The following is a 130798-nucleotide window of genomic DNA, read 5'->3' as shown; positions in this document are numbered from 1 at the left end:
AGTCAAAGGCTTTTTTCTTGAAGTCGATGAAACAGGCGAATATTTTTCCCATTTTTTGTTTGGTGTTTATGTTTTTCAATGAGGGTGTGAAGGGTATAGATATGGTCGGCGGTGCGGTGTTTTGGAAGAAAGCCTATTTGGTTTTTTCTGAGGATATTATGTTTGTTAAGAAAATCAAGTAATCTACTATTTAGAATACTGCAGAATAACTTCCCTAGACAACTGTTGACACAGATGCCGCGGTAGTTATTTGGGTCTGATTTGTTTCCACTTTTATATATGGGGGAGATTAGTCCTTGGCACCAGATATCGGGAAAACAGCCTGAGCGTAATATGATGTTGAATAGTTTGAGTATCGCACTCTGCATCTCCATATTGCTGAACTTTAGCATTTCATTTTTGATGTTGTCTGGGCCACAGGCTTTCTTTAGGTGGAGAGATTTTGTTTTTGTGGCCAGTTCTTTCCATGTGATTGGGGAGTCTAGAGGGTTTTGGTTGTCTTTAATTGTTGCTTCTAATGTGTGGAGTTTTTTCTGTGACCTGATGTTGACTTGGGTTTGTTTTGTTTTTTGGGATGTCTTTGTAGAGGTTTTCAAAATGTGTTCTCCAGATGTCGCCATCTTGGATTGGTAATGCTTGCAATTGTGTTGTACTCAGGTTATTCCACATTTCCCAGAATTGTTTTGGATTGGTGGAGTTTTCTATTTCTTCGAGTATTTTGTGGGTATAGTTTTGTGTTTTGTTCCTAATGGTGTGTTTATATCTTTTGAGGGTTTCATTGTATCTAGTACGTAGGTCCGGATTGTTTGGTTGCCGATGCTTTTGGTTTGATATTTTTCTCAGGTCTTTTCTGGCATTTTTGCATTCGTGGTCAAACCATTTCATATTTTTATTTTGTCTTTTGTGATGCTTCCTCTTCTGTTTCACGAGGTCGGCTTTTACAGCTGCCTCATGGAAGATCATATTTATATCCTCTATGGCCGTGTTTACACCATCTCTGGTGATCTCATATAGATTTTCTTTAAATTTTGAAATTTTACTTGTGAGATCAGGTGAATTTAGTGCTGTGATGAATTTATCTCCACTGTCTGGGGCCCATCTGTATGTCTGGTTTATTTTATGTAGCTTACTGTGTTCTCTCTCTCTCTCCCTGTCTCTCTCTCTCTCCCTGTCTCTCTCTCTCTCCCTGTCTCTCTCTCTCTCCCTGTCTCTCTCTCTCCCTGTCTCTCTCTCTCTCCCTGGCTCTCTCTCTCTCTCTCTGTCTCTCTCTCCCTGTCTCTCTCTCTCCCTGTCTCTCTCTCTCCCTGTCTCTCTCTCTCCCTGTCTCTCTCTCTCTCCCTGTCTCTCTCTCTCCCTGTCTCTCTCTCTCTCCCTGTCTCTCTCTCTCTCCCTGTCTCTCTCTCTCTCCCTGTCTCTGTCTCTCTCCCTCTGTCTCTCTCTCTCTCTCCCTGGCTCTCTCTCTCTCCCTGGCTCTCTCTCTCTCCCTGGCTCTCTCTCTCTCTCTCCCTGGCTCTCTCTCTCTCCCTGGCTCTCTCTCTCTCTCTCTCTCTCCCTGGCTCTCTCTCTCTCCCTGGCTCTCTCTCTCCCTGTCTCTCTCTCTCCCTGTCTCTCTCTCTCCCTGTCTCTCTCTCTCCCTGTCTCTCTCTCTCTCCCTGTCTCTCTCTCTCTCCCTGTCTCTCTCTCTCCCTGTCTCTCTCTCTCCCTGTCTCTCTCTCTCTCCCTGGCTCTCTCTCTCTCTCTCTCTCTCTCTCTCTCTCTCTCTCTCCCTGGCTCTCTCTCTCCTGGCTCTCTCTCTCCCTGTCTCTCTCTCTCCCTGTCTCTCTCTCTCCCTGTCTCTCTCTCTCTCTGTCTCTCTCTCTCTCTCCTGTCTCTCTCTCTCCCTGTCTCTCTCTCTCCCTGTCTCTCTCTCTCTCCCTGTCTCTCTCTCTCTCCCTGTCTCTCTCTCTCTCCCTGTCTCTGTCTCTCTCCCTGTCTCTGTCTCTCTCCCTCTGTCTCTCTCTCTCTCTCCCTGGCTCTCTCTCTCTCCCTGGCTCTCTCTCTCTCCCTGGCTCTCTCTCTCTCTCTCCCTGGCTCTCTCTCTCTCCCTGGCTCTCTCTCTCTCTCTCTCCCTGGCTCTCTCTCTCTCCCTGGCTCTCTCTCTCTCTCTCTCCCTGGCTCTCTCTCTCTCTCTCCCTGGCTCTCTCTCTCTCTCTCTCCCTGGCTCTCTCTCTCTCTCTCCCTGGCTCTCTCTCTCTCTCTCTCCCTGGCTCTCTCTCTCTCTCTCTCCCTCTCCCTCTCTCTGAATGTGACGAAAGGTTTCACAGCTCTCTCTGCCTCCCTCCCCTCTCTCTCTGCCTCCCTCCCCTCTCTCGCTCTCTCTCTCTCTGTTTCTGAATGTGACGAAAGGTTTCACAGCTCTCTCTCTGTGCCTCCCCCTCTCTCTCTGTCTCTGAATGTGACGAAAGGTTTCACAGCTCTCTCTCGCATTTACAAAGTTTGGAAATATCAGCACCTCTGCGTTCTGCAGATTGGGTTCCTGTCCCTGTTGGAAAGTGTGTGCGTGAGAGAGACACCGAGAGGGACGACTGGATTGGGCTTGGACTTGATGCCTCATGCAGTTGAATAGCCTTTCCGAATCTAGCTATCTTGACTCGCTCGCTCGCGTGCGCGGTTTTGGCTGTTGAGTGAGACGGGTGGAGCGTCTCCTGTGGGACTCGAAGCCCAGCACCTCCGGGGGGAACACAGAGGACGGAGAGGTGGAATGCCAGTGTGCCCCTGTCCAGGAAACTGTGGAGTTGGGTGGTGGGTGGGGGAGAGATGGTGAGTTTTGTAACGAGTAGACTAACAAACGTTTTTTTTTTTAAATCCTGTGATGTGGTCTCGCAGTTCCCTCGCACCCTTCTGTTGTTACTTTGCACCCTGCACCTTCGACACTGAAACTCTGTGTACGCGTTACGTGTTTGGTTCACGGTCTGGGATCTGGTGGGATTGGGAATCACTGCTGCAGGCGGAAGGGCACGGCATGGCACACGGCTCCGCTCCTGGGGTTATTGGGGTGGGGTGGGGGGGGAGAGCCCGAGGGCTGATGGCTGCGACAAGGAAGCAGCTAAGCCGAGGGAAGGGAACCTGAGCCTGGCTCGAGCTATAAATGGGTCTTTGCTTCACCTCAAGCCTTTATATTAAAAAAAATCCTGCCCAGAACAAGTGCTGATTCTGCCTCCAGATGTCCCTAGTGTTCTTTGTGAATCCTTTTCTCTTAGCATCTAATGCTTGGTACAGGAGAACTGCAGGAAGGTGGACCTGTTGAGGGAAGCTTTGATTGTGATACTTTCTCACTTTTAACGCTCCAACTCGGCTCTGACTTATGTTCAGCTGAGTGGAGGGTGCTGGGAGCTCCATACTCCATCTGCTGACACCTTTTTTTTTAAGCTCCAGGGCCCAACTTTTTAAGCCTCTTTCGCCAGCTCCACCCCACAAGCCTGAAGCGAGGCTAAGGGAAAGCGCGTCCCGAGATCCAATCCTTGGCTTAAAAAGTCCAATTCTTCCTCGATGGCTTCAAAGCGCCGAGGCTCAGCGAGGACCTGGAAGGTCGGGAATGATGTCGCCCTTCACGGACACCCGCCCCAGGTTTGCAAGCTGGCTCCGCCCTGGCTGATTCGCAGCGGTGAAGCGAGGACACTCTGAGGTGGCGACGCCACGGATGAACCAGATGTACATGTGTGTGGTTTAAGAATGTGTTGTGACGAGATTTTTTTTTCTCCTTTGTAATATGTAGCTGTACTCTGTTCGATGGTTTCTTTTTTTTGTATAACTTTTTTAAAAGATTATTTTTATGTTAACATTTACTGTTACGTGTTTAAAAAAAAAAAAAAATTACAACAAATTTACATTTTGCTGCTCTCATTCCTTTAAAATGTATTTAGAAACAGAAAACATAGGAGCAGGAGTCGGCCCTTCGAGCCTGCTCCACCATTCAATCTGATCATATCAATACCATATTCCCGCTATCTCCCCATACCCCTCGATGCCTTTTGTGTCTAGAAATCTATCCATCTCCTTCTTCAATATATTCAGTGACTTGGCCTCCACAGCCTTCTGTGGTAGAGAATTCCACAGGTTCACCGCCCTCTGAGTGAAGATTTTTATATTAATGCCTTGCCCCTCAATTATCTCAACACCCTCCCTCTACCGTGCAATGCGGTCACTGTTAGCGAGCATGGCAGCCACTTTGCACACAGCAAGTTCCTACCAACGGCACAGAGCTGAAGGACCAGTCAAACGGTCCTGGTTGACCAGCACGTCATTCTTCCGAGCGGGCCGTGAGACATCGGTTCAACTGGCGCAATGGATGGGGTCTTGGTTTATCACCTCAAACCACAGGAGCCTGCAGAACACTGGCAGATACTGGGCTGCTGCTGATCCGAGGGATGTGTGGGGGGGGGGGGGGAAATCTCCAGCCGTGTACGTGGGGGTCCGAAACACACAAACTGGCCAGTTGTTGGTGATCAAAGGTGAGGAAGTTGTAACAACAACAACTTGCATTTATATCGCGCCTTTAATGTAGTAACACAAGTAGACAAGGAGTTGGATATATTTCTTGAGGCTAAAGAGATCAAGGGATAGGGGGAGAAAGCAGGGACTGGGTATTGAGTTTGGATGATCAGCCATGATCTCATTAAATGGCGGAGCAGGCTCGAGGGGCCGAATGGCCTACTCCTGTTCCTCTATCCACAAGTGTGTTATCAGACAATATTTGACACCGAGCCACACGAGATATCGGGACAGGTGACCAAAAGCTTGGTCAAAGAGGTCAGTTTTAAGGAGTGTCTTAAAGGAGGAGAGAGAGGCGGAGAGGTTTAGGGAGGGAATTCAAGAGCTCAGGGACCCAGGCAGCTGAAGGCACGGCCGCCAATGGTGGAGTGATGGAAATTGGAGACACGCCGAGATCTTGAGTTGGGGGGGGGGGGTGCGGATTGTAGAGCTGGAGGAGGTTATAGAGATAGGGAGGGGGCGAGATCATTGAGGGATTTGAACACGAGAATTTTGAAATGGAGGCGTTGCTCGACCGGGAGCCAATGTAGGTCAGCGGGCACAGGAGTGATGGGTGAACGGGACTTGGTGTGAGTTAGGACACGGGGCAGCAGAGTTTATGGAGTGTGGAAGATGGGTGGCTGGCCAGGAGAGTGTTGGAATAGTCGAGTGTGGAGGTAACAAGTGGATGAGGGTTTCAGCAGTGGCTGGGCTGAGGCAGGGGCGGAGACGGGCGACGTCATGGAGGTAGAAGCAAGTGTTCCTGGTGATGGGGATGATATGGGTTTGGAAGCTCGAGTCGCGGTTGAATACTCCTATTCATCCAGAGACTGAGGCTGGGGAAGAGGAGTGAATTAGGGGGCAAGAGTGCGGAGTTTGTGGTGGGAGCTGAAGATAATGGCTTCGATCTGCTCAATGCTTAACTGGAGGAAATTGTGACTCAGTCACGGCGGGATGTCGGACAAGCAGCGTGACAATTCAGAGCGGGTTGAGGGGTCGGGAGAGGTAAAGGCTGGGTGTTGCCAGTGTACATGTGGGAGCTGACTCCATGTCTTTGGATGATGTTGTCCAGAGGGAGCATGTAGAGGAGGGGGACAATAGATTTTGGGGGACTCTAGTGGTGCAGGGGTGGGAAAAGAAGCCATGGTAACAGATGCTCTGGTTATAATTTTATAGGCTAGTGTGGAACCAGGCGAGGACAGTTCCACTGAGCTGGGAACCGGAGGTGAGGCATTGGAGGGGCCTAGTGTGAGCAACCACGCTAAAGGCAGCAGAGAGGTTGAGGAGGAAATTGCGTCACGGTCATCGAGGATGTCACTTTGATTAGGGCTGTTTCAGTGCTGTGGCAGGGGTGGAGACCTGGAAAGATTTGAGTATAAGAGTAAAGACATCTTACTGCAATTATATAGGGTCCTGGTGAGACCACGCCTGGAGTATTGTGTACAGTTTTGGTCTCCTTACCTAAGGAAGGATATACTTGCCATAGATGGAGTGCAATGAAGGTTCACCAGACTGGTTCCTGGGATGGGGGGATTGTCCTATGAGGAGAGATTGAGTAGACTAGGCCTATATTCTCTAGAGTTTAGAAGAATGAAAGGTGATCTCATTGAAACATATAAAATGCTTGACGGGGTAGATGCAGGGAGGATGATCCCCCTGGCTGGGGAGTCTAGAACCAGGGGTCACAGTCTCAGGATAAGGGGTCGGCCATTTAGGACTGAGGTGAGGAGGAATTTCTTCACTCAGAGGGCGGTGAATCTTTGGAATTCTCTGCCCCAGAGGGCTGTGGATGCTCAGTCGTTGAGTATATTCAAGACAGAGATCGACAGATTTTTGAATATTAAGGGAATCAAGGAATATGGGGATAGTGCAGGAAAGTGAAGTTGAGATAGAAGATCAGCCATGATCTTATTGAATGGCGGAGCAGGCTCGAGGGGCCGAATGGCCGACTCCCGCTCCTAATTCTTATGTTCTTATTTAAACACGGAGTTGAGAGAAAGATTGACACAGATTTGGGAGGCTGCAAAACGTGCAAGGACTTTGGAGAAGAGCAGTTGTAGATGGGGTGGTAGTTTGTAAGGAGAGAAGGTCGAGGGTGGGTTTTTTGAGGAGAGGGGTGATGATGGCGGATTTGAAAGGGAGGGGGACAGTACCCGAGGAGAGGGAACCGTTTACAATATCAGCTAACGTGGGGGGCCAGGAAGGGAAGCTGGGTGGTCAGTAGTTCGGTGGGAATAGGGTCGAGCGAGCAGGAGGTGGGTCTCATGGATGAAATGAGCTTTGAGACTGCGCGAGGGAAGATGGGAGAGAAACGAGGGGAACATGTGGGTCCAGGACAGGAGAGAACCTTGCGGAAAGCTTGGCTTGGGGACAGGGGGAAGGGGCGAATAGAGAGGCAGCTGAATAGATGGTCTCATTCTTCTCCAGAAAAGGTCTGGACTGCCCGCGCGCTGTTGGAGGTGAGGGTAGAGAGGAGGGGATTGAGATGGTGCAGAAAATGTCAGAGGTTATCTTTGTGCTCCAGGAAAGTCCTGGCCTAGCGGGCGGTTTCGGCAGAGGGGAGGGTGAGGCCTCATGGCACGTGTTGTGGTCCAGCCAACTCTGGTAATGGATGGTTGCAGCACTGGTGGGATAGAGGCCAGGGTGTGGGACCTGGCACTGCCGCTGCAGTAACTCCTCCCGGCCGCTAGGCAGCGCTGTCTGTATGCTGCAGTGACTCCTCCCGGCCGCCGGGGGGCGCTCTGGGTGCAGGGTCTACAGCATAACCTGGATCTGCTGGAGTCATTCTGTCAGACCTGGGCCCTGACAATAAACCCCCAAAAAACCAAAGTCCTTGTGTTCCAGCAAAGATCCAGACATCAGGGACCCAGAATAAATTTCACACTAGGAACAACTAAAATTGAACAAACCACTAACTACACATACTTGGGCTTAAAAATCAGCTCTACGGGAAATTTTCATCGCTGTGAATGAACTGAAAGAAAGCTAGAAGGGCTTTCTATGCCATTAAAAGATCAATCCAAATAGAAATCCCAATTAACATTTGGCTCAAAATTTTTAAATCAGTAATTGAACCAATTGCACTCTATGGCAGTGAGGTGTGGGGACCGCTAACACAACAAGAATTTGCAAAATGGGACAAACACCCAATTGAGATCCTACATGCAGAATTCTGTAAAAATATCCTCTGGACTCAAAGGAAAACCGTAAACAATGCATGCAGGGCAGAACTAGGCCAATATCCACTAATAATTACTATCCAAAAAAGAGCCACCAAATTTTGGAAACACCTAAAAATGAGCAACCCCCACTGCTATCATTACGAAGCCCTGAAATGCCAAGAGATGACCATAAAGAAGAATACCCTCAGTCAACTAGTCCTGGGACTCAGTGAAGTAACTACTAACACTACTAACAATAACCAGCCCCAGGACAGTGACATCGTAGCACAGAGAATTCGACCCAACACAATTGTCACTAAGCAAAAGGAAAAATACCTGTCATATTGGGCAGAAACAACAAAAACCCAAAACAAACTCAATTGCTACTTGGCCCTAAACAGACAATACAACATGGCTGAATACCTGACCACGGTAAAGGAAGCAAACTGAGAAGAACCTTGACAAGGTACAGACTTAGTGAACATAGCCTGGCCATCGAAAAAGGTAGACACAGGCAGACCCAGCTACCAAGAGAGGACAGGATATGCTCTCACTGCAGTCAGGGAGTGGTGGAGACAGAGATGCACTTCCTCACAGCTTGTGGAAAATATCAGGGCATAAGGGAGGATTTCTACCAAAAATTCACACAAATATGCCCTGAATTCAGAAATTTGAATGACGACCAAAAACTCCCATACCTACTAGGGGAACAGAGAAACTGTGTAACCTTAGCGGCACACTATGTTACAGCTTGCCATAAACAGAGGGACAACCAGTAAACCTAAGAAAAGAGTATATACAAATTATACGAATGTATATTTATACACTCAGGGATATATCTGTTTATACACTGTATGAATAGATCTGCGTTTATGTGTTCAACCATAAATGTTTTTCGATGCTTTGGCAACATAAGCTGTACCTTATCTCATGCCAATAAAGCGATTTGAATTGAATTGAATTGAATTGACTCCTCCCGGCCACCGGGCGGCGCTGTTTGTGCTGTGCGCGGTGACTCCTCCCGGCCGCCCGGCGGCGCTGTGGGTGCAGCGTGCGGTGACTCCTCTCGGCCACCGGGAGGCGCTGTGGGTGCGGGCTGCGGTGACTCCTCCGGGCCGCCGGACGGCGCTGTGGTGGCAGCGTGCGGTGACTCCTCCCGGCCGCCGGGCGGCGCTGTGGGTGCAGTGTGCGGTGACTCCTCCCGGCCGCAGGGCGGCGCTGTGGGTGCAGTGTGCGGTGACTCCTCCCGGCCGCAGGGCGGCGCTGTGGGTGCAGCGTGCGGTGACTCCTCCCGGCCGCCAGGCGGCGCTGTGGGTGCAGAGTGCGGTGACTCCTCCCGGCCGCCGGGCAGCGCTGTGGGTGCAGAGTGCGGTGACTCCTCCCGGTCGCCGGGCAGCGCTGTGGGTGCACAGTGCGGTGACTCCTCCCGGCCGCCGGGCGGCGCTGTTTGTGCTGTGCGCGGTGACTCCTCCCGGCCGCCGGGCGGTGCTGTGGTTGCAGAGTGCGGTGACTCCTCCCGGCCGCCTGGCGGCGCTGTGACTCCTCCCGGCCGCGCTGTGGACGTTGTCTCCTCCCGGCCGCCGCTGTGCCGCCTCCCCTCAGCCGGCGGGCGGGCCCTTGTCCCCGGGAAACGGCCGCTTGGAAACAGCGGGGCCGGGGAGCGAGCACAGGGGGGGGATGGAGGTAAGGAGTCAGGCCCGAGGTCGGAGAGGCCTCGCACACCTACACACACCGGGCCGGGCCGGGGCGGGGCGGGGCGGAGCGGAGCGGGACAGCGGGCCGCCTGTACCTCACTGCAGGTGCCGGCCAACCGGGCCTGGGCAGCGGAGCCAAGCCGCGGGCTAGAGTCTGGGGTGCGGGGTCCGGAGGCCGGGAGCACCTCCTGTAACCCCCCCCTCAGCTGGTAACCCGCACCTTGCTCCCACACCCTCTCCTCCCGGAGACCCTCCTCCCTCTCCCGGCCCCCATTCCGGGGGAATTCCGGGCCCCCGGCCCTTCCTCCCGCCGGACAGGCAGGCAAGCTGTGCTGCCCCCCACAGCCGAACAGCCGCAGTTCCGGGGCTCGCGCTTTCATATAAATGGCCGCCTGAGGGTGGTGGGGGGACCCCCCTGGACCCCAGCTGAGCCCCGGCGCACAGATCGTCCCCTTAGATAAATAGAACTCGCAATTCTCCAGCGTCTTCCGCCACCTCAGGATGTCCCAAAGCGCTTTACAGCCAATGAAGTACTTTTTTTTGAAGTGTAGTCACTGTTGTAATGTGGGAAATGTGGCAGCCAATTTGCACACAGCAAGCTCCCACAGACAGCAATGAGATAATGACCAGATCACCTGTTTTAGTGATGTTGGTTGAGTGACATATATTGGCTCCAGCACACCGGGGAGAACTCCCCCCTGCTCTTCTTCCAATATGGGATCTTTTACGTCCACCTGAGAGCAGACGGTGCCTCAGTTTAACATCTTATCCGAAAGACGGCTCATCTGACAGTGCGGCGCTCCCTCAGTACTGCCCCTCCGACAGTGCGGCGCTCCCTCAGTACTGCCCCTCCGACAGTGCGGCGCTCCCTCAGTACCGCCCCTCCGACCGTGCGGCGCTCCCTCAGTACCGCCCCTCCGACAGTGCGGCGCTCCCTCAGTACCGCCCCTCCGACAGTGCGGCGCTCCCTCAGTACTGCCCCTCCGACAGTGCGGCGCTCCCTCAGCACCGCCCCTCCGACAGTGCGGCACTTCCTCAGTACTGCCCCTCCGACAGTGCGGCGCTCCCTCAATACTGCCCCTCCGACAGTGCGGCGCTCCCTCAGTACCGCCCCTCCGACAGTGCGGCGCTTCCTCAGTACTGCCCCTCCGACAGTGCGGCGCTCCCTCAGCACTGCCCCTCCGACAGTGCGGCGCTCCCTCAGTACCGCCCCTCCGACAGCGCGGCGCTCCCTCAGTACCGCCCCTCCGACAGCGCGGCGCTCCCTCAGTACCGCCCCTCCGACAGTGCGGCGCTCCCTCAGTACCGCCCCTCCGACAGTGCGGCGCTCCCTCAGCACTGCCCCTCCGACAGTGCGGCGCTCCCTCAGCACTGCCCCTCCGACAGTGCGGCGTTCCCTCAGTACTGCACTCGAGTGTCAGCCGAGATTTTTGTGCTCAAGTCTCTGGTGTAACTGCCCGCTCTGTAAAAGGTAGCTTGAGTTACTGAGCAGCGAACGGAAGATCAAGGGATTAAAAAAAAAACCACCGAGACAAGAGCGGACCGATCTTCGCCTGGCCCGGGGCCCAGATGCAGCATGCAACGCTTTGCTGTAGATCAAGAGCGGGTAACGTGTTTGGCGCAGCGAGGGGCGTGCCGGGGAAATACCCGGGGAAGGGTCTGTTGCACAATTTCCTGTGGTGGATTCTTGAGCATTTGCAAATCAGTGCCGGACTCTGAAGTCTGTAGCCCACGACATTGTGGAACTAACTGACGTGACCAGGAGCCTTAGCCAGAGGTGCCGTTGCGAGTCTGAGCTGCACACGTCCGGTGGTGTGAGAGGGGAAGCAAAGGATTCATTTCATTGGGCTGGAATTCACAGCTGAGATGATTGTTGCACGGGGTGAGTACCGGGAGGGGGCAAGCGGCTGAAATCGTCACTGCTGCTACTAGCCCTTCCTTTAAAATCTTAGACATTCCCTGGTGCTGACTATCTTAGACATTCCCTGGTGCTGACTCTCACTGGGGTACGGGTCCCCCTCCTCTCCTGAAGGTGCTGACTCTCACTGGGGTACAGGTGCTGACTCTCACTGGGGTACGGGTCCCCTCCTCTCCTGAAGGTGCTGACTCTCTCTGGGGTACGGGTCCCCTCCTCTCCTGAAGGTGCTGACTCTCACTGGGGTACAGGTGCTGACTCTCACTGGGGTACGGGTCCCCTCCTCTCCTGAAGGTGCTGACTCTCACTGGGGTACAGGTGCTGACTCTCACTGGGGTACGGGTCCCCTCCTCTCCTGAAGGTGCTGACTCTCACTGGGGTACGGGTCCCCTCCTCTCCTGAAGGTGCTGACTCTCACTGGGGTACGGGTCCCCTCCTCTCCTGAAGGTGCTGACTCTCACTGGGGTACGGGTCCCCTCCTCTCCTGAAGGTGCTGACTCTCACTGGGGTACGGGTCCCCATCTCTCCTGAAGGTGCTGACTCTCACTGGGGTACGGGTCCCCTCCTTTCCTGAAGGTGCTGACTCTCACTGGGGTACGGGTCCCCTCCTCTCCTGAAGGTGCTGACTCTCACTGGGGTACGGGTCCCCTCCTCTCCTGAAGGTGCTGACTCTCACTGGGGTACGGGTCCCCTCCTACCCTGAAGGTGCTGACTCTCACTGGGGTACGGGTCCCCTCCTCTCCTGAAGGTGCTGACTCTCACTGGGGTATGGGTCCCCCTCCTCTCCTGAAGGCGCTGACTCTTACTGGGGTACGGGTCCCTGCCTATCCTGAAGGTGCTGACTCTCACTGGGGTACGGGTCCCCTCCTCTCCTGAAGGTGCTGACTCTCACTGGGGTACGGGTACCCTCCTCTCCTGAAGGTGCTGACTCTCACTGGGGTACGGGTACCCTCCTCTCCTGAAGGCGCTGGCTCTCACTGGGGTACGGGTCCCCTCCTCTCCTGAAGGTGCTGACTCTCACTGGGGTACGGGTCCCCTCCTCTCCTGAAGGTGCCGACTCTCACTGGGGTACGGGTCCCCTCCTCTCCTGAAGGTGCTGACTCTCACTGGGGTACGGGTCCCCTCCTCTCCTGAAGGTGCTGACTCTCACTGGGGTACGGGTCCCCTCCTCTCCTGAAGGTGCTGACTCTCACTGAGGTACGGGTCCCCTCTTCTCCTGAAGGTGCTGACTCTCACTGGGGTACGGGTCCCCTCCTCTCCTGAAGGTGCTGACTCTCACTGGGGTACGGGTCCCCCCCTCTCCTGAAGGTGCTGACTCTCACTGGGGTACGGGTCCCCTCCTCTCCTGAAGGTGCTGACTCTCACTGGGGTACGGGTCCCTGCCTATCCTGAAGGTGCTGACTCTCACTGGGGTACGGGTCCCCTCCTCTCCTGAAGGTGCTGACTCTCACTGGGGTACGGGTCCCCCCCTCTCCTGAAGGTGCTGACTCTCACTGGGGTACGGGTCCCCTCCTCTCCTGAAGGTGCTGACTCTCACTGGGGTACGGGTCCCCCCCTCTCCTGAAGGTGCTGACTCTCACTGGGGTACGGGTCCCCTCCTCTCCTGAAGGTGCTGACTCTCACTGGGGTATGGGTCCCCTCCTCTCCTGAAGGTGCTGACTCTCACTGGGGTACGGGTCCCCTCCTCTCCTGAAGGTGCTGACTCTCACTGGGGTACGGGTCCTGATGCGCTATCAATTACTCATAAAAGACTGAGAGTTAAGAGAGTAACTAAAGGCTTTTATTAACAAAAGAATGAAGGTCTGCCTCGAGTGGTCGACCGGTCCAGAAATACAAAGGGCTGGGGAGCAGTCACCTTTATACTGGGACTTGTGGGAGGAGTCAGCCGAGGCATGTCCAGGCATGTACACAGTGGAATACAAACAGTGGTTTACCACATTCACCCCTTGTTTAAAATTGAGTCCGGCGGGGTGAAGTGTATTAAAAGTTAGTGTATTGGAGTCTCTCCGGAGGTCTTGTCTGCCGCTGTGATCGGCGTGGCGACGGCAGGGGTAGTGAAGCTTCCAGCGTCGAGTCCAGCGTAGGCTGTGGCACAGGCGTGTCGTCCTCGTAGATGTCGAGCGGGTCGCGGGGCCCAGGCCTGCCGTCTGCTGGGGCTGGATATCGGATCGTGGGGGGGGGGTGGTAGTGAGTAGTGGGTTACTGCGGCCCCCGAGGGTGCAAGGTCTCTTATGGAGACTGTGTCCTCCCGCCCGTCCGGGTACGCAATGTAAGCATACTGGGGGTTGGCGTGGAGGAGGTCGACCCTCTCGACCAGGGGGTCCGTTTTATGGGTCCTCACGTGCCTTCTCAGTAGGACCGGCCCTGGGGACGTCAGCCATGGCGGTAGCGATGTCCCCGATGTGGACTTCCTTGGGAAGACAAACATTTTCTCATGAGGGGTGGCGTTAGTGGCAGTGCAGAGCAGTGACCGAATAGAGTGGAGCGCATCGGGGAGCACATCCTGCCAGCGGGAGGTTGGAAGGCCCCTAGACTTTAAGGCTAGCAGGGCAGCCTTCCAAACTGTCGCATTTTCTCTTTCGACCTGTCCGTTCCCCCGGGGGTTGTAACTGGTGGTCCTGCTTGTGGCAATACCCCTAGTTAGCAGGTACTGATGGAGTTCGTCGCTCATAAACGATGAGCCCCGGTCGCTATGGATGTAGCTGGGGAAACCGAACAGGGTGAAGAGGTCGTTCAGACATTTAATGACCGTGGCACTGGTCATGTCCGGGCAGGGGATGGCGAACGGGAAACGGGAGTACTCATCAATAATATTGAGGAAGTACACATTGCGGTTGGAGGAGGGGAGAGGCCCTTTAAAATCAACGCTCAGGCGCTCGAAGGGGCGAGTGGCTTTTATCAGGTGGGCCCTGTCTGGTCTATAAAAGTGCGGTTTGCACTCAGCGCAGACTTGGCAGTTCCTGGTCATGGTCCTGACCTCCTCAATAGAGTAAGGCAGGTTGCGGGCCTTGATGAAGTGGAAGAACCTGGTGACCCCCGGGTGGCAGAGGTCATTGTGGAGGGCCCGCAGTCTATCGATCTGCGCGCTGGCGCAGGTGCCACGCGATAGCGCATCCGGGGGTTCATTGAGCTTCCCGGGCCGGTACAAGATCTCGTAATTGTAGGTGGAAAGTTCGATTCTCCACCTCAAGATCTTGTCATTTTTGATTTTGCCCCTCTGCTTGTTGTTAAACATGAAAGCAACTGAACCTTGGTCAGTGAGCAGGGTAAATCGTTTTCCGGCCAGGTAGTGCCTCCAATGACGCACAGCCTCCACAATCGCCTGGGCCTCCTTCTCAACAGCGGAGTGTCTGGTCTCCGGGCCTTGGAGGGTTCGTGAAAAGAAGGCCACGGGTCTGCCCGCCTGATTGAGGGTAGTGGCCAGTGCAAAGTCGGACGCGTCGCTTTCCACCTGGAAGGGGATGGATTCGTCCACTGCGTGCATGGTGGCTTTGGCAATGTCTTCCTTGATACGGTGGAAGGCTAAGCGGGCCTCTGCCGTCAAGGGAAAAGAGGTGGACTTGATCAGCGGATGGGCCTTGTCCGCATCGTAGGGGACCCACTGGGCATAATAGGAGAAAAACCCTCGGCACCTCTTCAGGGCCTTGAGGCAGTGGGGCAGTGGGAGTTCCATAAGGGGACGCATCCGGTCGGGGTCGGGGCCGATGACTCCGTGTTCCACAACACAGCCAAGGATGGCGAGGCGGTTTGTGCGGAATATGCACTTCTCCTTGTTATATGTCAGGTTCAGGAGTTGGGCGGTGCGGAGGAATTTTTCGAGGTTTGCGTCATGGTCCTGCAAGTCACGGCCGCAGATGGTCACATTGTCCAGATATGGGAAAGTGGCCTGCAACGCATTTTGATCTACCATCCGGTCCATCTCCCTTTGGAAGACGGAGACCCCGTTGGTGATGCCAAAGGGAACCCTAAGGAAGTGGTAGAGGCGGCCGTTTGCCTCAAAGGCAGTATACTGGCGGTCCTCAGGGCGGATAGGGAGCTGGTGGTACGCTGATTTCAGGTCAATGGTCGAGAAGACGCGGTACTGCGCGATCTGGTTGACCATATCAGCTATGCGGGGGAGTGGGTAGGTGTCCAGCAGGGTGTAGTGATTTATTGTCTGGCTGTAGTCGATGACCAGGCGCTGCTTCTCGCCGGTCTTAACGACCACAACCTGGGCTCGCCAGGGGCTGGTGCTGCCCTCAATAATCCCTTCCTTCAGGAGCCGCTCCACTTCGGTTTTAATGTAAACCCTGTCCCCGGCACTGTATCGCCTGCTCTTTGTGGCGATGGGCTTACAGTCGGGGGTGAGGTTAGCAAACAGTTGGGGGGGGGTGACTCTGAGTGTGGAGAGGTTGCACCTGGTGCGCGGCGGGCAATTTGGAAGCTGCTGGCTGCGGACTGAGAGTGGGGGTAGGGGTCCACCGTACGCCATCGTAACACTTTTAAGGTGGCACTGAAAATCTAACCCCAGCAGGACGGCAGCGCAGAGGTCGGGCAGGACCAGAAGTTTAAAATGATCGTACACGGTCCCGTCTACTACGAGTGTCACTACGCAGTAGCCGCCGATGTCCGCCGACTGGGACTCGGAGGCCATAGAAATCCGCTGGTGCGCAGGCAGGACTGGGAGAGAGCAACGCCGCACCGTGTCGGGGTGGATGAAGCTCTCTGTGCTCCCAGAGTCAAAAAGGCAGATTGTATCGTGGCCATTTACCTTAATGTCCATTGTGGAACTGGCCAGCTGGTGCGGTCTCGCTTGGTCCAGTGTAACGGATGCCAGCGTAGGGGTCGGTGTGTCGCTGCGGGTATCAGATGAGGCGGTGTTGGGGGCCTGCTGCGTTCCGGCTGTCGTCCAAGATGGCGGCGTCCATGACCCCCATGTGGCTGGAGGCGTCCAAAATGGCTGCTGTACCGGTGGTTCGCACGTGGCCGGGGAGGCCCAAGATGGCGGCCCGCATGGCCCACACGCAGCGCTGCTGGGGTTCGGGGTGGCTTTGGCCCTGCAGACGTTAGCGTAGTGTCCCTTCTTCCCGCAGCCCGAGCAGATCGCGTTTTTCGCCGGGCAGCGCGCTCTGGGGTGTTTTGCCTGGCCACAGAAGTAGCATTTCTGGCCTTGGGGCACTGCTGTCTGGCCTTGGGACACTGCTGCGGTAGTTGGGCCGTGGCTGGGGTGGCACGGCACTATGAGGCGGTCCTACCGTGTCCCAGGCTGTCATTCCCCGCGGCGTCCACGGTGCAGAGGAGTAGGCATCCATGCCCCGGTAGGCTGCATCCAATGATAGTGCGAGTTCAGAGGCCTTGTTGAGGTCGAGGTCACTCTGCTCCAACAGTCGCCGTTGGGTGTAATTGGATCTGTGGCCCGCTACAAAAGCGTCCCGGATAAGTTCCTCTGTGTACACGGCGGCCTTTACATCCTTACAACCACAGGCCCGGCCAAGCACAGACAGTGCCTGAAGGTATTCCACGGTCGATTCCCCAAGTTGTTTACGACTCCCCAGAAGGTGCCTGGCGTACACTTCGTTCACTGGGCACGTGTACTGGTCCTTGAGGAGCTTGATAGCGTCCGCGTACGAGGTCGCGTCTTGGATGACCGAGTACACTCGGTGGTTCACTTTGGAGGTCAGGACATCCAGTTTGTCCTCGTCCGATTTGATTGCTGCGGAGGCGGTCAGGAATTTTTCGAAACACTTAAGCCAGTGAGTAAACTTGGTGGATGAGTCCGCCTCCCGATGATCTAAGTCCAGGCATGCTGGTGTGAGGATCTTCTCCATTATAAAAATGTTGTTAATAAAATTGATGCGCTATCAATTACTCATAAAAGACTGAGAGTTAAGAGTGTAACTAAAGGCTTTTATTAACAAAAGAATGAAGGTCTGCCTCGAGTGGTCGACCGGTCCAGAATACAAAGGGCTGGGGAGCAGTCACCTTTATACTAGGACTTGTGGGAGGAGTCAGCCGAGGCATGTACACAGTGGAATACAAACAGTGGTTTACCACAGGTCCCCTCCTCTCCTGAAGGTGCTGACTCTCACTGGGGTACGGGTCCCCTCCTCTCCTGAAGGTGCTGACTCTCACTGGGGTACGGGTCCCCTCCTCTCCTGAAGGTGCTGACTCTCACTGGGGTACGGGTCCCCTCCTCTCCTGAAGGTGCCGACTCTCACTGGGGTACGGGTCCCCTCCTCTCCTGAAGGTGCTGACTCTCCCTGGGATACGGGCCCCCTCCTCTCCTGAAGGTGCCGACTCTCACTGGGGTACGGGTCCCCTCCTCTCCTGAAGGTGCTGACTCTCACTGGGGTACGGGCCCCCCTCCTCTCCTCAAGGTGCTGACTCTCACTGGGGTACGGGTCCCCTCCTCTCCTGAAGGTGCTGACTCTCACTGGGGTACGGGTCCCCTCCTCTCCTGAAGGTGCTGACTCTCACTGGGGTACGGGTCCCCTCCTCTCCTGAAGGTGCTGACTCTCACTGGGGTACGGGTCCCCTCCTCTCCTGAAGGTGCTGACTCTCACTGGGGTACGGGTCCCCTCCTCTCCTGAAGGTGCTGACTCTCACTGGGGTACGGGTCCCCTCCTCTCCTGAAGGTGCTGACTCTCACTGGGGTACGGGTCCCCTCCTCTCCTGAAGGTGCTGACTCTCACTGGGGTATGGGTCCCCTCCTCTCCTGAAGGTGCTGACTCTCACTGAGGTACGGGTCCCCTCCTCTCCTGAAGGTGCTGACTCTCACTGGGGTACGGGTCCACTCCTCTCCTGAAGGTGCTGACTCTCACTGGGGTACGGGTCCCCTCCTCTCCTGAAGGTGCTGACTCTCACTCGGGTACGGGTCCCCTCCTCTCCTGAAGGTGCTGACTCTCACTGGGGTACGGGTCCCCTCCTCCCCTGAAGGTGCTGACTCTCACTGGGGTACGGGTCCTCTCTCCTGAAGGCGCTGACTCTCGCTGGGGTATGGGTCCCCTCCTCTCCTGAAGGTGCTGACTCTCACTGGGGTACGGGTCCCCTCCTCTCCTGAAGGTGCTGACTCTCACTGGGGTACGGGTCCCCTCCTCTCCTGAAGGTGCTGACTCTCACTGGGGTACGGGTCCCCTCCTCTCCTGAAGGCGCTGACTCTCACTGGGGTACGGGTCCACTCCTCTCCCGAAGGCGCTGACTCTCACTGGGGTACAGGCCCCCTCCTCTCCTGAAGGTGCTGACTCTCACTGGGGTACGGGTCCCCTCCTCCCCTGAAGGTGCTGACTCTCACTGGGGTACGGGTCCCCTCCTCTCCTGAAGGTGCTGACTCTCACTGGGGTACGGGTCCCCTCCTCTCCTGAAGGTGCTGACTCTCACTGGGGTACGGGTCCCCTCCTCTCCTGAAGGTGCTGACTCTCACTGGGGTATGGGTCCCCTCCTCTCCTGAAGGTGCTGACTCTCACTGGGGTACGGGTCCCCTCCTCTCCTGAAGGTGCTGACTCTCACTGGGGTATGGGTCCCCTCCTCTCCTGAAGGTGCTGACTCTCACTGGGGTACAGGTCCCCTCCTCTCCTGAAGGTGCTGATTCTCACAGTGAGTATTGGCAAAGGGGGCAGTATAGCCCTGTCTGATCTTGAGCTGTGTATATATATATACAGTATATAACAACCTGAGGAGAGGAGCGAAAGAAGTTTGGGGAGAAACGGGACTGAAGAAGCGTTGGAATGAGCGGGCTGCCAGAGCTGATTGCTATTCGCCCTGTGAATACAGCGTGTGTTCCCTCTCCGGCTGCTGTGTGTGTGTGTGTGTGTGAGAGAGAGAGAGAGAGAGAGAGAGAGAGACAGAACTCTCTCCGAGCTGAATGAGCAGCCTGTCTGTGCCTGATAAGCAACAAAGGAGCCATTTCTGTGCCTGTGTCTGGAGACACCAGGCTCCAGTTATATGTTGGCAGGGTGAGAGCTTCATTAGAAACACGTGCCGACTCTCACTGAGGTACGGGTCCCCTCCTCTCCTGAAGGTGCTGACTCTCACTGGGGTACGGGTCCCCTCCTCTCCTGAAGGTGCTGACTCTCACTGGGGTACGGGTCCCCTCCTCTCCTGAAGGTGCTGACTCTCACTGGGGTACGGGTCCCCTCCTCTCCTGAAGGTGCTGACTCTCACTGGGGTACGGGTCCCCTCCTATCCTGAAGGTGCCGACTCTCACTGGGGTACGGGTCCCCTCCTCTCCTGAAGTTGCTGACTCTCACTGGGGTACGGGTCCCCTACTCTCCTGAAGGTGCTGACTCTCACTGGGGTATGGGTTCCCTCCTCTCCTGAAGGTGCTGACGCTCACTGAGGTACGGGTCCCCTCCTCTCCTGAAGGTGCTGACTCTCACTGGGGTACGGGTCCCCTCCTCTCCTGAAGGTGCTGACGCTCACTGGGGTACAGGTCCCCTCCTCTCCTGAAGGTGCCAACTCTCACTGGGGTACGGGTCCCCTCCTCTCCTGAAGGTGCTGACTCTCACTGGGGTACGGGTCCCCTCCTCTCCTGAAGGTGCTGACTCTCACTGGGGTACGGGTCCCCTCCTCTCCTGAAGGTGCTGACTCTCACTGGGGTACGGGTCCCCTCCTCTCCTGAAGGTGCTGACACTCACTGGGGTACGGGTCCCCTCCTCTCCTGAAGGTGCTGACTCTCACTGGGGTACGGGTCCCCTCCTCTCCTGAAGGTGCTGACTCTCACTGAGGTACGGGTCCCGTCCTGAGGCAGAGAAAACAAAAATAGGCGACTGCGAACGAGGGAGAAAGAATAAGATAGGGGGTAAAAGAATGAGAGAGAGAGAGAGAACTAGCGGGAGGGTCAGAGAGGACCAGACACGGAGCATGTGAGAAAGGGGAAGTGAGAAAATGCGAGACGGGGAGAGAGGCGGACGCAGCAGTGAGGGGTTGGTGCCGGGAGCTGGCTGGCCCGGTTCCAGGAAGCTGCCGTTTATCACTAGCTGTGACGGGCTGGATCTGTGCAAGCTGCTGCCCTGTCCTCTAAGCTCAGCTGTGGGATTAGTCACACCGAGCTGCTTCGGCCTCTTTCGGTGAGTGTTGTGCTGCGATTTGTGTGGCCGGGGACCCCCGCGGGAGGGATTGCGAGGTGCTGCAGAAGCCTGCTTGCTTTGGCCTTGCTCGCTACCCCATGTAGCTCTGCTCCCCAGAGAGCTGAAGCTCTGCACAGTCCCTAACACCCGAACAACAGGCCTCGGATTTAAGCAGGCGCGCAAATCTCTGGCTGCACACTGTCGTCACCCGATCTCAGTCCTGTTCAGTGTGAGGTGTGAAACTTTCTCACTGTCCATTGGAAATGGGACTAACCCACAGCCGTAAAGATTCTGTACTCCCAAACCCAGTCTGTCACTAACACTGGGGTACAGTACTGGTGGGTACAGGTCTGTCACTGTATAACACTGGGGTACAGTACTGGTGGGTACAGGTCTGTCGCTGTCTAACACTGGGGTACAGTACTGGTGGGTACAGGTCTGTCACTGTATAACACTGGGGTACAGTACTGGTGGGTACAGGTCTGTCGCTGTATAACACTGGGGTACAGTACTGGTGGGTACAGGTCTGTCACTGTATAACACGGGTACAGTACTGGTGGGTACAGGTCTGTCACTATAACACTGGGGTACAGTACTGGTGGGTACAGGTCTGTCACTGTATAACACGGGTACAGTACTGGTGGGTACAGGTCTGTCACTGTATAACACTGGGGTACAGTACTGGTGGGTACAGGTCTGTCACTGTATAACACGGGTACAGTACTGGTGGGTACAGGTCTGTCACTATAACGGGTACAGTACTGGTGGGTACAGGTCTGTCACTGTATAACATTGGGGTACAGTACTGGTGGGTACAGGTCTGTCACTGTATAACACGGGTACAGTACTGGTGGGTACAGGTCTGTCACTATAACACTGGGGTACAGTACTGGTGGGTACAGGTCTGTCACTGTAACACTGGGGTACAGTACTGGGAGGTACAGGTCTGTCACTATAACACTGGGGTACAGTGCTGGTGGGTACAGGTCTGTCACTGTATAACACGGGTACAGTACTGGTGGGTACAGGTCTGTCACTGTAACACTGGGGTACAGTACTGGTGGGTACAGGTCTGTCACTATAACACTGGGGTACAGTGCTGGTGGGTACAGGTCTGTCGCTGTATAACACGGGTACAGTACAGGTGGGTACAGGTCTGTCACTGTATAACACGGGTACAGTACTGGTGGGTACAGGTCTGTCACTGTATAACACGGGTACAGTACTGGTGGGTACAGGTCTGTCACTGTAACACTGGGGTACAGTACTGGTGGGTACAGGTCTGTCACTGTATAACACTGGGGTACAGTGCTGGTGGGTACAGGTCTGTCGCTGTATAACACGGGTACAGTACTGGTGGGTACAGGTCTGTCACTATAACACTGGGGCACAGTGCTGGTGGGAATAGGTCTGTCACTGTATAACACTGGGGTACAGTACTGGTGGGTACAGGTCTGTCACTGTATAACACTGGGGTACAGTACTGGTGGGTACAGGCCTGTCACTGTATAACACTGGGGTACAGTACTGTTGGGTACAGGTCTGTCGCTGTATAACACTGGGGTACAGTGCTGGTGGGTACAGGTCTGTCACTGTATAACACTGGGGTACAGTACTGGTGGGTACAGGTCTGTCACTAACACGGGTACAGTACTGGGGGGTACAGGTCTGTCACTGTATAACACGGGTACAGTACTGGTGGGTACAGGTCTGTCGCTGTATAACACTGGGGTACAGTACTGGTGGGTACAGGTCTGTCACTGTATAACACTGGGGTACAGTACTGGTGGGTACAGGTCTGTCACTGTATAACACGGGTACAGTACTGGTGGGTACAGGTCTGTCACTGTGTAACACTGGGGTACAGTACTGGTGGGTACAGGTCTGTCACTGTATAACACTGGGGTACAGTACTGGTGGGTACAGGTCTGTCACTGTATAACACGGGGGTACAGTACAAGTGGGTACAGGTCTGTCACTGTATAACACTGGGGTACAGTATTGGTGGGTACAGGCCTGTCACACTATAACACTGGGGTACAATACTGTTGGGTACAGGTCTGTCACTGTATAACACGGGTACAGTACTGGTGGGTACAGGCCTGTCACTGTATAACACGGGTACAGTACTGGTGGGTACAGGTCTGTCACTATCACGGGTACAGTACTGGGGGGTACAGGTCTGTCACTGTATAACACGGGTACAGTATTGGTGGGTACAGGTCTGTCATTGTATAACGGGTACAGTACTGGTGGGTACAGGTCTGTCACTGTATAACACTGGGGTACAGTACTGGTGGGTACAGGCCTGTCACTGTATAACACTGGGGTACAGTACTGGTGGGTACAGGTCTGTCACTAACACTGGGGTACAGTACTGGTGGGTACAGGCCTGTCACTGTATAACACGGGTACAGTACTGGTGGGTACAGGTCTGTCGCTGTATAACACTGGGGTACAGTACTGGTGGGTACCGGTCTGTCACTGTATAACACTGGGGTACAGTACTGGTGGGTACAGGTCTGTCACTCTATAACACTGGGGTACAGTACTGGTGGGTACAGGTCTGTCACTGTATAACACTGGGGTACAGTACTGGTGGGTACAGGTCTGTCACTGTATAACACGGGTACAGTACTGGTGGGTACAGGTCTGTCACTGTATAACACGGGGGTACAGTACTAGTGGGTACAGGTCTGTCACTATAACACTGGGGTACAGTACTGGTGGGTACAGGTCTGTCACTATAACGGGTACAGTACTGGTGGGTACAGGTCTGTCACTGTATAACGCTGGGGTACAGTACTGGTGGGTACAGGTCTGTCACTATAACACTGGGGGGTGCAGGTCTGTCACTGTATAACACGGGGGTACAGTACTGGTGGGTACAGGTCTGTCGCTGTATAACACGGGTACAGTACTGGTGGGTACAGGTCTGTCACTATAACACTGGGGTACAGTACTGGTGGGTGCAGGTCTGTCACTGTATAACACGGGTACAGAACTGGTGGGGACAGGTCTGTCACTGTATAACACTGGGGTACAGTACTGGTGGGTACAGGTCTGTCACTGTATAACACTGGGGTACAGTACTGGTGGGTACAGGTCTGTCACTGTATAACACTGGGGTACAGTACTGGTGGGTACAGGTCTGTCACTGTATAACACGGGTACAGTACTGGTGGGTACAGGTCTGTCACTGTATAACACTGGGGTACAGTACTGGTGGGTACAGGTCTGTCACTGTATAACACTGGGGTACAGTACTGGTGGGTACAGGTCTGTCACTGTGTAACACGGGTACAGTACTGGTGGGTACAGGTCTGTCACTGTATAACACTGGGGTACAGTACTGGTGGGTACAGGTCTGTCACTATAACACGGGTACAGTACTGGTGGGCACAGGTCTGTCACTATAGCACTGGGGTAAAGTACTGGTGGGTACCGGTCTGTCACTGTATAACACTGGGGTACAGTACTGGGAGGTACAGGTCTGTCACTAACACTGGGGTGCAGTACTGGTGGGTACAGGTCTGTCGCTGTATAACACTGGGGTACAGTACTGGTGGGTACAGGTCTGTCACGATAACACGCGTACAGCACTGGTGGGTACAGGTCTGTCACCGTATAACACTGGGGTACAGTACTGGTGGGCACAGGTCTGTCACTATAACACTGGGGTACAGTACTGGTGGGTACAGGTCTGTCACTGTATAACACTGGGGTGCAGTACTGGTGGGTACAGGTCTGTCTCACGAACACTGGGGTACAGTACTGGTGGGAACAGGTCTGTCACTGTATAACACGGGTACAGTACTGGTGGGTACAGGTCTGTCACTGTATAACACGGGTACAGTACTGGTGGGTACAGGTCTGTCACTGTATAACACGGGTACAGTACTGGTGGATACAGGTCTGTCACTGTATAACACGGGTACAGTACTGGTGGGTACAGGTCTGTCACTGTATAACACTGGGGTACAGTACTGGTGGATACAGGTCTGTCACTGTATAACACGGGTACAGTACTGGTGGGTACAGGTCTGTCACTGTATAACACTGGGGTACAGTACTGGTGGGTACAGGTCTGTCATTGTATAACGGGTACAGTACTGGTGGGTACAGGTCTGTCACTATAACACTGGGGTACAGTACTGGTGGGTACAGGTCTGTCGCTGTATAACACGGGTACAGTACTGGTGGGGACTGGTCTGTCACTGTATAACACTGGGGTACAGTACTGGTGGGTACAGGTCTGTCACTGTATAACACTGGGGTACAGTACTGGTGGGTACAGGTCTGTTACTGTGTAACACTGGGGTACAGTACTGGTAGGTACAGGTCTGTCACTAACACTGGGGTACAGTACTGGTGGGTACAGGTCTGTCACTGTATAACACTGGGATTCAGTACTGGTGGGTACAGGTCTGTCACTATAACACTGGGGCACAGTACTGGTGGGAATAGGTCTGTCACTGTATAACACTGGGGTACAGTACTGGTGGGTACAGGTCAGTCACTGTATAACACTGGGGTACAGTACTGGTGGGTACAGGTCTGTCACTGTATAACACTGGGGTACAGTACTGGTGGTTCCAGGTCTGTCACTGTATAACACTGGGGTACAGTACTGGTGGGTACAGGTCTGTCACTGTATAACACTGGGGTACAGTACTGGTGGGTACAGGTCTGTCACTAACGGGTACAGTACTGGGGGGTACAGGTCTGTCACTGTATAACACGGGTACAGTATTGGTGGGTACAGGTCTGTCACTGTATAACACGGGTACAGTATTGGTGGGTACAGGTCTGTCACTGTATAACACGGGTACAGTACTGGTGGGTACAGGTCTGTCACTGTATAACACTGGGGTACAGTACTGGTGGGTACAGGCCTGTCACTGTATAACACTGGGGTACAGTACTGGTGGGTACAGGTCTGTCACTAACACTGGGGTACAGTACTGGTGGGTACAGGCCTGTCACTGTATAACACGGGTACAGTACTGGTGGGTACAGGTCTGTCGCTGTATAACACTGGGGTACAGTACTGGTGGGTACCGGTCTGTCACTGTATAACACTGGGTTACAGTACTGGTGGGTACAGGTCTGTCACTCTATAACACTGGGGTACAGTACTGGTGGGTACAGGTCTGTCACTGTATAACACGGGTACAGTACTGGTGGGTACAGGTCTGTCACTGTGTAACACTGGGGTACAGTACTGGTGGGTACAGGTCTGTCACTGTATAACACGGGTACAGTACTGGTGGGTACAGGTCTGTCACTGTATAACACGGGTACAGTACTGGTGGGTACAGGTCTGTCACTGTATAACACTGGGGTACAGTACTGGTGGGTACAGGTCTGTCACTGTATAACACGGGTACAGTACTGGTGGGTACAGGTCTGTCACTGTATAACGCTGGGGTACAGTACTGGTGGGTACAGGTCTGTCACTATAACACTGGGGGGTGCAGGTCTGTCACTATAACACGGGGGTACAGTACTGGTGGGTACAGGTCTGTCGCTGTATAACACGGGTACAGTACTGGTGGGTACAGGTCTGTCACTATAACACTGGGGTACAGTACTGGTGGGTGCAGGTCTGTCACTGTATAACACGGGTACAGTACTGGTGGGTACAGGTCTGTCACTGTATAACACGGGTACAGTACTGGTGGGTACAGGTCTGTCACTGTATAACACTGGGGTACAGTACTGGTGGGTACAGGTCTGTCACTGTATAACGGGTACAGTACTGGTGGGTACAGGTCTGTCACTGTATAACACTGGGGTACAGTACTGGTGGGTACAGGTCTGTCACTGTATAACACGGGTACAGTACTGGTGGGTACAGGTCTGTCACTGTGTAACACTGGGGTACAGTACTGGTGGGTACAGGTCTGTCACTGTGTAACACGGGTACAGTACTGGTGGGTACAGGTCTGTCACTGTATAACACTGGGGTACAGTACTGGTGGGTACAGGTCTGTCACTATAACACGGGTACAGTACTGGTGGGCACAGGTCTGTCACTATAACACTGGGGTAAAGTACTGGTGGGTACCGGTCTGTCACTGTATAACACTGGGGTACAGTACTGGGAGGTACAGGTCTGTCACTAACACTGGGGTGCAGTACTGGTGGGTCCAGGTCTGTCGCTGTATAACACTGGGGTACAGTACTGGTGGGTACAGGTCTGTCACGATAACACGCGTACAGCACTGGTGGGTACAGGTCTGTCACTGTATAACACTGGGGTACAGTACTGGTGGGCACAGGTCTGTCACTATAACACTGGGGTACAGTACTGGTGGGTACAGGTCTGTCACTGTATAACACTGGGGTGCAGTACTGGTGGGTACAGGTCTGTCACTGTATAACACTGGGGTACAGTACTGGTGGGTACAGGTCTGTCACGATAACACGCGTACAGCACTGGTGGGTACAGGTCTGTCACTGTATAACACTGGGGTACAGTACTGGTGGGCACAGGTCTGTCACTATAACACTGGGGTACAGTACTGGTGGGTACAGGTCTGTCTCACTAACACTGTGGTACAGTACTGGTGGGAACAGGTCTGTCACTGTATAACGGGTACAGTACTGGTGGGTACAGGTCTGTCACTGTATAACACGGGTACAGTACTGGTGGGTACAGGTCTGTCACTGTATAACACTGGGGTACAGTACTGGTGGATACAGGTCTGTCACTGTATAACACGGGTACAGTACTGGTGGGGACAGGTCTGTCACTTTTACACTGGGGTACAGTACTGGTGGATACAGGTCTGTCACTAACACGGGTACAGTACTGGTGGGTACAGGTCTGTCACTTTTACACTGGGGTACAGTACTGGTGGGGACAGGTCTGTCACTTTTACACTGGGGTACAGTACTGGTGGGTACAGGTCTGTCGCTGTATAACACGGGTACAGTACTGGTGGGGACTGGTCTGTCACTGTATAACACTGGGGTACAGTACTGGTGGGTACAGGTCTGTCACTGTATAACACTGGGGTACAGTACTGGTGGGTACAGGTCTGTCACTGTATAACACTGGGGTACAGTACTGGTGGGTACAGGTCTGTCACTATAACACTGGGGTACAGTTCTGGTGGGTACAGGTCTGTCACTGTATAACACGGGTACACTACTGGTGGGTACAGGTCTGTCACTATAACACTGGGGTACAGTACTGGTGGGTACAGGTCTGTCACTATAACACTGGGGTACAGTACTGGTGGGTACAGGTCTGTCACTGTATAACACTGGGGTACAGTACTGGTGGGTACAGGTCTGTCACTATAACACGGGTACAGTACTGGTGGGTACAGGTCTGTCACTGTATAACACGGGTACAGTACTGGTGGGTACAGGTCTGTCACTATATAACACTGGGGTACAGTACTGGTGGGTACAGGTCTGTCACTGTATAACACTGGGGTACAGTACTGGTGGGTACAGGTCTGTCACTGTATAACACTGGGGTACAGTACTGGTGGGTACAGGTCTGTCACTATAACACTGGGGTACAGTACTGGTGGGTACAGGTCTGTCACTGTAACACTGGGGTACAGTACTGGTGGGTACAGGTCTGTCACTGTATAACACTGGGGTACAGTACTGGTGGGTACAGGTCTGTCACTGTATAACACTGGGGTACAGTACTGGTGGGTACAGGTCTGTCACTGTATAACACTGGGGTACAGTACTGGTGGGTACAGGTCTGTCACTGTATAACACTGGGGTACAGTACTGGTGGGTACAGGTCTGTCACTGTATAACACGGGGGTACAGTACTGGTGGGTACAGGTCTGTCACTGTATAACACTGGTACAGTACTGGTGGGTACAGGTCTGTCACTGTATAACACTGGGGTACAGTACTGGTGGGTACAGGTCTGTCACTGTATAACACTGGGGTACAGTACTGGTGGGTACAGGTCTGTCACTGTATAACACTGGGGTACAGTACTGGTGGGTACAGGTCTGTCACTGTATAACACTGGGGTACAGTACTGGTGGGTACAGGTCTGTCACTGTATAACACTGGGGTACAGTACTGGTGGGTACAGGTCTGTCACTATAACACTGGGGTACAGTACTGGTGGGTACAGGTCTGTCACTGTATAACACTGGGGTACAGTACTGGTGGGTACAGGTCTGTCACTGTATAACACTGGGGTACAGTACTGGTGGGTACAGGTCTGTCACTATATAACACGGGTACAGTACTGGTGGGTACAGGTCTGTCACTGTATAACACTGGGGTACAGTACTGGTGGGTACAGGTCTGTCACTGTATAACACTGGGGTACAGTACTGGTGGATACAGGTCTGTCACTATAACACTGGGGTACAGTACTGGTGGGTACAGGTCTGTCACTGTATAACACTGGGGTACAGTACTGGTGGGTACAGGTCTGTCACTGTATAACACTGGGGTACAGTACTGGTGGGTACAGGTCTGTCACTGTATAACACTGGGGTACAGTACTGGTGGGTACAGGTCTGTCACTGTATAACACGGGTACAGTACTGGTGGGTACAGGTCTGTCACTATAACACTGGGGTACAGTACTGGTGGGTACAGGTCTGTCACTATAACACTGGGGTACAGTACTGGTGGGTACAGGTCTGTCACTATAACACTGGGGTACAGTTCTGGTGGGTACAGGTCTGTCACTGTATAACACGGGTACAGTTCTGGTGGGTACAGGTCTGTCACTAACACTGGGGTACAGTTCTGGTGGGTACAGGTCTGTCACTGTATAACACTGGGGTACAGTTCTGGTGGTTACAGGTCTGTCACTATATAACACGGGTACAGTACTGGTGGGTACAGGTCTGTCACTGTATAACACGGGTACAGTACTGGTGGGTACAGGTCTGTCACTGTATAACACGGGTACAGTACTGGTGGGTACAGGTCTGTCACTGTATAACACTGGGGTACAGTTCTGGTGGGTACAGGTCTGTCACTGTATAACACGGGTACAGTACTGGTGGGTACAGGTCTGTCACTGTATAACACTGGGGTACAGTACTGGTGGATACAGGTCTGTCACTGTATAACACGGGTACAGTTCTGGTGGGTACAGGTCTGTCACTGTATAACACTGGGGTACAGTTCTGGTGGGTACAGGTCTGTCACTGTATAACACGGGTACACTACTAGTGGGTGTGGCTGATTTCAGTCCAGTTCTGTTTGGTGCCTGTGGGAGCTGGGTAAACGTTAAGGAAGACACAGTGCGAGATAAATCTTGTGGCCGATTGGTGTCGAGCTCTCTGACTGCTTCAGACGGAAGAGGTGAGGTTTCCCTCCCCAGGTCTGACTCAGTTCACTATTTCGAAGTGGAAACAGCCTTTGCGTCTCCCATTTTTCTATTTGTGGCTGACGAACGCTTCCTCTGTGCAACTGAAGTCCTCTTTCACTTTTGCTAGCTGAGCCTCTTCAGTTTCAGCCCTGAGTGCGTGCTCCTTAGCCGAATGCGCTCTCTCCCCTCTCCCCCAGGTGGTCTGGGCTTGTGTGAGCCGGCTGACAAAGAGCGATCCCAGCTGAATCCCCCTTCCCAGCTTTTGGTCCGTAGCCCTGTGGGTTTCGGCACTTCAAGCGCATATCCAAGTAGTTTTTAAACGTGATGAGGGTTTCTGCCTCGACCACCCTTTCAGGCAGTGAGTTCCAGACCCCCACCACCCTCTGGGTGAAACAATTTCTCCAGAAATCCCCTCTAGACCTCCGACCAATTACTTTAAATCTATGCCCCCTAGTTATTGAGCCTTCTGCTAAAGGAAATAGGTCCTTCCTATCCACTCTATCTCGGCCCCCTCATTATTTTATGCACCTCAATTAGGGCTCCCCTCAGCCCCTTCGAAAACAACCCCAGCCTATTCAATCATTCCTCATCGTGGAAATTCCCCAGCCCAGACAACAACCTGGTGAATCTCCTCTGCACCCTCTCTAGTGCAATCACATCCTTCCTGTAATGTGCTGACCAGAACTGCACGCAGTACTCTAGCTGCGGTCTAACTAGTGTTTTATACAGGTCAAGCATAACCCCCCTGCCCTTTGAAACTTACTTTAAAGTAATTGGTCGGCGGTCTAGAGGGGATTTGTGGAGAAATGTTTTCACCCAGAGGGTGGTGGGGGTCTGGAACCCTCTTACTTGTTACGTAGGCAAAGGTGGCAGCCAATATGCACACAGCGCGATCCCACAATCGGGGGTCCGGTCAGTCGACGCGCCCTCTGCGCCCTTCCCCGAGGGTCGGTGGCTATTTGAGTGTGGACGACACCGCGATGCCCACACGCAGGGTCACCCTTCCAGCAGGAGTGGGAGGGGGATGGCTGGGGGGCAGCGATTGGCGGGCGGGGCGCCTGGGACCCCCCCCCCCAAGCCCAGCGTCGCTGAGGTCACTGGCGGGGTGGCGGAGATCAGATCGCTCGGCGCGGAGCTGGGGTGGATGGGGGGGGGGGGAGGTGGGGACGTGTTGGGCGCACCTCACCATAATGTTCACCCCCCCCCCCCCCCCCTGCGGCTTGTGTTCCCAGATGTAGCCATGGCGGAGGAGAATGCCCCTCAGCTGGCCGATTACTTTGTGGTGGCTGGTCTGACTGAGCTGTCCAAGCCCCTGGAGGAGGGGAGCGTCAAGCTGGCCCGGCCACTGGAGCCCATCACCGACGTGGCCATCATCATCCGCTCGCAGGGGGAGGAGGTCCCCGAGGGCTTCACCTGCATCGAGACCACGCCCACCGGGCAAACCGCCGACCTCAACTGCGGCCTCCTCAGCACCTCGCACATGTTCCTGTGCTACAAGCGGGGCCGGGAGAAATCTCCACTCATCGATCTTGGGTGAGTCGCCAGAGACACTGTTGGCATGATTTCATTGAAGGGCAAGGCAGGCTCGAGGGGCTGAATGGCCTCCTGTGGTTTCTGTGTAACAGGCTCGAGGGGGCTGAATGGCCTCCTCCTGCTCCTGTGTAACAGGCTCGAGGGGCTGAATGGCCTCCTGTGGTTCCTGTGTAACAGGCTCGAGGGGCTGAATGGCCTCCTCCTGCTCCTATGTAACAGGCTCGAGGGGCTGAATGGCCTCCTCCTGTTCCTGTGTAACAGGCTCGAGGGGCTGAATGGCCTCCTCCTGTTCCTGTGTAACAGGCTCGAGGGGCGGAATGGGCCTCTTCCTGTTCCTGTGTAACAGGCTCGAGGGGCTGAATGGCCTCCTCCTGCTCCTGTGTAACAGGTTCGAGGGGCTGAATGGCCTCCTCCTGCTCCTGTGTAACAGGCTCGAGGGGCTGAATGTCCCCCTGTTCCTGTGTAACAGGCTCGAGGGGCTGAATGGCCTCCTCCTGCTCCTGTGTAACAGGCTCGAGGGGCTGAATGGCCTCCTCCTGCTCCTGTGTAACAGGCTCGAGGGGCTGAATGGCCTCCTGTTCCTGTGTAACAGGCTCGAGGGGCTGAATGGCCTCCTCCTGCTCCTGTGTAACAGGCTCGAGGGGCTGAATGGCCTCCTCCTGCTCCTGTGTAACAGGCTCGAGGGGCTGAGTGGCCTCCTCCTGCTCCTGTGTAACAGGCTCGAGGGGCTGAATGTCCTCCTGTTCCTGTGTAACAGGCTCGAGGGGCTGAATGGCCTCCTCCTGCTCCTGTGTAACAGGCTCGAGGGGCTGAGTGGCCACACGGACACCGTTACCCGGGAGATGGGTAATTTTAAAAGCCGCTTTCAATTCCCCCCAATATTTCCAGCTGTAAGGATTTCCAAGCCCAGCCTGCTCCCTCCAGTCCTAAAGTCCACCCCACTCGACCACTGCCTTTCCCCCCAACTCTGCCCAGGGCGAACGATGGCCCTCCTCCACGGCGCCAGCCGCCCTCTGGTACCTCACCCGAGTGGCCCCTCTTGATGATGAGTGAGCCGAGAGGGGGGGTGGCGAGTGCTGGTGGGCTATTCCACCACGGGGGGCGGTGCGGCCGAGCCTGATCCCATTTCTCACCCAATATCCAAACACCCAGCTTCCCCGAGGGCGGGGAGGGGAGATTCACCGGATAGCAGATCAGGAGTGGGGAATGTTGGACTATTCCACCCCAAGCCAAGAGGCTCAGAGGGAAGGTGTCGCTCCCTCCTGCTGCCCAGGCTGGGGCCGGAACCCGCTGCTTGCTGCGGCGAGTTCACCGTCGGGTGGTGGGGGCAGTGTTTTATGCAAGCGAGCCTGACGCCCATGTTGTTTAATCGCAGGGTCCTGTGCGAGGGCAAGGAGCGTCTGAAGCCGGGATGCAACATCATCGAGACCACCCCCTACAGCCGAGCGGCCAACATCAGCGGGGGTGGGCCCAGCCTGCAGCAACGCACCTTCATCACCTACCGGCGGGCCACGGACTGCCAGGCCCACACCACGCTGGCAGTGACTGACATCTGCATCATCATGCCCAGCAAAGGAGAGGCCCCTCCACACACCTTCTGCAGGGTGGACAGGAACCTCAATACTGGCATGGTGAGTGAGGGGTCAGCCAGTCCGTCTCACAGGGACAGGGCCGCACTATCGAGGGGTCAGTGACAGGGCCGCACTATCGAGGGGTCAGTGACAGGGCCGCACTATCGAGGGGTCAGTGACAGGGCCGCACTATCGAGGGGTCAGTGACAGGGCCGCCCTATCGAGGGGTCAGTGACAGGGCCGCATTATCGAGGGGTCAGTGACAGGGCCGCACTACCGAGGGGTCAGTGACAGGGCCGCACTATCGAGGGGTCAGTGACAGGGCCGCACTATCGAGGGGTCAGTGACAGGGCCGCACTATTGAGGGGTCAGGGACAGGGCCGCACTATCGAGGGGTCAGGGATAGGGCCGCACTATCGAGGGGTCAGTGACAGGGCCGCACTATGGAGGGGTCAGGCACAGGGCCGCACTATCGAGGGGTCAGGGACAGGGCCGCGCTATTGAGGGGTCAGGGACAGGGCCGCACTATCGAGGGGTCAGTCACACAGTGACAGGGCCGCACTATCGAGGGGTCAGTCAGTCACACAGTGACAGGGCCGCACTATCGCGGGGTCAGTCAGTCACACAGTGACAGGGCCGCACTATCGCGGGGGTCAGTCACACAGTGACAGGGCCGCACTATCGAGGGGTCAGTCAGTCACACAGTGACAGGGCCGCACTATCGAGGGGTCAGTCACCCAGGGACAGGGCCGCACTATCGAGGGTTCAGTCACCCAGTGACAGGGCCGCACTATCGAGGGGTCAGTCAGTCAGTCACCCAGTGACAGGGCCGCACTATCGAGGGGTCAGTCAGTCACACAGTGACAGGGCCGCACTATCGAGGGGTCAGTCAGTCACCCAGTGACAGGGCCGCACTATCGAGAGGTCAGTCAGTCACACAGTGATAGGGCCGCACTATCGAGGGGTCAGTCAGTCATACAGTGACAGGGCCACACTATCGAGGGGTCAGTCAGTCACACAGTGACAGGGCCACACTATCGAGGGGTCAGTCAGTCACCCAGTGACAGGGCCGCACTATCGAGGGGTCAGTCAGTCATACAGTGACAGGGCCGCACTATCGAGGGGTCAGTCAGTCACACAGTGACAGGGCCACACTATCGAGGGGTCAGTCAGTCACACAGTGACAGGGCCGCACTATCGAGGGGTCAGTCAGTCACACAGTGACAGGGCCACACTATCGAGGGGTCAGTCAGTCACCCAGTGACAGGGCCGCACTATCGAGGGGTCAGTCAGTCATACAGTGACAGGGCCGCACTATCGAGGGGTCAGTCAGTCACACAGTGACAGAGCCGCACTATCGAGGGGTCAGTCAGTCACACAGTGACAGGGCCGCACTATCGAGGGGTCAGTCAGTCACACAGTGACAGGGCCGCACTATCGAGGGGTCAGTCAGTCACACAGTGACAGGGCCGCACTATTGCGGGGTCAGTCAGTCACACAGTGACAGGGCCGCACTATTGCGGGGTCAGTCAGTCACACAGTGACAGGGCCGCACTATCGCGGGGTCAGTCAGTCACACAGTGACAGGGCCGCACAATCGAGGGGTCAGTCAGTCACACAGTGACAGGGCCGCACTATCGAGGGGTCAGTCACACAGTGACAGGGCCGCACTATCGAGGGGTCAGTCACACAGTGACAGGGCAGCACTATCGAGGGGTCAGTCACACAGTGACAGGGCCGCACTATCGAGGGTCAGTCACACAGTGACTGGTTTGGGCGAGTCTGATTGCGAAGTTCTGCTGATCTCACATTTGCAGAAGTGAACTTTCGGCTAGTCCCGAAATAGCCCGCGATCCCATCACAGGATCGCTGAGGTCACGCTCACTCACACTGGAGCCTGAGCCGAACACAAAGGTCCCCTTTTCACACGCAGCATCCCCAATTGGCCCACACACTTCCACATTCCTTTTAACCCATTCAGCACCAAGGTGTGTGCGAGATATTCTGGGTCCTGGCCTCGTGCCACGATTTCCGGCTGAAGTGTGGGAGTTTCGGCAGTGACCGTTGGACGGGCACTGGATGAGGTATCACCTCCAGGACCTGAGCTCGCCCCGGTGCTGCGGGATGACCGATCCCCCCCCCATCCTCTACCTGCGTCAGCAGCCCTCTGGGTAGACCACCCGGCCCGAGGGGCACGGAACGAGAAGCGGCAAACTGTCGCACTGGTGCAACTGAGGGAGAGGCGGCGGTTGGGACCGAGGTTCATGTCGGGGAGAAGCGGGGGTCTTGGGGAGGAGACGGGGGTCAGCTTTGCTTCAGCTCCGTGCTGCATGACGTAAGAAAACTACTTGGCACTTGGTCTAAGCGTTAAACAAGGCTTTAATCAACTGTTTTACAACATGGCGGTCTAGTGGTGTCCTTCACTAGTTCCTGTTAAGAATGTCCTGAGCAAGCTGGGTTCGTGCCCGAGTATTTATACACTCCCTGGACAGCGCCACCCGCAGGCCGCTCAGCATCACTTCACAAGTCTTTCTTTCATGAATAACCGATTCATGTCACCGCGGGTTTTGACACTGAATTTCTTTCTGCTTACAGTGGGGCCCAGGAATCTACCTGTGTTACAAGAAATCGATGGCGAAGGGGACAGCCCTGGCCTACGAAGCTGGTGAGGATCGCGCAGCAGAGAGAGGTGGACAGTCAGTTTGCAAATAAAGTGAAACCTCTGTTAGATCAATAAGGGCAGAGAGAGGCAGACTGCAGACAGGGCGAGAGCCCAGGGTAAACCCCAGCCGCACTATCGAGGGGTCAGTCACACAGTGACAGGGCCGCACTATCGAGGGGTCAGTCAGTCACACAGTGACAGGGCCGCACTATCGAGGGGTCAGTCAGTCACACGGTGACAGGGCCGCACTATCGAGGGGTCAGTCAGTCACGCGGTGACTGGGCCGCACTATCGAGGGGTCAGTCACAGTGACAGGGCCGCACTATCGAGGGGTCAGTCAGTCACACAGTGTCAGGGCCGCACTATCGAGGGGTCAGTCACACAGTGACAGGGCCGCACTATCGAGGGGTCAGTCAGTCACACGGTGACTGGGCCGCACTATCGAGGGGTCAGTCAGTCACACAGTGACTGGGCCGCACTATCGAGGGGTCAGTCACACAGTGACAGGGCCGCACTATCGAGGGGTCAGTCAGTCACACAGTGACTGGGCCGCACTATCGAGGGGTCAGTCACCCAGTGACAGGGCCGCACTATCGAGGGGTCAGTCACACAGTGACAGGGCCGCACTATCGAGGGGTCAGTCACACAGTGACAGGGCCGCACTATCGAGGGGTCAGTCAGTCACACAGTGACAGGGCCGCACTATCGAGGGGTCAGTCAGTCACACAGTGACAGGGCCACACTATCGAGGGGTCAGTCACCCAGTGACAGGGCCGCACTATCGAGGGGTCAGTCACCCAGTGACAGGGCCACACTATCGAGGGGTCAGTCAGTCACACAGTGACAGGGCCGCACTATCGAGGGGTCTGTCACGCAGTGACAGGGCCGCACTATCGAGGGGTCAGTCACCCAGTGACAGGGCCGCACTATCGAGGGGTCAGTCACACAGTGACAGGGCCGCACTATCCAGGGGTCAGTCAGTCACACGGACAGGGCCGCACTATCGAGGGATCAGTCAGTCACACAGTGACAGGGCCGCACTATCGAGGGGCCAGTCACCCAGTGACAGGGCCACACTATCGAGGGGTCAGTCACACAGTGACAGGGCCGCACTATCGAGGGGTCAGTCAGTCACACAGTGACGGGGCCACACTATCGAGGGGTGAGTCACACAGTGACAGGGCCGCACTATCGCGGGGTCAGTCAGTCACACAGTGACAGGGCCGCAGTATCGAGGGGTCAGTCAGTCACACAGTGACAGGGCCGCACTATCGAGGGGTCAGTCACACAGTGAGAGGGCCGCACTATCGAGGGGTCAGTCAGTCACACAGTGACAGGGCCGCACTATCGAGGGGTCAGTCACACAGGGACAGGGCCGCACTATCGAGGGGGCAGTCACACAGTGACAGGGCCGCACTATCGAGGGGTCAGTCTGATGCGCTATCAATTACTCATAAAAGACGGAGAGTTAGGAGAGTAACTAAAAGGCTTTTATTAACAAAGAACAGAGCATGCCTCTCGTGGTTGACTGGTTTCCAAGAAGGCAGGGGGCTGCAGAGCAGTCACCTTTATACCTGGGCGTGTGGGTGGAGCCAGGGGCGGAGCCAGCTGAGGCATGCATAGATACAACAGTGTGCAACAACAACGGTGAGCAACAGTAACAGTGGTTTACCACATTCACCCCTTGTTTAAATTTGAGTCCGGCGGGGTGAAGTGTACTAAAGGTTCGTGTAAGTAAGTCTATCAGGTGGCCTTGTATGCCGTCCTGATCGTCGTGGTGGCGGCGGTGATGGTGCAGCATCCAATGTTGAATCTGGCGTCTCATTGAGTGATTGGGTGGTCAATGACGGGTCCTGGGGCTGCGGCATGCAGTCTACAGGGGTTGGGTTGTGGGTAGTGGTGGATGGCAATGGTAGTGTTTCAGGGGCACCCGAAGGTGCGAGGTCTCGTATGGAGACTCTGTCCTCCCGCCCGTCCGGGTACGCCACGTAAGCATACTGGGGGTTGGCGTGGAGGAGGCTCACCCTCTTGACCAGGGGGTCCGTTTTATGGGACCTCACGTGCTTCCGCAGTAGGACGGGTCCTGGAGCCGTCAGCCATGTCGGTAGCGAGGTCCCCGATGTGGACTTCCTGGGGAAAGTGAACATTTTTTCATGGGGGCTGGCATTGGTGGCCGTACAAAGCAGTGACTGAATGGAGTGGAGCGCCGCAGGGAGGACCTCCTGCCAGCGAGAGGTCGGAAGGCCCTTAGATTTTAAGTTTAAGAGGACGGCCTTCCAAACCGTCGCGTTCTCTCTTTCCACCTGGCTGTTCCCCCGGGGGTTGTAGCTGGTGGTTCTGCTTGTAGCAATACCTCTCGTAAGCAGGTACTGACGGAGTTCGTCGCTCATAAAGGATGAGCCCCGGTCGCTATGGATATAGCTAGGGAAGCCGAACAAGGCGAAAAGGTCATTCAGACATTTAATGACCGTGGTACTGGTCATGTCTGGGCAAGGCAAGGGACGGGAAACGGGAGTACTCATCAATTATGTTGAGGAAGTACACGTTGCGGTCAGAGGAGGGGAGGGGCCCTTTAAAATCGACGCTCAGGGGCGAGTGGCCTTGATCAGGCTTGCTCTGTCTGGCCTATAAAAATGCGGTTTGCACTCGGCACAGATTTGGCAGTTCCTGGTCATGGTCCTGACCTCCTCCGATGGAGTAGGGCAGGTTACGGGATTTGATGAAATGGAAGAACCTGGTGACCCCCGGGTGGCAGAGGTCATTGTGGAGGGTCTGCAGTCTATCAACCTGTGCGTTGGCGCATGTACCACGTGATAGGGCATCTGGGGGCTCATTGAGTTTCCCGGGCCGGTACAAGATATCGTAATTGTAGGTGGAGAGTTCGATTCTCCACCTCAAGATCTTGTCGTTCTTGATTTTGCCCCTCTGCTTATTATTAAACATAAAAGCCACTGAACGCTGGTCAGTGAGCAGGGTAAATCGTTTTCCGGCCAGGTAATGCCTCCAATGTCGCACCGCTTCCACAATGGCCTGGGCCTCCTTTTCGACAGAGGAGTGTCGAATCTCGGGGCCCTGGAGGGTCCTTGAGAAAAAGGCCACAGGTCTCCCCGCCTGGTTAAGGGTTGCAGCTAGGGCGAAGTCGGATGCGTCGCTCTCCACTTGGAAAGGGATGGACTCATCCACTGCGTGCATTGTGGCCTTCGCAATATCTCTTTTTATGAGAGTGAAGGCTGCACATGCCTCTGCTGTCAGGGGGAAGGAGATGGACTTGATGAGGGGTCTGGCTTTGTCCGCATAGTTGGGCACCCACTGAGCATAGTAAGAGAAAAACCCTAGGCATCTCTTCAGTGCTTTTTGGCAGTGGGGGAGGGGGAGCTCCATAAGGGGGCGCATTCTGTCAGGGTCGGGGCCGATGACTCCGTTCTCCACTACGCAGCCAAGAATGGCGAGGCGCGTGGTGCGAAACATACATTTGTCCTTGTTGTATGTTAGATTCAGCCGCTGGGCCGTATGGAGGAATTTCTCTCGGTTAACATCATGGTCCTGCTGGTCGTGGCCGCAGATGGTGACGTTGTCTAGATAGGGGAAGGTGGCCTGCAGCGCGTTCTGGTCAACCATTCGGTCCATCTCCCTTTGGAAGACCGAAACCCCGTTGGTGACGCCGAAGGGGACTCGGAGGAAGTGGTAGAGACGACCGTCAGCTTCAAAAGCTGTGTACTGGCGGTCTTCAGCCCTGATGGGGAGCTGGTGGTATGCCGACTTCAGATCAATCGTCGAGAACACCCGGTATTGTGCTATCTGATTGACCATGTCAGATATGCGGGGGAGTGGGTATGCATCTAACTGGGTGTAGCGATTGATCGTCTGGCTGTAGTCAATAACTAGGCGCTGTTTTTCGCCAGTCTTCACTACCACCACTTGTGCTCGCCATGGGCTAGTGCTACCCTCAATAATCCCTTCCTTCAGGAGTCTTGCTACTTCGGATTTAATGAAGCTCCTATCGCCGGCACTGTACCGCCTGCTTTTGGTAGCGATGGGCTTACAGTCGCGGGTGAGGTTAGCGAACAAGGGGGGGGGGGGAGACTTTAAGCGTGGAGAGGCTGCAAATGGTGCGCGGCGGGCGATTTAAAAGCTGCTGGCTGCAGACTGAGAGTGGGGGGAGGGGTCCGCCGTACGCTAATGTGACACTGAAAATCCAACCCCAGTAGAACGGCAGCGCAGAGATGGGGCAGGACAAGAAGTTTAAAATTTTTGTATTCTGTGCCCCTTACTGAAAGGGTCACTACACAGTAGCCACCGACGTCTGCTGAATGGGATTTGGAAGCCATAGAGATCCGATGGCGCGTTGGCAGGACCAGGAGAGAGTAACTGCGCACCGTGTCGGGGTGGATAAAGCTCCCCGTGCTCCCGCTGTCGAAAAGGCAGGTAGTGGCGCGGCCGTTTACCGTAATGTCCACCATGGACTTGGACAGTTGGTGAGGGAGAGATTGGTCCAGCGTCACGGAGGCCAGCGTTTGGTCGAGCGAGTCGCTGTGGTCGTCAGACGAGGCGGTGGTTGAGTCCGGGTCACCCGCGATTGGAGTTGGAGGCGTCCAAGATGGCGGACAATATGGCTGCGCCCATGATCCCGATCCCCACGCGGCTGGAGGTGTCCAAGATGGCGGACAAGATGGCTGCCCCCACGGTTCACACGCGGCGCTGCTGGCGTTAGCGGTTTTACCTTTGCAGGCGCTGACGTAGTGTCCTTTCTTCCCGCAGCCAGAGCAGGTAGCGTTTTTCGCCGGGCAGCGTGCTCTGGGGTGTTTTGCCTGGCCGCAAAAGTAACATTTCGGGCCCTTGGACATCGCTGCAGCAGTTGGTGCCGGGGGTGGCGGTCCCATGACCCAAGGTTGCGGCGTCCACGGTGCGGAGCGGTTAGGGGAGAATGCGTCCATATTCCGGTGGGCCGCGTCTAGCGAGAGCGCGAGGGACACTGCCTTCTTCAGGTCGATTTCGCCCTTCTCCAACAGTCTCTGCCGGGAGTAGTCGGGCTTGAGGCCCGCAACGAAAGCATCTCGGATAAGTCCCTCCGTGTGTGTCGCGGCCGATACCTCTTTACAATCGCAGGCTCGGCCGAGTATCTGTAGTGCCCGTAGGAATGCCTCCACCGATTCCCCGGACTGCTGTTTGCGGGCGTGTGTATTGTCCTTTTAGCAGATCGATAGCCGCCGTGTAGGTAGTCGCGTCCTGGATGAGCGTGTAGACTTGGTGGCCCACCTTGGAGGCCAGGATTTTTAGTTTGTTTCCATCTAGTGTCACGGCTGAGGCTTCCAGGTAAGCTTCGAAGCAACGCAGCCATTGTGCGAACTTGGTAGACGAACCCGCCTCTTGAGGGTCTAGGGCCAGGCATGTTGGTCTGAGGGCATGCAGCAGCGCCTGCTGCTCAGCGTTTGGTGCCGTCATTTGCTGCAGCGCCTGCTGCTCAGCGTTTGGTGCAGCAGCCTGTTGCTCAGCATTTGGTGCAGCAGCCTGTTGCTCAGCGTTTGGTGCAGCAGCCTGTTGCTCAGCGTTTGGTGCAGCAGCCTGTTGCTCAGCGTTTGGTGCAGCAGCCTGTTGCTCAGCGTTTGGTGCAGCAGCCTGTTGCTCAGCGTTTGGTGCAGCAGCCTGCTGCTCAGCGTTTGGTGCCGACATTTTGTTTTTGTTAATAAAATTGATGCGCTTTCAATTACTCATAAAAGACGGAGAGTTAGGAGAGTAACTAAAAGGCTTTTATTAACAAAGAACAGAGCATGTCTCTCGTGGTTGACTGGTTTCCAAGAAGGCAGGGGGGCTGCAGAGCAGTCACCTTTATACCTGGGCCTGTGGGTGGAGCCAGGGGCGGAGCCAGCTGAGGCATGCATAGATACAACAGTGTACAACAACAACGGTGAGCAACAATAACAGTGGTTTACCACACAGTCACAGGGCCGCACTATCGAGGGGTCAGTCAGTCACACAGTGACAGGGCCGCACTATCGAGGGGTCAGTCAGTCACACAGTCACAGGGCCGCACTATCGAGGGGTCAGTCAGTCACACAGTGACAGGGCCGCACTATCGAGGGGTCAGTCACACAGTGACAGGGCCGCACTATCGAGGGGTCAGTCAGTCACACAGTGACAGGGCCACACTATCGAGGGGTCAGTCAGTCACACAGTGACAGGGCCACACTATCGAGGGGTCAGTCAGTCACACAGTGACAGGGCCACACTATCGAGGGGTCAGTCACACGGGGACAGGGCCGCACTATCGAGGGGTCAGTCAGTCACACAGTGACAGGGCCGCACTATCGAGGGGTCAGTCACACTATCGAGGGGTCAGTCACACAGTGACAGGGCCGCACTATCGAGGGATCAGTCAGTCCCACAGTGACAGGGCCGCACTATCGAGGGGTCAGTCAGTCACACAGTGACAGGGCCGCACTATCGAGGGGTCAGTCAGTCACACAGTGACAGGGCCGCACTATCGAGGGGTCAGTCACACAGTGACAGGGCCACACTATCGAGGGGTCAGTCAGTCACACAGTGACAGGGCCACACTATCGAGGGGTCAGTCACACAGTGACAGGGCCGCACTATCGAGGGGTCAGTCACACAGTGACAGGGCCGCACTATCGAGGGGTCAGTCACACAGTGACAGGGCCACACTATCGAGGGGTCAGTCAGTCACACAGTGACAGGGCCACACTATCGCGGGGTCAGTCACACAGTGACAGGGCCGCACTATCGAGGGGTCAGTCACACAGTGACAGGGCCGCACTATCGAGGGGTCAGTCACACAGTGACAGGGCCGCACTATCGAGGGGTCAGTCAGCCACACAGTGACAGGGCCGCACTATCGAGGGGTCAGTCAGTCACACAGTGACCAGGCCGCACTATCGAAGGGTCAGTCACACAAGGACAGGGCCGCACTATTGAGTGGTCAGTCAGTCACACGGGGACAGGGCCCCACGATCGAGGGGTCAGTCAGTCACATAGTGACAGGGCCGCACTATCGAGGGGTCAGTCACACAGTGACAGGGCCGCACTATCGAGGGGTCAGTCACACAGTGACAGGGCCGCACTATCGAGGGGTCAGTCACACAGTGACAGGGCCGCACTATCGAGGGGTCAGTCACACAGTGACAGGGCCGCACTATCGAGGGGTCAGTCACACAGTGACAGGGCCGCACTATCGAGGGGTCAGTCAGTCACACAGTGACAGGGCCGCACTATCGAGGGGTCAGTCAGTCACACAGTGACAGGGCCGCACTATCGAGGGGTCAGTCAGTCACACAGTGACAGGGCCGCACTATCGAGGGGTCAGTCAGTCACACAGTGACAGGGCCGCACTATCGAGAGGTCAGTCAGTCACACAGTGACAGGGCCGCACTATCGAGGGGTCAGTCACACAGTGACAGGGCCGCACTATCGAGGGGTCAGTCACACGGGGACAGGGCCGCACTATCGAGGGGTCAGTCAGTCACACAGTGACAGGGCCGCACTATCGAGGGGTCAGTCAGTCACACAGTGACAGGGCCGCACTATCGAGGGGTCAGTCAGTCACACAGTGACAGGGCCGCACTATCGAGGGGTCAGTCAGTCACACAGTGACCAGGCCGCACTATCGAGGGGTCAGTCAGTCACACAGTGACAGGGCCGCACTATCGATGGGTCAGTCACACAAGGACAGGGCTGCACTATCGAGTGGTCAGTCAGTCACACAGGGACAGGGCCCCACGATCGAGGGGTCAGTCAGTCACATAGTGACAGGGCCGCACTATCGAGGGGTCAGTCACACAGTGACTGGGCTGCACTATCGAGGGGTCAGTCACACGGGGACAGGGCCGCACTATCGAGAGGTCAGTCAGTTACAGAGTGACAGGGCCGCACTATCGAGGGGTCAGTCAGTTACAGAGTGACAGGGCCGCACTATCGCGGGGTCAGTCACACAGTGACAGGGCCGCACTATCGCGGGGTCAGTCAGTCACCCAGTGACAGGGCCGCGCTATCGAGCGGTCAGTCAGTTACAGAGTGACAGGGCCGCTCTATCGAGGGGTCAGTCAGTCACCCAGTGACAGGGCCTCACTATCGAGGGGTCAGTCACCCAGTGACAGGGCCGCACTATCGAGGGGTCAGTCAGTCACACAGGGACAGGGCCGCACTATCGAGGGGTCAGTCACCCAGTGACAGGGCCGCACTATCGAGGGGTCAGTCAGTCACCCAGCGACAGGGCCGCACTATCGAGGGCTCAGTCAGTCACACAGGGACAGGGCCGCACTATCGAGGGGTCAGTCACCCAGTGACTGGGCCGCACTATCGAGGGGTCAGTCACACAGTGACAGGGCCGCACTATCGAGGGGTCAGTCAGTCACCCAGTGACAGGGCTGCACTATCGAGGGGTCAGTCAGTCACCCAGTGACAGGGCCGCACTATCGAGCGGTCAGTCAGTTACAGAGTGACAGGGCCGCACTATCGAGGGGTCAGTCAGTCACCCAGTGACAGGGCCGCACTATCGAGGGGTCAGTCAGTCACACAGGGACAGGGCCGCACTATCGAGGGGTCAGTCAGTCACACAGGGACAGGGCCGCACTATCGAGGGGTCAGTCAGTTATTTACCTGTGGGTTGGCAGGTGCGATTATCCAGTGCACCTGGGGTTCGGCGGGAATGAAATGAGTCCGGTTTCTGCTGATTCTGAGCCAGAGAGCGCGTGTGCGAGGAGCACGAGCAGAGGATCGGACGTGGGTGCGATGCCTCCCCAGCTGGATGTGCTGACCAGCACTCGTCGTTTAGGCTCCTGTATGACAAATGCATAAGAAGGTCCCCAGCGCCTGTGAAGCCCGTCCCCCAGCTAGAATCGGCAGCTCGAGGGGAGTAACTCCGAGGAGATGGAATGAACGGCATTGTTCACTGAGTTCCAGTCGTCTCGGCTGTATTGCTGTGGGTTGTTTACTGACCGCTCCTGTTTCTGTGCCATGCTAGGGCTGATCAGCAGGTACCCGGAGACTGACAGTGAGTCCTTCCCTCTGCCACAGACTGTGCCCGTCTTCTGTTTACCAATGGGAGCCACCATCGAAAGCTGGCCAGCACAGACCAAGTACCAGCTCCCTGTCTTCTCCACCTTCGTACTGACTGCTGGCACAGGGGAAAAGGTAGGAAGCGAGTGAGAGAGGGGTGCAGACTGCGGAGGGAGAGGGGTGCAGACTGCGGAGGGAGAGGGGTGCAGACTGCGGAGGGAGAGGGGTGCAGACTGCGGAGGGAGAGGGGTGCAGACTGCGGAGGGAGAGGGGTGCAGACTGCGGAGGGAGAGGGGTGCAGACCGCGGAGGGAGAGGGGTGCGGACCGCGGAGGGAGAGGGGTGCGGACCGCGGAGGGAGAGGGGTGCGGACCGCGGAGGGAGAGGGGTGCGGACCGCGGAGGGAGAGGGGTGCGGACCGCGGAGGGAGAGGGGTGCGGACCGCGGAGGGAGAGGGGTGCGGACCGCGGAGGGAGAGGGGTGCGGACCGCGGAGGGAGAGGGGTGCGGACCGCGGAGGGAGAGGGGTGCGGACCGCGGAGGGAGAGGGGTGCGGACCGCGGAGGGAGAGGGGTGCGGACCGCGGAGGGAGAGGGGTGCGGACCGCGGAGGGAGAGGGGTGCGGACCGCGGAGGGAGAGGGGTGCAGACCGCGGAGGGAGAGGGGTGCAGACCGCGGAGGGAGAGGGGGGCAGACCGCGGAGGGAGAGGGGGGCAGACCGCGGAGGGAGAGGGGGGCAGACCGCGGAGGGAGAGGGGTGCAGACCGCGGAGGGAGAGGGGTGCAGACTGCGGAGGGAGAGGGGTGCAGACTGCGGAGGGAGAGGGGGGCAGACTGCGGAGGGAGAGGGGGGCAGACTGCGGAGGGAGGGGTGCAGACTGCGGAGCGAGAGGGGTGCAGACTGCGGAGGGAGAGGGAGGCAGACTGCGGAGCGAGAGGGGTGCAGACTGCGGAGGGAGAGGGAGGCAGACTGCGGAGGGGTGCAGACTGCGGAGGGAGAGGGAGGCAGACTGCGGAGGGAGAGGGGTGCAGACTGCGGAGGGAGAGGGGTGCAGACTGCGGAGGGAGAGGGGTGCAGACTGCGGAGGGAGAGGGGGGCAGACTGCGGAGGGAGAGGGGGGCAGACTGCGGAGGGAGAGGGGGGCAGACTGCGGAGGGAGAGGGGGGGCAGACTGCGGAGGGAGAGGGGGGGCAGACTGCGGAGGGAGAGGGGGGCAGACTGCGGAGGGAGAGGGGGGGCAGACTGCGGAGGGAGAGGGGGGGCAGACTGCGGAGGGAGAGGGGGGCAGACTGCGGAGGGAGAGGGGGGCAGACTGCGGAGGGAGAGGGGGGCAGACTGCGGAGGGAGAGGGGCAGACTGCGGAGGGAGGGGGGGCAGACTGCGGAGGGAGAGGGGGGCAGACTGCGGAGGGAGGGGGGGGCAGACTGCGGAGGGAGAGGGGGGGCAGACTGCGGAGGGAGAGGGGGGCAGACTGCGGAGGGAGAGGGGGGGCAGACTGCGGAGGGAGAGGGGGGGCAGACTGCGGAGGGAGAGGGGGGCAGACTGCGGCGGGAGAGGGGGGGCAGACTGCGGAGGGAGAGGGGGGGCAGACTGCGGAGGGAGAGGGGGGGCAGACTGCGGAGGGAGAGGGGGGGCAGACTGCGGAGGGAGAGGGGGGGCAGACTGCGGAGGGAGAGGGGGCAGACTGCGGAGGGAGAGGGGGGCAGACTGCGGAGGGAGAGGGGGGCAGACTGCGGAGGGAGAGGGGTGCAGACTGCGGAGGGAGAGGGGGGCAGACTGCGGAGGGAGAGGGGGGCAGACTGCGGAGGGAGAGGGGGGCAGACTGCGGAGGGAGAGGGGGGCAGACTGCGGAGGGAGAGGGGGGCAGACTGCGGCGGGAGAGGGGGGCAGACTGCGGCGGGAGAGGGGGGCAGACTGCGGCGGGAGAGGGGGGCAGACTGCGGCGGGAGAGGGGGGCAGACTGCGGCGGGAGAGGGGGGCAGACTGCGGCGGGAGAGGGGGAGAGGAGCAGACTGCGGAGGGGGAGACGGAGAGCGGAGCAGACTGCGGCAGGAGAGGGGGGCAGACTGCGGAGGGAGAGGCGGAGAGCGGAGCAGTCGGGCGATGGGGCTCTGACGCTGTTGTGTGTTGTGGACAGGTGTACGGGGCAGCGATCCAGTTCTATGAATCGTACCCCCGCGACAGTCTGATGGACAAACAGCGGCTCAGCCTGGGGCTGCTGAGTGTCATCGACCGCAGGCCCATTCTCACCAAATCCGTCCAGGCCAAGAAGAGCATCTGCGTGCTGTCTCACTGGCCGTTCTTCGACGTTTTCCAGAAGTTCCTGACCTTTGTGTATCGGTACTCCATATCTGGACCCCACGTCTTACCCATTGAGAAGTGAGTGCAGCTGCTTTCTACCCCTGCCCTCCCGCTGATTCGGGTTTGGCTGATTTATGTTTAGTTTGTTGCTGTAAAAAAGCTGATTCTGAATTTTTTAATCGTTTTTCAGGCACATCTCAAACTTTTTACACAATGTCCCATTCCCATCGCCCCAGCGACCTCGTATCCTCGTCCAGGTCAGTGGCTCGCATTTAATTCATCGAAAATCTGTCTGTGTCTGTGTCTCTGTGTGTGTCTATAGAAAGAAACAAAGACTTGCATTTCTCCAGCGCCGTTCACGACCACTGGATGTCCCAAAACGCTTTACAGCCAATGAAGAACTTTTTTTGAAGTGTGGTCACTGTTGTAATGTAGGAAACGCGGCAGCCAATTTGCGCACAGCAAGCTCCCACAAACAGCAATGTGATAATGACCAGATCATCTGTTTTTAGTGATGTTGGTTGAGGGATAAATATTGGCCCCAGGACACCAGGGAGAACTCCCCCTGCTCTTCTTCCAATAGTGGCCGTGGGATCTTTTATGTCCACCTGAGAGAGCATAAAGGGCCTTGGTTTAACGTCTCATCCGAAAGACGGCACCTCCGACAGTGTGGTGCTCCCTCAGTACTGCCCCTCCGACAGTGCGGTGCTCCCTCAGTACTGCCCCTCCGACAGTGCGACGCTCCCTCAGTACCGCCCCTCCGACAGTGCGGCGCTCCCTCAGTACCGCCCCTCCGACAGTGCGACGCTCCCTCAGTACCGCCCCTCCGACAGTGCGGCGCTCCCTCAGTACCGCCCCTCCGACAGTGCGGCGCTCCCTCAGTACCGCCCCTCCGACAGTGCGGCGCTCCCTCAGTACCGCCCCTCCGACAGTGCGGCGCTCCCTCAGTACCGCCCCTCCGATAGTGCGGCGCTCCCTCAGTACCGCCCCTCCGACAGTGCGGCACTCCCTCAGTGCGGCACTCCCTCAGTACCGCCCCTCCGACGGTGCGGCGCTCCCTCAGTACCGCCCCTCCGACGGTGCGGCGCTCCCTCAGTATTGCACTGGAGTGTCTGTGCTCAAGTCTCTGGAGTGGGACTCGAACCCACAACCTTCTGGTTCAGAGGCGAGAGTGCTGCCCACTGAGCCACAGCGGCCACTTAAAGTTAGTAATGTCGTCTGTGTGTTTTTATATTGTGCAGGCACCTCTGGGTGTATATGCGTTGTATATAAGAGACCCAAATGGAATATGTAAGTATACATGTAGCAATCTGGGGGTGCGTGTGTGGGATGTGTTGTACACCAGGCCCCAACAGGGCAATGTGTCAGATGCCTCAGGCATTTAGCATACGATGATGGCAGGGACTCCCCTGGTCTGTGTTTCCGTCTTACCTGAGCATTAGTTCAAAATGCTGCTTAATACTGACGTGTGTGGGTTGCGAGTTTACTCGTGGGACCTGATTGTGTGTTGTGTGTCTTCCAGCTCTCTCCGTATGATAACCTGTTGATTTGCCAGCCTGTGTCCTCCCCACTCTTGCTCAGGTAAGTGTTGCCGCTGTTAACTCCGTGTCGGTTACAAGCAGCCGCTTTGATTGTCAGTGATTGCTGAACCATCGTGTCCCTCCTCCTCCTCCTCCCTCGCTCTCTTACCCCCCCCCCCCCACCTCCCCAAATCTCTGCCACCTTGTTAACGAACGTTAACCGTGTTCTTTCTCCCTGCTGCAGTGGTGCCAGTTACTTCACTCTGTTACAGAACCTGGGTCCCGAGAACACGGTCACGCTCCTCCTCGCAGTCCTGATCGAGCAGAAGCTGCTCATTCACTCGCTGCGGCCTGCTGTCCTCACCAGCGTGTGTGAGGCCCTGGTCTCGGTGAGTCTCTGCGCTGTGCTGGGTTTGTTAGCGGGAAGCGGATGGGGGGCGGGTGGGGATACGGGGGGTGGGGTGGGTTAATGCCCGATCGGTTGATTCCAAATCGCGGAGACCAGTCAGGCGCGCGGTCTGATTGCTGGTCAGTGCCGAGTTTGCTGCTATCAGCTAGTCAGGGGGTTCAACCAGCCAGGCTGCCTGCTCCTGATCACTACCCAGTGACGGCCGCCCGAATGTAGTTGGATGTCGGGTGCGGGTGGGGATGGGACTGGGCTCCGAGTGAACACTGTGTCCACGCTCACTGCATTCGGGTAGTGGAGGGCCCTGGTGCCCTTGGCAATGTACTCCAGCCAGAGTCCGCTCCTTCAGGGGGAGAGGGGCCAAATAGCGGGGGAGGATAATTGGCCTGCAGTCCTTAATATTCACTCGCTGCCTGGCAGCAGCGACCCCACACTAGAGGGAGCGGCAGCCCCGGGAACATAGGAACAGGAGGAGGCCATTCACCCCCCTCGAGACTGTTCCGCCGTTCAGTGAGATCATTGCTGATCTGTATCCTAACTCCACCCACCCGCCTCGGCTCCATATCCCTTAATACCCTTGGCTAGTAAAAATCTGTCACTCTCAGTCTTAAAACTATTAACTGATCTTGGCATCGACTGCTTTTGGTGGGAGTGCCTCGCTTCTACCGCCCTTTGTGTGAAGAAGCGTTTCCTAACTTCTCTCCTGAGCGGCCTGGCTCTGATTTTAAGGTTATGCCCCCTTGGCCTAGACTGCCCCCAACTAGAGGAAAAGGTTTCTCTCTCTACCCTATCAGTTCCTTTCAAAATCCTTAAACCTCCATCAAATCACCCCTTAAACCTTCTATATTCCAGGGAATACAAACCTACTTTATGTAATCTCTCCTCATAATCTCACCCTTGGAGCCCTGGTAACATTCTGGTGAATCTGCGCTGCACTCCTTCCAAGGCCAATATATCCGCTCTAAGGTGTGGTGCCCAGGACTGCTCACAGTACTCCAGATGTGTCGCTAAGAAGGCAAATGGTATGTTGGCCTTCGTAGCGAGAGGGGTTTGAGTACAGGAACAAGGATGTCTTGCTGCAGTTGTACAGGGCCTTGGTGAGACCACACCTTGAGTATTGTGTGCAGTTTTGGTCGCCTTATCTGAGGAAGGATGTTCTTGCCATGGAGGGAGTGCAGCGAAGATTCACCAGACTGATACCTGGGATGGCAGGAATGACGTATGAGGAGAGATTGGGTCAATTGGGCTTGTACTCGCTGGAGTTTAGAAGAATGAGAGGGGATCTCATTGAAACTTATAAAATTCTAACAGGACTGGACAGACTAGATGCAGGAAGGATGTTCCCGATGGTCGGGGAGTCCAGAACCAGGGGTCACAGTCTAAGGATAAGGGGTAAGCCATTTAGGACTGAGATGAGGAGGAATTTCTTCACCCAGAGAGTGGTGAACCTGTGGAATTCTCTACCACAGAAGGCAGTTGAGGCCAATTCATTAAATATATTCAAGAAGGAGTTAGATATATTTCTTAAGGCTAAAGGGATCAAGGGATATGGGGAGAAGGCAGGGACCGGGTACTGAACTTGGATGATCAGCCATGATCTCATTGAATGGCGGAGCAGGCTCGAGGGGCCGAATGGCCTACTCCTCCTATCTTCGATGTTTCTATGGCTCTGTATAGCTGCAGCAAAACCTCCTCCCCTTTCTGTTCCAGCCCTCTCGTTGTACAGGCTAACATTCCATCAGACTCGAGGAGTGACTGAAACTTGGAGCCACTTCAGCCCCAATCCACCGCCTTCAGTGTGATTAATTCTTTCCCCCCCTTTCCCTCTCTCTCTCTCTCTCCCGTCTCCTACCTCCAGATGATCTTTCCGTTCCACTGGCAGTGCCCCTACATTCCTCTGTGCCCGCTCAACCTGGCAGACGTGCTCAGTGCGCCCGTCCCGTTCATCGTGGGGGTGCACTCCAGCTACTTCGAGCTGTACGACCTGCCCCAGGACGTGATCTGCGTGGACCTGGACACCAACACCATCTCTCAGTGAGTCTCCGCTCCGCTCCCCACACCCACCGGCACCGCTCGCTCACTCACAGTCAGTGCCCTGTTACTGGTTATGGGATGGGGAGAGGGAGCTGGGGATGGGATGGGGAGAGGGAGCTGGGGATGGGATGGGGAGAGGGAGCTGGTTATGGGGGATGGGCAGAGGGTGCTGGTTATGGTCGTGAAAGGCGCTTTATTTTTTTTAATTCGTTTATGGGATGTGGGCGTCGCTGGCAAGGCCAGCATTTATTGCCCATCCCTAGTTGCCCCCTGAGAAAGTGGTGGTGAGCCGCCTTCTTGAACCGCTGCAGTCCGTGTGGTGAAGGTACTCCCACAGTGCTGTTAGGGAGGGAGTTCCAGGATTTTGACCCAGCGACGATGAAGGAACGGCCGATATATTTCCAAGTCAGGATGGTGTGTGACTCGGAGGGGAACTTGGAGCTGGTGGTGTTCCCATGCGCCTGCTGCCCTTGTCCTTCTAGGTGGAAGAGGTGGCGGGTTCGGGAGGTGCTGCCGAAGAAGCCTTGGCGAGTTGCTGCAGTGCATCTTGTAGATGGTACACACTGCAGTCACGGTGCGCCGGTGGTGGAGGGAGTGAATGTTTAAGGTGGTGGATGGGGGGCCAATCAAGCGGGCTGCTTTGTCCTGGATGGTGTTGAGCTTCTTGAGTGTTGTTGGAGCTGCACTCATCCAGGCAAGTGGAGAGTATTCCATCACACTCCTGACTTGTGCCTTGTAGATGGTGGAAAGGCTTTGGGGAGTCAGGAGGTGAGACACTCGCCGCAGAATACCCAGCCTCTGACCCGCTCTTGTTGCCACAGTATTTATGTGGCTGGTCCAGTTAAGTTTCTGGTCAATGGTGACCCCCCCCAGGATGTTGATGGTGGGGGATTCGGCGATGGTAGTGCCGTTGAATGTCAAGGGGTGGTGATTAGACTCTCGCTTGTTGGTGATAGTCATTGCCTGGCACTTGTGTGGCGCGAATGTTACCTGTCACTTATCAGCCCAAGCCTGAACGTCGTCCAGATCTTGTTGCATGCGGGCATGGACTGCTTCAGTATCTGAGGAGTTGTGAATGGCGCTGAACACTGTGCAGTCATCAGCGAACATCCCCATTTCTGACCTTATGTTGGAGGGAAGGTCATTGATGAAGCAGCTGAAGATGGTTGGGCCTAGGACACTGCCCTGAGGAACTCCTGCAGTGATGTCTTGGGGCTGTGATGATTGACCTTCAACCTCCACAACCATCTTCCTTTGTGCGAGGTATGACTCCAGCCAGTGGAGAGTTCCCTGATTCCCATTGACTTCAGTTTTACCAGGGCTCCTTGATGCCAGACTCGGTCCAATGCTGCCTTGATGCCGAGGGCAGTCACCCTCGCCTCACCTCTGGAATTCAGCTCCTTTGTCCATGTAAATATAAATGCAAATCATTGTGAGATTAGGAGGGAACAGGACCGGCGAGCTCGGGTGCGCAGTGATTGCTGTAATATCGATAAGTACACGGCGAGAGCAGCCTCCCTCGGGGTATCGGTCGGGGGGTGGGGTGGCTGTGACTCGTTGCTCCCTGGGGGTGACTCCCTCGCCCTTTGCTGTTTTCATTTTCTCTTTTTTCCCTCTTCGCCCGCCCGCCCGTCTCTTTGTGATTCAGGAACGAAGATAAGAAGACTTTAACGCTGAGGGCGCTGCCGCGGAAGCCGTGTAAAACGCTGCTGCACTCCCTGAACCTGCTTTACCAACAGCTGGATGAACGTGAGTGCGCCCTGGCCGTGGATGGTGCACGCACGAACTCGCGCTGGCCCTTCACGAGCCCCCGCGCTCCGGCCACGTTGCCCCTTCCGCCCCTCGCTTAGCGACAGATTCGTGCTCGCATGACAGCGGGTTCCACTCCCTGACGCACGACACTTCACTCAAATCCTCGTGAAAGGACTTCCCTCGTGTCCCGGGACTGAGCTGGACCAATTGGGGGGGGTGGGGGGGGGGTGGGTACCACACTTTCCCCAACCCCGCTCTCCCCTTTTACAAATGTCCCCCCTCCCCCTTCTAAAGGCACCAACTCTCGCTGGGGAACAGATTCCACTGCCGCCCAGACAGTGAGCGATGGCAGGATATTCGACTGTGGAGGGCTTCATGATGGCCCGATCCTGCCCTCGCCTGGTGCACTATTCTGCAGCAGGGACCCTGGCTGGCATTCCCTTTCCCTAACGGTGTCAGCCATGGCTCAGTGGGTAGTATTATCGCCTCGGAGTCAAGTCCCACTCCAGAGGCCTGAGCACATAATCTAGGCTGACACTCCAGGGCAGTCCTGAGGGAGCGCCGCACTGTCGGAGGGGCAGTACTGAGGGAGCGCCGCACTGTCGGAGGGGCGGTACTGAGGGAGCGCCGCACTGTCGGAGGGGCAGTACTGAGGGAGCGCCGCACTGTCGGAGGGGCAGTACTGAGGGAGCGCCGCACTGTCGGAGGGGCAGTACTGAGGGAGCGCCGCACTGTCGGGGGGCAGTACTGAGGGAGCGCCGCACTGTCGGAGGGGCGGTACTGAGGGAGCGCCGCACTGTCGGAGGGGCGGTACTGAGGGAGAGCCGCACTGTCGGAGGGGCAGTACTGAGGGAGCGCCGCACTGTCGCCTTTGTGCCTGGGGCTGCTCTTCCCCCCCACCCCCCCCCCCCTCACCACTTCCTGCGTCACACCGCGCTCGTTTCTCTCCGCAGTGTACAACCGACCAGCGGAAGAGGCGACGCTGGAGTTCCTCTTGACTGACTACGATTTAATCTACGGGCGCAAGAAGCAGCTGGAGCTGGAGATCCAGGAGGCCTTCCTTCGTTTCATGGCTTGTTTGCTGAAGGGCTATCGGTCCTACCTGATGCCGATCACTCAGGCCCCCTCCGAGACCACCACTGACTCCAGCTCCCTCTTCAACTTGCAGGGTAAGCAGCGGAGAAGCCCGAGGTGGCGGGGGGGAGGGGGGGGAATCGGAGAAATCTCACTCGCCCTGTCGCTCCCGTCCCGGCCTCCCGCGCTCTCCCACACCCCTGCAGTATGTCAGCTTCTAAATCCCCCCCCCCCCCCCCCCCATCGATGTGACCGGCCCGGTTTCTGCCGCGCTTTGTGTGGGGAAACCCCTCCTACCCTCCCCTTGGAACTCCCCCTCTCGTCAGCGGAGCGGTGTGACGTACTGTCAGAGGTTTGGAAGGGCGAAGGAACCGTGTTGATACGAGTTGGGTAAGGGGTATTAAGGGTTACAGAACCAAGGTGGAGTGAAGCGCAACTGTCCCGCTAAGCTGCGCCTCTTCAGGTCCCGCACGACCCAGGACCGGCGCCTGCGTGAAATTTTAAACGGGACGCGCAGCCCGTTAAAGGGACCGTGCTCCTAAAAGAAAATTAGGGGGTACATTGGTTCCGATACAGACCAGCCCTGATCTCATTGATTGGGAGGAACAGGCTCGAGGGGCTGAATGGCCTCCTCCGAGTGTTTTGGTCCCGCATTAACCCGATGGGGATTGAGGGGGCGGTGTCGTGTTTTCACACCAAGGGACACCTTGACCCGCCAGTATTGCCGGGCCGGCTGTGGCAGTGATCCGTTCAGTGAGCGTCTGATTAAAGGCCGACACCTCTCCACACTCAGGGTTCCTGAAGAGCCGCGATCGGGCGAACCAGAAGTTCTACACGCTGATGACCAAGACCCAGCTCTTCACCCAGTTTATCGAGGAATGCTCTTTCGTCAGTGACCGGCACTCCAGCCTCGAGTTCTTCGATGGATGTGTCGAGAAGGTGGGTTAATCCCACGTTACGCTGGACGACAGACCCCCCCCTCTCCTCCCCCTCCCCTCACACCCTGGGCTGACCCCGGTTTTGCCATTGTCCCTTGCAGGTGGACGTTGAGAAGATGGACGACGTGCGCCTGATTGAGTTGGATGAGTCCCAGCGGAGTGAGCACACCGTTTTCATCATGCCGCCCGAGGTCCCTCAGACACCGGACGGCAAGGAGCTTCCGCGGCTGTACAGGTACCAACGCACCCCGCCCCACAGCCCCGGCCCACTCCGCACCACACCTGGGGTTCTCACTGTTCCAGCTTACTGCCCTCCACTGCTAAAGGTGCTGGGTGTGGGTTCACGGAGGCAGCAGCCCTCCGACACCCTGCTGCTCCCAGCCAGGGTGTTATACCAAGCCCAGAGCCTGTGGGCTGATCACCCAGTGTGTCTGCTGCTCACCACTGTCCTGTGACTCCCGCTGGAAAGTGCGTGCGCATCTGTCTGTCTGTGTCTCCGGCCCTGTCTGTGTCTGCCTGTCTGTGGTGTGTGTGTGTGTGTGTCTGTCTGTGGTGTGTGTGTCTGTCTGTGGTGTGTGTGTCTGTCTGTGGTGTGTGTGTCTCTGTCTGTGGTGTGTGTGTCTGTGTCTGTGGTGTGTGTGTCTGTGTCTGTGGTGTGTGTGTCTGTGGTGTGTGTGTGTCTGTGGTGTGTGTGTCTGTGGTGTGTGTGTGTGTCTCTGTGGTGTGTGTGTGTGTCTGTGGTGTGTGTGTCTGTCTGTGGTGTCTGTGTGTGTGTGTGTCTGTGGTGTGTGTGTCTGTGGTGTGTGTGTCTGTGGTGTGTGTGTCTGTGGTGTGTGTGTGTGTCTGGTGTGTGTGTGTGTCTGTGGTGTGTGTGTCTGTGGTGTGTGTGTGTGTCTGTCTGGTGTGTGTGTGTGTGTGTGTCTGGTGTGTGTGTCTGGTGTGTGTGTCTGGTGTGTGTGTCTGTGGTGTGTGTCTGTGGTGTGTGTGTGTGTGTCTGTGGTGTGTGTGTCTGTGGTGTGTGTGTCTGTGGTGTGTGTGTCTGGTGTGTGTGTGTGTGTCTGTCTGGTGTGTGTGTGTGTGTCTGTGGTGTGTGTGTGTGTGTCTGGTGTGTGTGTGTCTGGTGTGTGTGTGTCTGGTGTGTGTGTGTCTGGTGTGTGTGTGTCTGTGGTGTGTGTCTGTGGTGTGTGTCTGTGGTGTGTGTGTGTGTCTGTGGTGTGTGTGTCTGTGGTGTGTGTCTGTGGTGTGTGTCTGTGGTGTGTGTGTGTGTGTGTGTGTGTCTGGTGTGTGTCTGTGGTGTGTGTGTGTGTGTCTGTGGGGTGTGTGTGTGTCTGTGGGGTGTGTGTGTGTCTGTGGTGTGTGTGTGTGTCTGTGGTGTGTGTGTGTCTGTGGTGTGTGTGTGTCTGTGGTGTGTGTGTGTCTGTGGTGTGTGTGTGTCTGTGTCTGTCTGTGGTGTGTGTGTGTGTCTCTGTCTGTGGTGTGTGTGTGTGTGTCTGTCTGTGGTGTGTGTGTCTGTCTGTCTGTTGTGTGTGTCTGTCTGTCTGTCTGTGGTGTGTGTGTCTCTGTGGTGTCTGTGTCTGTGTGTGTGTCTGTCTGTGTGTACTTCCAGTGATTGGGATTGGGCCCGGCTGCGATGCCTCCACAGTTGAATATCCTGTGAGCACTCACTGTGTAGACTAGCTCAGGTGAAGTACCAGAGTGTGGTCGTCTCCTGTGGGATTGTTCCCAGCAACAGTCAGCACCTTTAGGAGTGGTGGGGGCTCAGAGAGTTGAAATCAATAACTCGAGGACAGAGCTACTTTGTGTACGCGGCTGGAGTCCGCTCTCGTGATTGACCTTTCTTTGACATAACTTCCCACATATTATTAACATTTGTAAATGTTTCTGTATAGATCCCACCGCACTATGTTGGGAAGGAGTGGGTGAATTCTCCCCAGTGCCCTGGCCAGTGTTTGTCGCTCAGCCAGCATCACAGCGGCGGGCGCGTAAAGGCCAGCCGCGGACTTGTTGGGCCGAATGGCGGAGCAGGCTCGAGGTGGCCCTGCGGCCGGCTCCTGCTGATATTTCTCCTGTTATGTTGATATCCCTCCTGCCTCTGCCTGTTCTTTTGACCTGTCCTGTTAACGGTCCTCGCTCGGCATCGCGTTTACCAGGAGCAGCCGCTACCCACCTCAGGGCAAGGTTTGAACAGGCACGGTGTCTCCGTGTGACTCTGTGGTTCAGTGCTCTCGGCCTTGTCTTTTTAATCTAGTCACAGTACACAAGGAGATTAAACAGCTAGCTGCGTCAGACCCGATTTCCCATCCTAAACTGGTGCGGACACTGTGAAGTATTGTTTTGGGCAGATGTGCTTGAGGGAGGAACCAGGCCACATATTTCAAATATAAACACGCTGTGCGATTGGCAAATCACTCCAGCCGTGCCCTCTGCCCCCCTTCTGTATTGAGCAGTGTGACTCTAATCTCACTATGTTTAGGTTCAGTTTAGTGATTGTACTCCGACAGAGGTGCGATGGGCTGAATGGCCTTCTGTGCTATATGATTCTATGATGAACCAGGAGAACCAGTGGACGTGGTGTATGTGGACTTTCAGAAGGCTTTCGATAAGGTCCCGCATAAGAGATTAGCGTGTAAAGTTAAGGCACATGGGATTGGGGGCAAGATACTGACTTGGATAGAGAACTGGTTGGCAGACAGGAAGCAAAGAGTTGGAATAAACGGGTCTTTTTCCGAGTGGCAGGCAGTGAGTAGTGGGGTACCGCAGGGATCGGTGCTAGGACCCCAGCTATTCACAATATATATTAATGATCTAGACAAGGGAACTAAATGTAATATCTCCAAGTTTGCAGACGACACAAAGCTGGGTGGGCGTGTGTGCTGTGAGGAGGATGCCGAGAAACTCCAGGATGATTTGGACAGGTTGGGTGATTGGGCAGATGCAGTATAATGTGGATAAATGCGAGGTTATCCACTTTGGTGGCAAAAACAGGAAGGCAGATTATTATCTGAACGGCAATAGATTGGGAAAAGGAGAAGTGCAACGAGACCTGGGTGTCCTTGTGCACCAGTCGCTGAAGGTAAGCATGCAGGTGCAGCAGGCGGTTAAGAAGGCAAATGGTATGTTGGCCTTCATAACGAGAGGATTCGAGTACAGGAGCAAGGATGTCTTGCTGCAGTTGTACAGGGCCTTGGTGAGACCACACCTTGAGTATTATGTGCAGTTTTGGTCGTCTTATCTGAGGAAGGATGTTCTTGCCAGGAAGGGAGTGCAGCGAAGATTCACCAGGCTGATACCTGGGATGGCAGGAATGACGTATGAGGAGAGATTGGGTCGATTGGCCTTATACTCACTAGAGTTTAGAAGAATGAGAGGGGATCTCATTGAAACTTATAAAATTCTAACAGGACTAGATGCAGGAAGGATGTTCCCGATGGCCGGGGAGCCCAGAACCAGGGGTCACAGTCTAAGGATAAGGGGTAAGCCATTTAGGACAGAGATGAGGAATTTCTTCACCCAGAGAGTGGTGAACCTGTGGAATTCTCTACCACAGAAGGCAGTGGAGGCCAATTCATTAAATATATTCAAGAAGGAGTTAGATATATTTCTTAAGGCTAAAGGAATCAAGGGATATGGGGAGAAGGCAGGGACCAGGTATTGAATTTGGATGATCAGCCATGATCTCATTGAATGGCGGAGCAGGCTCGAGGGGCCGAATGGCCTCCTCCTGCTCCTATCTTCTATGTTTCTATGATGAGTAACCGGGTGAGTAATCGCGACCGTGACGCAGGTCGCTGTGACGACATCTTATTCGTCCTTGCAGCTACGACGGGTTTCCGCTGCTGAAGGCCGAGCTGTTCGACAGGCCGCAGGATCTCCTGAGGACCTCGCACTCCCTGAGCCAGCCACGGAGCAGTGCCCCCAGCAGCCCTGCTCCCAGGAGGACAAAGCAGGTACTGCAGCCATCGCTCTGCGAGTGCGTGTTCCCGCACGCACGCGTGTGTACACGTATGTCGTGTACACGCTTCTGACCTCCAGTGGCCTGAGTCGCATCCTGGACAGTGGGTGTCACAGTAGGATATTCAATAGCGGAGGGCATCACAGTCCAGCCTGACCCTGTCCGACTTTCCCTAACCCAGGGCCAACTCCATACAGACTGGCACTCGGACCTGGGACTTTCACTCTGTGTCTGGACTGGGAGTTGAACCCCGTCTGCTCTCTCGGGTGGATGTAAAAGATCCCACGGCCACTATTTGGAAGAAGAGCAGGGGGAGTTCTTCCCGGTGTCCTGGGGCCAATATTTATCCCTCAACCAACATCACTAAATGTAAGAAGTCACACAACACCAGGTTATAGTCCAACAGCTTTATTTGAAATCACAAGCTTTCGGAGCGCTGCTCCTTCGTCAGGTGAAGTGGAGAAATGCATAAAGACACAGCTTATATAGTCAGAGAATAATGTCAGATGTTTACAGGTAATCTTTCTAACTGCCATTTATCACACCTCGGCAGAGAGATAATCACAGCAATCAAAGGTGTGAATGGTGTCCAAACAGGTCAGTCAGGAAAACATTACATCAAGGTGTGTAAATGGCAGTTAGAAAGATTACCTGTAAACATCTGACATTATTCTCTGACTATATAAGAACATAGGAAATAGGAGCAGGAGTAGGCCAATCGGCCCCTCGAGCCTGCTCCGCCATTCAATAAGGTCATGGCTGATCTGATCCTAACCGCCAATCCACTATCACAGAACCATCTCCTGAATCTAACAGAATTAGACACACGAAATAGGAGAAGGATCAGGCTACACGGCCCCTGGGCCCACTCCGCTACCCACAGGGCCATGACCGATCCGGACCTAGACTCATGTCCAAATTCCTGCCCGCTCCCCATAACCCTTAATTCCCTTTACTTCTAAGAAACTGTCTATTTCTGTTTTAAATTTATGTAATGATGTAGCTTCTACAGCTTTTTGGGGCAGCATATTCCATGGACCTACCACCCTCTGAGTGAAGCAGTTCCTCCTCATCTCAGTTTTGAAAGAGCAGCCCCTTATTCTAAGACTATGCCCCCTAGTTCTAGTTTCACCCATCATCGGGAACATCCTCCCCGCATCCACCCGATCCAACCCCTTCACAATCTTATATGTTTCAATAAGATCGCCTCTCATTCTTCTGAACTCCAATGAGTAGAGTCCCAATCTACTCAACCTCTCCTCATATGTCCATCCCCTCATCCCCGGGATTAACCGAGTGAACCTTCTTTGTACTGACTCGAGAGCAAGTATGTCCTTTCTTAAGTATGGACACCAAAACTGTACGCAGTATTCCAGGTGCGGTCTCACCAATACCTTGTACAACTGAAGCAATACCTCCCTATTTTTATATTCTATCCCCCTAGCAATGAAAGCCAACATAAGCTGTGTCTTTATGCATTTCTCCACTTCACCTGAAGAAGGAGCAGCGCTCCGAAAGCTTGTGATTTCAAATAAAGCTGTTGGACTATAACCTGGTGTTGTGTGACTTCTTACATTTGCCCACCCCAGTCCAACACCGGCATCTCCACACTAAAAACAGATGATCCGGTCATTTATCACGTCGCTGTTTATGGGAGCTTGCTGTGTGCAATTTGGCTGCCACGTTTCCCACATTGCAACAGTGACCGCACTTCACAAGTTGGCTGTGAAGTGTTTTTGGGGACGTCCTGAGGTTGTGAAAGGCGCTGGAGAAATGCAAGTTCTTTTACAGGAAACTCTTTCTTTATCCGGGACCGGCGTGGTGCCGGTTTATCAAAAAGTCCGGATTACAGAGAGGTCTAGTTAAAAGGTACGAGAGCCCCGTACACAGCAACAAATCCAGGCTTCCCTGTTGCTTAGCAACAGGTGCAGGAACTCCGGCCACAGACCAAGCGTCCCTGTTGCTTAGCAACAAGTGCAGGAACCCCGGTTACACAGCCACAGATCCAGGAATGGCCACTAATATGAAGTAAAACTTACCTGAACATACTCCTGAATTTTGCCGGTTAACAGAGATTACCGGTGCCGGTAAATCTGAGAGTTTCCTGTATTTCGATCTGTAACTCGTCATTGCTCCGGAACCTCACCTCACCTCACCACCCCCCCCGGGGTCCTTTTTCTTCCGCAGGAGATCAAACTGGCGCAGAAAATTGCACAGAAATATTCCCTGGTGCCTGACATGTGGGCCAAGTGCCTGTTGGGCCAGTGTTACGCTCTCTGGTTCATCTACCTGCCCACCCACGTCCGCGCCACCCAGGTGAAGGTCCGAGCGCTACAGACGGCCTACGACGTGCTGAAGAAGATGGAGACCAGGAAGGTGGTTCTGCCCGATGAGGTGGGTGGCTCCACAGCCGGGACTGGGCCCTGGCCCACTGTCTGACCCCGTGACCCCAAAGGCTGATTCCAGCCCGGGCGGCTCGCTGATGGTGCTTTTGAAGGGGGTGCGAGAGCAGGGGGCCCCTGGGGGCTACATAGTCACAAACCCTTGGCAGGGCCACGTTGATGAGGTGCTTTAGGGACGCCGAGGGGAATCCTTGGCTTTGTAAATAAGACAAAAGAAAGCTCAACCTTTACATATCATGGTTAGGCCCCAGCTGGAGTATTGTGTCCAATTCTGGGCACCGCACTCTAAGAAGGGTGCCAAGGAGATTGACCAGAATGGTTCCAGGGATGAGGGACTTCAGTTATGTGGAGAGACTGGAGAAGCTGGGGTTGTTCACTTTTAGAGCAGAGAAGGTTAAGAGGAGATTTGATCAAGGTGTTCAAAATCACGAGGGATTCTGATAGAGTAAATCAGGAGAAAGTGTTTCCAGTGGCAGGAAGGTCGGTAACCAGGGGACACAGATTGAAGGCAGAAGAACCAGAGGGGGAGATGAGAATGTTTTTTATGCAGCGAGTTGTTGTGATCTGGAACGCGCTGCCTGAACGGGCGGTGGAAGCAGATTCAATAATAACTTTCAAAAGGGAATTGGAGAAATACTGGAAGGGGAGAAATTTACCGGGCTCTGGGGAAAGAGCCGGGGGGAATGGGACTGATTGGAGAGCTCGTTCAAAGAGCCGGCACAGGCCCGATGGGCCGAATGTCCTCCTCCTGTGCTGTATGATTCTGTGCCCACATGCAGCAAGACCTGGACGACATTCAGGCTTGGGCTGATAAGTGGCAAGTAACACTCGCACCACACAAGTGCCAGGCAATGACTATTTCCAACAAGAGTCTATCCACCGCCCCTTGACATTCAACGGCATTACCATCGCCGAATCCCCCACCATCAACATCCTGGGGGTCACCATTGACCAGAAACTTAACTGGACCAGCCACATAAATACTGTGACTACAAGAGCCGGTCAGAGGCTGGGTATTCTGCGGCGAGTGTCTCACCTCCTGACTCCCCAAAGCCTCGCCACCATCTACAAGGCACAAGTCAGGAGTGTGATGGAATACTCTCCACTTGCCTGGATGAGTGCAGCTCCAACAACACTCAAGAAGCTCGACACCATCCAGGACAAAGCAGCCCGCTTGATTGGCCCCCCATCCACCACCTTAAACATTCACTCCCTCCACCACCGGCGCACCGTGGCTGCAGTGGGTACCATCTACAAGATGCACTGGCAGAGTCCAAGGGGGCAGTGGGTGGGGTGTGTGGGACAGGAAGGGGGCTGGTGAGATTAGCTCCAGCAGGCATATTGAGCGGAATGGACGGCGAGAAGGGAGGAAGGAGGCAGCGATTGGCGGGGGGGTTGGTGGACCCTTCGGAGACTGCTGAGCGAGGCAGAGGGGGCAGCTGTGAGCTTATTCAGGCAGGACTCGAGCCTGGGAGGGCAGCAGGGAGACTAATGTGGGTCCATTTCTCTCTCCCTGTGTCTGTCTGACTCTCTGCCGCCCTCACCGTTGCCTGTTGCCTGTCGCCTGCCTTTGGCTGATGTTCTGGTCTGCCCCTGTTTATATCTCCCGGGTTGGCACGGTGTCTTGTTCCCTGTAGGTCTGCCACCGTATCCTGATGCAGCTGTGTGGGCAGTACGGGGAGCCGGTGCTGGCTGTCCGGGTCCTGCATGAAATGAAGAAGGCCGGGATTATACCCAACGCAGTCACCTATGGGTACTACAACAAGGTGAGGGCTCAGGGCACCGAGCTTGGGACTCTCTCTCTCCTTCTCAGTCTGTCTGTCTCTGTCTCTCTTTTTCTGTCTGTCTCTCTTTATCTCTGTCTCTCTCTCTCTCTCTCTCACACTCTCTCTCTTTCTCACTCTCTCTCTCTCTCTCTCTCTCTCTCTCTCTCTCTCTCTCTCTCTCTCTTCTCACTCTCTCTCTCTTACTCTCTCTCTGTCTCTCTCTTTCTCACTCTCTCTTTCTCACTCTCTTACTCTCTCTCTCTCTCTCTCTCTCACTCACTCACTCACTCTCTGTCTCTCTCTTTCTCACTCTCTCTCTCTCTGTCTCTCTCTTTCTCTCGCTCTCTCTCTGTGTTAGCTGTGGCTCAGTGGGCAGCACACTCGCCTCTGGGTCAGAAGGTTGTGGGTTCAAGTCCCACTCCAGGGTTTTGAGCACATAAATCCAGACTGACACTCCAGTGCAGCACTGAGGGAGCGCTGCGCTGTCAGAGGTGCCGTCTTTCGGATGAGGCGTTAAACTGAGGCCCCGTCTGCTCTCTCAGGTGGACGTAAAAGATCCCACGGCCACTATTGGAAGAGGAGCAGGAGGAGTTCTCCCCGGTGTCCTGGGGCCAGTATTTATCCCTCAACTAACATCACTAAAACAGATGATCTGGTCATTATCACATTGCTGTTTGTGGGAGCTTGCTGTGCGCAAATTGGCTGCTGCGTTTCCTACATTACAACAGCGACTACACTTCAACAAGTACCTCATTGGCTGTGAAGCACTTTGGGACGTCTGGTGGCGGTGAAAGGCGCTGGAGAAACGCGAGTCTGTCTTTCTTTCTCTCTTTCTTCTTTGAAGAATGAAGATGTCAGCAGGTGGTGTCCCTCCGGCTGGCCCCGGGGCTTGCCCGGTGTGTAACTTTCGTTCTCTTGTCTGTCCACAGGCCGTCCTCGAGAGTAAATGGCCATCCAGTAACCAGGGCGGCCGCCTGCGCTGGGCCAAGCTGCGCAACGTGATCCTGGCGACAGCTCAGTTCCGTCGGCCGCTGAGGGAGCGGCGAGTGCAGGGCCTGGCCCGGAGCCTCCTGGGTACGTGCGATATGGGGCCTCCGGCGTCCCGTCCCGCGTTCCGCCCCCCGCATTCCGCCTCCCCCGTCCCGCGTTCCGCCTCCCCCGTCCCGCGTTCCGCCTCCCCCGTCCCGCGTTCCGCCTCCCCCGTCCCGCGTTCCGCCTCCCCCGTCCCGCGTTCCGCCTCCCCCGTCCCGCGTTCCGCCTCCCCCGTCCCGCGTTCCGCCTCCCCCGTCCCGCGTTCCGCCTCCCCCGTCCCGCGTTCCGCCTCCCCCGTCCCGCGTTCCGCCTCCCCCGTCCCGCGTTCCGCCTCCCCCGTCCCGCGTTCCGCCTCCCCCGTCCCGCGTTCCGCCTCCCCGTCCCGCGTTCCGCCTCCCCCGTCCCGCGTTCCGCCTCCCCCGTCCCGCGTTCCGCCTCCCCCGTCCCGCGTTCCGCCTCCCCCGTCCCGCGTTCCGCCTCCCCCGTCCCGCGTTCCGCCTCCCCCGTCCCGCGTTCCGCCTCCCCCGTCCCGCGTTCCGCCTCCCCCGTCCCGCGTTCCGCCTCCCCCGTCCCGCGTTCCGCCTCCCCCGTCCCGCGTTCCGCCTCCCCCGTCCCGCGTTCCGCCTCCCCCGTCCCGCGTTCCGCCTCCCCCGTCCCGCGTTCCGCCTCCCCCGTCCCGCGTTCCGCCTCCCCCGTCCCGCGTTCCGCCTCCCCGTCCCGCGTTCCGCCTCCCCGTCCCGCGTTCCGCCTCCCCGTCCCGCGTTCCGCCTCCCCCGTCCCGCGTTCCGCCTCCCCGTCCCGCGTTCCGCCTCCCCCGTCCCGCGTTCCGCCTCCCCCCTCCCGCGTTCCGCCTCCCGCGTTCCGCCTCCCCCGTCCCGCGTTCCGCCTCCCCCGTCCCGCGTTCCGCCTCCCCCGTCCCGCGTTCCGCCTCCCCCGTCCCGCGTTCCGCCTCCCCCGTCCCGCGTTCCGCCTCCCCCGTCCCGCGTTCCGCCTCCCCCGTCCCGCGTCCCCCGTCCCGCGTTCCGCCTCCCCCGTCCCGCGTTCCGCCCCCCCGTCCCGCGTTCCGCCTCCCCCGTCCCGCGTTCCGCCTCCCCCGTCCCGCGTTCCGCCTCCCCCGTCCCGCGTTCCGCCTCCCCCGTCCCGCGTTCCGCCTCCCCCGTCCCGCGTTCCGCCTCCCCCGTCCCGCGTTCCGCCTCCCCCGTCCCGCGTTCCGCCTCCCCCGTCCCGCGTCCCCCGTCCCGCGTCCCCCGTCCCGCGTCCCGCCTCCCCCGTCCCGCGTCCCGCCTCCCCCGTCCCCCGTCCCGCCTCCCCCGTCCCGCGTCCCGCCCCCCCCGTCCCGCGTTCCGCCCCCCCGTCCCGCGTTCCGCCCCCCCGTCCCGCGTTCCGCCCCCCCCGTCCCGCGTTCCGCCCCCCCCGTCCCGCGTTCCGCCCCCCCGTCCCGCGTTCCGCCCCCCCCGTCCCGCGTTCCGCCACCCCCCCCCCGTCCCGCGTTCCGCCCCCCCCGCGTTCCGCCCCCCCCCCGTCCCGCGTTCCGCCCCCCCCCGTCCCGCGTTCCGCCCCGTCCCGTCCCGCGTTCCGCCCCCCCCCCCGTCCCGAGTTCCGCCCCCCCCCCGTCCCGCCCCCCCCCCGTTCCGCCCCCCCCCGTCCCGCGTTCCGCCCCCCCGTCCCGCGCTCCGCCCCCCCCGTCCCGCGCTCGGCCCCCCCGTCCCGCGTCCCGGCCCCCCCCCCCCGTCCCGCGTCCCGGCCCGTCCCGCGTCCCGGCCTCCCCCCCCCCGTCCCGCGTCCCGCCCCCCCCCCCCCCGTCCCGCGTCCCGCCCCCCCCCCCCCCCCGTCCCGCGTCCCGGCCCCCCCCCCCGTCCCGCGTCCCGGCCCCCCCCCCCCCCCGCGTCCCGGCCTCCCCCCCCCCCGTCCCGCGTCCCGGCCCCCCCCCCCGCCCCGCGTCCCGGCCCCCCCGTCCCGACCGTCCCGCGTCCCGCCCCCCCCCCCCCCGTCCCATCCCCCGCAGTCATGTGATCTCCTGGGCGAAGCAAAAAATCCCAGGGTCAATGACAGAAAAACTACTCTGGAAAATTTCTCTCCGACCCCCTCGACCGAGCGAAACCACGCACAGAGCGAGGGAGAGAGGGGGTCAGACGGAGCGAGGGAGAGAGGGGGTCAGACGGAGAGAGGGGGTCAGACGGAGCGAGGGAGAGGAGGTCAGACGGACTGGGTGACGTTCCAGGGGCCACGAGCGGTCCCAGAGGGTGCCCAGTGCCTGTGGAGCCCGTGCCCCATCACCTTCAGGGTGCTGGTGGCGGGGAAGGCTTCTCCAATGTGAAATTTTGCGCCTGTGTGAAACTTTTTATGGGGTGCGCAGCCCCTTAAAGGGACCGCGCTCTCCCAAAAAAATGAGGCGGATCATTGGTCTTACCCCCATGTCCTCCCAACAATAAAGAGTGGGGTTTAATTTAGGGGGCAGCGAAAGCCTGGAGTTGCTGCCCTGTCTCTGTGATATCCGAATAATCTCTGCTTCTCCTCCTGTCAATACACAGAAAGATCCAAAGAGGAGGCTTCGAAGGTGGGGCCCAGGTACATGCTCCAGCGACATACCACCTGGGCTGGGAGGAGCGAGAGCTGGGAGGGCCTTGGATCCCCGCTGGTCAAGAGCAGGAGTGCCAGCTGTACCCGGCCGGAGAGCAGCAGCGCGGGGGACGAGGGGCCCTCGGACACGGGCTCGGCCTCCCCCTGCCGGGCGGGTGAGCGCAAGACGCGAGGGAGCCGGGCAGCGTCCAGCGAGCGCCCCCGACGGGAGAGGCTGCTCAACGGCCTGGCCCGACCCGGCGAGCGACCTCCGACCCCCGACCCCCGCAGCCAGAAACCCGCCAACGGGACCTGCTTGCGCCTCCAGCCCGAGGCTCCCTCGCCGGGGGGCGTCCGGCGCAGCAGCGGACCGTCGGAGGGGCCGGAGCTGCGCCGCACCCCGAGGGCGGGCCGGAAAGGGGGCAGGATCTCTGGGCGGGACCAGCGGCGGCGAGAAGGGGCCAAGAAGGTCGACGAGAACTGCAACAACATCAAGCTGGTGCCTCGGGGCTTCTCTGAGAAATTCCACAGTCTGCTGACCTCCTCATCGAACAGGCGGCCGGTCCACGGGGCAGTGGGCTCGGGACACAGGGGCTCCTCCCTCTCCGACATAACGGCATCGTCCGAGAGACTGGGGCTCCAGTCAGCCAGAGACAGCGAAGACGAGGTGAGAAACAACTGTATTGATCCGGCGCCTTCAACGCAGTAAAACGTTCCCACGGCTCTTCACAGGAGCGATTATCAAACAAAATCAGACACCGAGACACTTCAGGAGATATTAGGGCAGGTGACCGCAAGCTGGGTCAAGGAGGTCGGTTTTAAGGAGCCTCTTAAAGGAGGAGAGAGAGGCGGAGAGGTTTAGGGAGGGAATTCCAGAGCCCAGGCGGCTGAAGGCACGGCCGCCAGTGGTGGAGCGATGGAAATCGGGGGATGCTCGAGGCCAGAATTGGAGGAGCGCCGAGATCTGGGAGGGGTTGTGGGGCTGGAGGAGGTTACAGAAATCGGGAGGGGGGCTGGAGGAGATTCCAGAGATGGGGAGGAGGGGGCGAGGGGGTTACAGAGATCGGGAGGGGGGCGAGGGGGTTACAGAAATCGGGAGGGGGGCTGGAGGAGATTACAGAGATGGGGAGGAGGGGGCGAGGGGGTTACAGAGATCGGGAGGGGGGCGAGGAGATTACAGAGATCGGGAGGGGGCGAGGAGGTTACAGAGATGGGGAGGGGAGCGAGGAGGTTACAGAGATCGGGAGGGGGCGAGGAGGTTACAGAGATGGGGAGGGGGGCTGGAGGAGGTTACAGAGATCGGGAGGGGGGGCGAGGAGGTTACAGAGATGGGGAGGGGCGAGGAGGTTACAGAGATCGGGAGAGGGTGAGGAGGTTACAGAGATGGGGAGGGGGGCTGGAGGAGGTTACAGAGATCGGGTGGGGGGCGAGGAGGTTACAGAGATCGGGTGGGGGGCGAGGAGGAGGTTACAGAGATTGGGTGGGGGGCGAGGAGGTTACAGAGATCGGGTGGGGGGCGAGGAGGAGGTTACAGAGATCGGGTGGGGGGCGAGGAGGAGGTTACAGAGATCGGGTGGGGGGCGAGGGGGTTACAGAGATCGGGAGGGGGGCGAGGAGGTTACAGAGATGGGGAGGAGGGGGGCGAGGAGGTTACAGAGATGGGGAGGAGGTTACAGAGATGGGGAGGGGGGCGAGGAGGTTACAGAGATCGGGAGGGGCGAGGAGGTTACAGAGATGGGGAGGGGGGCGAGGAGGTTACAGAGATCGGGAGGGGGGCGAGGAGGTTACAGAGATCGGGAGGGGGGCGAGGAGGTTACAGAGATGGGGAGGGGGGCGAGGAGGTTACAGAGATCGGGAGGGGGGCGAGGAGGTTACAGAGATGGGGAGGGGGCGGGCGAGGAGGTTACAGAGATCGGGAGGGGGGCGAGGAGGTTACAGAGATCGGGAGGGGGGCGAGGAGGTTACAGAGATGGGGAGGGGGGCTGGAGGTTACAGAGATCGGGAGGGGGGCTGGAGGTTACAGAGATCGGGAGGGGGCGAGGAGGTTACAGAGATCGGGAGGGGGGCGAGGAGATTACAGAGATCGGGAGGGGGGCGAGGAGATTACAGAGATCGGGAGGGGGCTGGAGGTTACAGAGATCAGGAGGGGGGGGGCGAGGGGGTTACAGAGATGGGGAGGGGGGGCGAGGAGGTTACAGAGATCGGGTGGTGGGCGAGGGGGTTACAGAGATCGGGAGGTGGGCGAGGGGGCTACAGAGATGGGGAGGGGGGGCGAGGAGGTTACAGAGATGGGGAGGGGGGCGAGGAGGTTACAGAGATCGGGAGGGGGCGAGGAGGTTACAGATGGGGAGGGGGCGAGGAGGAGGTTACAGAGATGGGGAGGGGGGCGAGGGGGTTACAGAGATGGGGAGGAGGGCGAGGAGGTTACAGAGATCAGGAGGGGGGGGCGAGGGGGTTACAGAGATCGGGGGGGGCGAGGAGGTTACAGAGATCGGGAGGAGGGCGAGGAGGTTACAGAGATGGGGAGGGGGGGCGAGGGGGTTACAGAGATGGGGAGGGGGGCTGGAGGTTACAGAGATGGGGAGGGGGGCGAGGGGGTTACAGAGATCGGGAGGGGGCGAGGAGGTTACAGAGATCAGGAGGGGGGCGAGGGGGTTACAGAGATGGGGAGGGGGGCTGGAGGTTACAGAGATGGGGAGGGGGGCTGGAGGTTACAGAGATCGGGAGGAGGGCGAGGAGGTTACAGAGATGGGGAGGGGGGGCGAGGGGGTTACAGAGATGGGGAGGGGGGGCGAGGGGGTTACAGAGATGGGGAGGGGGGCTGGAGGTTACAGAGATCGGGAGGAGGGCGAGGAGGTTACAGAGATGGGGAGGGGGGGCGAGGAGGTTACAGAGATGGGGAGGGGGGCTGGAGGTTACAGAGATCGGGAGGAGGGCGAGGAGGTTACAGAGATGGGGAGGGGGGGCGAGGAGGTTACAGAGATGGGGAGGGGGGGCGAGGGGGTTACAGAGATGGGGAGGGGGGCGAGGGGGTTACAGAGATGGGGAGGGGGGCGAGGAGGTTACAGAGATGGGGAGGGGGGCGAGGAGGTTACAGAGATGGGGAGGGGGGCGAGGAGGAGGTTACAGAGATGGGGAGGGGGGCGAGGAGGTTACAGAGATGGGGAGGGGGGCGAGGAGGTTACAGAGATGGGGAGGGGGGCGAGGGGGTTACAGAGATGGGGAGGGGGGGCGAGGAGGTTACAGAGATGGGGAGTGGGGCGAGGGGGTTACAGAGATGGGGAGGAGGGCGAGGGGGTTACAGAGATGGGGAGGGGGGGTGAGGGGGTTACAGAGATGGGGAGGGGGGGGCGAGGGGGTTACAGAGATGGGGAGGGGGGCGAGGAGGTTACAGAGATGGGGAGGGGGGCGAGGAGGTTACAGAGATGGGGAGGGGGGGCGAGGAGGTTACAGAGATGGGGAGGGGGGCGAGGAGGTTACAGAGATGGGGAGGGGGGGCGAGGAGGTTACAGAGATGGGGAGGGGGGCGAGGGGGTTACAGAGATGGGGAGGGGGGGCGAGGAGGCCGTGGAGGATGAAAATGTTAAAATGGAGGTGTTGCCGGACCGGGAGTGCCCAGGGCCCCGACTCGCCGTTCTCGGTATTGCCGTTCCTGTTGGAATCCCGCCCTGCCGCTGCAGTACCTGAGCTAACATCGTCTTATTTTCAGGACTGGCTCTCGGTGACTGACCGTGAATCAGCGGACTTGGACTCGTCCAGCTCCGATCTCCGGGAAACCTCAGACTCCCGATCGAGGACGTCCTCCGCAAGCATCCAAACCGCCACCATTGAGGTCAGGGGCTTTATTTTTAGCGATTGTTTTTTTTTCCTGCGACAGACGGGCGGGGCGGCTCCTCAGCGAGAGGAGCTTCCCCGATCGCCACACTGGCAGCAGGCGGACGCGCCGGCCTGTTCCACAGCCCTCGCCTTGACCCCGCGCCTCTCTGTCTCACCGCCAGGTCTTGCTGTCGAGCTGCTCCCTGTGCACGAGCTGCGCCTCCCTGGTGTACGACGAGGAGATCATGGCGGGATGGACTGCGGACGACTCCAATCTCAACACCAGTTGCCCCTTTTGTGCTCGCTCCTTTGTCCCTCTGCTGAATATAGAAATCTACGAACCACAGCTCCAACAAACAAGGTACAGCATCTCTCTCGCTCGGCGTGTCCCCCCGTCTCTCTCGCTCGGCGTGTCCCCCCGTCTCTCTCGCTCGGCGTGTCCCCCCGTCTCTCTCGCTCGGCGTGTCCCCCCGTCTCTCTCGCTCGGCGTGTCCCCCCGTCTCTCTCGCTCGGCGTGTCCCCCCGTCTCTCTCGCTCGGCGTGTCCCCCCGTCTCTCTCGCTCGGCGTGTCCCCCCGTCTCTCTCGCTCGGCGTGTCCCCCCGTCTCTCTCGCTCGGCGTGTCCCCCCGTCTCTCTCGCTCGGCGTGTCCCCCCGTCTCTCTCGCTCGGCGTGTCCCCCCGTCTCTCTCGCTCGGCGTGTCCCCCCGTCTCTCTCGCTCGGCGTGTCCCCCCGTCTCTCTCGCTCGGCGTGTCCCCCCGTCTCTCTCGCTCGGCGTGTCCCCCCGTCTCTCTCGCTCGGCGTGTCCCCCCGTCTCTCTCGCTCGGCGTGTCCCCCCGTCTCTCTCGCTCGGCGTGTCCCCCCGTCTCTCTCGCTCGGCGTGTCCCCCCGTCTCTCTCGCTCGGCGTGTCCCCCCGTCTCTCTCGCTCGGCGTGTCCCCCCGTCTCTCTCGCTCGGCGTGTCCCCCCGTCTCTCTCGCTCGGCGTGTCCCCCCGTCTCTCTCGCTCGGCGTGTCCCCCCGTCTCTCTCGCTCGGCGTGTCCCCCCGTCTCTCTCGCTCGGCGTGTCCCCCCGCCTCTCTCGCTCGGCGTGTCCCCCCGCCTCTCTCGCTCGGCGTGTCCCCCCGCCTCTCTCGCTCGGCGTGTCCCCCCGCCTCTCTCGCTCGGCGTGTCCCCCCGCCTCTCTCGCTCGGCGTGTCCCCCCGCCTCTCTCGCTCGGCGTGTCCCCCCGCCTCTCTCGCTCGGCGTGTCCCCCCGCCTCTCTCGCTCGGCGTGTCCCCCCGCCTCGCCCCTCAGTCTCTCTGACTGGGTGCATGTTGAGAAGCTCTTTCTGGTTGTGAAAGGGTTAATGTGTGCTGTCGTTGGCTGCAGTTCTCGAGAAGGCTCCATGAGTGCCACGAGCGTGCAGCTGGCGTTGAACGATCACCGCGGGAGCACCATCTCCTCCGGCAGCGCCCAGTCGCCAGTCCTCAGTGACCGCAGCCAGATTCTGAGTGAGGACGAGGCAGAGGTGGATTACACGGTGGAGTGGAGCAGCACTCTGGTGAGCCCCAACCTGCCCTGAAAGGGCTAACGTCATGCGATTTCTCATTGGTGCGCCAGATATGTTGTTTAGTATCCAGTAATCCAGCTGTTTGGCCGCATCTAGTCATCCAGATGTTTGATAATCCTGTAATCCCAATGTTGGGTCGTATCCGGTAACTCAGCTCTTGGTCATTCTGTAATCCAGATGTTGGGTAGTGTCCAAAATCCAGATGTTGGGTCGTGTCCAACAATCCAGATGTTGGGCAGTGTCCAACAATCCAGATGTTGGGTCGTGTCCAACAATCCAGATGTTGGGTCGTGTCCAACAATCCAGATGTTGGGTCGTGTCCAACAATCCAGATGTTGTGTAGTGTCCAATAATCCAGATGTTGGGTAGTGTCCAAAATCCAGATGTTGGGTAGTGTCCAATAATCCAGATGTTGGGCAGTGTCCAAAATCCAGATGTTGGGCAGTGTCCAAAATCCGGATGTTGGGACGTGTCCAACAATCCAGATGTTGGATCGTGTCCAACAATCCAGATGTTGGGCCGTGTCCAATAATCCAGATGTTGGGTAGTGTCCAATAATCCAGATGTTGGGTAGTGTCCAATAATCCAGATGTTGGGTAGTGTAAAAAATCCAGATGTTGGGTAGTGTCCAACAATCCAGATGTTGGGTAGTGTCCAATAATCCAGATGTTGGGTAGTGTAAAAAAATCCAGATGTCGGGTAGTGTCCAACAATCCAGATGTCAGGCAGTGTCCCACAATCCAGATGTCGGGCAGCGTCCAACAATCCAGATGTTGGGCGGTGTCCAACAATCCAGATGTAGGGCAGCGTCCAACAATCCAGATGTTGGGCGGTGTCCAACAATCCAGATGTCGGGCGGTGTCCCACAATCCAGATGTCGGGCAGTGTCCAACAATCCAGATGTCGGGCAGTGTCCAACAATCCAGATGTTGTGTAGTGTCCAACAATCCAGATGTTGGGCGGTGTCCAACAATCCAGGTGTCGGGCAGTGTCCAACAATCCAGATGTCGGGCAGTGTCCAACAATCCAGATGTCGGGCAGTGTCCAACAATCCAGATGTTGTGTAGTGTCCCACAATCCAGATGAGTGTCCAACAATCCAGGTGTCGGACAGCGTCCCACAATCCAGGTGTCGGACAGCGTCCCACAGTCCAGGTGTCGGGCAGCGTCCCACAATCCAGATGTCGGGCAGTGTCCAACAATCCAGATGTCGGGCAGTGTCCAACAATCCAGATGTCGGGCAGTGTCCAACAATCCAGATGTTGTGTAGTGTCCCACAATCCAGATGAGTGTCCAACAATCCAGGTGTCGGGCAGCGTCCCACAATCCAGATGTCAGACAGCGTCCCACAATCCAGGTGTCGGGCAGTGTCCAACAATCCAGATGTCGGGCAGTGTCCAACAATCCAGATGTTGTGTAGTGTCCCACAATCCAGATGAGTGTCCAACAATCCAGGTGTCAGACAGTGTCCCACAGTCCAGATGTCGGGCAGCGTCCCACAGTCCAGATGTCGGGCAGCGTCCCACAGTCCAGGTGTCGGGCAGCGTCCCACAGTCCAGGTGTCGGGCAGCGTCCCACAATCCAGGTGTCGGGCAGCGTCCCACAGTCCAGGTGTCGGGCAGCGTCCCACAATCCAGGTGTCGGGCAGCGTCCCACAGTCCAGGTGTCGGGCAGCGTCCCACAGTCCAGGTGTCGGGCAGCGTCCCACAGTCCAGGTGTCGGGCAGCGTCCCACAGTCCAGGTGTCAGACAGTGTCCCACAGTCCAGGTGTCGGGCAGCGTCCCACAGTCCAGGTGTCGGGCAGCGTCCCACAATCCAGGTGTCGGGCAGCGTCCCACAGTCCAGGTGTCGGGCAGCGTCCCACAATCCAGGTGTCGGGCAGCGTCCCACAGTCCAGGTGTCGGGCAGTGTCCCACAGTCCAGGTGTCGGGCAGCGTCCCACAATCCAGGTGTCGGGCAGTGTCCCACAGTCCAGGTGTCGGGCAGCGTCCCACAATCCAGATGTCAGACAGCGTCCCACAGTCCAGGCGCCGGGCAGCGTCCCACAATCCAGGTGTCAGACAGCGTCCCACAGTCCAGGTGTCGGGCAGCGTCCCACAGTCCAGGTGTCGGGCAGTGTCCCACAATCCAGGTGTCGGGCAGCGTCCCACAATCCAGATGTCGGGCAGCGTCCCACAGTCCAGGTGTCGGGCAGCGTCCCACAGTCCAGGTGTCGGGCAGCGTCCCACAGTCCAGGTGTCGGGCAGCGTCCCACAGTCCAGGTGTCGGGCAGCGTCCCACAGTCCAGGTGTCGGGCAGCGTCCCACAATCCAGGTGTCGGGCAGCGTCCCACAGTCCAGGTGTCGGGCAGCGTCCCACAATCCAGGTGTCGGGCAGCGTCCCACAATCCAGGTGCCGGGCAGCGTCCCACAGTCCAGGTGTCGGGCAGCGTCCCACAATCCAGGTGTCGGGCAGCGTCCCACAATCCAGGTGTCGGGCAGCGTCCCACAATCCAGGTGCCGGGCAGCGTCCCACAATCCAGGTGTCGGGCAGCGTCCCACAATCCAGGTGTCGGGCAGCGTCCCACAATCCAGGTGTCAGGCAGCGTCCCACAATCCAGGTGTCGGACAGCGTCCCACAATCCAGGTGTCGGGCAGCGTCCCACAATCCAGGTGTCGGACAGCGTCCCACAGTCCAGGTGTCGGGCAGTGTCCCACAGTCCAGGTGTCGGGCAGCGTCCCACAGTCCAGGTGTCGGGCAGCGTCCCACAGTCCAGGTGTCGGACAGCGTCCCACAATCCAGATGTCGGGCAGCGTCCCACAGTCCAGGTGTCGGGCAGTGTCCCACAGTCCAGGTGTCGGGCAGTGTCCCACAATCCAGATGTCAGACAGCGTCCCACAATCCAGGTGTCAGACAGCGTCCCACAATCCAGGTGTCGGGCAGCGTCCCACAATCCAGATGTCGGGCAGCGTCCCACAATCCAGGTGTCGGGCAGCGTCCCACAATCCAGATGTCGGGCAGCGTCCCACAATCCAGGTGTCGGGCAGCGTCCCACAGTCCAGGTGTCAGACAGCGTCCCACAATCCAGGTGTCGGGCAGCGTCCCACAATCCAGATGTCGGGCAGCGTCCCACAATCCAGGTGTCGGGCAGCGTCCCACAGTCCAGGTGTCGGGCAGTGTCCCACAATCCAGATGTCAGACAGCGTCCCACAATCCAGGTGTCAGACAGCGTCCCACAATCCAGGTGTCGGGCAGCGTCCCACAATCCAGATGTCAGACAGCGTCCCACAATCCAGGTGTCGGGCAGCGTCCCACAGTCCAGATGTCGGGCAGTGTCCCACAATCCAGATGCCGGGCAGTGTCCCACAATCCAGGTGTCGGGCAGCGTCCCACAGTCCAGATGTCGGGCAGCGTCCCACAGTCCAGGTGTCGGGCAGCGTCCCACAGTCCAGGTGTCGGGCAGCGTCCCACAATCCAGGTGTCGGGCAGCGTCCCACAATCCAGGTGTCGGGCAGTGTCCCACAGTCCAGGTGTCGGGCAGCGTCCCACAATCCAGGTGTCGGGCAGCGTCCCACAATCCAGGTGTCGGGCAGTGTCCCACAGTCCAGGTGTCGGGCAGCGTCCCACAATCCAGGTGTCGGGCAGCGTCCCACAGTCCAGATGTCGGGCAGTGTCCCACAGTCCAGGTGTCGGGCAGTGTCCCACAGTCCAGGTGTCGGGCAGTGTCCCACAGTCCAGGTGTCGGGCAGCGTCCCACAGTCCAGGTGTCGGGCAGCGTCCCACAATCCAGGTGTCGGGCAGTGTCCCACAGTCCAGGTGTCGGACAGCGTCCCACAATCCAGGTGTCGGGCAGCGTCCCACAATCCAGGTGTCGGGCAGTGTCCCACAATCCAGATGTCGGGCAGCGTCCCACAATCCAGATGTCGGGCAGCGTCCCACAATCCAGGTGTCGGGCAGCGTCCCACAATCCAGATGTCAGGCAGCGTCCCACAGTCCAGGTGTCGGGCAGCGTCCCACAATCCAGGTGTCGGGCAGCGTCCCACAGTCCAGGTGTCGGGCAGCGTCCCACAATCCAGATGTCGGGCAGCGTCCCACAGTCCAGGTGTCGGGCAGCGTCCCACAATCCAGGTGTCGGGCAGCGTCCCACAGTCCAGGTGTCGGGCAGCGTCCCACAATCCAGGTGTCGGGCAGTGTCCCACAGTCCAGGTGTCGGGCAGCGTCCCACAATCCAGGTGTCGGGCAGTGTCCCACAGTCCAGATGTCGGGCAGCGTCCCACAATCCAGGTGTCGGGCAGCGTCCCACAGTCCAGGTGTCGGGCAGCGTCCCACAGTCCAGGCGCCGGGCAGCGTCCCACAGTCCAGGTGTCGGGCAGCGTCCCACAATCCAGGTGTCGGGCAGCGTCCCACAGTCCAGGTGTCGGGCAGCGTCCCACAATCCAGGTGTCGGGCAGCGTCCCACAGTCCAGATGTCGGGCAGCGTCCCACAATCCAGGTGTCGGGCAGCGTCCCACAGTCCAGGTGTCGGGCAGCGTCCCACAATCCAGGTGTCGGGCAGCGTCCCACAGTCCAGGTGTCGGGCAGCGTCCCACAGTCCAGGTGTCGGGCAGCGTCCCACAATCCAGGTGTCGGGCAGCGTCCCACAGTCCAGGTGTCGGGCAGCGTCCCACAATCCAGGTGTCGGGCAGCGTCCCACAGTCCAGGTGTCGGGCAGCGTCCCACAGTCCAGGTGTCGGGCAGCGTCCCACAGTCCAGGTGTCGGGCAGCGTCCCACAGTCCAGGTGTCGGGCAGTGTCCCACAGTCCAGATGTCGGGCAGCGTCCCACAGTCCAGGTGTCGGGCAGTGTCCCACAGTCCAGGTGTCGGGCAGCGTCCCACAATCCAGATGTCAGACAGCGTCCCACAATCCAGGTGTCGGGCAGTGTCCCACAGTCCAGGTGTCGGGCAGCGTCCCACAATCCAGATGTCAGACAGCGTCCCACAATCCAGGTGTCGGGCAGCGTCCCACAATCCAGGTGTCGGGCAGCGTCCCACAGTCCAGGTGTCGGGCAGCGTCCCACAGTCCAGGTGTCGGGCAGCGTCCCACAGTCCAGGTGTCGGGCAGCGTCCCACAGTCCAGGTGCCGGGCAGCGTCCCACAGTCCAGGTGTCGGGCAGCGTCCCACAGTCCAGGTGTCGGGCAGCGTCCCACAATCCAGGTGTCGGGCAGCGTCCCACAGTCCAGGTGTCGGGCAGCGTCCCACAGTCCAGGTGTCGGGCAGTGTCCCACAGTCCAGGTGTCGGGCAGCGTCCCACAATCCAGGTGTCGGGCAGCGTCCCACAATCCAGGTGTCGGGCAGCGTCCCACAATCCAGGTGTCGGGCAGCGTCCCACAATCCAGGTGTCGGGCAGCGTCCCACAATCCAGGTGTCGGGCAGTGTCCCACAGTCCAGGTGTCGGGCAGTGTCCCACAGTCCAGATGTCGGGCAGCGTCCCACAATCCAGATGTCGGGCAGCGTCCCACAGTCCAGGTGTCAGACAGCGTCCCACAATCCAGATGTCGGGCAGCGTCCCACAGTCCAGGTGTCGGGCAGCGTCCCACAGTCCAGGTGTCGGGCAGCGTCCCACAATCCAGGTGTCGGGCAGCGTCCCACAGTCCAGATGTCGGGCAGCGTCCCACAATCCAGGTGTCAGACAGCGTCCCACAATCCAGGTGTCGGGCAGCGTCCCACAATCCAGATGTCAGACAGCGTCCCACAATCCAGATGTCGGGCAGTGTCCCACAATCCAGGTGTCGGGCAGCGTCCCACAGTCCAGGTGTCAGACAGCGTCCCACAATCCAGGTGTCGGGCAGCGTCCCACAGTCCAGATGTCGGGCAGCGTCCCACAATCCAGATGTCGGGCAGCGTCCCACAGTCCAGGTGTCAGACAGCGTCCCACAATCCAGATGTCGGGCAGCGTCCCACAGTCCAGGTGTCGGGCAGCGTCCCACAGTCCAGGTGTCGGGCAGCGTCCCACAATCCAGGTGTCGGGCAGCGTCCCACAGTCCAGATGTCGGGCAGCGTCCCACAATCCAGGTGTCAGACAGCGTCCCACAATCCAGGTGTCGGGCAGCGTCCCACAATCCAGATGTCAGACAGCGTCCCACAATCCAGATGTCGGGCAGTGTCCCACAATCCAGGTGTCGGGCAGCGTCCCACAGTCCAGGTGTCAGACAGCGTCCCACAATCCAGGTGTCGGGCAGCGTCCCACAATCCAGATGTCAGACAGCGTCCCACAGTCCAGATGTCGGGCAGTGTCCCACAATCCAGGTGTCGGGCAGCGTCCCACAGTCCAGGTGTCGTGCAGCGTCCCACAGTCCAGGTGTCGGGCAGCGTCCCACAGTCCAGGTGTCGGGCAGCGTCCCACAGTCCAGGTGTCGGGCAGCGTCCCACAGTCCAGGTGTCAGACAGCGTCCCACAATCCAGGTGTCGGGCAGCGTCCCACAGTCCAGGTGTCGGGCAGTGTCCCACAATCCAGGTGTCGGGCAGCGTCCCACAGTCCAGATGTCGGGCAGTGTCCCACAGTCCAGGTGTCGGGCAGCGTCCCACAGTCCAGGTGTCGGGCAGTGTCCCACAGTCCAGGTGTCGGGCAGCGTCCCACAGTCCAGGTGTCGGGCAGTGTCCCACAATCCAGGTGTCGGGCAGCGTCCCACAGTCCAGATGTCGGGCAGCGTCCCACAGTCCAGGTGTCGGGCAGCGTCCCACAGTCCAGGTGTCGGGCAGCGTCCCACAGTCCAGGTGTCGGGCAGCGTCCCACAGTCCAGATGTCGGGCAGCGTCCCACAGTCCAGGTGTCGGGCAGCGTCCCACAGTCCAGGTGTCGGGCAGCGTCCCACAGTCCAGGTGTCGGGCAGCGTCCCACAGTCCAGGTGTCGGGCAGCGTCCCACAGTCCAGGTGTCGGGCAGCGTCCCACAATCCAGGTGTCGGGCAGCGTCCCACAGTCCAGATGTCGGGCAGCGTCCCACAGTCCAGGTGTCGGGCAGCGTCCCACAGTCCAGATGTCAGACAGCGTCCCACAGTCCAGGTGTCGGGCAGCGTCCCACAGTCCAGGTGTCGGGCAGCGTCCCACAATCCAGGTGTCGGGCAGCGTCCCACAGTCCAGGTGTCGGGCAGCGTCCCACAGTCCAGGTGTCGGGCAGCGTCCCACAATCCAGGTGTCGGGCAGCGTCCCACAGTCCAGATGTCAGACAGCGTCCCACAATCCAGGTGTCGGGCAGCGTCCCACAGTCCAGGTGTCGGGCAGCGTCCCACAGTCCAGATGTCAGACAGCGTCCCACAATCCAGGTGTCGGGCAGTGTCCCACAGTCCAGGTGTCGGGCAGCGTCCCACAGTCCAGGTGCCGGGCAGCGTCCCACAATCCAGGTGTCGGGCAGCGTCCCACAGTCCAGGTGTCGGGCAGCGTCCCACAGTCCAGGTGTCGGGCAGCGTCCCACAGTCCAGGTGTCGGGCAGCGTCCCACAGTCCAGGTGTCGGGCAGCGTCCCACAATCCAGGTGTCGGGCAGCGTCCCACAGTCCAGGTGTCGGGCAGCGTCCCACAGTCCAGGTGTCGGGCAGCGTCCCACAGTCCAGGTGTCGGGCAGCGTCCCACAGTCCAGATGTCAGACAGCGTCCCACAATCCAGGTGTCGGGCAGCGTCCCACAGTCCAGGTGTCGGGCAGCGTCCCACAATCCAGGTGTCGGGCAGCGTCCCACAGTCCAGGTGTCGGGCAGCGTCCCACAGTCCAGGTGTCGGGCAGTGTCCCACAGTCCAGGTGTCGGGCAGCGTCCCACAGTCCAGATGTCAGGCAGCGTCCCACAATCCAGGTGTCGGGCAGCGTCCCACAATCCAGGTGTCGGGCAGCGTCCCACAATCCAGGTGTCGGGCAGCGTCCCACAGTCCAGGTGTCGGGCAGTGTCCCACAGTCCAGGTGTCGGGCAGCGTCCCACAATCCAGGTGTCAGACAGCGTCCCACAATCCAGGTGTCGGGCAGCGTCCCACAGTCCAGATGTCGGGCAGCGTCCCACAATCCAGGTGTCGGGCAGCGTCCCACAGTCCAGATGTCGGGCAGCGTCCCACAGTCCAGGTGTCGGGCAGCGTCCCACAGTCCAGGTGTCAGACAGCGTCCCACAGTCCAGGTGTCGGGCAGTGTCCCACAATCCAGGTGTCGGGCAGCGTCCCACAGTCCAGATGTCGGGCAGCGTCCCACAGTCCAGGTGTCGGGCAGCGTCCCACAGTCCAGATGTCGGGCAGCGTCCCACAGTCCAGGTGTCGGGCAGCGTCCCACAGTCCAGGTGTCGGGCAGCGTCCCACAGTCCAGGTGTCGGGCAGTGTCCCACAGTCCAGGTGTCGGGCAGCGTCCCACAATCCAGGTGTCGGGCAGCGTCCCACAGTCCAGGTGTCGGGCAGTGTCCCACAGTCCAGGTGTCGGGCAGCGTCCCACAATCCAGATGTCGGGCAGTGTCCCACAGTCCAGGTGTCGGGCAGTGTCCCACAGTCCAGGTGTCGGGCAGTGTCCCGCCGTCCAGGTGCCGGGCAGCGTCCCACAATCCAGATGTCGGGCAGCGTCCCACAGTCCAGGTGTCGGGCAGCGTCCCACAGTCCAGGTGCCGGGCAGCGTCCAGGTGCCGGGCAGCGTCCCGCCGTCCAGGTGCCGGGCAGCGTCCCGCCGTCCAGGTGCCGGACAGCGTCCCGCCGTCCAGGTGCCGGGCAGCGTCCCGCCGTCCAGGTGCCGGGCAGCGTCCCGCCGTCCAGGTGCCGGGCAGCGTCCCGCCGTCCAGGTGCCGGGCAGCGTCCCGCCGTCCAGTTGCCGGGCAGCGTCCCGCCGTCCAGGTGCCGGGCAGTGTCCCACAATCCGGCTCTTTGGTCATGCAGTAATCCAGATGTTGGTCAGGATGCGATAGTCCGGTTCTAATCCGGCTCCTTTTTGCGGTTTGTAGAGTTGGTTGGGGTCCCGGCGCGGTGAGCTGAGCCCGGAGCGGGTGACGGTGGCGTACGTCAGTCCCCTGGTGCTGCGCAAGGAGCTGGAGAGCCTGATGGAGAACGAGGGCGACACGGTGCTGTCGCAGGCTGAACTCGTTGACAACCACCCCATAATATTCTGGAACCTGGTGTGGTACTTCCACCGCCTCGAGCTACCGCACAACCTGCTGCAGCTGGTGCTGGCATCGCAACACGTTCGGCCGCCAACACAGGTACGCCCGCGCGCGCACACACATGGCGCCTTACGGTCATCTACCCGCGGATTGAGTGTGTGGGGATCCCTCGAGGTTCACTTAACTAATGTACCACCCGCTGTGGGACTGAGCCACACTGTGCGGGAGTTCATCGCTCGCTGTGGGCCTGGGCCACACTGTCCGGGAGTCCATCGCTCGCTGTGGGCCTGGGCCACACTGTCTGGGAGTCCATCGCCCGCTGTGGGACTGACCCACACTGGCCGGGAGTCCATCGCTCGCTGTGGGACTGACCCACACTGGCCGGGAGTCCATCGCTCGCTGTGGGACTGACCCACACTGGCCGGGAGTCCATCGCTCGCTGTGGGACTGACCCACACTGGCCGGGAGTCCATCGCCCGCTGTGGGACTGACCCACACTGGCCGGGAGTCCATCGCTCGCTGTGGGACTGACCCACACTGGCCGGGAGTCCATCGCCCGCTGTGGGACTGACCCACACTGGCCGGGAGTCCATCGCTCGCTGTGGGACTGACCCACACTGGCCGGGAGTTCATCGCTCGCTGTGGGACTGACCCACACTGGCTGGGAGTCCATCGCTCGCTGTGGGACTGACCCACACTGGCCGGGAGTCCATCGCTCGCTGTGGGACTGACCCACACTGGCCAGGAGTCCATCGCTCGCTGTGGGACTGACCCACACTGGCCGGGAGTCCATCGCTCGCTGTGGGACTGACCCACACTGGCCGGGTGTCCATCGCTCGCTGTGGGACTGACCCACACTGGCCGGGAGTTCATCGCTCGCTGTGGGACTGACCCACACAGGCCGGGAGTTCATCGCTCGCTGTGGGACTGACCCACACTGGCCGGGAGTTCATCGCTCGCTGTGGGACTGACCCACACTGGCCGGGAGTTCATCGCTCGCTGTGGGACTGACCCACACTGGCCGGGAGTCCATCGCTCGCTGTGGGACTGACCCACACTGTCCGGGAGTCCATCGCTCGCTGTGGGACTGACCCACACTGTCCGGGAGTCCATCGCTCGCTGTGGGACTGACCCACACTGGCCGGGAGTCCATCGCTCGCTGTGGGACTGACCCACACTGGCCGGGAGTCCATCGCTCGCTATGGGACTGACCCACACTGGCCGGGAGTCCATCGCTCGCTGTGGGACTGACCCACACTGGCCGGGAGTCCATCGCTCGCTGTGGGACTGGGCCACCCCAGCCGGGACTGATGTGCAGCGTGGCGATCATCACCACGGGCGAAATCAGGGAGTCGGGGACTCCAAATGCCGACTTTAAATACCTGCCGAGTATGAGAGCGAGGAGAGGCCTGAGGGAGGGAGGGGTGGGGGCCCCCCCAAGGGGGAGAGGGCGGGGGGAGGCCGAGGGAGGGGAGACGCTCCACAGTTTGTGGACCAGGAAACGAACGGGAGATGGGGATGGTGCAACGAGCCTTGGTTTGAACAGTGAGGAGGCAGTGTGTGGTGGGCGGGAGATTTGGAGTCCGGGGCGGTGTGGGGAGAGGAGAGTTCAGACGGTGCTGGGTGGAGCAGGATTGAGTGGCAATGTGTCTGGAGGTGAGGTGGCTCCATTATAACGTGGGTAATGGGGATTTGTTATTGCAGGATTCCCCGCTGTGGATGTTTCACAGCAACCTGCTGCTCCGAGTCCGGATCCTGTGGGATGTGCTGACCCTGGACCCTGACCAGTGCCCACCCCTCTACATTCTGTGGCGGATGTACAGTAAGTCACTGACCCCAGCCTTGTTTCTTTATTCTAGTCTCATGAAACAGACTCTCACAGCACAGAAGGAGGCCATTACCCCCCCGCTCTTTCCCCACAGCCCTGTGAATTTCTCCCCTTCCAGTATTTATCCAATCCCCTTTTGAAAGTTACTGTTGAATCTGCTTCCCTTTCAGGCAGCGCGTTCCAGATCACAGCAACTCGCCGTTCAGCCTTTCCTGATAGTTATAACCGCTCAGTTCTGGTATCAATCTAGTCAATGTTTTTTGCACCTTGTCTGGTGGCTCTATCTCCTTTTTGTGATATGGAGACCAGAACTGCTCACAGCAATGTTCCCCTTGAGCTGCCCGGCCACACGGCTCTGGACTTCCCACGCAGCCAGCTCGCCGGCCGTTCGATGCAAGAAACCGCACCTGCGCGGAATTCTGAAGGGGCTGCAAAGCCCCTTAAAGGTGGCAAAAACAGGAAGGCAGATTATTATCTGAACGGCAATAGATTGGGAGAAGGGGAAGTGCAACGAGACCTGGGTGTCCTTGTGCACCAGTCGCTGAAGGTAAGCATGCAGGTGCAGCAGGCGGTTAAGAAGACAAATGGTATGTTGGCCTTCATAGCGAGAGGATTCGAGTACAGGAACAGGGATGTCTTGCTGCAGTTGTACAGGGCCTTGGTGAGACTGCACCTTGAGTATTGAGTGCAGTTTTGGTCGCCTTATCTGAGGAAGGATGTTCTTGCCATGGAAGGAGTGCAGCGAAGATTCACCAGGCTGATACCTGGGATGGCAGGAATGACGTATGAGGAGAGATTGGGTCGATTGGGCTTCTACTCACTGGAGTTTAGAAGAATGAGAGGGGATCTCATTAAAACTTATAAAATTCTAACAGGACTAGACAGACTAGATGCAGGAAGGATGTTCCCGATGGTCGGGGAGTCCAGAACCAGGGGTCACAGTCTAAGGATAAGGGGTAAGCCATTTAGGACAGAGATGAGGAGGAATTTCTTCACCCAGAGAGTGGTGAACCTGTGGAATTCTCTGCCACAGAAGGCAGTTGAGGCCAATTCATTAAATATATTCAAGAAGGAGTTGGATATATTTCTTAAGGCTAAAGGGATCAAGGGATATGGGGAGAAGGCAGGGACAGGGTACTGAGTTTGGATGATCAGCCATGATCGCATTGAATGGCGGAGCAGGCTCGAGGGGCCGAATGGCCGACTCCTCCTATCTTCTAAAGGGGCCGCTGTAAGATCCGGATCGCAGGCCACACACAGATTACCCAAAAGGGTTTTAGAAGTTGTAAGGCTTTTTATTAAAGAGCTACAGTTTTAAAGCATAATCAAGTATTACATATGGTTTAAGCCGAGTATAATAGACATACAACCCGTGACAGTAGGAGCGATCTACGACTCCCGAATCGGAATGCCACGACCGGACGGACGGGGAGGCAGTAATGTGGTCTCGGATATGGTGGATTCCTGCAGTCTGCTGCAGCAGTCACTTCCGTTGGGTCATCTCTCGAGCTGTTGGAGGTGTTAGGCCGTAGCCACCTCGGGGAAGCCTTCGCCCCTAACTGCCTGATTTCCTCTCTCGGTCGTCTATATTTATAGTTATTTGGGTGGGCTGGTAATCACCCGGTGTCAATCATTTGATCCCCATCCTATTGTCCAATTGTGAAGCGGGAAGGCAACCCACGCCGTCCCTTTCTGCATGACTGACGAGGCCTCCCTCTTATCTTTCTGAGGAATGTTTTGTTATGTTTCTTTAAGGACATTTTATGACTTTTCAGCTCCATTGTTGTCTATTATCCCACCACCCTGTGATGTTTTGCATTTTACGATTCCCTTATCACTTCTATTTGTCTTTTGATGCTTGATATTCGACCTTGCTGGCATTTCTGCTCTCTGTTCCCGGCTGCATGTTGTCAGTCTCTGCTCTAAGAATTAAAACCCATCTCTGAATCTAACAGCTATTTCTTACACCGCGCACCCAAAAAACATTAACGGGAACATTGAAAGAAAGACTTGCACTACTCTCGCGCCTTTCACGACCACCGGACTGGCGTGCAGTCACTGTCGTAATGTGGGAAACGCGGCAGCCAATTTGCGCACAGCAAGCTCCCACAAACAGCAATGTGATAATGACCGGATCATCTGTTTTTAGTGATGTTGGTTGAGGGATAAATATTGGCCCCAGGACACCGGGGAGAACTCCCCCTGCTTTTCTTCGAAATATTGCCCATGGGATCTTTTACGTCCGTCTGAGAGAGCAGACAGGGCCTCGGTTTAACGTCTCATCCGAAAGACGGCACCTCCGACAGTGCGGCGCTCCCTCAGCACCGCCCCTCCGACAGTGCGGCGCTCCCTCAGTACCGCCCCTCCGACAGTGCGGCGCTCCCTCAGTACCATCCCTCCGACAGTGCGGTTCTCCCTCAGTACCGCCCCTCCGACAGTGCGGCGCTCCCTCAGTACCGCCCCTCCGACAGTGCGGCGCTCCCTCAGTACCGCACCTCCGACAGTGCGGCGCTCCCTCAGTACCGCCCCTCCGACAGTGCGGCGCTCCCTCAGTACCGCCCCTCCGACAGTGCGGCGCTCCCTCAGTACCGCCCCTCCGACAGTGCGGCGCTCCCTCAGTACCGCCCCTCCGACAGTGCGGCGCTCCCTCAGTACCGCCCCTCCGACAGTGCGGCGCTCCCTCAGTACCGCCCCTCCGACAGCGCGGCCCTCCCTCAGTACCGCCCCTCCGACAGCGCGGCCCTCCCTCAGTACCGCCCCTCCGACAGCGCGGCGCTCCCTCAGTACCGCCCCTCCGACAGCGCGGCGCTCCCTCAGTACCGCCCCTCCGACAGCGCGGCGCTCCCTCAGTACCGCCCCTCCGACAGCGCGGCGCTCCCTCAGTACCGCCCCTCCTACAGCGCGGCGCTCCCTCAGTACCGCCCCTCCGACAGCGCGGCGCTCCCTCAGTACCGCCCCTCCGACAGCGCGGCGCTCCCTCAGTACCGCCCCTCCGACAGCGCGGCGCTCCCTCAGTACCGCCCCTCCGACAGCGCGGCGCTCCCTCAGTACCCCCCCTCCGACAGCGCGGCGCTCCCTCAGTACCGCCCCTCCGACAGCGCGGCGCTCCCTCAGTACCGCCCCTCCGACAGTGCGGCGCTCCCTCAGTACCGCCCCTCCGACAGTGCGGCGCTCCCTCAGTACTGCACTGGAGTGTCAGCCTAGCTTTATGTGCCCAAGTCCCTGGAGTGGGACTTGCCTCTGAGTCAGAAGGTTGTGGGTTTGAGAGTGCTGCCCACTGAGCCACAGCCGACACTGTGGTTCATGGTGCTCCAAGTGTGGTCTAACCAAGCCTCGATACAAGTTTAACATAACCTCTCTGCTTTTCAATTCTACCCCTCTGGAAATAATCTCCAGTGTTTCGTTTGCTTTTTATAAATAGGAACCAGGAGTCGGCTATTCAGCCCCTTGGGCCTGCTCCGCCATTCAATGAGATCATGGCTGACCTGTGACCTAACTCCATATAACCGCCTTTGCCTCATCTATACAGTCACGCCCTGCGCACAGTCACGCCCTGCGCACAGTCACGCCCTGCGCACAGTCACGCCCTGCGTATAGACGCAATATTTCAGATATACCCCTCAGCTAACCACACATTTAACAGCTCCTTTTAATTCCTTGTTGGGGGCTGGAGTAAATGTACCTACACGTTCATTGACTGAAGTCCCTGCAGTTTTGTTGGAATATCTGGGCTGGAACGGTTCAGACTCCCGCCCCCTATTAATGGTTTCTCACGTTCAGAGGAGATTCACCAGGATGTTACCAGGGCTGGAGCGCTTCAGCTATGAAGAGAGACTGGGCAGATTGGGTTTGTTTTCCTTGGAGCAGAGGAGGCTGAGGGGGGACATGATTGAGGTGTACAAAATTATGAGGGGCATAGATAGGATGGATGCTGAGGAGCTTTTTCCCTTAGTAGAGGGGTCAATAACTAGGGGGCATAGATTCAAGGTAAAGGGCGGGAGGTTTAGAGGGGATTTGAGAAAGAACTTTTTCACCCAGAGGGTGGTTGGAGTCTGGAACTCACTGCCTGAAAGGGTTGTGGAGGCAGAAACCCTCACAACATTTAAGAAGCATTTGGATGAGCACTTGAAATGCCACAGCATACAAGGCTACGGGCCAAATGCTGGAATATGGGATTAGATTAGACAGGGCTTGATGGCCGGCACGGACACGATGGGCCGAAGGGCCTCTATCCGTGCTGTATGACTCTATGACATTGTACCGTGGCTGGAAGTATATTCATTGCAGTCGCCGTCTCGCGGGAGCAGCGGCGACGAACTGGCCTCAGCACCTCCAGGTGAGGGAGGGGGGGGTTCCCATTCCGGATCGCTCTCTCCGCTGACCCCTGCTGCAGCCGTGCATGTTCGTGGCTGTCGCTCTCCGCTGTGATGCCCCCCATGATTGAATGACCTGCTAACACTTCAGGCCTGCACCTCAAGAACGGCCGCGAGGGTGAGGTACCAGAAGGTTCTCCGCCTCACTCTCTCTCTCTCCCTCTCCGCCTCACCCGGTCTCCCTCTCCGCCTCACTCTCTCTCTCTCCCTCTCCGCCTCACACTCTCTCTCCCTCTCCGCCTCACTCACTCTCTCTCTCCCTCCCTCCCCGCCTCACCCGCTCTCACCGCTCCGCCTCAGTCTCTCTCTCTCTCCCTCTCCGCCTCACTCACTCTCTCTCTCCCTCTCAGCCTCACACTCTCTCTCTCCGCCTCTCTCTCTCTCTCTCTCTCCGCCTCTCTCTCTCTCTCTCTCCACCTCTCTCTCTCTCTCTCTGCCTCACTCTCCCTCTCCGCCTCACTCTCTCTCTCTCTCTCTCTCTCTCTCTCTCCCTCTCTCCCTCTCCGCCTCACTCTCTCTCGCTCTTGGACACCAGCGCGAGTCCGGAGAGGGGAGCGGCCAGGAGGGGTCCGCTGGATCCCAACAGGTGACGGACTCCCTTTCACAGGTACAGGCCCGGGCTGACTGCTAGGTGTGTTGTTTGCAGGTCAGATGCCCATACACCTGTGGAGGACGGTGAACCAGCCCTTCACACTGCGCTACCTGGAGGAGGTGGTCCGCTACGTCGGCTTAAACGAGGTGCATAAAGCCATCAACCTGATCCTGGAGACACTGAGCCGCCAGACATCAGAGCCTCCGCTACAGAGGTAGGAGGCTGAGTGTCTCACCCTCTCCCGTGTGTGTGTGTGTCTCTCGCCCTCTCCCGTGTGTGTGTGTGTGTCTCTCGCCCTCTCCCGTGTGTGTGTGTCTCTCGCCCTCTCCGTGTGTGTGTGTCTCTCGCCCTCTCCCGTGTGTGTGTGTGTCTCGCCCTCTCCCGTGTGTGTGTGTCTCTCTCGCCCTCTCCCGTGTGTGTGTGTGTCTCTCGCCCTCTCCCGTGTGTGTGTGTCTCTCGCCCTCTCCCGTGTGTGTGTGTCTCTCGCTCTCTCCGTGTGTGTGTGTGTGTCTCTCGCCCTCTCCCGTGTGTGTGTGTGTGTCTCTCTCGCCCTCTCCCGTGTGTGTGTGTCTCTCGCCCTCTCCCGTGTGTGTGTCTCTCGCCCTCTCCCGTGTGTGTGTCTCTCGCCCTCTCCCGTGTGTGTGTCTCTCGCCCTCTCCCGTGTGTGTGTCTCTCGCCCTCTCCCGTGTGTGTGTCTCTCTCCCTCTCCCGTGTGTGTGTCTCTCTCGCCCTCTCCCGTGTGTGTGTCTCTCGCCCTCTCCCGTGTGTGTGTGTGTCTCTCTCGCCCTCTCCCGTGTGTGTGTGTGTGCCTCTCTCGCTCTCTCCCGTGTGTGTGTGTGTCTCTCGCCCTCTCCCATGTGTGTGTGTGTCTCGCCCTCTCCCGTGTGTGTGTGTGTGTGTGTCTCTCTCGCCTCTCTCCCGTGCGTGTGTGTCTCTCGCCCCCTCCCGTGTGTGTGTGTGTCTCTCGCCCTCTCCCGTGTGGGTGTGTCTCTCGCCCTCTCCCGTGTGTGTGTCTCTCTCGCCCTCTCCCGTGTGTGTGTCTCTCGCCCTCTCCCGTGTGTGTGTGTGTCTCTCTCGCCCTCTCCCGTGTGTGTGTGTCTCTCGCTCTCTCCCGTGTGTGTGTGTCTCTCTCTCGCCCTCTCCCGTGTGTGTGTGTCTCTCGCCCTCTCCCGTGTGTGTGTGTCTCTCGCCCTCTCCCGTGTGTGTGTGTCTCTCGCCCTCTCCCGTGTGTGTGTGTCTCTCGCCCTCTCCCGTGTGTGTGTGTCTCTCGCCCTCTCCCGTGTGTGTGTGTCTCGCCCTCTCCCGTGTGTGTGTGTGTCTCTTGCCCTCTCCCGTGTGTGTCTCTCGCCCTCTCCCGTGTGTGTGTGTGTCTCTCGCCCTCTCCCGTGTGTGTGTGTCTCTCGCCCTCTCCCGTGTGTGTGTGTCTCTCGCCCTCTCCCGTGTGTGTGTGTCTCTCGCACTCTCCCGTGTGTGTGTCTCTCGCCCTCTCCGTGTGTGTGTCTCTCTAGCCCTCTCCCATGTGTGTGTGTGTCTCTCGCCCTCTCCGTGTGTGTGTGTGTGTCTCTCGCCCTCTCCCGTGTGTGTGTGTCTCTCTCTCGCCCTCTCCCGTGTGTTTGTCTCTCGCCCTCTCCCGTGTGTGTGTGTCTCTCGCCCTCTCCCGTGTGTGTGTGTCTCTCGCCCTCTCCCGTGTGTGTGTGTGTCTCTCTCGCCCTCTCCCGTGTGTGTGTGTCTCTCGCCCTCTCCCGTGTGTGTGTGTGTCTCTCGCTCTCTCCCCGTGTGTGTGTGTCTCTCGCCCTCTCCCGTGTGTGTGTGTCTCTCGCCCTCTCCCGTGTGTGTGTCTCTCGCCCTCTCCCGTGTGTGTGTGTCTCTCGCCCTCTCCCGTGTGTGTGTGTCTCGCCCTCTCCCGTGTGTGTGTGTGTCTCTTGCCCTCTCCCGTGTGTGTGTCTCTCGCCCTCTCCCGTGTGTGTGTGTGTCTCTCGCCCTCTCCCGTGTGTGTGTGTCTCTCGCCCTCTCCGTGTGTGTGTGTCTCTCGCACTCTCCCGTGTGTGTGTCTCTCGCCCTCTCCCGTGTGTGTGTCTCTCTAGCCCTCTCCCATGTGTGTGTGTGTCTCTCGCCCTCTCCCGTGTGTGTGTGTGTCTCTCGCCCTCTCCCGTGTGTGTGTGTCTCTCTCTCGCCCTCTCCCGTGTGTGTGTCTCTCGCCCTCTCCCGTGTGTGTGTGTCTCTCGCCCTCTCCCGTGTGTGTGTGTCTCTCGCCCTCTCCCGTGTGTGTGTGTGTCTCTCTCGCCCTCTCCCGTGTGTGTGTGTCTCTCGCCCTCTCCCGTGTGTGTGTGTCTCTCGCTCTCTCCCGTGTGTGTGTGTCTCTCGCCCTCTCCCGTGTGTGTGTGTCTCTCGCCCTCTCCCGTGTGTGTGTGTCTCTCGCCCTCTCCCGTGTGTGTGTGTCTCTCGCCCTCTCCCGTGTGTGTGTGTCTCTCGCCCTCTCCCGTGTGTGTGTGTCTCTCGCCCTCTCCCGTGTGTGTGTGTCTCTCGCCCTCTCCCGTGTGTGTGTGTCTCTCGCCCTCTCCCGTGTGTGTGTGTCTCTCTCGCTCTCTCCCGTGTGTGTGTGTCTCTCGCCCTCTCCCGTGTGTGTGTGTGTCTCTCGCCCTCTCCCGTGTGTGTGTGTGTCTCGCCCTCTCCCGTGTGTGTGTGTGTGTCTCTCTCGCCCTCTCCCGTGTGTGTGTGTGTCTCTCGCCCTCTCCCGTGTGTGTGTGTGTCTCTCGCCCTCTCCCGTGTGTGTGTGTCTCTCGCTCTCTCCCGTGTGTGTGTGTGTGTCTCTCGCCCTCTCCCGTGTGTGTGTGTCTCTCGCCCTCTCCCGTGTGTGTCTCTCGCCCTCTCCCGTGTGTGTGTCTCTCTCCCTCTCCCGTGTGTGTGTCTCTCTCGCCCTCTCCCGTGTGTGTGTGTCTCTCGCCCTCTCCCGTGTGTGTGTGTGTGTGTCTCTCGCCCTCTCCCGTGTGTGTGTGTGTCTCTCTCGCCCTCTCCCGTGTGTGTGTGTGTGTCTCTCTCGCTCTCTCCCGTGTGTGTGTGTGTCTCTCGCCCTCTCCCATGTGTGTGTGTGTGTGTCTCGCCCTCTCCCGTGTGTGTGTGTGTGTCTCTCGCCCTCTCCCGTGTGTGTGTGTGTCTCTCGCCCTCTCCCGTGTGTGTGTGTCTCTCGCCCTCTCCCGTGTGTGTGTGTCTCTCGCCCTCTCCCGTGTGTGTGTCTCTCGCCCTCTCCCGTGTGTGTGTGTCTCTCTCGCCCTCTCCCGTGTGTGTGTGTCTCTCTCTCGCTCTCTCCCGTGTGTGTGTGTGTCTCTCGCGCTCTCCCGTGTGTGTGTGTCTCTCTCTCGCCCTCTCCCGTGTGTGTGTGTCTCTCGCCCTCTCCCGTGTGTGTGTCTCTCGCCCTCTCCCGTGTGTGTCTCTCGCCCTCTCCCGTGTGTGTGTGTCTCTCGCTCTCTCCCGTGTGTGTGTGTGTGTCTCTCGCCCTCTCCCGTGTGTGTGTGTGTCTCTCTCGCCCTCTCCCGTGTGTGTGTCTCTCGCCCTCTCCCGTGTGTGTCTCTCTCGCCCTCTCCCGTGTGTGTGTCTCTCGCCCTCTCCCGTGTGTGTGTGTCTCTCGCTCTCTCCCGTGTGTGTGTGTGTCTCTCGCCCTCTCCCGTGTGTGTGTGTGTCTCTCGCCCTCTCCCGTCTGTGTGTCTCTCTAGCCCTCTCCCGTGTGTGTGTGTCTCTCGCCCTCTCCCGTGTGTGTGTGTGTGTGTCTCTCGCCCTCTCCCGTGTGTGTGTGTGTCTCTCTCTCGCCCTCTCCCGTGTGTGTGTGTCTCTCGCCCTCTCCCGTGTGTGTGTGTGTCTCTCGCCCTCTCCCGTGTGTGTGTGTGTCTCTCGCCCTCTCCCGTGTGTGTGTGTCTCTCTCTCGCCCTCTCCCGTGTGTGTGTGTCTCTCTCGCCCTCTCCCGTGTGTGTGTCTCTCGCCCTCTCCCGTGTGTGTGTGTGTGTCTCTCGCCCTCTCCCGTGTGTGTGTGTCTCTCGCCCTCTCCCGTGTGTGTGTGTCTCTCGCCCTCTCCCGTGTGTGTGTGTCTCTCGCCCTCTCCCGTGTGTGTGTGTCTCTCGCCCTCTCCCGTGTGTGTGTGTGTCTCTCGCCCTCTCCCGTGTGTGTGTGTCTCTCGCCCTCTCCCGTGTGTGTGTGTCTCTCGCCCTCTCCCGTGTGTGTGTGTCTCTCGCCCTCTCCCGTGTGTGTCTCTCGCCCTCTCCCGTGTGTGTGTGTGTCTCTCGCCCTCTCCCGTGTGTGTGTGTGTGTCTCTCGCCCTCTCCCGTGTGTGTCTGTCTCTCGCCCTCTCCCGTGTGTGTGTGTCTCTCGCCCTCTCCCGTGTGTGTGTGTCTCTCGCCCTCTCGCGTGTGTGTCTCTCGCCCTCTCCCGTGTGTGTGTGTGTCTCTCGCCCTCTCCCGTGTGTGTGTGTCTCTCGCCCTCTCCCGTGTGTGTGTGTCTCTCGCCCTCTCCCGTGTGTGTGTCTCGCCCTCTCCCGTGTGTGTCTCTCGCCCTCTCCCGTGTGTGTGTGTGTCTCTCGCCCTCTCCCGTGTGTGTGTCTCTCGCCCTCTCCCGTGTGTGTCTCTCGCCCTCTCCCGTGTGTGTGTGTCTCTCGCCCTCTCCCGTGTGTGTGTGTCTCTCGCCCTCTCCCGTGTGTGTGTGTGTGTCTCTCGCCCTCTCCCGTGTGTGTGTGTGTCTCTCGCCCTCTCCCGTGTGTGTCTCTCGCCCTCTCCCGTGTGTGTGTGTCTCTCGCCCTCTCCCGTGTGTGTGTGTCTCTCGCCCTCTCCCGTGTGTGTGTGTCTCTCGCCCTCTCCCGTGTGTGTCTCTCGCCCTCTCCCGTGTGTGTGTGTGTCTCTCGCCCTCTCCCGTGTGTGTGTCTCTCGCCCTCTCCCGTGTGTGTGTCTCGCCCTCTCCCGTGTGTGTGTGTGTCTCTCGCCCTCTCCCGTGTGTGTGTGTCTCTCGCCCTCTCCCGTGTGTGTGTGTCTCTCGCCCTCTCCCGTGTGTGTGTGTCTCTCCCCTCTCCCGTGTGTGTGTGTGTCTCTCGCCCTCTCCCGTGTGTGTGTGTCTCTCGCCCTCTCCCGTGTGTGTGTGTCTCTCGCCCTCTCCCGTGTGTGTGTGTCTCTCGCCCTCTCCCGTGTGTGTGTGTCTCTCGCTCTCTCCCGTGTGTGTGTGTCTCTCGCCCTCTCCCGTGTGTGTGTCTCTCGCCCTCTCCCGTGTGTGTGTCTCTCGCCCTCTCCCGTGTGTGTGTGTGTCTCTCGCTCTCTCCCGTGTGTGTGTGTGTGGTCTCTCGCCCTCTCCCGTGTGTGTGTGTCTCTCGCCCTCTCCCGTGTGTGTGTGTCTCTCGCCCTCTCCCGTGTGTGTGTGTCTCTCGCCCTCTCCCGTGTGTGTGTGTCTCTCGCCCTCTCCCGTGTGTGTGTGTCTCTCGCCCTCTCCCGTGTGTGTGTGTCTCTCGGCCCTCTCCCGTGTGTGTGTGTCTCTCGCCCTCTCCCGTGTGTGTGTGTCTCTCGCCCTCTCCCGTGTGTGTGTGTCTCGCCCTCTCCCGTGTGTGTGTGTGTCTCTTGCCCTCTCCCGTGTGTGTGTCTCTCGCCCTCTCCCGTGTGTGTGTGTGTCTCTCGCCCTCTCCCGTGTGTGTGTGTCTCTCGCCCTCTCCCGTGTGTGTCTCTCGCCCTCTCCCGTGTGTGTGTGTCTCTCGCTCTCTCCCGTGTGTGTGTGTCTCTCGCCCTCTCCCGTGTGTGTGTGTGTCTCTCTCGCCCTCTCCCGTGTGTGTGTCTCTCGCCCTCTCCCGTGTGTGTGTGTCTCTCGCCCTCTCCCGTGTGTGTGTGTCTCTCGCACTCTCCCGTGTGTGTGTCTCTCGCCCTCTCCCGTGTGTGTGTCTCTCTAGCCCTCTCCCATGTGTGTGTGTGTCTCTCGCCCTCTCCCGTGTGTGTGTGTGTGTCTCTCGCCCTCTCCCGTGTGTGTGTGTCTCTCTCTCGCCCTCTCCCGTGTGTGTGTCTCTCGCCCTCTCCCGTGTGTGTGTGTCTCTCGCCCTCTCCCGTGTGTGTGTGTCTCTCGCCCTCTCCCGTGTGTGTGTGTCTCTCGCCCTCTCCCGTGTGTGTGTCTCTCTCGCCCTCTCCCGTGTGTGTGTGTGTCTCTCGCCCTCTCCCGTGTGTGTGTGTCTCTCGCCCTCTCCCGTGTGTGTGTGTGTCTCTCTCGCCCTCTCCCGTGTGTGTGTGTCTCTCGCCCTCTCCCGTGTGTGTGTGTGTCTCTCGCTCTCTCCCGTGTGTGTGTGTCTCTCGCCCTCTCCCGTGTGTGTGTGTCTCTCGCCCTCTCCCGTGTGTGTGTCTCTCGCCCTCTCCCGTGTGTGTGTGTCTCTCGCCCTCTCCCGTGTGTGTGTGTCTCTCGCCCTCTCCCGTGTGTGTGTGTCTCTCGCCCTCTCCCGTGTGTGTGTGTCTCTCGCCCTCTCCCGTGTGTGTGTGTCTCTCGCCCTCTCCCGTGTGTGTGTGTCTCTCGCCCTCTCCCGTGTGTGTGTGTGTCTCTCTCGCTCTCTCCCGTGTGTGTGTGTGTCTCTCGCCCTCTCCCGTGTGTGTGTGTGTGTCTCTCGCCCTCTCCCGTGTGTGTGTGTGTCTCGCCCTCTCCCGTGTGTGTGTGTGTGTCTCTCTCGCCCTCTCCCGTGTGTGTGTGTGTCTCTCGCCCTCTCCCGTGTGTGTGTGTGTCTCTCGCCCTCTCCCGTGTGTGTGTGTCTCTCGCTCTCTCCCGTGTGTGTGTGTGTGTGTCTCTCGCCCTCTCCCGTGTGTGTGTGTGTCTCTCGCCCTCTCCCGTGTGTGTGTCTCTCGCCCTCTCCCGTGTGTGTGTCTCTCTCCCTCTCCCGTGTGTGTGTCTCTCTCGCCCTCTCCCGTGTGTGTGTCTCTCGCCCTCTCCCGTGTGTGTGTGTGTGTGTCTCTCGCCCTCTCCCGTGTGTGTGTGTGTCTCTCTCGCCCTCTCCCGTGTGGTGTGTGTGTCTCTCTCGCTCTCTCCCGTGTGTGTGTGTGTCTCTCGCCCTCTCCCATGTGTGTGTGTGTCTCGCCCTCTCCCGTGTGTGTGTGTGTGTCTCGCCCTCTCCCGTGTGTGTGTGTGTGTCTCTCGCCCTCTCCCGTGTGTGTGTGTGTCTCTCGCCCTCTCCCGTGTGTGTGTCTCTCGCCCTCTCCCGTGTGTGTGTCTCTCGCCCTCTCCCGTGTGTGTGTGTCTCTCTCGCCCTCTCCCGTGTGTGTGTGTCTCTCTCGCGCTCTCCCGTGTGTGTGTGTGTCTCTCGCCCTCTCCCGTGTGTGTGTGTCTCTCGCCCTCTCCCGTGTGTGTGTCTCTCGCCCTCTCCCGTGTGTGTGTGTGTCTCTCGCCCTCTCCCGTGTGTCTCTCGCCCTCTCCCGTGTGTGTGTGTCTCTCGCTCTCTCCCGTGTGTGTGTGTGTGTCTCTCGCCCTCTCCCGTGTGTGTGTGTGTCTCTCTCGCCCTCTCCCGTGTGTGTCTCTCTCGCCCTCTCCCGTGTGTGTGTCTCTCGCCCTCTCCCGTGTGTGTGTGTCTCTCGCTCTCTCCCGTGTGTGTGTGTGTCTCTCGCCCTCTCCCGTGTGTGTGTCTCTCGCCCTCTCCCGTCTGTGTGTCTCTCTAGCCCTCTCCCGTGTGTGTGTGTCTCTCGCCCTCTCCCGTGTGTGTGTGTGTGTCTCTCGCCCTCTCCCGTGTGTGTGTGTGTCTCTCGCCCTCTCCCGTGTGTGTGTGTGTCTCTCGCCCTCTCCCGTGTGTGTGTGTGTGTCTCTCGCCCTCTCCCGTGTGTGTGTGTCTCTCTCTCGCCCTCTCCCGTGTGTGTGTCTCTCTCGCCCTCTCCCGTGTGTGTGTCTCTCGCCCTCTCCCGTGTGTGTGTGTGTGTCTCTCGCCCTCTCCCGTGTGTGTGTGTCTCTCGCCCTCTCCCGTGTGTGTGTGTCTCTCGCCCTCTCCCGTGTGTGTGTGTCTCTCGCCCTCTCCCGTGTGTGTGTGTCTCTCGCCCTCTCCCGTGTGTGTGTGTCTCTCGCCCTCTCCCGTGTGTGTGTGTCTCTCGCCCTCTCCCGTGTGTGTGTGTCTCTCGCCCTCTCCCGTGTGTGTGTGTCTCTTGCCCTCTCCCGTGTGTGTGTGTCTCTCGCCCTCTCCCGTGTGTGTGTGTGTCTCTCGCCCTCTCCCGTGTGTCTCTCGCCCTCTCCCGTGTGTGTGTGTCTCTCGCCCTCTCCCGTGTGTGTGTGTGTCTCTCGCCCTCTCCCGTGTGTGTGTGTGTCTCTCGCCCTCTCCCGTGTGTGTGTGTGTCTCTCGCCCTCTCCCGTGTGTGTGTGTGTCTCTCGCCCTCTCCCGTGTGTGTGTGTGTCTCTCGCCCTCTCCCGTGTGTGTGTGTGTCTCTCGCCCTCTCCCGTGTGTGTGTGTGTGTGTCTCTCGCCCTCTCCCGTGTGTGTGTGTCTCTCGCCCTCTCCCGTGTGTGTGTGTCTCTCGCCCTCTCCCGTGTGTGTGTGTCTCTCGCCCTCTCCCGTGTGTGTGTGTGTCTCTCGCCCTCTCCCGTGTGTGTGTGTGTCTCTCGCCCTCTCCCGTGTGTGTCTCTCGCCCTCTCCCGTGTGTGTCTCTCGCCCTCTCCCGTGTGTGTGTGTGTCTCTCGCCCTCTCCCGTGTGTGTGTCTCTCGCCCTCTCCCGTGTGTGTGTGTCTCTCGCCCTCTCCCGTGTGTGTGTGTCTCTCGCCCTCTCCCGTGTGTGTGTGTCTCTCGCCCTCTCCCGTGTGTGTGTGTCTCTCGCCCTCTCCCGTGTGTGTGTGTGTCTCTCGCCCTCTCCCGTGTGTGTGTGTGTCTCTCGCCCTCTCCCGTGTGTGTGTGTGTGTGTCTCTCGCCCTCTCCCGTGTGTGTCTCTCGCCCTCTCCCGTGTGTGTGTGTCTCTCTCGCCCTCTCCCGTGTGTGTGTGTCTCTCGCCCTCTCCCGTGTGTGTGTGTCTCTCGCTCTCTCCCGTGTGTGTGTGTGTGTCTCTCGCCCTCTCCCGTGTGTGTGTGTCTCTCGCCCTCTCCCGTGTGTGTGTGTCTCTCGCCCTCTCCCGTGTGTGTGTGTCTCTCGCCCTCTCCCGTGTGTGTGTGTCTCTCGCTCTCTCCCGTGTGTGTGTGTCTCTCGCCCTCTCCCGTGTGTGTGTCTCTCGCCCTCTCCCGTGTGTGTGTCTCTCGCCCTCTCCCGTGTGTGTGTGTGTCTCTCGCTCTCTCCCGTGTGTGTGTGTGTGTCTCTCGCCCTCTCCCGTGTGTGTGTGTCTCTCGCCCTCTCCCGTGTGTGTGTGTCTCTCGGCCTCTCCCGTGTGTGTGTGTCTCTCGCCCTCTCCCGTGTGTGTGTGTCTCTCGCCCTCTCCCGTGTGTGTGTGTCTCGCCCTCTCCCGTGTGTGTGTGTGTCTCTTGCCCTCTCCCGTGTGTGTGTCTCTCGCCCTCTCCCGTGTGTGTGTGTGTCTCTCGCCCTCTCCCGTGTGTGTGTGTCTCGCCCTCTCCCGTGTGTGTGTCTCGCTCTCTCCCGTGTGTGTGTGTGTCTCTCGCCCTCTCCCGTGTGTGTGTGTGTCTCTCTCGCCCTCTCCCGTGTGTGTGTCTCTCGCCCTCTCCCGTGTGTGTGTGTCTCTCGCTCTCTCCCGTGTGTGTGTGTCTCTCGCCCTCTCCCGTGTGTGTGTCTCTCGCCCTCTCCCGTGTGTGTGTCTCTCGCCCTCTCCCGTGTGTGTGTGTGTGTCTCTCGCTCTCTCCCGTGTGTGTGTGTGTGTCTCTCGCCCTCTCCCGTGTGTGTGTGTCTCTCGCCCTCTCCCGTGTGTGTGTGTCTCTCGGCCTCTCCCGTGTGTGTGTGTCTCTCGCCCTCTCCCGTGTGTGTGTGTCTCTCGCCCTCTCCCGTGTGTGTGTGTGTCTCTCGGCCTCTCCCGTGTGTGTGTGTCTCTCGCTCTCTCCCGTGTGTGTGTGTCTCTCGCTCTCTCCCGTGTGTGTGTGTCTCTCGCCCTCTCCTGTGTGTGTGTGTGTGTGTCTCTCGCCCTCTCCCGTGTGTGTGTGTGTCTCTCGCCCTCTCCCATGTGTGTGTGTGTGTGTCTCTCGCCCTCTCCCGTGTGTGTGTGTGTGTCTCTCGCCCTCTCCCGTGTGTGTGTGTGTCTCTCGCTCTCTCCCGTGTGTGTGTGTGTGTCTCTCGCCCTCTCCCGTGTGTGTGTGTGTCTCTCGCTCTCTCCCGTGTGTGTGTGTGTCTCTCGCTCTCTCCCGTGTGTGTGTCTCTCGCCCTCTCCCGTGTGTGTGTGTGTCTCTCGCCCTCTCCCGTGTGTGTGTGTCTCTCGCCCTCTCCCGTGTGTGTGTGTGTGTCTCTCGCCCTCTCCCGTGTGTGTGTGTCTCTCGCCCTCTCCCGTGTGTGTGTGTCTCTCGCCCTCTCCCGTGTGTGTGTGTCTCTCGCCCTCTCCCGTGTGTGTGTGTGTCTCTCGCCCTCTCCCGTGTGTGTGTGTGTCTCTCGCCCTCTCCCGTGTGTGTGTGTCTCTCGCCCTCTCCCGTGTGTGTGTGTCTCTCGCCCTCTCCCGTGTGTGTGTGTCTCTCGCCCTCTCCCGTGTGTGTGTGTCTCTCGCCCTCTCCCGTGTGTGTGTGTGTGTGTGTCTCTCGCCCTCTCCCGTGTGTGTGTGTCTCGCCCTCTCCCGTGTGTGTGTGTGTCTCTCGCCCTCTCCCGTGTGTGTGTGTCTCTCGCCCTCTCCCGTGTGTGTGTGTCTCTCGCCCTCTCCCGTGTGTGTGTCTCTCGCCCTCTCCCGTGTGTGTGTGTGTCTCTCGCCCTCTCCCGTGTGTGTGTGTCTCTCGCCCTCTCCCGTGTGTGTGTGTCTCTCGCCCTCTCCCGTGTGTGTGTGTGTCTCTCTCGCCCTCTCCCGTGTGTGTGTCTCTCGCCCTCTCCCGTGTGTGTGTCTCTCGCCCTCTCCCGTGTGTGTGTGTCTCTCGCCCTCTCCCGTGTGTGTGTGTCTCTCGCCCTCTCCCGTGTGTGTGTGTCTCTCGCCCTCTCCCGTGTGTGTGTGTCTCTCGCCCTCTCCCGTGTGTGTGTGTGTCTCTCTCGCTCTCTCCCGTGTGTGTGTGTGTGTCTCTCGCCCTCTCCCGTGTGTGTGTGTGTGTCTCTCTCGCTCTCTCCCGTGTGTGTGTGTGTGTCTCTCGCCCTCTCCCGTGTGTGTGTGTCTCTCGCCCTTTCCCGTGTGTGTGTGTGTGTCTCTCGCCCTCTCCCGTGTGTGTGTCTCTCTCCCTCTCCCGTGTGTGTGTGTCTCTCGCCCTCTCCCGTGTGTGTGTGTCTCTCTCGCCCTCTCCCGTGTGTGTGTGTGTGTGTGTCTCTCGCCCTCTCCCGTGTGTGTGTGTCTCTCGCCCTCTCCCGTGTGTGTGTGTCTCTCGCCCTCTCCCGTGTGTGTGTGTGTCTCTCTCGCTCTCTCCCGTGTGTGTGTCTCTCGCCCTCTCCCGTGTGTGTGTGTGTCTCTCTCGCTCTCTCCCGTGTGTTTGTGTGTCTCTCGCCCTCTCCCGTGTGTGTGTGTCTCTCGCCCTCTCCCGTGTGTGTGTGTGTGTGTGTCTCTCGCCCTCTCCCGTGTGTGTGTGTCTCTCGCCCTCTCCCGTGTGTGTGTGTCTCTCGCCCTCTCCCGTGCGTGTGTCTCTCGCCCTCTCCCGTGCGTGTGTGTCTCTCGCCCTCTCCCGTGCGTGTCTCTCGCCCTCTCCCGTGCGTGTGTCTCTCGCCCTCTCCCGTGCGTGTGTCTCTCGCCCTCTCCCGTGCGTGTGTCTCTCGCCCTCTCCCGTGCGTGTGTGTCTCTCGCCCTCTCCCGTGCGTGTGTGTCTCTCGCCCTCTCCCGTGCGTGTGTGTCTCTCGCCCTCTCCCGTGCGTGTGTGTCTCTCGCCCTCTCCCGTGCGTGTGTGTCTCTCGCCCTCTCCCGTGCGTGTGTGTCTCTCGCCCTCTCCCGTGCGTGTGTCTCTCGCCCTCTCCCGTGCGTGTCTCTCGCCCTCTCCCGTGCGTGTGTCTCTCTCGCCCTCTCCCGTGCGTGTGTGTCTCTCGCCCTCTCCCGTGCGTGTGTGTCTCTCGCCCTCTCCCGTGCGTGTGTCTCTCGCCCTCTCCCGTGTGTGTGTGTGTGTGTGTCTCTCGCTCTCTCCCATGTGTGTGTGTGTCTCTCGCCCTCTCCCGTGTGTGTGTGTCTCTCGCCCTCTCCCGTGTGTGTGTCTCTCGCCCTCTCCCGTGTGTGTGTGTTTCTCTCTCGCCCTCTCCCGTGTGTGTGTGTGTCTCTCGCCCTCTCCCGTGTGCGTGTCTCGCCCTCTCCCGTGTGTGTGTCTCTCGCCCTCTCCCGTGTGCGTGTCTCGCCCTCTCCCGTGTGCGTGTCTCTCGCCCCCTCCCGTGTGTGTGTGTCTCGCCCTCTCCCGTGTGCGTGTCTCGCCCTCTCCCGTGTGTGTGTCTCTCGCCCTCTCCCGTGTGTGTGTGTCTCGCCCTCTCCCGTGCGTGTGTGTCTCTCTCTCGCCCTCTCCCGTGTGTGTGTGTGTCTCTCGCCCTCTCCCGTGTGCGTGTCTCGCCCTCTCCCGTGTGTGTGTCTCTCGCCCCCTCCCGTGTGTGTGTGTCTCGCCCTCTCCCGTGTGCGTGTCTCGCCCTCTCCCGTGTGCGTGTCTCGCCCTCTCCCGTGTGTGTGTCTCTCGCCCCCTCCCGTGTGTGTGTCTCGCCCTCTCCCGTGTGCGTGTCTCGCCCTCTCCCGTGTGTGTGTCTCTCGCCCTCTCCCGTGCGTGTGTGTCTCTCGCCCTCTCCCGTGTGTGTGTGTGTCTCTCGCTCACTCACCCTCTCCCAACTCTGCCTCGCTTTCTCTCCGCCTTGCTCTCTCCTTCTCCGCCTTGCTCATTTTCTCTCCCCCTCTCTCTTTCTCTCTCCCCCTCTTTCTCTCCCGCTCCCCATTCTGTTTTGCTCCCTCTGCCCCACTCTCCCCCGCACCACTCTCCTCAATGTCCCTCCCTGCTCCCTGTGTGTCTGTGTGTGGGTGGCTGTGTCTGTGTGTGTGTGGGAATGGTCGTGGTTATCTCTGTTTCCGTAGTTACTGTGCCCATAGCTTTGCATTGACTACGGGAGCTGTGGCACCCGGGTTTCGATGGACCCTTTGGATGTTCGCTGGGAGAAGCTCTCCACCGTGAGGCAGGAGAGGTGGTGGTGGGATTGGGGCGGGGAGATTCGGTTGCTCAAGCGAGAGCGCGGCCTAAGAGCGGGACATTGCGCTCGGACTGGGAGCACGTGTTTAACCTGTTCCTCTCTCTTACCTCCTGCAGGAGTCTGTACAGAGAGATCCTCTTCCTGACCATGGCAGCACTTGGGAAGGACAACATGGATATCGGTGAGTACCTGTACAGCGCACGTCGCGACAGTCCCGAGTCAGCCGGCTGCCCGGACAGGAGGCTTGGGCCAGCCGGTATTCCCAGTCGGAGCACAGATAATAAACTGCAGGTCCATCAGTGTCAACAAAAGATTCTCCCCCTCTCCCTGATACTGACAGACAGTTAGATACAGAGTAAAGCTCCCTCTACACTGTCCCATCAAACACTCCCAGGGCAGGTACAGCACGGGTTAGATACAGAGTAAAGTTCCCTCTACACTGTCCCATCAAACACTCCCAGGGCAGGTACAGCACGGGTTAGATACAGAGTAAAGTTCCCTCTACACTGTCCCATCAAACACTCCCAGGGCAGGTACAGCACGGGGTTAGATACAGAGTAAAGTTCCCTCTACACTGTCCCCATCAAACACTCCCAGGGCAGGTACAGCACGGGTTAGATACAGAGTAAAGCTCCCTCTACACTGTCCCGTCAAACACTCCCAGGGCAGGTACAGCACGGGTTAGATACAGAGTAAAGCTCCCTCTACACTGTCCCATCAAACACTCCCAGGGCAGGCACAGCACGGGTTAGATACAGAGTAAAGCTCCCTCTACACTGTCCCATCAAACATTCCCAGGACAGGTACAGCACGGGTTAGATACAGAGTAAAGCTCCCTCTACACTGTCCCCATCAAACACCCCCAGGGCAGGTACAGCACGGGTTAGATACAGAGTAAAGTTCCCTCTACACTGTCCCCATCAAACACTCCCAGGGCAGGTACAGCACGGGTTAGATACAGAGTAAAGCTCCCTCTACACTGTCCCGTCAAACACTCCCAGGGCAGGTACAGCACGGGTTAGATACAGAGTAAAGCTCCCTCTACACTGTCCCATCAAACACTCCCAGGGCAGGTACAGCACGGGTTAGATACAGAGTAAAGCTCCCTCTACACTGTCCCATCAAACACTCCCAGGGCAGGCACAGCACGGGTTAGATACAGAGTAAAGCTCCCTCTACACTGTCCCATCAAACATTCCCAGGACAGGTACAGCACGGGTTAGATACAGAGTAAAGCTCCCTCTACACTGTCCCCATCAAACACTCCCAGGGCAGGTACAGCACGGGTTAGATGCAGAGTAAAGCTCCCTCTACACTGTCCCATCAAACACTCCCAGGGCAGGTACAGCATGGGTTAGATACAGAGTAAAGCTCCCTCTACACTGTCCCATCAAACACTCCCAGGGCAGGTACAGCACAGGTTAGATACAGAGTAAAGCTCCCTCTACACTGTCCCATCAAACACTCCCAGGGCAGGTACAGCACGGGTTAGATACAGAGTAAAGCTCCCTCTACACTGTCCCATCAAACACTCCCAGGGCAGGTACAGCACGGGTTAGGTACAGAGTAAAGCTCCCTCTACACTGTCCCCATCAAACACTCCCAGGGCAGGTACAGCACGGGTTAGATACAGAGTAAAGCTCCCTGTACACTGTCCCATCAAACACTCCCAGGGCAGGTACAGCACGGGTTAGATATAGAGTAAAGCTCCCTCTACACTGTCCCCATCAAACACTCCCAGGGCAGGTACAGCACGGGTTAGATACAGAGTAAAGCTCCCTCTACACTGTCCCATCAAACACTCCCAGGGCAGGTACAGCACGGGGTTAGATACAGAGTAAAGCTCCCTCTACACTGTCCCATCAAACACTCCCAGGGCAGGTACAGCACGGGTTAGGTACAGAGTAAAGCTCCCTCTACACTGTCCCCATCAAACACTCCCAGGACAGGTACAGCACGGGTTATTGTATTGTGCACACTCTGCATCACTCTCCTCTGCCCCTTTTTTGTCCCCTCCTCCACTCGCTGCCTGCTGCTTTCTCTTGTACAGGGAGTTTGCTGTTTTGTGTGAGGGTAGTTTCCAGTCACTGTTGTGTTGTATTTGTTTGAAGGGATGTTGATGATTCATCTGTACAGTGTTTAGAAATAACACTCTCTTCCTCATTCTCTCTCTCTCTCACTCCTCTCTCTCTCTCACTCCTCTCTCCCTCCCCCGCTCCCCCTCTCTCTCCTTCTCCTCCTCTCTCCCCTCCCCACTCCCACTCCCCTCCCTCTCCGTGTTTGAATCAGGTATATTTGACAAGCGATACCGGACTGCCTGTACGCGCCTGGCCAGTTCCTGGGCCCCGGAGCAGCTCAAGCAGGACCGCGTTCTGCCTCCGAGCGCCAAGGCCATCGACTGCCGGAAAACCTTTGGTGCGCTGCTGGAGTGCTGATCTCGGGCCAAGGTCCGGCCGAAGTGTTCGTGCCCAAACGCCAGCGGCCGCAGCTTGTGGTGTGGGAGGAGCAGAGAGCCGGCACTGCGAATGTCCTGTTTATAGATATATATATTCCTGTGAGCTTTATGAAGATTGCACTGTGGGTGTCGCATCCCACACACACCCTGTAAATATCAAAGTATTTAACACTGCGTCGTGTGGCGAGACCGCAGAGAGTGGGAGCGGGAGTTGGAACTGTGTAAGATACCCAGCGGATAAGTGGGCTGCAAGAAGTTCAAAGGAACTATTTTTTACAGTTAGGATATATGATGCAGTCCGTGAGCTTGGTGTGTGTGTGTGTGTGTGAGCGCGCGCGCGTGTCTGTGTCTGTGGGTGTGGGCCCTGGGTATCGCCCTGCAGTCTGACAGCCCACAGTCTGTGGGCGGGTGCCCTGGGTATCGCCCTGCAGTCTGACAGCCCACAGTCTGTGGGTGTGGGCCCTGGGTATCGCCCTGCAGTCTGACAGCCCACAGTGTGTGGGTGTGGGCCCTGGGTATCGCCCTGCAGTCTGACAGCCCACAGTGTGTGGGTGTGGGCCCTGGGTATCGCCCTGCAGTCTGACAGCGCACAGTCTGTGGGTGTGGGCCCTGGGTATCGCCCTGCAGTCTGACAGCCCACAGTCTGTGGGTGTGGGCCCTGGGTATCGCCCTGCAGTCTGACAGCCCACAGTGTGTGGGTGTGGGCCCTGGGTATCGCCCTGCAGTCTGACAGCCCACAGTCTGTGGGTGTGGGCCCTGGGTATCGCCCTGCAGTCTGACAGCCCACAGTCTGTGGGTGTGGGCCCTGGGTATTGCCCTGCAGTCTGACAGCCCACAGTCTGTGGGTGTGGGCCCTGGGTATCGCCCTGCAGTCTGACAGCCCACAGTGTGTGGGCGTGGGCCCTGGGTATCGCCCTGCAGTCTGACAGCCCACAGTGTGTGGGTGTGGGCCCTGGGTATCGCCCTGCAGTCTGACAGCCCACAGTCTGTGGGTGTGGGCCCTGGGTATCGCCCTGCAGTCTGACAGCCCACAGTCTGTGGGTGTGGGCCCTGGGTATCGCCCTGCAGTCTGACAGCCCACAGTGTGTGGGTGTGGGCCCTGGGTATCGCCCTGCAGTCTGACAGCCCACAGTGTGTGGGCGTGGGCCCTGGGTATCGCCCTGCAGTCTGACAGCCCACAGTCTGTGGGTGTGGGCCCTGGGTATCGCCCTGCAGTCTGACAGCCCACAGTGTGTGGGCGTGGGCCCTGGGTATCGCCCTGCAGTCTGACAGCCCACAGTGTGTGGGTGTGGGCCCTGGGTATCGCCCTGCAGTCTGACAGCCCACAGTCTGTGGCGTGGGCCCTGGGTATCGCCCTGCAGTCTGACAGCCCACAGTGTGTGGGTGGGGGCCCTGGGTATCGCCCTGCAGTCTGACAGCCCACAGTCTGTGGGCGTGGGCCCTGGGTATCGCCCTGCAGTCTGACAGCCCACAGTGTGTGGGTGGGGGCCCTGGGTATCGCCCTGCAGTCTGACAGCCCACAGTCTGTGGGTGTGGGCCCTGGGTATCGCCCTGCAGTCTGACAGCCCACAGTGTGTGGGCGTGGGCCCTGGGTATCGCCCTGCAGTCTGACAGCCCACAGTCTGTGGGTGTGGGCCCTGGGTATCGCCCTGCAGTCTGACAGCCCACAGTCTGTGGGTGTGGGCCCTGGGTATCGCCCTGCAGTCTGACAGCCCACAGTGTGTGGGCGTGGGCCCTGGGTATCGCCCTGCAGTCTGACAGCCCACAGTGTGTGGGTGTGGGCCCTGGGTATCGCCCTGCAGTCTGACAGCCCACAGTCTGTGGGTGTGGGCCCTGGGTATCGCCCTGCAGTCTGACAGCCCACAGTCTGTGGGTGTGGGCCCTGGGTATCGCCCTGCAGTCTGACAGCCCACAGTGTGTGGGTGTGGGCCCTGGGTATCGCCCTGCAGTCTGACAGCCCACAGTGTGTGGGCGTGGGCCCTGGGTATCGCCCTGCAGTCTGACAGCCCACAGTCTGTGGGTGTGGGCCCTGGGTATCGCCCTGCAGTCTGACAGCCCACAGTGTGTGGGCGTGGGCCCTGGGTATCGCCCTGCAGTCTGACAGCCCACAGTGTGTGGGTGTGGGCCCTGGGTATCGCCCTGCAGTCTGACAGCCCACAGTCTGTGGCGTGGGCCCTGGGTATCGCCCTGCAGTCTGACAGCCCACAGTGTGTGGGTGGGGGCCCTGGGTATCGCCCTGCAGTCTGACAGCCCACAGTCTGTGGGCGTGGGCCCTGGGTATCGCCCTGCAGTCTGACAGCCCACAGTGTGTGGGTGGGGGCCCTGGGTATCGCCCTGCAGTCTGACAGCCCACAGTCTGTGGGTGTGGGCCCTGGGTATCGCCCTGCAGTCTGACAGCCCACAGTGTGTGGGCGTGGGCCCTGGGTATCGCCCTGCAGTCTGACAGCCCACAGTCTGTGGGTGGGTGCCCTGGGTATCGCCCTGCAGTCTGACAGCCCACAGTCTGTGGGTGTGGGCCCTGGGTATCGCCCTGCAGTCTGACAGCGCACAGTGTGTGGGTGTGGGCCCTGGGTATCGCCCTGCAGTCTGACAGCGCACAGTCTGTGGGTGTGGGCCCTGGGTATCGCCCTGCAGTCTGACAGCCCACAGTCTGTGGGTGTGGGCCCTGGGTATCGCCCTGCAGTCTGACAGCCCACAGTCTGTGGGTGTGGGCATCGCCCTGCAGTCTGACAGCCCACAGTCTGTGGGTGTGGGCCCTGGGTATCGCCCTGCAGTCTGACAGCCCACAGTGTGTGGGCGTGGGCCCTGGGTATCGCCCTGCAGTCTGACAGCCCACAGTATGTGGGTGTGGGCCCTGGGTATCGCCCTGCAGTCTGACAGCCCACAGTCTGTGGGTGTGGACCCTGGGTATCGCCCTGCTGTCTGACAGCCCACAGTGTATGGGTGTGGGCCCTGGGTATCGCCCTGCAGTCTGACAGCCCACAGTATGTGGGTGTGGGCCCTGGGTATCGCCCTGCAGTCTGACAGCCCACAGTCTGTGGGTGGGGGCCCTGGGTATCGCCCTGCAGTCTGACAGCCCGCAGTCTGTGGGTGTGGGCCCTGGGTATGGCCCTGCAGTCTGACAGCCCACAGTCTGGGTGTGGGCCCTGGGTATCGCCCTGCAGTCTGACAGCCCACAGTCTGTGGGTGTGGGCCCTGGGTATCGCCCTGCAGTCTGACAGCCCACAGTCTGTGGGTGTGGACCCTGGGTATCGCCCTGCAGTCTTGACAGCCCACAGTCTGTGGGTGGGGACCCTGGGTATCGCCCTGCAGTCTGACAGCCCACAGTCTGTGGGTGTGGGCCCTGGGTATCGCCCTGCAGTCTGACAGCCCACAGGGTGTGGGCCCTGGGTATCGCCCTGCAGTCTGACAGCCCACAGTCTGTGGGTGGGGGCCCTGGGTATCGCCCTGCAGTCTGACAGCCCACAGTGTGTGGGTGTGGGCCCTGGGTATCGCCCTGCAGTCTGACAGCGCACAGTCTGTGGGTGCAACACATTACTAACCCTTCGACTGCCACAGGAGGTGATTTTAGTTTGTGGTCTGTTCTTGTACGGTTTTTAAATTATTTTGTTCATATGTTCAACACTGTGTCAAAACACTGAGTGTGTGGGGAGGTTAGTGTGAGAGAGAGAGAGAGAGAGTGGGGGTCAGTGTGAGAGAGAGAGAGAGTGGGGGTCAGTGTGTGTGAGAGAGAGAGAGTGGGGGTCAGTGTGTGTGAGAGAGAGTGTGGGGGTCAGTGTGAGAGAGAGAGAGTGGGGGTCAGTGTGAGAGAGAGAGTGGGGGTCAGTGTGAGAGAGAGAGAGTGGGGGTCAGTGTGTGTGAGAGAGAGAGAGAGTGGGGGTCAGTGTGAGAGAGAGAGAGAGTGGGGGTCAGTGTGAGAGAGAGAGAGAGTGGGGGTCAGTGTGAGAGAGAGAGAGTGGGGGTCAGTGTGAGAGAGAGAGAGTGGGGGTCAGTGTGAGAGAGAGAGTGGGGGTCAGTGTGAGAGAGAGTGGGGGTCAGTGTGAGAGAGAGAGTGGGGGCCAGTGTGTGTGAGAGAGAGAGAGAGAGAGTGGGGGTCAGTGTGAGAGAGAGAGAGTGGGGGTCAGTGTGAGAGAGAGAGTGGGGGTCAGTGTGTGTGAGAGAGAGAGAGTGGGGGTCAGTGTGAGAGAGAGAGAGAGTGGGGGTCAGTGTGTGTGAGAGAGAGTGTGGGGGTCAGAGAGAGAGAGAGTGAGTGAGTGGGGGTCAGTGTGAGAGAGAGAGAGAGAGTGGGGGTCAGTGTGAGAGAGAGAGTGGGGGTCAGTGAGAGAGAGAGAGAGTGGGGGTCAGTGTGAGAGAGAGAGTGGGGGTCAGTGTGAGAGAGAGTGGGGGTCAGTGTGAGAGAGAGTGGGGGTCAGTGTGTGAGAGAGAGAGAGTGGGGGTCAGTGTGAGAGAGAGAGAGTGGGGGTCAGTGTGAGAGAGAGAGAGAGTGGGGGTCAGTGTGAGAGAGAGAGAGAGTGGGGGTCAGTGTGAGAGAGAGAGAGTGGGGGTCAGTGTGAGAGAGAGAGAGAGAGAGTGGGGGTCAGTGTGAGAGAGAGAGAGAGTGGGGGTCAGTGAGAGAGAGAGAGAGTGGGGGTCAGTGTGAGAGAGAGAGAGAGTGGGGGTCAGTGTGAGAGAGAGAGAGTGGGGGTCAGTGTGAGAGAGAGAGAGAGTGGGGGTCAGTGTGAGAGAGAGAGAGAGAGAGTGGGGGTCAGTGTGAGAGAGAGAGAGTGGGGGTCAGTGTGTGTGAGAGAGAGAGAGCGTGGGGGTCAGTGTGAGAGAGAGAGAGAGAGAGTGGGGGTCAGTGTGTGTGAGAGAGAGTGGGGGTCAGTGTGAGAGAGAGAGAGAGTGGGGGTCAGTGTGAGAGAGAGTGGGGGTCAGTGTGTGTGAGAGAGAGAGTGGGGGTCAGTGTGAGAGAGAGAGAGAGTGGGGGTCAGTGTGAGAGAGAGAGAGTGGGGGTCAGTGTGAGAGAGAGAGAGTGGGGGTCAGTGTGTGAGAGAGAGAGTGGGGGTCAGTGTGTGTGAGAGAGAGAGAGAGTGGGGGTCAGTGTGAGAGAGAGTGGGGGTCAGTGTGAGAGAGAGAGAGTGGGGGTCAGTGAGAGAGAGAGAGAGAGAGTGGGGGTCAGTGCGTGTGAGAGAGAGAGTGGGGGTCAGTGTGAGAGAGAGAGTGGGGGTCAGTGTGAGAGAGAGAGTGGGGGTCAGTGTGTGTGAGAGAGAGAGAGTGGGGGTCAGTGTGTGTGAGAGAGAGAGAGTGGGGGTCAGTGTGAGAGAGAGAGAGTGGGGGTCAGTGTGAGAGAGAGAGTGGGGGTCAGTGTGAGAGAGAGAGAGTGGGGGTCAGTGTGTGTGAGAGAGAGAGAGTGGGGGTCAGTGTGTGTGAGAGAGAGAGAGTGGGGGTCAGTGTGAGAGAGAGAGTGAGGGGGTCAGTGCGTGTGAGAGAGAGAGAGTGGGGGTCAGTGTGAGAGAGAGAGAGAGTGGGGGTCAGTGTGAGAGAGAGAGAGTGGGGGTCAGTGCGTGTGAGAGAGAGAGTGGGGGTCAGTGTGAGAGAGAGAGAGAGAGTGGGGGTCAGTGTGTGAGAGAGAGAGAGTGGGGGTCAGTGTGAGAGAGAGAGAGTGGGGGTCAGTGTGAGAGAGAGAGAGAGTGGGGGTCAGTGTGAGAGAGAGAGAGAGTGGGGGTCAGTGTGAGAGAGAGAGAGTGGGGGTCAGTGTGTGTGAGAGAGAGAGAGTGGGGGTCAGTGTGAGAGAGAGAGAGAGTGGGGGTCAGTGTGAGAGAGAGAGAGAGAGTGGGGGTCAGTGTGAGAGAGAGAGTGGGGGTCAGTGTGAGAGAGAGAGAGTGGGGGTCAGTGTGAGAGAGAGAGAGAGAGTGGGGGTCAGTGTGAGAGAGAGAGAGAGTGGGGGTCAGTGTGAGAGAGAGAGAGTGGGGGTCAGTGTGTGTGCGCGAGTCCTTTGAAAATCGATGCTTGCGGAGGACGGGGAGGGAAGCTGGCGCCCAGCACGGTCCGTGTACTAGGGTTGGGGTTTGTGGTGTGGTCCGTGTACGGGGTTTGGGGTGTGCGCAGTGTGTGGGACGGGGGTTGATCTGTACCTCGACCCCATTTACCCTTAGATCCACACATCTCGATCCCCTTACCCAACAAAAATCTGTCGACCTCGGTCTTGAAAGTTCCACTTGGCCCCCGGCATCCACAGCGTTTTGGGGGTGGAGAGGGTTGCAGATTTCCACTGCCCTTCCTGACGTCAGCCCTGGACGGTACACCATGCGTCAGTGCCCCTGGCCTATCGGGAGGGGCACCGGACGGGCTCCGACTGCTGCTGCCGGTCGGCTGGGGCCGAGAGCGGATGTCTTGATGGAGTCTAGTCTGTGCGGCAGGTGGTAAACCTTTCTCCCGGTCACCGTGTGGGCAGCAGGTTCAGGCCGCCCTCGCCTCACCGCCCTGGTTTACCTGCTGCCGGAGAGCGATCTCGGGGACGTCCAGTCCTGCCCGCTCCCCCAGCCTGCGTCGGGGCCCCTTTGCCCGGCCCGGTGGGAGGGTTTTACAGGGCACCGCTCTCACTATTTAGTCGCCATGTGGTTCGGCGTTCCCACTGGCACTTTTCCCACTTTGTTTCTTGTTGATGATTATTTTGTTTCAGAGGTCGTTGGTCCACATTTGGAGTTTAGGTTCTGCCCCATGGCTCCTGGGGGGTCGAGGGTTTCTTGTAGCCGTGCGTCTGTCTCTCTCCCTCCCGCCCTGTCTGAACTCGCTGCGTGTCGGGGATGGAACCAGTGTGGGTGCCGGGGGGAGGGGGTTAGAGGTGTGTGAGCGACACAGATCCCAGCTCACGATGCGAAAATGTCCCAGGCCTTGGGAGGGAGGCAGCCAAGCTAACACTTGGAGACCAACATCGGGCTGTGGTGGGAGAGGGGAGGCCGCACCGGGGGAGAGGGGAGGCCGCACCGGGGGAGAAGGGCCCTCGGCACCTCCAGCTGTGGAAAGAGAAGCTGACGGGTGCTCCGCCCAGTGAGACTAGGCTGCATGAAGGGGCACCTCTGCCCGCCCGGCTTCCTCCCTGGCACCTTTGGCCCTGACTCTGCGATGGCTGACGGGGATGTGGAGCTGGGCCCACTGTTCTGACATTTCAGTGTCTGACACGCCCCCTCTGACAAGTGCTCACAGTATTTATTTAAGTAACAGCCACAGATACCAGGCCCTGCAACAACAAACGCCCCTCTCCCCATCTCCTCTCCGCGGGGTGATCACCTCCTGGATTGCAGCCTTCACTTAACAAAGCCCGGACTCTCCGTGTGACTGGAGCTCGGCTCCAGTGTCCCCTGTCCCTCCCCCAGTCCCTCGGGGTCCGTCCCACGAGTGGCCAAAGTGTTCACAGCACAAAGTGGTTCCGGTGCAGGAAGGCCGTTCGCCCAGCCACAAACACCTTATAGTCAGTGTTAAATCTCTCGGCTCTCACTCTGGCCGGATGGCCCTGCTCCCTCTGCTTTTGGACACCTGACTCTCACTGGTCACTCCAGCCCCCCCACCCTCTTCCTGAACTAAGCTTACTGCTGGACCAGGTCCCCAGAGTGAGAGTGTGACATTGTTCATGTACAAAGAAAGCAACAGCTGTTGAGGGTCTTCCACAGGAGCAAAGTGGAGGCCCAGGTCCCGTCGCCTGATAGCTGATCTCATGCCGGGCATGTAATAGAGGCTACTGTTGGTCCCCTGGGTTAAGCAGAGGGAAGAATCATTCGGGGTTCCTGCTCCTGCTCACTGACCCGAGACTCCCCCCGCCCCCCCACAACCCCCGGACAGTGCGAATGAGGATAGGATCGGGCGAGGCCTTGAAGCTGTATCACAATCGGATATCCTGCCAACGCTCACTGTCCAGACTCTCGACCATTTGTTTGTGGTACGTGAGGGGTCGGCTGGGACCCGTACCCCAGTGAGAGTCAGCACCTTCAGGAGAGGAGGGGACCCGTACCCCAGTGAGAGTCAGCACCTTCAGGAGAGGAGGGGACCCGTACCCCAGTGAGAGTCAGCACCTTCAGGAGAGGAGGGGACCCGTACCCCAGTGAGAGTCAGCACCTTCAGGAGAGGAGGGGACCCGTACCCCAGTGAGAGTCAGCACCTTCAGGAGAGGAGGGGACCCGTACCCCAGTGAGAGTCAGCACCTCCAGGAGAGGAGGGGACCCGTACCCCAGTGAGAGTCAGCACCTTCAGGAGAGGAGGGGACCCGTACCCCAGTGAGAGTCAGCACCTTCAGGAGAGGAGGGGACCCGTACCCCAGTGAGAGTCAGCACCTTCAGGAGAGGAGGGGACCCGTACCCCAGTGAGAGTCAGCACCTTCAGGAGAGGAGGGGACCCGTACCCCAGTGAGAGTCAGCACCTCCAGGAGAGGAGGGGACCCGTACCCCAGTGAGAGTCAGCACCTTCAGGAGAGGAGGGGACCCGTACCCCAGTGAGAGTCAGCACCTTCAGGAGAGGAGGGGACCCGTACCCCAGTGAGTCAGTGCCTTCAGTGATGACCCCTGGTGGTGAGAAGGTCCAGCTCGGTGTCTACACAGAAGGACCGTGGAACACTGCAGGGGGAGTAGGTTTTAGTTTTATGAAGAAAAGATTTTTAATGTAGCATCCTTTCAAATGAAGGATGGGGAATGGAGTGGCGAGACAGGCCCCAATTAGAAAAGTTGGACACTCACAGCTGTCGGATTTTTAAACGGGCCTGGTATGGAGTGCCCTGGGCTCTCGCTGGTTGGGTGGGCCTGGTATGGAGTGTCCTGGGCTCTCGCTGGTTGGGCGTGCCTGGTATGGAGTGCCCTGGGCTCTCGCTGGTTGGGCGGGCCTGGTATGGAGTGTCCTGGGCTCTCGCTGGTTGGGCGTGCCTGGTATGGAGTGCCCTGGGCTCTCGCTGGTTGGGCGGGCCTGGTATGGAGTGTCCTGGGCTCTCGCTGGTTGGGTGGGCCTGGTTTGGAGTGTCCTGGGCTCTCGCTGGTTGGGCGTGCCTGGTATGGAGTGCCCTGGGCTCTCGCTGGTTGGGCGGGCCTGGTATGGAGTGTCCTGGGCTCTCGCTGGTTGGGTGGGCCTGGTTTGGAGTGTCCTGGGCTCTCGCTGGTTGGGTGGGCCTGGTATGGAGTGTCCTGGGCTCTCGCTGGTTGGGTGGGCCTGGTATGGAGTGTCCTGGGCTCTCGCTGGTTGGGTGGGCCTGGTATGGAGTGCCCTGGGCTCTCGCTGGTTGGGTGGGCCTGGTATGGAGTGCCCTGGGCTCTCGCTGGTTGGGTGGGCCTGGTATGGAGTGTCCTGGGCTCTCGCTGGTTGGGTGGGCCTGGTATGGAGTGTCCTGGGCTCTCGCTGGTTGGGCGGGCCTGGTATGGAGTGCCCTGGGCTCTCGCTGGTTGGGTGGGCCTGGTATGGAGTGTCCTGGGCTCTCGCTGGTTGGGTGTGCCTGGTATGGAGTGCCCTGGGCTCTCGCTGGTTGGGCGGGCCTGGTATGGAGTGTCCTGGGCTCTCGCTGGTTGGGTGGGCCTGGTTTGGAGTGTCCTGGGCTCTCGCTGGTTGGGTGGGCCTGGTATGGAGTGTCCTGGGCTCTCGCTGGTTGGGCGGGCCTGGTATGGAGTGTCCTGGGCTCTCGCTAGTTGGGTGGGCCTGGTATGGAGTGTCCTGGGCTCTCGCTGGTTTGCAATGTTCCTTTTGTTCTGTTTTTCCTGTGAAACTGCTGAATGATCAGATTTACTGTACAAAGCCATTCGCTGATCAATAAACCTAGACCTTGTGACCAGTTACCCCCTCTGTTTCCATCTGATCACTTTCCTTTTCCCCCAATTCCTGAAGGCACTGGCTTACATTTACACACACTTTCATGCCTCGGTCATTTGGGAGTCCTTCACAAGAATGAATGTCAGCTACTGCAGCAGCCAGTTTTCACCCAGCACAATTTCCAAACTGCTCGAGCACAAAATTCTAGGCTGACACTCCAGTGCAGTACTGAGGGAGCGCCGCACTGTCGGAGGGGCGGTACTGAGGGAGGGCGATACTGAGGGAGCGCAGTACTGAGGGAGCGCCGCACTGTCAGAGGGGCAGTACTGAGGGAGCGCCGTACTGTCGGAGGGGCAGTACCGAGGGTGCGCCGCACTGTCGGAGGGGCAGTACTGAGGGAGCGCCGCACTGAGGGAGCGCCGCACTGTCGGAGGGTCAGTACTGAGGGAGCGCCGCACTGTCGGAGGGGCAGTACTGAGGGAGCGCCGCACTGAGGGAGCGCCGCACTGTCGGAGGGTCAGTACCGAGGGTGCGCCGCACTGTCGGAGGGGCAGTACTGAGGGAGCGCCGCACTGAGGGAGCGCCGCACTGTCGGAGGGGCGGTACTGAGGGAGCGCCGCACTGTCGGAGGGGCAGTACTGAGGGAGCGCTGTACTGTCGGAGGGGCAGTACTGAGGGAGCGCTGTACTGTCGGAGGGGCGGTACTGAGGGAGCGCCGCACTGTCGGAGGGGCAGTACTGAGGGAGCGCTGTACTGTCGGAGGGGCAGTACTGAGGGTGCGCCGCACTGTCGGAGGGGCAGTACTGAGGGAGCGCCGCACTGTCGGAGGGTCAGTACTGAGGGAGCGCCGCATTGTCGGAGGTTCCGTCTTTTGGATGAGACATTAAACTGAGGCTCCGTCTGCGCTCTCGGGTGCACGTAAAAGATCCCATGGCCGCTATTTTGAAGAAGAGATGGGGAATTTTCCCCAGTGTCCTGAGGCCAATATTTACCCCTCGACCAATACCAATAAAAACAGATGATCTGGTCATTATCACATTGCTGTTTGTGGGAGCTTGCTTTGCGCCAGTTGGCTGCAGCGTTCCCTATATTACAACAGTGACCACTTCAAAAATTGGCTGTAAATGTCTTTGTGACGTCCTGAGCTGGTGAAAGGCGCTGTAGAAATGCGAGTCTTTTTATTCAGATGATGAAATGTGTGTTAATCTGTTTGTGGCGGTGCTGGTTGAGGTGGGAATGTTGGCCGGGACCCCCAGGCGGCAGCTCTGGCCGAGTCGCACCCCCTCCGTGCTGCACCGGCCACTCAGCCTTGATGCTGGACTTCTGTCCCCCCACCCACCAGCTGGGGCAGAGACAAGATCAGGGCCAGCACAGGAGGACACTGTCCCTTTAATGAGTGACAGCAAACGCAGCCAATCCGGCAGCTTGTTTATTTCAAGCTGTCAAATCAGAGCCGCCGAGAGGCGGGCGCGACAAAAAAAAAAAAAGGGCCAATCAGCAAATCCGAAACAAACGCTTTTGAAAACTGTTTAAGCGAGCATCCAATCAAATGGAGTCTTACAAGGTCGTGTTTCCCCCTCATTGAAGCTCGGTTGGTTGATTGGCAGGGGGCTCAGCCAATCAGCAGGAAGCAGGATCTGCCTATCAGAACAGGAGGAGAGAGTGATTGACAGACTGGCAGCCAATCACAGAATGGGATTTCTCCATTAACCAATCAGCAGTGAGGGAGCGGGTGGATGATTCTGGCGGGGAAAATGGAGGCTGAGGCGGCGGAGAGAGAGGCCGGGCCCGGGGGAGCGGCGGAGAGAGAGGCCGGGCCCGGGGGAGAGGCGGAGAGAGAGGCCGGGCCCGGGGGAGAGGCCGGGGAGAGCGGGCCCGGGGGAGAGAGCGGGCCTGAGGCGGAGAGAGAGGTCGGGAAGAGCGGGCCTGAGGGAGTGGCTGGACCCGGGGTGAGCGGGCCTGAGGCGGAGAGAGAGGCCGAGCCCGGAGGAGAGGCTGGGGAGAGCGGGCCTGAGGGAGTGAGCGGGCCCGGGGGAGAAGCGGAGAGAGAGGCCGGTGTGAGCGGGCCTGAGGGAGAGGCGGAGAGACAGGCCGGCCCCGGGGGAGAGGCCGGGCCCGAGGGGTCGAAGCGGCTGAAACTGTTCTCGGCGGCGATGGAAACAACCTTGGAGAAGATGCTGGAAACCGCGAGGTAATGGGGAGTGGGACTGCCTCTTTAAGAGATCCCTGTATGCTTGGACTGCCCCTTATGCCGGGACTGTCCCTTTAAGAGACCCACCTTATGCTGGATCTGCCCCTTTAAGAGACCCACCCCTTGTGCCTGAACTGCTCCTTGTGAGAGAACTCCCTTGTGCCGGGGCTGCTCCTTTAAGAGACCCCCGTATGTCTGGGCTACCCCTTTAAGAGATGCCCGTATGGTGGGACTGCCTCTTTAAGAATCCCCCCCCCCCTGGGGTATGCTGGACTGCCCCTTTAAGAGACCTGCTTATGCCAGGACTGCGCCTTTAAGAAAGAGACCCCAACTTGTGTGGGATTGTCCCTTTAAGAGACCCCCAACTTGTGCGGGATTGTCCCTTTAAGAGACTCCCTTATGCCAGGACTGCCCCTTTAAATGTCCAAGGTTACTTTAATGCACTTGTTTATTTTGAGTTTCACACAGAAGTTTGTGTGATGGGCGAGCTTTAATAATTGTGGATGTGCCCTCTTTGTGCAGCTTCGAGAGGTTTGCTCAGTCCTATAAGCCAGTTTACAAGATCCAGCCGCAGTTCACAAACAGTGTCTACAAGCAACTCACCTCTCAGCTCCAGACCTCCATCCGAGTGAGTACCCAGGAGCCGCTGTCTATAAAATCCTTGGCTGTTGTCAGAGTATTCGAACAGGACTAAACAACGTTAGCCTAATGTGATAAATAATCGGCCAGAATTGGGAACAAAAATGAAAAGGAGATATTTGCAGGGCTATGGGGACAGAGTAGGGGGGAGTGGGACTAATTGGAGAGCTCTTTCAAAGAGCCGGCACAGGCCCGATGGGCCGAATGGCCTCCCTCTGTGCTGTGTGATTCTAAATAACAGATCTCAGTTCTGCTTCCCTTCTTTATGCCCTGAATCTCCTCGTTCTGTGATGGGTCACTATTTCAACCTTCAGCTCCCTCAGTCCAAATCTCTGGGACTTCCTACCTAAACCCGTCCTTCACTAACCCCAAAATCTATCCATTCGACTATGATTTTGATCACACGTACCCCTTCCCCTCCACCAGCTCAGCCTCTGCTCTTCCTCCCTCTGAAGCTCCTGGGGTGTTACCCACATTAAAGGCCCATTACAAGCTCCCACTTCTCCGTGTTGTCTAAAACAGATTCATAGAAACATAGAAGATAGGAGCAGGAGTCGGCCCTTCGAGCCTGCTCCGCCATTCAATGAGATCATGGCTGATCATCCAAATTCAGTACCCGGTCCCTGCCTTCTCCCCATATCCCTTGATCCCATAAGCCTTAAGAAATATATCTAACTCCTTCTTGAATATATTTAATGAATTGGCCTCTACTGCCTTCTGTGGTAGAGAATTCCACAGGTTCACCACTCTCTGGGTGAAGAAATTCCTCATCTGTGTCCTAAATGACTTACCCCTTATCCTTAGAATGTGACCCCTGGTTCTGGATTCCCCGCCATCGGGAACATCCTTCCTGCATCTAGTCTGTCTAGTCCTGTTAGAATTTTATAAGTTTCAATGAGATCCCCTCTCATTCTTCTAAACTCCAGCTAGTATAAGCCCAATCTCTCCTCGTACGTCATTCCTGCCATCCCAGGTATCAGTCTGGTGAATCGTCGCTGCACTCCCTCCATGGCAAGAACATCCTTCCTCAGATAAGGCGACCAAAACTGCACACAATACTCAAGGTGTGGTCTCACCAAGGCCCTGTACAACTGCAGCAAGACATCCTTGCTCCTGTACTCGAACCCTCTCACTACGAAGGCCAACATACCATTTGCCTTCTTAACCGCCTGCTGCACCTGCGTGCTTACCTTCAGCGACTGGTGGACAAGGACACCCAGGTCTCGTTGCACTCCCCCTTCTCCCAATCTATTGCCATTCAGATAATAATCTGTTTGACAAATTTGCTCGAATTCTTTGAGGATGTAACATACAGGGTGGATAAAGGGGAACCAGTGGATGTAGTGTATTTGGACTTCCAAAAGGCATTTGACAAGGTTCCACACAAAAGATTACTGATCAAGATAACAAATCACAGGATTTGGGGGTAATATACTGGCATGGGTGGAAGATTGGCTATCTAACAGAAAACAAAGAGTTGGGATAAATGGTTCGTTCTCGGGCTGGCAATCAGTAACTAGTGGTGTTCCGCAGGGGTCGGTGCTGGGACCCCAACTCTTTACAATCTATATTAACGATTTGGAGGAAGGGACCGAGTGCAACGTATCCAAGTTTGCCGACGATACAAAGATGGGAGGGAAAGCAGTGAGTGAGGAGGACATAAAAAACCTGCAAAAGGACATAGACAGACTAAGTGAGTGGGCAGAGATTTGGCAAATGCAATATAATATTGGAAAGTGTGAGGTTATGCACTTTGGCAGAAAAAATCAAAGAGCAAGTTATTATCTAAATAGAGAGAAACTGCAAAGTGCTACAGTACAAAGGGATCTGGGGGTCCTGGTGCATGAAACACAGAAGGTTAGTATGCAGGTGCAGCAGGTGATCAGGAAGGCCAATGGAATCTTGGCTTTTATTGCAAGGGGGATGGAGTATAAAAGCAGGGAAGTCTTGCTGCAGTTATACAGGGTATTGGTGAGGCCACACCTGGAATACTGCGTACAGTTTTGGTTTCCATATTTAAGAAAAGATATACTTGCTCTCGAGGCGGTTCAGAGAAGGTTCACTCGGTTGATTCCGGAGATGAGGGGGTTGACGTATGAGGAAAGGTTGAGTAGGTTGGGCCTCTACTCATTGGAGTTCAGAAGAATGAGAGGCGATCTTATCAAAACATATAAGATTGTGAGGGGGCTTGATCGGGTGGATGCGGGGAGGATGTTTCCACTGATGGGTGAGACTAGAACTAGGGGGCATAATCTTAGAATAAGGGGCTGCCCTTTCAAAACTGAGATGAGGAGAAACTTCTTCACTCAGAGGGTAGTAAATCTATGGAATTTGCTACCCCAGAGAGCTGTGGAAGCTGCGACATTAAGTAAATTTAAAACGGAGATAGACAGTTTCCTAGCTGATAAGGGAATTAGGGGTTACGGGGAGAGGGCAGGGAAGTGGATGTGAGTCTAGGTTCGGATCAGCCATGATCCTATTGAATGGCGGAGCAGGCCTGAGGGGCCGTATGGCCTACTCCTGCTCCTATTTCTTAGGTTCTTATGTTCCTGTTTTTGCCACCAAAGTGGATAGCCTCGCATTGATCCACATTATACTGCATCTGCCCAATCACCCAACCTGTCCAAATCATACAGTTTCTCTGCATCCTCCTCACAGCACACACGCCCACCCAGCTTTGTGTCATCTGCAAACTTGGGAGATATTACATCTAGTTCCCTTGTCTAGTTCCAAACCAGCGCTCTTCAAACACATGTCCAATGGCCTTTTGAAGGTTCCTATGAATTCTGATTCCACCACCCTTTCAGGCAGTGCGTTCCAGATCATAACAACCCTCTGAAATAATTTCTCCTCATTTCCCCTCTAGATCTTTTGCCAATTATGTTAAATCTGTGTCCTCTGGTTATCGACCCACTTTCCAGAGGAAACAGCTTCTCCTTATTTACTCCCATGCACTGAGGTGGGAGTTTCTCAGTGTTGGAGCAGATACCTGTCGAGTGAATTGCCTTGTGGCTTGGAGTCTCACCCTGAATCTTGCCATCCCTCCCAATCACAGGAAGAGATAAATCAGATCTCCAAAGACGGACTCTTTGAACGAGCGCTCCCTAAACTGGATCAGCTGGAGAGAGAATCAGAAGCCCGTTCGGAGCCTGCGTGGTAAGGGACATTCTGGAGTTGTTCGCTGCAAAATAATAACTTGGTGAGGGGGAGGGCTCGATTCCTGGGGCTTGGTGGCTGCAACCGGCCTCAGTGACCCCTGGGTTAGAGAGAGAGGGGAAATCAGCCAGGGTTCCTGCTCCTGATCACTGTCCAGTGACCCCTGGGTTAGAGAGAGGAAATCAGCCAGGGTTCCTGCTCCTGATCACTGTCCAGTGACCCCTGGGTTAGAGAGAGGGGAAATCAGCCAGGGTTCCTGCTCCTGATCACTGTCCAGTGACCCCTGGATTAGAGAGAGGGGGAAATCAGCCAGGGTTCCTGCTCCTGATCACTGTCCAGTGACCCCTGGGTTAGAGAGAGGAAATCAGCCAGGGTTCCTGCTCCTGATCACTGTCCAATGACCCCTGGGTTAGAGAGAGGGGGAAATCAGCCAGGGTTCCTGCTCCTGATCACTGTCCAGTGACCCTGGGTTAGAGAGAGGGGAAATCAGCCAGGGTTCCTGCTCCTGATCACTGTCCAGTGACCCCTGGGTTAGAGAGAGGGGGAAATCAGCCAGGGTTCCTGCTCCTGATCACTGTCCAGTGACCCTGGGTTAGAGAGATGGCCAGCAGGCAAGGAGGGTGGGCGATGTAAAATAGCCGCTTGTCCTTTTATTTCACAGTGGGGTGGGTGTTGATTTTATCCCGGAGTCTGCGCGGTGTCTTGCCCGCTGAGTGAAGCTGCTGTCGCTGAATCTCCTTTTACAGGCGTCCCTCGGGCTCCCCTGGTCAGGACCTGCGGAGCCACTCGGTGCCGTACCTGCTGCGGCAGCGAGAGTACCTGCGGCTGAAGGTGAAGCGAGCAAAGGAAGAGAACGCAGCGCTGGCCCAGTCCGTCCTCCAGGGCAGGCGCCGGATCGAGCAGCTGCAGGCCAAGCGGGATGAGCAGTGCCAGGGGTGGCAGGTAGGTGCCCTCCAGGGTCACAGGCCGGGAGCGCAACGGGGTAATGCCCACTGTAACAACCAGCACCGCGGGCCTGGGGTCGTGGAGATGGGCGGGCCTGGGGTCGCGGAGATGGGGGGGCCTGGGGTCGCGGAGATGGGGGGGCCTGGGGTCGCGGAGATGGGGGGGCCTGGGGTCGCGGAGATGGGGGGGCCTGGGGTCGCGGAGATGGGGGGCCCTGGGGTCGCGGTGAGGGGCGAGCCTGGGGTCGCGGAGAGGGGCGGGCCTGGGGTCGTGGTGAGGGGCGGGCCTGGGGTCGCGGAGAGGGGCGGGCCTGGGGTCGCGGAGATGGGGGGGCCTGGGGTCGCGGAGATGGGGGGGCCTGGGGTCGCGGAGATGGGCGGGCCTGGGGTCGCGGAGATGGGGGGGCCTGGGGTCGCGGAGATGGGCGGGCCTGGGGTCGCGGAGATGGGCGGGCCTGGGGTCGCGGTGAGGGGCGGGCCTGGGGTCGTGGTGAGGGGCGGGCCTGGGGTCGCGGAGAGGGGCGGGCCTGGGGTCGCGGAGAGGGGCGGGCCTGGGGTCGCGGTGAGGGGCGGGCCTGGGGTCGCGGTGAGGGGCGGGCCTGGGGTCGCGGAGAGGGGGGTGCCTGGGGTCGCGATGGGGGGTGGGGGCCTGAGGTCACCGTGGGTCACCAATGGGGAAATGAATTTTGTGCGTGTCAGTAATACAGGGGGAGTTCTCTCTCTTTCCCCCCTACCCCAGTGAGCGGGTGCTCCTTGTGCAGGGGCGACTGTATCGCAGGGTCCTCATCACTAACGCTGGCGTGTGTTTGTTTGCCAGGAATGCAACGAGATATGTCGACAGTTGAAGCTGGGTGAGCAGTGAGCGAGCGGAGATGGCCGGAGTGGGAATCCCTTTGTTGCAGCAGATGTGTTGTTCTAAATATTGGCGTGTTCCTGAGCCGTCACTCACATCCCTGCCTCTTCCTGCTATAGGTGATCCAGCTCTGCTCCCATTCCCATTAGAACTTGACCCAGTAACCGGTGAGGAGAGTAATGGGTGGGGGGCACTGTGAGGGGTGAGTGAGTAGTGTATGTGTGTCTGTGAGAGAGCGCCAGAGGGAGACACGCCTCAGGGTCCCAGATATAGCACTAGCTGAGAGGCTGTCCTTTCCCCATGTGGGATGAAAGACAGCTTTCCCTGCTAACTGGCTGGGACCCACGTGATCAGAATGTGGGACAGTGTAGAGGGAGCTTTACTCTGTATCTAACCCGTGCTGTACCTGCCCTGGGAGTGTTTGATGGGACAGTGTAGAGGGAGCTTTACTCTGTATCGAACCCGTGCTGTACCTGCCCTGGGAGTGTTTGATGGGACAGTGTAGAGGGAGCTTTACTCTGTATCGAACCCGTGCTGTACCTGCCCTGGGAGTGTTTGATGGGACAGTGTAGAGGGAGCTTTACTCTGTATCTAACCCGTGCTGTACCTGCCCTGGGAGTGTTTGATGGGACAGTGTAGAGGGAGCTTTACTCTGTATCTAACCTGTGCTGTACCCGCCCTGGGAGTGTTTGATGGGACAGTGTAGAGGGAGCTTTACTCTGTATCTAACCCGTGCTGTACCTGCCCTGGGAGTGTTTGATGGGACAGTGTAGAGGGAGCTTTACTCTGTATCTAACCCGTGCTGTACCTGCTCTGGGAGTGTTTGATGGGACAGTGTAGAGGGAGCTTTACTCTGTATCTAACCCGTGCTGTACCTGCCCTGGGAGTGTTTGATGGGACAGTGTAGAGGGAGCTTTACTCTGTATCGAACCCGTGCTGTACCTGCCCTGGGAGTGTTTGATGGGACAGTGTAGAGGGAGCTTTACTCTGTATCGAACCCGTGCTGTACCTGCCCTGGGAGTGTTTGATGGGACAGTGTAGAGGGAGCTTTACTCTGTATCTAACCCGTGCTGTACCTGCCCTGGGAGTGTTTGATGGGACAGTGTAGAGGGAGCTTTACTCTGTATCTAACCTGTGCTGTACCCGCCCTGGGAGTGTTTGATGGGACAGTGTAGAGGGAGCTTTACTCTGTATCTAACCCGTGCTGTACCTGCCCTGGGAGTGTTTGATGGGACAGTGTAGAGGGAGCTTTACTCTGTATCTAACCCGTGCTGTACCTGCTCTGGGAGTGTTTGATGGGACAGTGTAGAGGGAGCTTTACTCTGTATCTAACCCGTGCTGTACCTGCCCTGGGAGTGTTTGATGGGACAGTGTAGAGGGAGCTTTACTCTGTATCGAACCCGTGCTGTACCTGCCCTGGGAGTGTTTGATGGGACAGTGTAGAGGGAGCTTTACTCTGTATCTAACCCATGCTGTACCTGCCCTGGGAGTGTTTGATGGGACAGTGTAGAGGGAGCTTTACTCTGTATCTAACCCGTGCTGTACCTGCCCTGGGAGTGTTTGATGGGACAGTGTAGAGGGAGCTTTACTCTGTATCTAACCCGTGCTGTACCTGCCCTGGGAGTGTTTGATGGGACAGTGTAGAGGGAGCTTTACTCTGTATCTAACCCGTGCTGTACCTGCCCTGGTAGTGTTTGATGGGACAGTGTAGAGGGAGCTTTACTCTGTATCTAACCCGTGCTCTACCTGCCCCGGGAGTGTTTGATGGGACAGTGTAGAGGGAGCTTTACTTTGTATCTAACCCGTGCTGTACCTGCCCCGGGAGTGTTTGATGGGACAGTGTAGAGGGAGCTTTACTCTGTATCTAACCCGTGCTGTACCTGCCCCGGGAGTGTTTGATGGGACAGTGTAGAGGGAGCTTTACTCTGTATCTAACCCATGCTGTACCTGCCCTGGGAGTGTTTGATGGGACAGTGTAGAGGGAGCTTTACTCTGTATCTAACCCGTGCTGTACCTGCCCTGGGAGTGTTTGATGGGACTGTGTAGAGGGAGCTTTACTCTGTATCTAACCCGTGCTGTACCTGCCCTGGGAGTGTTTGATGGGACAGTGTAGAGGGAGCTTTACTCTGTATCTAACCCGTGCTGTACCTGCCCTGGGAGTGTTTGATGGGACAGTGTAGAGGGAGCTTTACTCTGTATCGAACCCGTGCTCTACCTGCCCCGGGAGTGTTTGATGGGACAGTGTCGAGGGAGCTTTACTCTGTATCTAACCCGTGCTCTACCTGCCCCGGGAGTGTTTGATGGGACAGTGTAGAGGGAGCTTTACTCTGTATCTAACCCGTGCTGTACCTGCCCTGGGAGTGTTTGATGGGACAGTGTAGAGGGAGCTTTACTCTGTATCGAACCCGTGCTGTACCTGCCCTGGGAGTGTTTGATGGGGACAGTGTAGAGGGAGCTTTACTCTGTATCGAACCCGTGCTGTACCTGCCCTGGGAGTGTTTGATGGGACAGTGTAGAGGGAGCTTTACTCTGTATCTAACCCGTGCTATACCTGCCCTGGGAGTTTTTGATGGGACAGTGTACGAGAGCTTTACTCTGTATCTAACCCGTGCTGTACCTGCCCTGGGAGTGTTTGATGGGACAGTGTAGAGGGAGCTTTACTCTGTATCGAACCCGTGCTGTACCTGCCCTGGGAGTGTTTGATGGGACAGTGTAGAGGGAGCTTTACTCTGTATCGAACCCGTGCTGTACCTGCCCTGGGAGTGTTTGATGGGACAGTGTAGAGGGAGCTTTACTCTGTATCTAACCCGTGCTGTACCTGCCCTGGGAGTGTTTGATGGGACAGTGTAGAGGGAGCTTTACTCTGTATCTAACCCGTGCTGTCCCTGCCCTGGGAGTGTTTGATGGGACAGTGCAGAGGGAGCTTTACTCTGTATCTAACCCGTGCTGTACCTGCCCTGGGAGTGTTTGATGGGACAGTGTAGAGGGAGCTTTACTCTGTATCTAACCCCGTGCTGTACCTGCCCTGGGAGTGTTTGATGGGGACAGTGTAGAGGGAGCTTTACTCTGTATCTAACCCGTGCTGTACCTGCCCTGGGAGTGTTTGATGGGACAGTGTAGAGGGAGCTTTACTCTGTATCTAACCCGTGCTGTACCTGCCCTGGGAGTGTTTGATGGGACAGTGTAGAGGGAGCTTTACTCTGTATCGAACCCGTGCTGTACCTGCCCTGGGAGTGTTTGATGGGGACAGTGTAGAGGGAGCTTTACTCTGTATCGAACCCGTGCTGTACCTGCCCTGGGAGTGTTTGATGGGACAGTGTAGAGGGAGCTTTACTCTGTATCGAACCCGTGCTGTACCTGCCCTGGGAGTGTTTGATGGGACTGTGTAGAGGGAGCTTTACTCTGTATCTAACCCGTGCTGTACCTGCCCTGGGAGTGTTTGATGGGACAGTGTAGAGGGAGCTTTACTCTGTATCTAACCCGTGCTGTACCTGCCCTGGGAGTGTTTGATGGGGACAGTGTAGAGGGAGCTTTACTCTGTATGTAACCCGTGCTGTACCTGCCCTGGGAGTGTTTGATGGGGACAGTGTAGAGGGAGCTTTACTCTGTATCTAACCCGTGCTGTACCTGCCCTGGGAGTGTTTGATGGGACAGTGTAGAGGGAGCTTTACTCTGTATCTAACCCGTGCTGTACCCGCCCTGGGAGTGTTTGATGGGGACAGTGTAGAGGGAGCTTTACTCTGTATCTAACCCGTGCTGTACCTGCCCTGGGAGTGTTTGATGGGACAGTGTAGAGGGAGCTTTACTCTGTATCTAACCCGTGCTGTACCTGCCCTGGGAGTGTTTGATGGGGACAGTGTAGAGGGAGCTTTACTCTGTATGTAACCCGTGCTGTACCTGCCCTGGGAGTGTTTGATGGGACAGTGTAGAGGGAGCTTTACTCTGTATCTAACCCGTGCTGTACCTGCCCTGGGAGTGTTTTGATGGGACAGTGCAGAGGGAGCTTTACTCTGTATCTAACCCGTGCAGTACCTGCCCTGGGAGTGTTTGATGGGACAGTGTAGAGGGAGCTTTACTCTGTATCTAACCCGTGCTGTACCTGCCCTGGGAGTGTTTGATGGGACAGTGTAGAGGGAGCTTTACTCTGTATCTAACCCGTGCTGTACCTGCCCTGGGAGTGTTTGATGGGACAGTGTAGAGGGAGCTTTACTCTGTATCTAACCCGTGCTGTACCTGCCCTGGGAGTGTTTGATGGGACAGTGTAGAGGGAGCTTTACTCTGTATCGAACCCGTGCTGTACCTGCCCTGGGAGTGTTTGATGGGACAGTGTAGAGGGAGCTTTACTCTGTATCGAACCCGTGCTGTACCTGCCCTGGGAGTGTTTGATGGGACAGTGTAGAGGGAGCTTTACTCTGTATCTAACCCGTGCTGTACCTGCCCTGGGAGTGTTTGATGGGACAGTGTAGAGGGAGCTTTACTCTGTATCTAACCCGTGCTGTACCTGCCCTGGGAGTGTTTGATGGGGACAGTGTAGAGGGAGCTTTACTCTGTATGTAACCCGTGCTGTACCTGCCCTGGGAGTGTTTGATGGGACAGTGTAGAGGGAGCTTTACTCTGTATCTAACCCGTGCTGTACCTGCCCTGGGAGTGTTTTGATGGGACAGTGCAGAGGGAGCTTTACTCTGTATCTAACCCGTGCAGTACCTGCCCTGGGAGTGTTTGATGGGACAGTGTAGAGGGAGCTTTACTCTGTATCTAACCCGTGCTGTACCTGCCCTGGGAGTGTTTGATGGGACAGTGTAGAGGGAGCTTTACTCTGTATCTAACCCGTGCTGTACCTGCCCTGGGAGTGTTTGATGGGACAGTGTAGAGGGAGCTTTACTCTGTATCGAACCCGTGCTGTACCTGCCCTGGGAGTGTTTGATGGGACTGTGTAGAGGGAGCTTTACTCTGTATCTAACCCGTGCTGTACCTGCCCTGGGAGTGTTTGATGGGACAGTGTAGAGGGAGCTTTACTCTGTATCGAACCCGTGCTGTACCTGCCCTGGGAGTGTTTGATGGGACAGTGTAGAGGGAGCTTTACTCTGTATCTAACCCATGCTGTACCTGCCCTGGGAGTGTTTGATGGGACAGTGTAGAGGGAGCTTTACTCTGTATCTAACCCGTGCTGTACCTGCCCTGGGAGTGTTTGATGGGACAGTGTAGAGGGAGCTTTACTCTGTATCTAACCCGTGCTGTACCTGCCCTGGGAGTGTTTGATGGGACAGTGTAGAGGGAGCTTTACTCTGTATCTAACCCGTGCTGTACCTGCCCTGGTAGTGTTTGATGGGACAGTGTAGAGGGAGCTTTACTCTGTATCTAACCCGTGCTCTACCTGCCCCGGGAGTGTTTGATGGGACAGTGTAGAGGGAGCTTTACTTTGTATCTAACCCGTGCTGTACCTGCCCCGGGAGTGTTTGATGGGACAGTGTAGAGGGAGCTTTACTCTGTATCTAACCCGTGCTGTACCTGCCCCGGGAGTGTTTGATGGGACAGTGTAGAGGGAGCTTTACTCTGTATCTAACCCATGCTGTACCTGCCCTGGGAGTGTTTGATGGGACAGTGTAGAGGGAGCTTTACTCTGTATCTAACCCGTGCTGTACCTGCCCTGGGAGTGTTTGATGGGACTGTGTAGAGGGAGCTTTACTCTGTATCTAACCCGTGCTGTACCTGCCCTGGGAGTGTTTGATGGGACAGTGTAGAGGGAGCTTTACTCTGTATCTAACCCGTGCTGTACCTGCCCTGGGAGTGTTTGATGGGACAGTGTAGAGGGAGCTTTACTCTGTATCGAACCCGTGCTCTACCTGCCCCGGGAGTGTTTGATGGGACAGTGTCGAGGGAGCTTTACTCTGTATCTAACCCGTGCTCTACCTGCCCCGGGAGTGTTTGATGGGACAGTGTAGAGGGAGCTTTACTCTGTATCTAACCCGTGCTGTACCTGCCCTGGGAGTGTTTGATGGGACAGTGTAGAGGGAGCTTTACTCTGTATCGAACCCGTGCTGTACCTGCCCTGGGAGTGTTTGATGGGGACAGTGTAGAGGGAGCTTTACTCTGTATCGAACCCGTGCTGTACCTGCCCTGGGAGTGTTTGATGGGACAGTGTAGAGGGAGCTTTACTCTGTATCTAACCCGTGCTATACCTGCCCTGGGAGTTTTTGATGGGACAGTGTACGAGAGCTTTACTCTGTATCTAACCCGTGCTGTACCTGCCCTGGGAGTGTTTGATGGGACAGTGTAGAGGGAGCTTTACTCTGTATCGAACCCGTGCTGTACCTGCCCTGGGAGTGTTTGATGGGACAGTGTAGAGGGAGCTTTACTCTGTATCGAACCCGTGCTGTACCTGCCCTGGGAGTGTTTGATGGGACAGTGTAGAGGGAGCTTTACTCTGTATCTAACCCGTGCTGTACCTGCCCTGGGAGTGTTTGATGGGACAGTGTAGAGGGAGCTTTACTCTGTATCTAACCCGTGCTGTCCCTGCCCTGGGAGTGTTTGATGGGACAGTGCAGAGGGAGCTTTACTCTGTATCTAACCCGTGCTGTACCTGCCCTGGGAGTGTTTGATGGGACAGTGTAGAGGGAGCTTTACTCTGTATCTAACCCCGTGCTGTACCTGCCCTGGGAGTGTTTGATGGGGACAGTGTAGAGGGAGCTTTACTCTGTATCTAACCCGTGCTGTACCTGCCCTGGGAGTGTTTGATGGGACAGTGTAGAGGGAGCTTTACTCTGTATCTAACCCGTGCTGTACCTGCCCTGGGAGTGTTTGATGGGACAGTGTAGAGGGAGCTTTACTCTGTATCGAACCCGTGCTGTACCTGCCCTGGGAGTGTTTGATGGGGACAGTGTAGAGGGAGCTTTACTCTGTATCGAACCCGTGCTGTACCTGCCCTGGGAGTGTTTGATGGGACAGTGTAGAGGGAGCTTTACTCTGTATCTAACCCCGTGCTGTACCTGCCCTGGGAGTGTTTGATGGGGACAGTGTAGAGGGAGCTTTACTCTGTATCTAACCCGTGCTGTACCTGCCCTGGGAGTGTTTGATGGGACAGTGTAGAGGGAGCTTTACTCTGTATCTAACCCGTGCTGTACCTGCCCTGGGAGTGTTTGATGGGGACAGTGTAGAGGGAGCTTTACTCTGTATGTAACCCGTGCTGTACCTGCCCTGGGAGTGTTTGATGGGGACAGTGTAGAGGGAGCTTTACTCTGTATCTAACCCGTGCTGTACCTGCCCTGGGAGTGTTTGATGGGACAGTGTAGAGGGAGCTTTACTCTGTATCTAACCCGTGCTGTACCCGCCCTGGGAGTGTTTGATGGGGACAGTGTAGAGGGAGCTTTACTCTGTATCTAACCCGTGCTGTACCTGCCCTGGGAGTGTTTGATGGGACAGTGTAGAGGGAGCTTTACTCTGTATCTAACCCGTGCTGTACCTGCCCTGGGAGTGTTTGATGGGGACAGTGTAGAGGGAGCTTTACTCTGTATGTAACCCGTGCTGTACCTGCCCTGGGAGTGTTTGATGGGACAGTGTAGAGGGAGCTTTACTCTGTATCTAACCCGTGCTGTACCTGCCCTGGGAGTGTTTTGATGGGACAGTGCAGAGGGAGCTTTACTCTGTATCTAACCCGTGCAGTACCTGCCCTGGGAGTGTTTGATGGGACAGTGTAGAGGGAGCTTTACTCTGTATCTAACCCGTGCTGTACCTGCCCTGGGAGTGTTTGATGGGACAGTGTAGAGGGAGCTTTACTCTGTATCTAACCCGTGCTGTACCTGCCCTGGGAGTGTTTGATGGGACAGTGTAGAGGGAGCTTTACTCTGTATCTAACCCGTGCTGTACCTGCCCTGGGAGTGTTTGATGGGACAGTGTAGAGGGAGCTTTACTCTGTATCGAACCCGTGCTGTACCTGCCCTGGGAGTGTTTGATGGGACAGTGTAGAGGGAGCTTTACTCTGTATCGAACCCGTGCTGTACCTGCCCTGGGAGTGTTTGATGGGACAGTGTAGAGGGAGCTTTACTCTGTATCTAACCCGTGCTGTACCTGCCCTGGGAGTGTTTGATGGGACAGTGTAGAGGGAGCTTTACTCTGTATCTAACCCGTGCTGTACCTGCCCTGGGAGTGTTTGATGGGGACAGTGTAGAGGGAGCTTTACTCTGTATGTAACCCGTGCTGTACCTGCCCTGGGAGTGTTTGATGGGACAGTGTAGAGGGAGCTTTACTCTGTATCTAACCCGTGCTGTACCTGCCCTGGGAGTGTTTTGATGGGACAGTGCAGAGGGAGCTTTACTCTGTATCTAACCCGTGCAGTACCTGCCCTGGGAGTGTTTGATGGGACAGTGTAGAGGGAGCTTTACTCTGTATCTAACCCGTGCTGTACCTGCCCTGGGAGTGTTTGATGGGACAGTGTAGAGGGAGCTTTACTCTGTATCTAACCCGTGCTGTACCTGCCCTGGGAGTGTTTGATGGGACAGTGTAGAGGGAGCTTTACTCTGTATCTAACCCCGTGCTGTACCTGCCCTGGGAGTGTTTGATGGGACAGTGTAGAGGGTGCTTTACTCTGTATCTAACCCGTGCTGTACCTGCCCTGGGAGTGTTTGATGGGACAGTGTAGAGGGAGCTTTACTCTGTATCTAACACATGCTGTACCTGCCCTGGGAGTGTTTGATGGGACAGTGTAGAGGGAGCTTTACTCTGTATCTAACCCGTGCTGTACCTGCCCTGGGAGTGTTTGATGGGACAGTGTAGAGGGAGCTTTACTCTGTATCTAACCCGTGCTGCACCTGCCCTGGGAGTGTTTGATGGGACAGTGTAGAGGGAGCTTTACTCTGTATCTAACACATGCTGTACCTGCCCTGGGAGTGTTTGATGGGACAGTGTAGAGGGAGCTTTACTCTGTATCTAACCCGTGCTGTACCTGCCCTGGGAGTGTTTGATGGGACAGTGTAGAGGGAGCTTTACTCTGTATCTAACCCGTGCTGTACCTGCCCTGGGAGTGTTTGATGGGACAGTGTAGAGGGAGCTTTACTCTGTATCTAACCCATGCTGTACCTGCCCTGGGAGTGTTTGATGGGACAGTGTAGAGGGAGCTTTACTCTGTATGTAACCCCATGCTGTACCTGCCCTGGGAGTGTTTGATGGGGACAGTGTAGAGGGAGCTTTACTCTGTATCTAACCTATGCTGTACCTGCCCTGGGAGTGTTTGATGGGACAGTGTAGAGGGAGCTTTACTCTGTATCTAACCCGTGGTTGCCTTGCTTGGCACAAAGATTCTGTAAACTGTCGGTGCTTGACTTGTCTCTCAGAGGTTTGATGCCGGAAGCCTTTGTCCGAATCGCTGTAATTGGTAAAACTCTCCGGTTGAGTTGCAAGTCTCCTCTGTGCATTATCTTGCTTAAATTGTTGAAAAGTAAGTGGAAGGGTCGGCCTGCTCCATCCCTGTTTTGCAGTGAGGGGCCTTTGTCCCTGCTTCCCCCCTCCGCAGTGCGTCAGCGAGGGTACCCGGGGAGTGTAGGCGGGCAGGGGGGGACCCGGTCATCGGAGCAGTTGGGGCAACACAGCGGGTCAGATCCTCCGGGTCTGAGGCTCCTCCCAGGCTGGGAGGGAGGGGGGGTGGCTGGGGAAGTAAATAGTTCAGCGGATTACTGAAACACCGCCGATCCTCGACCGGGGCTACACTGGAGCTGTCCCGCTCTCGCGTCGTGTGTTTCCACTCTGCGTCGCTGTTTAATGAGTGCACCGGTTGCCCCCCGCCCCAGCCTGGGGTGGGGATGCGGACCCTCACAACCTCAGCAGAAAGCAGCGGGGTCATTTGCCGCTCGCTCGGTCCTGTCGCCTCTCCAGCAGCAGCTCATTCCAGTTTGACATCCACCGTGGGCCCGACACCTTTAACACACAGGGACAGCAACGCACGGAAGCATAACCGTTCAGGGATTGGGGGTGCTGTTTAATTTGGCGCGGGGCTCCTCGATGTAAATCTCTGTCTGTGTGTGTGTTGGAATTAAATTGAAACTGAAAATCGGCGTCAGCTTCGACAGCGTCCTGTGTTCCGTCTCTTCATTCCTCTGCCCTCGTGCCGGGGAGCTGTTTCACAGGCGCTGATCCCCCTCTTCGGTACCTCACCGCAGGCCTCTGCTCTCAGCCTACAGGGTATCGTAGCGAGCCAGGTCCGTCTGTGTCCAGCGTAGGGCGCTGGGTGTGGCCACCCCTGCCTGGAGGTTCTTCCCTCTTCGCCCATGGGAGAGGCG

The 130798-nt window shown here is 58.0% G+C and overlaps 2 protein-coding genes and 1 long non-coding RNA gene across 6 annotated transcripts; all 3 read left to right on the top strand.

Moving 5' to 3' along the window:
* The first annotated feature begins 1786 nt into the window (after positions 1-1786).
* LOC147086387 (uncharacterized) lies at positions 1787-3871 on the top strand. Its single transcript, XR_015075724.1, has 2 exons — positions 1787-2799; positions 3409-3871. It is a non-coding gene; the product is annotated as an uncharacterized LOC147086387 (long non-coding RNA).
* Positions 3872-9200: 5329 nt separating this feature from the next.
* On the top strand, positions 9201-105711 carry dennd4b (DENN/MADD domain containing 4B). Of its 4 annotated transcripts, none has more exons than XM_085978456.1 (27): positions 9201-9353; positions 30878-31178; positions 32554-32809; positions 35345-35414; positions 44389-44558; positions 46559-46800; positions 46913-46979; positions 48245-48303; positions 48487-48631; positions 50507-50682; positions 52331-52431; positions 53388-53603; positions 54302-54447; positions 54548-54681; positions 58264-58393; positions 60586-60792; positions 62438-62566; positions 63496-63640; positions 66130-66824; positions 69867-69989; positions 70156-70334; positions 71341-71512; positions 80433-80687; positions 82293-82410; positions 87436-87595; positions 100650-100714; positions 102823-105711. In XM_085978456.1, the coding sequence occupies exons 2-27, from the start codon at positions 30886-30888 to the stop codon at positions 102966-102968; spliced, it is 4599 nt and encodes a 1532-aa protein (XP_085834582.1). In that variant the 5' UTR covers positions 9201-9353; positions 30878-30885; the 3' UTR covers positions 102969-105711. The 4 variants fall into 4 exon arrangements, with proteins under 4 accessions (XP_085834582.1, XP_085834581.1, XP_085834583.1 ...); XM_085978455.1 differs by lacking the exon at positions 9201-9353 and adding an exon at positions 19839-20323; XM_085978457.1 differs by lacking the exons at positions 9201-9353; positions 62438-62566 and adding an exon at positions 19839-20323.
* Positions 105712-114476: 8765 nt separating this feature from the next.
* Positions 114477-121159, top strand: pmf1 (polyamine modulated factor 1). Its single transcript, XM_085978454.1, has 5 exons — positions 114477-114938; positions 115461-115566; positions 118633-118733; positions 119480-119675; positions 120495-121159. Exons 1-5 carry the CDS (start codon positions 114484-114486, stop codon positions 120537-120539), a joined length of 903 nt encoding a protein of 300 aa, XP_085834580.1. The 5' UTR covers positions 114477-114483; the 3' UTR covers positions 120540-121159.
* Positions 121160-130798: the final 9639 nt, after the last annotated feature.

This window comes from Somniosus microcephalus, unplaced genomic scaffold (genome assembly GCF_052327205.1).
Source record: "Somniosus microcephalus isolate GS21.2 unplaced genomic scaffold, FLI_Smic_1.0 unresolved_chr7, whole genome shotgun sequence".
NCBI classification, from domain to species: Eukaryota; Metazoa; Chordata; class Chondrichthyes; order Squaliformes; family Somniosidae; genus Somniosus; species Somniosus microcephalus.
This window is presented reverse-complemented; position numbering and strand designations above follow the sequence as displayed.

Excerpts from the sequence above, each read along its gene's own strand:
- dennd4b (XM_085978456.1), top strand. The coding sequence starts at position 30,886 with ATGGCGGAGGAGAATGCCCCTCAGCTGGCCGATTACTTTGTGGTGGCT. Across the intron at positions 48,304-48,486 it reads TCCTCCCCACTCTTGCTCAG|TGGTGCCAGTTACTTCACTC; the intron begins GTAAGTGTTGCC and ends TCCCTGCTGCAG. Across the intron at positions 50,683-52,330 it reads GACACCAACACCATCTCTCA|GAACGAAGATAAGAAGACTT; the intron begins GTGAGTCTCCGC and ends TTTGTGATTCAG.
- pmf1 (XM_085978454.1), top strand. The coding sequence starts at position 114,484 with ATGATTCTGGCGGGGAAAATGGAGGCTGAGGCGGCGGAGAGAGAGGCC. Across the intron at positions 114,939-115,460 it reads AAGATGCTGGAAACCGCGAG|CTTCGAGAGGTTTGCTCAGT; the intron begins GTAATGGGGAGT and ends CTCTTTGTGCAG. Across the intron at positions 119,676-120,494 it reads AGCAGTGCCAGGGGTGGCAG|GAATGCAACGAGATATGTCG; the intron begins GTAGGTGCCCTC and ends TTTGTTTGCCAG.